Source organism: Gossypium arboreum, chromosome 6 (genome assembly GCF_025698485.1).
Source record: "Gossypium arboreum isolate Shixiya-1 chromosome 6, ASM2569848v2, whole genome shotgun sequence".
Taxonomy (NCBI): domain Eukaryota; kingdom Viridiplantae; phylum Streptophyta; class Magnoliopsida; order Malvales; family Malvaceae; genus Gossypium; species Gossypium arboreum.
In genome coordinates this window covers 6,244,178-6,381,641 of record NC_069075.1, presented here as the reverse complement: position 1 = coordinate 6,381,641, position 137,464 = coordinate 6,244,178, and the positions used below count along the sequence as shown (strand labels likewise).

Sequence of the window (137,464 nt, the reverse complement as noted above, 5' to 3'; positions counted from 1 at the left end):
TTAAAGAGGGCCAATTTTGCCCATTCTCGCCGAGTCCTGACTTCTTTGGTGCCCCTCTTCTTCTTGTAGCTTCGTCCCAGTCCACTGCGTCTTATAGCTTTAATCTATCTCACCACAACTTCAAAGATATGACTCGTAGCTTCACTTTGTTCGTTTCTTTAGGGGTCTGAGGTTCATAGCTTCGTTCTGCTTCACTGCTCCACTGCAAATTAAGGGAGATAAGGTCTAATATCTTTAGTCTGCTCCACTACAATTTCAGGGTTCCGTTACACTTCATGGATATTAGACTTGTAATTTTAACCTGCTTCACTGCAACTTCAAAGAGGCAAAATATGTGTCTTCGATTAACTCCAATCTTTATCCTTTATTGAGAAACAAACATCGAAAATAGATCAGCCTACGAACTTAGTGTGTGACCTAGGACTCAACTCACCTTTCGCAATATGAGTTGATTTTTAAAACAGAAATTGAAAATATCTCAGCGTGTGACCCGAGGCTCAACTCACCTCTCGCAATATGAGTTGATTTTTTTGAAAAAAAACAAGAAATTGAAAACATCTCAGCGTGTGACCTGAGGCTCAACTCACTTCTCGCAATATAAGTTGATTTTTTTGAAAAAAACAGAAATTGAAAACACCTCAGTGTGTGACCTGAGGCTCAACTCACCTCTCACAATATGAGTTGATTTGTTTGAAAAACATAAATTAAAAACACCTTAGCATGTGACCCGAGGCTCAACTCACCTCTCGCAATATGAGTTGATTTGTTTGAAAAATAGAAATTAAAAACACCTCAGCGTGTGACTCAAGGCTCAACTCACCTCTCGCAATATGAGTTGATTTTTTTGAAGAGACTCAACTCATCTCTCGCAATATTAGTTGATTTTTGAAAAGCAGAAATTGAAAATACCTCAGCGTGTCCCGAGGCTCAACTCACCTCTCACAATATGAGTTGATTTTTTTGAAAAGCAGAAATTGAAAATACCTGAACGTGTCTTGAGGCTTAACTCACATCTCGCAAGATGAGTTAATTTTTGAAACAGAAATAAAAACATTAGAATACCAAAACATGTCATCTAGTGGAACTCAGGTCTCTTTTCCCTAACTTATCATGTTGCCCCAGTACGCAACCTATTGAATTCTCGAACACAGTCAAATACAATATTAACGGTCTTCCTAGAGTTGGCGGTATTAGCACCGGAGGACTAGACATATATTGTTTTATCTTGTCAAAAGCCACTTGGCACTCTTCGTTCCATTCTCCCGGATTATTTTTTTGAAGGAGTCGAAAAATTGAGTCACACTGGTTGGTAAGTTGAGCAATGAACCGAGCGATGTAGTTCAACCTCCCTAAAAATCCTCTGACTTTTTTTTTGCGTGCGCGGAGGTGGTAGTTCTTGCATGGCTTTTATCTTATCTGGATCAACTTCAACGCTTCTCTCGCTGACGATGAAGCTTAGCAATTTTTCCGAGGTAGCCCAAAACGTACATTTGGCCGGATTGAGTTTTAGCTGGAACTTTCTCAGTCTTTCGAACAACTTCCTGAGGTTCCCAACATGCTCTCTTTCCCCCTTTGATTTGACGATCATATCATCGACGTAGACTTCTATTTCTTTGTGCATCATGTCATGAAACATCACTATGGCCCTCTGATATGTTGCCCCAGCGTTCTTTAATCCGAACGGCATCACTTTATAGCAGAATGTTCCCTACATCGTTACGAAAGTAGTTTTCTCCATATCCTCAGGAGCCATCTTTATCTGCTTATAACCCGAGAATCCATCCATGAACGAAAACAATGAATGTTTGGCTGTGTTATCCACCAATGTATCGATGTGTGGCAAAGAAAAATTATCTTTAGGACTTGTTCGATTCAAATCGTAATAATCCACACACATTCGTACCTTGCCGTCTTTCTTCGGTACTGGGACTATGGTAGCTACCCATTGTGGATACTTGGAGACTCGTAAGAAGCCAACATCAAATTGTTTCTTTACTTCTTTTTTTATCTTTAACAGCATTTTAGGTCTCATTCGTCTTAGCTTCTGTTGAAAGGGTTTGTATTCTGGTTTCAGTGGGAGTCTATGAACCACTACATCCTCATCCAATCCTGCCATGTCCTGATATGACCATGCAAACACATATTTGTACTCATGAAGTAAAACGATCAAATCATGTTTTGTGTTATCTGAAATGGAGGTCTCAATTTTCACTTCTTGCCTCTTTTCTTCATTTCCCAAGTTTACTATCTCAACAGATTCTTGATGAGGGAGAATCTGTTTATCTTATTGTTCTACCATTCTTAATAACTCAGGAGACAAGACATAGTCTTCAACATTTTCTTCAGCTTCGAACTCTCCTAAACAAATAGCCTTCTCGAAATCGATTTCAAGATTTGTAACGGGTTTGTTCATATCGTTGATATCTGAGCACTTGAAAGTTAAATGGAAAAGAAAACTATAGAGGAGCATCAAAGTATTGGGACCAACAAGCATAATGTCATGATGTGAGATATATGCAATGACAGGTTGTGAGAAGAGGGAAAAAAAATTATGAAGTTAATGAGAATGAAAAGACCATTACAAAATACATATTCATTAATGTTCATTTAAATGATAAAGAGCAAATCATAAGCTCTTACAAAAGAATCCCTCTATTACTTAGGGACACACAAAAAGAAGAGTGTTAACATTGAGTATTACTCTGGAAAAGACTTAGAAACTACAAGGAGATCAACAGCAGTCCAATTGTTCAAAACGAATCAGGAGGATAAGGGCGTATCGTTTAAACATCTTTAATTGCATCACTTCCTTTGTCAATGACATTTATACTAACATTCTGAAGACCCATTTCAATTAATAACAGCGTGCTTCGTGAATTATCTTTCCCGAGATATATCATTCCTGCAGATGTAAATGTTTTTGACAAAGGAGGGTACGTTATGGGCTCCCATTCTAATTCTCGGCCTAAGACTCTTGCAATCTGCCTTTCTGGATCTTTTTGCAACTGTTTTCTTCTCTGTCGTATATCAGGCTGGAACCCTAAACCATATCGAGCCTTGTGGGGCACAGGTTTAAGAGCTCTAACTATCTCTTGCTGATATCTTCCCAAACATTTCCTCGCTTGGGCTCCCTTTCCCACAGTCAGCTTGATTCTTATCTTGGTATTCCTTGACAGCTTAGGCATGGGAATTCTATTTCCTTCAGCAAAAAACGTAGCATTAATAAATTTGAGGGACCGGAAGGAGCATTTTACTGCATCTTTGCTTGCTTCGAGGTATGGTACATCAGTAGAGATAGATGCGACAATGTCTTCTTCACCCGCGACAGTGACCAAACAGCCATTCATGATAAACTTTACTTTTTGATGAAGAGATGAAGGAACCGCCCCAGCAGAGTGAATCCAAGGCCTTCCCAAAAGGCAGTTATACGAGGGTGTGATGTCTATGACCTGAAACTCGGCATTATAAATGTAGGGACCCACTTCTAGAGGGATCTTAATCTTTCCCATGACTTCACGCCTTATCCCATTGAATGCCCTTACTGTGGAATGATAGGGCCTTAAATAGGACAGATCCATCGGAATTCTAGAAAGCGTGGCCAAAGGCATGACGTTGAGTGCCGACCCATTATCGATAAGCACGTTTGGTATTATGTAGCCCTTGCAGCGAGTCGTAATATGCAGTGCTTTCACTGAGCCTCTATCGTTTGGCGGTATCTCATCATCACTAAAAGAGATAAAATTGTCAGCGTTCAGATTATTCACCCACCTATCAAGCTTCTCAACAGATATGTTGTTTGCTACGTAACCTTGATTTAACACCTTTAGCAAAGCGTTTCGGTATGGCTCTGAATTTAACAGTAGAGATAAAATCAAAATTCGTGCTGGTTGTTTATTCAATTGTTCCACCACATTGTATTCACTGTGTTTGATAAATTTCAAGAACTCCTGTGCTTCCTCCTCATCCATAGGCTTTTTAGTTTCTTGCACAGGTGGAGTTTCCTGCTCGACTTCGGCCTCGTACATCACTGCCTTTCCTTTTTGCTTCCGATCCTTTGTTCTTCTTTATCGGCTCAATCTCTTTAGAATAACACCGCCTTCTAGCGGGTAAATGGCCTACCTCCCCAACATCTCCAGTTGTGGCTTCGGATTTTTCATCTTCAGGTGTGACGATGTTGATGTCGTATTTCCACGGTATCGTCTTGTCGTCCTTGTAAGGGAAAGGAGATGGTACTTCAATGATCATCTTTGGTTTCACCGGTTTCTTCCTTGCATCATAATAAATTACGAATGGTCGATCGGCACTATACGGGAGACCTAACAATTGATTGTCAGAGGCATACTTCTTCTTCATCGGCCTCTTCCCTTTTGTTAAAGATCCCAATCTCTTTATTATCTATCATGTCTTGTAATAATATTCTAAATTCTTCATAGGATTGAATGTTATGCCCTTTAAGACCATGGAAATTACAAAAATCTTGACCTCCTTCTTCGAGAATTTTGTCGGTGCGACAAAGTAATCCATTCTCAACCAATACCTCCTAAATTTTCTGCAGAGGCGTCCTTACTTCAGAAACACAGCTTTTTGTTTTCCACTTACCCTCATCCATTACCGCGTTCACATTCCCTTCATATGGTCAGAGAACGGGTTTTCAGTTGCATTACTAGCACTATCGAATTGCAAGATGCCTGCATCAATGAGTCATTGAACTCTTCTTTTAAAGGTAAAACAATTCTCCGTAGAATGCCCCTGGTTTCCAGCATAGTATACACAACTAGCGTTAGGATCGTACCGTTTTGGGTACGGAGGTTTCAAGGGTGCCATATAATGGGGAGATATCAATTGTTTCTCCAAAAATTTTGGGTACAGTTCCCCATACAACACAGGGATAGGAGTAAATTGCGGTCTCTCGGGATTGGGCTTGCTGGTCTTGCTTCGTTTTTGGGTTGGCTTTGAGCGGGTATAGTGTTTTGTGGGAATGTGGCGACGGGTCTTTGGTTGTTCGTGGCGTATACGGGGTAGGAAGGAGGTGGTGCTTGGTAGTAAGGGTTTTGGGGAGGAAAATATACGTTTGGGGATGAGTGATATTGCGATCGTGGATAGTTTGAGTATGGGTTTGGAGTATAGCGGCTTTCAGCTCCCACCATATGGGTTTCTGGCTCTCTTTTTTTACGAGTGTTGCTCTTCTTGAATTGTTAGAACCTTCCATCCTTCCACTCTTGATGGCATTCTCAATAAGTTTCCCGGATATCACAATATCCGCAAAGTCCTTTGTGGCACTTCCTACCAACTTGTCGTAGAATGACGCTTTCAACGTGTTGATGAAAATGACCGTTATCTCAGTCTTAGTTAGTGGAGGCTCTACTTGGGCCGAGATATCTCTCCACCTTTGAGCGTATTGCCTGAAGGTCTCCGTTGGTTTCTTCTTCATCATTTGCAGAGTCATTCGGTCAGGCATCATATCGGATACTTGTTTGTACTGTTCACAGAACGCTGACGCTAAATCCTTCCATGATCGAATCCTTTTTCTATTAGGCTGATTATACCATCAAAGAGCTGATCCGACTGAGCTATCTTGAAAACAGTGTATGACCAGCTTATCTTCATTCACATAGCTGGTCATCTTCCGGCAGAACATGATGAGATACGCTTTTGGGCATCTTATCCCATCGTACTTTTCAAAATCCGGTACCTTAAACTTTGGCGGTAAAACTAAATCGGGTACCAAACTAAGCTCTTTAGCGCTCAGTGCAGAGAAGACTTCAGTGCCTTCTATCGCCTTGAGCCTTTTCTCTAGGTTCCTATATTTCTCTTTTGCATCGTGATCATCCAATTTCAACCTGGCTATCTCTGCTGGATTGTCCAAATCTGAAACGGGTGGATCAGTAGGACTAGCCCCCGGGTTTGATACGAATATTCCTTGCCCCAGATTAGCAAGTGGCGCATGTCGTTGCTCCAGGTCTGTAGGTTCCCATTGAGCGTACCTTCTTTGTATTGTGTGGGCGTGCGGTGGAGTAAATCCTGGAGGATGGGTCGAATCTTGATCAAGGTTAACCCTTGACTGTGGTTCCACAACGTCAGGGTTCATAGGTCCCTTTTCTTTTACCAGAGTCGACATCATTTCCATCATCCCGGCCATTTGTTCCCTTTGTTCGAGCGATTCTTCTCGAGATCTCACCATCAGATCTCTGGTTTCTTGTTGTGACTTTGCCAACTGTTATTGTAATTTCCCTTGTATTCTTTCCATCCTCTCAATCCTTTCATTAAATTTAGCCTCCATCACTCTTATTTGTCGACGCGTCCTCTATGAGTGACGTGATTCTAGGCTTGTAGTGTCGCAGCTGCGGGTTATACAGTTTTAGCTTCAGTGAATGATTAGGGTGATATGTACATGCAATGAATGAATGGATGAATAAATGTCAAGTGATTGTTAGTCATGAATGCTTATGCAATAATTTGGTGTTGATTTCAAGATAGCCCCTATTTAGACATTTCATTTATCAAAAGAGGCTTTTATAAAACATTTTGTCGTTATCATACAAACTTTCTGGCTATATCGCTATATTTCTTCACTCGTTCTAAGAATTCTTATATGTTTGATCTTCGGCTCGGGGGGAACTGGCAATCGAGAACTTTGGCTTCATCTGATAGTTGTTGCATGGCTGCTTTACGAATTTCATTGAGCAAATAACTCAATTTCTCGTCTTTTTCATAGAGGGTTCTTCCGTAGGTGCGAGTATTTCTGTCATACTGACTATTCTTTTCTTGCAAGGTTTCTAGGAGAGTATCTAGCTGTTGTTGACGAGCTTGCAGCGTCTCTTCTAATTCTCGTATTTTCTCTCTCAGCTCTCGACTTTCAGATCGACTAGCTATTAATTCGGTAGACACAGTTTCGTATTCTGCATTCTTCTTTCTTAGCTCTAACATAGCCCGTGCAGCTTTTCCCTTTTCTTTCTTCGCTTTCCCTTTCCAGAATTTCATCCCGCCTTTGATGTTGCTTAATTATTCTTTCCTGTCCGCTGATGACTTACCCAGCCCACTATTCTTTATAGTGCCTCTTAATTTTTTATTTTTCAGATGAAGATTTCTTAAGTCATTTCTTACGATCTCAGCTTCTCTTTGAACTTTCTCGGCTCTGGATCTTTCAATTTGAACATCAATCTTTAGCTGGTAAATTTTCTCTTGAAGAGCACTAAGGTCTTGTGACATCTTGGCTTTTTCTCGTTCAAATTCTAGTCTTGCCATTTCTAGCTCGGATGACATTTCTTTCGAGAAAGGATTCTGAAAGGTATAATTCGTCGACGAGACTTGCTAACTATTCACTCGTTTTCTCCATACATCATAATCCTGGGTGAAAGTATCAGCGTATAGAGCTAATTCCATCAGATGAATTTTCTTCCAAAATTTCGCCGTATCTCAGACCCTTTTCATATAACCCTCGCCTGCGAAAGCAAATTCGGACTGTGCTAATCCTCCAGTGGCGGGTATGAATTGTCGCGAAGAAAACTGTCTCTGGGCCAATAACGGAGCATAACCTACTCCTCCCCATAATCTGAGCAGTGGCACCCAATCTTGGTTTCCAACCTTGTATAATAGAACCGAAGGGCGGATCTATGGTGCTCTCCAAGTTACATCTTCAGTTCGAAGGTTCTGAAAAACTGAAACCCAATGCTCTTCGGTAACATCCTTTGGCCATTCTCTCTCAAGATAGGCTTCCAACGGGGTGAAGGTTTTTGAAAACATGTAGTACGATGTGTGCTTTACTTTCCAGAAATGGTTCAAAATCCAAACATTAAGCAATTGCGCACATCCGATAAAGCGTCCTTTCCCTTTCCTCCTACAACTGCTTAGGGATCTGAAGGTCTCGACTAAAATAGTTGGGATAGGGTTGATTCATTGTTTTAACTTTTCAAAGAAGTCCACTACTGCAACCTCTATATGTCCCAGAACTTTTGGGAAGACGACCAATCCATAAATGGCCAAAGCGAACAGATTCACTCTCTTCAAAATTTCGGAATAATTTAGGACTAAATCCCGTAGGGAAAATCACGGAATACAGCTAATTTCATTCTTTTTCTTTATTTGTTTCTCGGCCCATGTGTCGGTCAAGCCAGTCAACTTTACCAGTTTTTTCTCGAAAGTCATCGGCTTGGGCTCCTTTACATAAATCTTGTAGAATTGCACATTATCAATACGAAGTAAAGCAGCGTACTCTTTCACGGTTGGGGTCATATCTTCTTGATTGAAAATAAAACACTGGTAAGCCGGATCCAAGAATCTGATCATTGCCTGAATCAATCTTTCATCTATGTTGACGGCGATCAGGCTGGCTGTATCCTCGTACCTTTCAGTGAAGATGCCTCTAGTGTCCGAATTCCACTGTCTCCAAATCTGAGTCAAGTCATGAAGATTATTCTGACGAGTGTTTACAGTTATGTGCTCGGGTAGGTTGGGAATACATCCTTCCATTAGACTGTCCCCTTTTTCTTTCTGGGTTCTTAGAGACCAATCTCGAACCACAGCGTTTTTCTCGGTTGTTTGTATAATCAACTCTTCCATTAGAAACTCGTTTTTGGCAACCAATCTCTAATCAACACATTCTTAATCAAGATGCCTATGATGCATGATGAAACATAAAAAATAAAAAAAAACAACCTTGGTTAGTAATCACAATAAATACGAACAGAGAAAAACTATGGAAACTTTAACAAATTAAACTATTTGGTTCAATTATTTTGTATAGACGGTGTAAATGTAAAGGAAATAAATGGCAAGAGGCGTTTCTCCCGTGTACTTATTTTGGTGATTATTAACGGACAGAGGTTCGGCATGGCTCTAGTTAGGTGGCTCGTATAGTTTACTATATGCAGTTTCGAATCTAGACAGGTACTCGAATTGTTTGTACTATCGTCTACTAAGACTAGTATGGAACCTCAGTCATTGCCCATCACAGGTTTACGAGTTCAATTTGAGGGATTACATTTACTTATGCCTATGCGGAGGGACAAGTTAACTCACGAAAGCATAAGTCGTATGTAACCCGGAAGTATTCACTAGCCTGTGCGGAGGGACGAGTTAACTCACGAAGGCATAGCGTTTACTTCCACTTAAGCGGACGAAGCCCAGATAGAGAGCTCATGTTATGCAAAAAATACAAGTGCACGGTGTATGGGGAGAAACTCACAAACCTTTCATCTTATTTTAAAACTACGAAACTAAAACTATAAAAACTTAGAGCTGAAAAGCAAAAGGATAAAACAAGTTAGAAAAAAATTTACAACATGATACAAATGCATGATTTTTTTGAAAACAAAATTTGAGGATCACGACTAAATATAAATTTGAACAAAGAAATTCGAAAATTTTGACAACACGCGTTTAATTTGACTCGACTCTCAAAAATGATTTTGAGACTTAGTTACTACTGGCTGATGATAGAAAGTAACTGCATTAATTTTACAAGAAAATGCCACAAATGCCAAATTTACGGCGATAAAATTCATGCAGCCCCTTCGCCCCTTCATGTCATAACTTTTCCGTGGCCTTTTTTTATGTGGGGCATGGATGTTATAGGGCTAATTTCCCTAAAAGCTTCTAATGGACACCGGTTCTAAAGATTGATGTTCAAATTGAAAGATTCAAAGCCGAGAAAGTTCAAAGAGAAGTTGAGATTGTAAGAAATGACTTAAGAGATCTTCATCTGAAAAATAAGAAATTAATAGGCATTATAAAGAATAGTGGGCTGGGCAAGTCATCAGCGGAATGGAAAGAAGAATTAAGCAACATCAAAGGCGGAATGAAATTCTGGAAAGGGAAAGCGAAGAAAGAAGAGGGAAAAGCTGCGCAGGCTATGTTAGAGCTAAGAAAGAAGAATACAGAATACGAAACTGTGTCTACCGAATTAATAGCTAGTCGATCTGAACGTCAAGAGCTGAGAGAGAAAATACGAGAATTAGAAGAGACGCTACAAGCTCGTCAACAATAGCTAGATACTCTCCTAGAAACCTTGCAAGAAAAGAATAGTCAGTATGACAGAGGTACTCGCGCCTACGGAAGAACCCTCTATGAAAAGGACGAGAAATTGAGCTATTTGATGAATGAAATTCGTAAAGCAGCTATGCACGTGGTACAACTATCAGATGAAGCCAAAGTTCTCATTTGCCAGTTCTCCCCGAGCCGAAGATCAAACATATCGGAATACTTAGAACGAGTGAAGAAATATAGCGATATAGCCAGAAAGTTTGTATGATGACAAAATGTTTTATAAAAGGCTTTTGATAAATGAAATGCCTAAATAGGGGCTATCTTGAAATCAACACCAAATTCTTGAATATGCATTCATGACTAACATTCACTTGACATTTATTCATTCATTCATTCATTGCATGTACATATCACCCTAATCATTCACTGAGGCTAAAATCGTATAATCCGCAGCTGCGACACTACAAGCTAGAATCACGTCACTCATAGAGGACGCGTCGACAAGTTAAAATGATGGAGGTTGAATTTAACGAAAGGATTGGGAGGATGAAAAGAATACAAAGGAAATTACAGAAACAGTTGGCAAAGTCACAACAAGAAACCAGAGATCTCGAGAAAAATTGCTCGAACAAAAGGACTAAATGGCCAGGATGATGGAAATGATGTCGACTCTGGTAAAAGAAAAGGGACCTATAAACCCTGACGTTGTGGAACCACAGTCAAGGGTTAACCTCGATCAGGATCCGACCCATCCTCTAGGATTTACTCCACCGCACGCCCATGCAACACAAAGAGGCTACGCTCAATGGGAACCTACAGGCCTAGAGTAACGAAATGCGCCACCTGCTAATCTGGGGCAAGGAATGTTCGTATCAAACTCGGGGGCTAGTCCTGCTGATCCACCCGTTCCAGATTTGGACGATCCAGCAGAGATAGACAGGTTGAAATTAGATGATCACGATGCAAAGGAGAAATATAGGAGCCTAGAGAAAAGGCTCAATGCGATAGAAGGCACTGAAGTCTTCTCTGCACTGAGTACTAAAGAGCTTAGTTTGGTACCCAATTTAGTTTTGCCACCAAAGTTTAAGGTACCGAATTTTGAAAAGTACGATGGGATAAGATGCCCAAAAGCGCATCTCATCATGTTTTGCCCGAAGATGACCGGCTATGTGAATGAAGATAAGCTGCTCATACACTGTTTTCAGGATAGCTTAGTCGGATCAGCTCTTCGATGGTATAATCAGCTTAATAGAGAAAGGATCCGATCATGGAAGAATTTAGCGTCAGCGTTCTGTGAACAGTATAAACACGTATCCGATATGGTGCCTGACCGAATGACTGCAAATGATGAAGAAGAAACCAACAGAGACCTTCAGGCAGTACGCTCAAAGGTGGAGAGATATCTCCACCTAAGTGGAGCCTCCACTGACTGAGACTGAGATAACGGTCATTTTTATCAACACGTTGAAAGCGTCATTCTACGACAAGTTGGTAGGAAGTGCCACAAAGGACTTTATGGATATTGTGATATTCGGGGAACTTATTGAGAGTGCCATCAAGAGTGGAAGGATGGAAGGTTCTGACAGTTCAAGAAAGGCAGCACTTATAAAGAAAAGAGAGCCAGAAACCCATATTGTGGGAGCTAGAAGCCGCTATACTCCAAACCCATACTCAAACCAACTACAATCGCGATATCAGTCATTCTCAAACGTCTATTTTCCTCCACAAAACCTTTACTACCAAGCACCACCTCCTTCCTACCCCGTATACGCCACGAACAACCAAAGACCCGTCGTCATATTTCCACAAAGCACTGTCCCCGCTCAAAGCTAACCCAAAAACGAAGCAAGACCAGCAAGGCCCAATCTCGAGAGACCGTAATTTACTCCTATCCCTGTGTCGTATGAGGAATTGTACCCAAAAATTTTGGAGAAACAATTGATATCTCCCCATTATATGGCACCCCTGAAACTCCCGCACCCAAAATGATACGATCTTAACGCTAGTTGTGTATACCATGCTGGAAACCAGGGGCATTCTACGGAGAATTGCCTTACCTTTAAGAGGAGAGTTCAAGGACTCATTGATGCGGGCATCCTGCGATTCGATAGTGCTAGTAATACAACTGAAAACCCGTTCCCTGACCATATGAAGGGAATGTGAACGCGGTAATGGAGGAGGGTAAGTGGCAAACAAAAAGTTGTGTTGCTGAAGTAAGGACGTCTTTGCAGAAAATCTGGGAGGTATTGGTTGAGAATGGATTACTCTGTCGCACCGACAAAATTCTTGGAGAAGGAGGTCAAGGTTTTTGTAATTTCCATTGTCTTAAAAGGAATAACATTCAATCCTGTGAAGAATTTAGAAAATTATTACAAGAAATGATGGATAATAAGGAGATTGAAATCTTTAATAAAAGGGAAGAGGCCGATGAAGAAGAAGTATGCGCCTTTGACAATCAATCGTTAGGTCTCCCGTATAGTGCCGATCGACCATTCGTAATTTATTACGATGCAAGGAAGGAACCGATGAAACCTAAGATGATCATTGAAGTACCATTTCCTTTCCCTGACACGGACGACAAGGCGGTACCGTGGAAATACGACATTAACATCGTCACACCTGAAGGTGAAAAATTCGAAGCCACAACTGGAGATGTTGGGGAGGTAGGCCATTTTACCCGAAGTGGGCGGTGTTATTCTAAAAAGATTGAGCCGATAAAGAAGAACAGTGACTGGAAGCAAAAAGAAAAGGTAGTGATGTACGAGGCCGAAGTCGAGCAGGAAACTCCACTCGTGCAAGAAACTAAAAAGCTTATGGATGAGGAGGAAGCACATACGTTCTTGAAATTTATCAAGCACAGTGAATACAATGTGGTGGAACAATTGAATAAGCAACCAGTACGAATTTCGATTTTATCTCTATTGTTAAATTTAGAGCCACACCAAAACGATTTGCTGAAGGTGTTAAATCAAGCTTACGTAGCAAACAACATATCTGTTGAAAAGCTTGATAGGTGGGTGAATAATCTGAACGCTGACAGTTTCATCTCTTTTAGTGATGATGAGGTATCGCCAAACGGTAGAGGCTCAGTGAAAGCACTGCATATTACGACTTGCTGCAAGGGCTACATAATACCAAACGTGCTCATCGATAATGAGTCGGCACTCAACGTCATGCCTTTGGCCATGCTTTCCAGAATTTCGATGGATCTGTCCTATTTAAGGCCCTGTCATTCCACAGTAAGGGCATTCGATGGGACAAGGCGTGAAGTCATGAGAAAGATTGAGATCCCTCTAGAAGTGGGTCCCTACATTTATAATGCTGAGTTCTAGGTCATGGACATCACACCCTCGTATAACTGCCTTTTGGGAAGGCCCTGGATTCACTCTGTTAGGGCGGTTCCTTCATCTCTCCATCAAAAAGTAAAGTTTATCATGGATGGTTGTTTGATCACTGTCGCGGGTGAAGAAGACATTGTCGCATATATCTCTGCTGATGCACCATACCTCGAAATAAGCAAAGATGTAGTAGAATGCTCCTTCCGGTCCCTTGAATTTTTCAATACTACGTTTGTTGCTGAAGGAAATAGAGTTCCCATACCTAAGCTGTCAAGGAAGACCAAGATGGGAATCAAGCTGACTGTGGGAAAGAGAGCCTGAGCGAGGAAAGGTTTGGGAAGATATCAGCAAAGGATAGTTAGAGCTCTTAAACCTGTGCCCCACAAGGCTCGATATAGTTTAGGGTTCCATCCGGATATACGACAGAGAAGAAAATAGTTGCAGAAAGATCGAGAAAGGCGTATTGCAAGAGTATTAGGCCGAGAATTAGAATGTAAGCCCATAACGTACCCTCCTTTGTCAAAAACATTTACATCTGCAGGAATGATATATCCCGAGCAAGATAATTCACGAAGCACGCTGTTATTAATTGAAATGGGTCTTCAGAATGTCAGTATAAATGTCATTGACAAAAGAAGTAATGCAATTAAAGATGTTTAAACGATATGCCATTGTCCTCCTGATTCGTTTTGCACAATTGAACTGCTGTTGATCTCCTTGTAGTTTTTAAGTCTTCTCCAGAGTAATGCTCAATGTTAACACTCTTCTTTTTGTGTGTCCCTAAGTAATAGAGGGATTCTTTTGTAAGAGCTTATGATTTGTTCTTTATCCTTTAAATGAACATTAATGAATATGCATTTTGTCGTGGTCTTTTCATTCTCATTAACTTCATAATTTTTTTCGCTCTTCTCACAACCTGTCATTGCATATATCTCACATCATGCCATTATGCTTGTTGGTCCCAATACTTTGATGCTCCTCTATAGTTTTCTTTTCCATTCAACTTTCAGGTGCTCAGATATCAACGATATGAACAAACCCGTTACAAATCTTGAAATCGATTTCGAGAAGGCTATTTGTTTAGGAGAGTTCAAAGCTGAGGAAAATGTTGAAGACTATGTCTCGTCTCCTGACTTACTAAGAGTGGTAGAACAAGAAGATAAACAGATTCTGCCTCATCAAGAATCTGTTGAGATAGTAAACTTGGGAAATGAAGAAAAGAGGCAAGAATTGAAAATTGGGACCTCCATTTCAGATAACACAAAAGATGATTTGATCGATTTACTTAATGAGTACAAAGATGTGTTTGCATGGTTATATCAGGACATGGCAGGATTGGATGAGGATATAGTGGTCCATAGACTCCCACTGAAACCAGAATGCAAACCCATTCAATAGAAGCTATGATGAATTAGACCTGAAATGCTGTTAAAGATAAAAGAAGAAGTCAAGAAACAATTTGATGCTGGCTTCCTACGAGTCTCCAATTATCCACAATGGGTAGCTAACATAGTCCCAGTACCGAAGAAAGACGGCAAGGTACGAATGCGTGTGGATTATCACGATTTGAATCGAGTAAGTCCTAAAGATAATTTTCCTTTTCCACACATCAATACATTGGTGGATAACATAGCCAAACATTCATTGTTTTCGTTCATGGATGGATTCTCGGGTTATAATCAGATAAAGATGGCTCCTGAGGATATGGAGAAAACTACTTTCGTAACGATGTGGGGAACATTCTGCTATAAAGTGATGTCGTTCGGATTAAAGAACGCTGGGACAACATATCAGAGGGCCATAGTGATGTTTCATGGCATGATGCATAAAGAAATAGAAGTCTACGTTAATGATATGATCGCCAAATCCAAGGGGGAAAGAGAGCATGTTGGGAACCTCAGGAAGTTGTTCGAAAGACTGAGAAAGTTCCAGCTGAAGCTCAATCCGGCCAAATGTACGTTTGGGGTTACCTCGGGAAAATTGCTAGGCTTCATCGTCAACGAGAGAGGCGTTGAAGTTGATCCAGATAAGATAAAATCCATACAAGAACTACCACCTCCATGCACGCAAAAAGAAGTTAGAAGATTTTTAGGGAGGTTGAACTACATCTCTCGGTTTATTGCTCAACTTACCAACTAGTGTGACCCAATTTTTTGACTCATTTGAAAACATAATCCGGGAGAATTGAACGAAGAGTTCCAAGTGGCTTTTGAAAAGATAAAATAACATCTGTCTAGTCCTCCGGTGCTAGTACCGCCAACTCTAGGAAGACCGTTAATATTGTATCTGACTGTGTTCGAGAATTCAATGGGTTGCGTATTGGGGCAACATAATGAGTCAGTGAAAAGAGAAAAGACGATTTACTATCTTAGCAAAAATTTCACAGAGGTTGAGGCAAAGTACTCGTCAATCGAAAAGTTCTGTTGTGCTTTGGTTTGGGTAGTTCGGAGGCTTAGGCAATATATGTTGTATCATACGACATGGTTAATTTCAAAGCTGGACCCAATAAAGTATATGATGGAATCACCTGCACTCTCAGGAAGAATGGCACGATGGCAGATCTTACTATCGGAGTACGACATCGTCTATGTGAGTCAAAAGTCGATAAAAGGAAGCGCAATAGCTGACTTCTTAGCAACTCAAACAACGGATGAATACGAGCCATTGAGATTTGATTTTTTGGAGGAAGACTTGATGTGCATTACGGAAAAAGAGTGCGAGTCATCAAAAGAGAAGTTATGAAAGATAAGCTTTGATGGTGCATTGATTGTATTGGGGCATGGGATTGGAGCAGTCTTAGTATCGCCAGAAGGGAACTATTACCCGTTTACGGCCAGGCTGAATTTCTTCTGTACCAATAACATAGCAAAATATGAGGCCTGTATCATGGGACTTCGTGCAGCTATTGAACAAAACGTCAAAACTTTAGAAGTATATGGAGACTTAGCGTTGGTGATTTACCAAATTCGTGGAGATTGAGAAGTGAGGGATCCGAAATTGGTTAAATATAGTGATCTAGTGGCAGAGCTGATTAAAGAATTCGAAGAAGTAACTTTTAATTATTTTCTACGAGAAGAAAACCAATTGGCTGATGCCCTGGCCATTTTGGCTTCAATGTTTAAAGCAAACAGAGAAACAAAAATAATTCCTCTACAAATGAGCATATATGAAGTTCCTGCACATTGCTTCAGCATTGAGAAAGAGCCAGATGGACGGCCATGGTTCCATGATATCTTAGAATATGTTAAGAACCAAAAGTATCCCGAACAAGCAAATGAGAACGACAAAAGAACAATCAGAAGAATGGCAATAGGATTTGTTCTTGATGGGAACATTCTGTACAAAAAAGGAAAAGATCAAGTGCTCTTGAGATGCGTAGATGTTGTTGAAGCTAGAAAAATACTTGAAGATGTCCATGAGGAAATTTGTAGGACACATGCCAATAGTTTCGCTATGGCCAGGAAGATTATGAGACTCGGTTACTACTGGCTGACAATGAAAAGTGACTGCATTAGTTTTACAAGAAAATGCAACAAATGTCAAATTTACGGCGATAAAATTCATGCAGCCCCTTCGCCCCCCTTCATGTCATGACTTCTCCGTGGCCTTTTTCTATGTGGAGCATGGATGTTATAGGGCCAATTTCCTCAAAAGCTTCTAATGGACACCAGTTCATTTTTGTGGTTATTGATTACTTCACGAAATGGATAGAAGCCACTTCGTTTGCCAATGTGACGAAGATTGCAGTTTGCAGGTTTTTGAAAAAGAAAATCATTTGTCGATATGGTTTGCCTAAAAGAATCATTTCAGATAACGCCTTGAATCTAAACAACAAGATAATGAAAGAAGTGTGTGAGTAATTTCAAATAAAGCATCATAACTCATCACCCTATCGCTCGAAAATGAACGGAGCTGTTGAAGCGACCAACAAGAATATTAAGAAGATTATTGGGAAAATGACTGAGACATATAAAGACTGGCACGAGAAGCTACCATTTACTTTGTATGCATATCGCACATCTATACGGACATCTATGGGAGCAACTCCTTTCTCTCTGGTCTATGGAATGAAAGCTGTGCTACCTATCGAACTTGAGATCCCTTTTCTACGAGTCTTAATGGAGTCGAAACTAGAGGAAGCATAATGAGTTCAAGCTCGATATTACCAGCTAAATTTTATCGAAGAAAAACACTTAAAGGCAATCTGTCATGGATAGATGTACCAAAAGAGAATGATCACGGTTCATGACAAGAATGTACGACCAAGAGAATTCTACGAAGGAGAACTCGTGCTGAGAAAGATTCTCCCAATACAAAAGGACTTATGAGGAAAATGGGCACCAAATTGGAAAGGACCATACGTCGTAAAGAAGGCTTTCTCAGGTGGAGCTTTGATTCTCACCGAGATGGATAGGAAGGAGTTACCGAATCCAGTGAACTCAGATGTTGTGAAGAAATATTATGCTTGAAAAAAAAAGATCAAGGTAAAAACCCGAAAAGGGCGTCTCGATGAACAAAAATGATTAGGATGAAAACCTGAGAAGACATCTTAATGAAGCAAACCTGGGCTTAAAGAACAAGGCTGTTGAATGGTGGGTCAAACAACAAGACTACAGTATTTGAAGCATTTTCAGTAGCTCGAAATCTTCTACGCAAGAAGCTATGCTCGAAAAGATTCTTGATTGAAGAACGTGAAAGAGTTCATAAGTTGAATATCTAGAGTATTTGTATTCGTTGAATGCGATCCCTTTTCTCTTTATGACGTTTTTTTACTATCATTGGTTAACTTTATTCGTTTGCTACATTTGAAATAAATAAATGTGAGGTACCCTTTTTGTCTCTACCTGACCATTTTCATGCATCTCATTATGTGGTTTATTTAAATGATAAATAGTGAAATGACATACTCTAGACAAAAGAAATGTTGAACATTACCGGATAAGAATTTGATAAGTACAAGAGTCTCAAAGCAAGGACAAAGTTCAACCAGGGGCATCTGAGAAACGTTGATTACTCGTAAAGCTTGAGGACGGGTATAGGGCCTAAAGAAAAAGTCAAGAGCCGAAGTAATGAATACAGATCATCACAAAAATCGTGACGAAGAAAGACATACGACAAACATGCCTAAGGCGCATAGCATAATTATGTAGGCATAAAGGCATTTAAGACAAACATGTGCATATCATGATAACATCATGCATGACATATACAGCTACTCCAGTAGAGCAAAAGGATGTGATGATAGCTGTACTGAATCAAAGGAAAATAGACATGAGTTCCACTAGATGACATGTTTTGGTATTCTGATGTTTTTATTTCTGTTTCAAAAATCAACTCATCTTGCGAGAGGTGAGTTGAGCCTCGGGTCACACGCTGGGGTGTTTTCAATTTCTGTTTTTCAAAAAAAATCAACTCATATTGCGAGAGGTGAGTTGAGCCTCGGGTCACACGCTGAGGTGTTTTCAATTTCTGTTTTTCAAAAAAAAAATCAGTTTATATTGCGAGAGGTGAGTTGAGCTTCAGATCACACGCTGAGGTGTTTTCAATTTCTATTTTTCAAAAAAATCAACTCATATTGCGAGAGGTGAGTTGAGCCTCGGGTCACACGCTGAGGTGTTTTCAATTTCTGTTTTTCAAAAAAAAAAAAAACTCATATTGCGAGAGGTGAGTTGAGCCTCGGGTCATACGCTGAGGTGTTTTCAATTTCTGTTTTTCAAAAAAATCAACTCATATTGCGAGAGGTGAGTTGAGCCTTGGGTCACACGCTGAGATATTTTCAATTTCTGTTTTAAAAATCAACTCACATTACGAGAGGTGAGTTGAGTCCTAGGTCACACACTAAGTTCACAGGCCGATCTATTTTTGATGTTTGTTTCTCAATAAAGGATAAAGATTGGAGTTAATCGAAGAGACAGATTTTGCCTCCTTGAAGTTGCAGTGAAGCAGGTTGAAATTACAAGTCTGATATCCACGAAGTGTTACGGAACCCTGAAGTTGTAGTGGAGCAGACTGAAGATATTAGACCTTATCTCCCTGAAATTGTAGTGGAGCAGACTAAAGATATTAGACCTTATCTCCCTGAATTTGCAGTGGAGCAGTGAAGCAGAACGAAGCTATGAACCTCAGACCCCTAAAAAAGCAAGCAAAGTGAAGCTACGAGTCATATCTTTGAAGTTGTGGTGAGATAGATCAAAGCTATAAGACGCAGTGGACTGGGACGAAGCTACAGGAAGAAGATGAGCACTAAAGAAGTCGGGACTCGGCGAGAATGGGCAAAATTAGCCCTCTTTAAAGTCTTTGCTCCATTCTCGTTACACGACAATGAGCAAAGATGGGCAGCTGTTGTAGGCCAATTTTGACCCTATTACATCAAAGGCCAAAACAATTAAACCCTAGCCCAATACAACCTAAATTTATTTTTAAAAAAAGACAAAACCCTAGCCACCTAGTGCCACCCCTATTTTCTGCCACCAGCACACCCACTCCAACTACTCCCACCTGCAAAAGAAGAGAAAAACACGCAAGAAAAAAAGCAGCAAAGGAACAATGTAATACGTATTCAAATCGGCTATAAAGTCGGAGAAAATGTAACACAAATGAGGATTCTTTTTTGTGGCAAGAATACAAACATTCCATTTCAAAAGCAAAAAAAAAAAAAATTCCAGCAAAAAAAATAAAAAAGGAACATTCAGCAATCTAAGCCAGAAAAAAACTCCAATATCCGGCAAGCAACCAAGAACTAACCACCATTAACACCACAACCAAGCTCCCAAACCGAAACCTACTCTAAATAGCCGAGCCAATCAATTATCAGCCACCCCAAAACCCAAACCTCAACTACCCGTAGCTTGATTTCATGCGGCGCATACGATGGTTGTTGGTGGCGTGCACGGTGGAAGGAGAAAGGGGGGTTCGACGGCTTGAAGCTTGGATCTCTTCTTTCTTTCTTTGTTTGCTGTTGGAGACTTGTTTGTCTGGGGGGTTTAGTATTAAAAAAAAGAAAGAAATATTTTAGTTAATGGATTGATTTATGTAAGGTTTGATGGGTTAAATTTGGTTTGGGTTAATTAGTGGGTTGGGTGATATATTAAGTTAGTGGGTTGGGTTGGTTGTGTTGGGTTTCTTAAGTTAGTGAGTTGGGTTGGTTTGTATTATTATTATTATTATTATTATTATTATTATTATTATTATTATTTTAAATTAGTGAGTTGGGTTTAGTTTGGTTTGAAATATTAAGTTAGTTGGGTTGGGATTATTTTGTAATAGGCTGAAATGATTTGAATCTTTTGTCCTTATGTGAATTTTATTTGGGCCATGCAAAAATTTGGTCTAAAAAAAATAAATTTTAAAATAGTCGGGTCAACCCGACTCTATTTCTGTTCAATCGATCCAATGGATTTATCACCAACAAAGGCCCATTTCAAAGAACCCGAGGAGAAAAGAGATTAATTTCAAGAACCCATAACATTGAGCTTCGTATATTCTTACCCTTTTATTATTATTTACTCATTCCAAATTTAATATATATTTTAGATCACATATTATTACAACATTATTATTAGTTTTCTTTTATTATTTTATAAATATTTTTATTTTCTTCTAATTAATTTCAATAAATAAGGCAACGTATCGATTTAACATAAGGTCGTTGATTTCATCGTTATGTTGGGTGAATATCATTGGCTCGTGTTAAAAATGGGACGTCCTTTTAAAAAGAAAAAAATCGAAAAATTTAAAAATTCTCGTGTTTTGAAATAGGATATTTATTTTTGTGATTATTGGTAAGTGATCAAATTTTATTTTTAAAATGTAGATGAGGATATGTAATTTGTCAAAATTCTAGTGTTGTAAACTTTTCATGTTTCCAAACTTTTTCGTGTTTTTCTAAAAAAAGAATTCGGGTTTCAAAAATTTTCGAGTTTTCGAAATTTTCGTGTTTTAAAAATTCTCATTTTTCAATTGGATCATGATTAAATATTAAATTGAATTCATTTTTTTTTAAATCAAGACAACACCTGTTTAATAAAGATACCAATTTTGGGCATCGCGAGGGTGCTAATACCTTCCTTGCACGTAACCGAATCCCGAACCCAACTTTACTTTGGTTTTTGACGTAGACCTAAATTCGGCCTTCTTTTTTAAAAAAAATAAATTTTCTTTTAAAAGAAGAGGATTTATCAGGTGTCTGATCACACCTAGGAAAAAGGATCAGTGGCGACTCTCCTTTTAAATGTAAAATTGATTTTTAAATTTCCAATAAATCACCTCAATTAGCGATCGAAAACAAAACAAAAAAAATTTCCGTCGCTACATTCAGTATAGAAATAGTTTATATTGTTGCGGTGAATAGAATTTGGGTATTCTTTTAGGTTTCTAATTGCTTGGTTGAAAATACGTGCTGTTTCTTGTTTTTTAAGTCATATCGTCCTTTGTATAACAATTAGACTTGATCATGGATTAGGTCACTTGATTCGACTTAAAGGCTCGTGAGAAGATTTGGATAAGAATATAGGCTTGAAATCAGGATTGGACAAAACTTTTGTGTACTTGAAAGTTATTGAATAGTTGGATTATGATATATGCATGGAATTTATAGATGAAAGAAAGTAATGGATGGTCTAAGAGGATTTAAGAGTTACGTGTTATGATTAACTAATATTCTTTTTGCTAATAATATTAATTTAAGAGTTACAAATTAACAATTTAAAGCTCAGTTTATTAAGACAGTTTTCTACTTTGATTGTTTTGGAAATTCTTATCCCAAATCATTGAGTTAGTACTACATTAAGACATACGTTTTGAATATATTTAGTCTTTTTACTTTTTAGGGTTTTAAAATTCAAGTTTAATTGTTAATTTTTAGGTTAAAGTCAAGCTAATTACATTATTCTTTTAATTATATGGTTATTAAGTATTTTTTTCAAAATGTCACGAGTGAAGCCATAAAATTTTTTGGGATTAAAATTAAATCGTAATTTTTATGATAGTAAAATGTAATTTTACTATCTTAATAGTTTATATTTTATAATTTTAAAAGGATTTAATTAATTTTTTATCATTTTAGGGAGATAAAGTATAATTTTACTTTTATTAATTTATAATTTTAAAAATTTTAAAGTGTTTAAATAAGAAAAATTATTAGGGAGCCGAGCTCCTATCAGCCCTCGGTTATGCCTTGAATGTCATATCTTTTAACGGTGTTAATAGTAATAGTAGGATTTGGATTAAATTGTTAAAAACAAAAGTAGGAAGACATTTGCTGATTGTCAGTTTGTCACCTATTTAAACTAATAAATGTACTACTAAGTACTAACCATCAACTGAAGCAAAAACAGTTACAATTATTATTTACTGTTATAAAAATGATTTAATATGGTTAAAATTTATTGAGTTTTAGTTATTAGATAAATTATGGGTCAAATTTATGTAGATATTTTAGTAATTAATTTTAATTGATAATGGATTGATTAGAAATTAAGATTAATTTAGAAAAAATTATAAATTAGGGTTATAATTCTCAAATTACACCTAAATAATTTTTTTCTAAAAAGATAATTTGAAAAATTAAAATCATAAGACTTAAATATTTCAACATATCAATTATGATCCTTACCTAAAATATTTTATATAATCATAACACTTGTGTGTTAATTTGAAAAGGCAAACATCATAACACCTGTGCTTTGGTGTTTTTGGCTTATGGCTTAAGATTTAAAATTAGTAAATGTAAAATTATACATTGTTCCCTAAAAATGATAAAATTTGATTTAATCTTTTAAAATTATAAAAATTTATGCTATTTAAATGGTGAAATTGTATTTTTATTATCGTAAAATTTATAATTTAATTTTGGCCTCTCTTAGAAAAATTTTCTGACTTAGCCTCTTTATAGATAGTAAAAAGTCAATTATGAATTTTTAAAAAAGTTTATCTACTTAATTGACTCCAAATTAAGTCTTTGAGTTAACTATTTTTCTTTAATAACATTAATGGTTGAAATTGATTGATGAACCAATTAAATATATAAAATATATAGATAACAATAAAATCTGAGTAAAATATGTAAGCATAACAATTTCTTATGGTTTTTGACCGTTGTCCATGTATTCATGGCATGATTAAGTAATCTTAAACCCATAAACAACCAAAGTAATTGCCTAATTTACAAGAAAAGAGCAAATTATAATTTAATAAAGAAAGCAAAGTATTATTCTCGTAGAAATGCTTTACGTTGTTTGGATTTTATAACATATAAACTTTACTTTTAGTTTAATTATCTTTTCTTTTAAGAAATTCTTTACTTCTTTGAATTGGTATGCTTCCTCATCAAATTCTTTGAGTATATCATACATTTGATGTTTTAAAATTTTTTTAACTATGATATAAAAATTAAGACTAAAGGGTCTTTAGGGCCATTAAAAAAAAATCAATTAAACTCTCACACTTATTTTGCATCCAATTGAGCCATTGAACGTTAAAATTTTAATTTATTAAACATTTAATGGTTGAAGAGTACAAATGGAGGTTGTTTTCGCCACATGATACACAAGCATTGTGTCATGTGGCGAAATATTGTATTTTATATTAAAAATTATAAAAATATAAAAATAATAAATATATATACAAATTTAAAAATATTATAAATTTATAAAAATATGCAAAAGTGCAAAAATTATAAAAAATATTATAAATAAATAAAATGTAAAAATTATTAACAAATTGCAAAAAAAAATAAGTATTAAAATAACAATATATATAAATTACAAAAAATTGTAAAATTATGAAAAAGTATTTAAAAATATAGAAGATTATTAAAATTGTTAATAAAAATTACAAAATATTATAAAAAACATAAAATTTATAAAACAAAATAAAAATATAAAAATTTATTAAGTAAATAAGATGAGGTATTGGTATTTAGATTTAAGACACGTTAGTTAATTTACACTAAACAAATTGTTTCTCAATAAAAATGAAAAGAGAGAGAAGATAGTGAGCATAAAATGAGAAATATTACTGTTAAACCACACCTCCTCTTCTCCATCATTCCTCTTTTTTATAGTTATCCTTTCTTTTCTTTCATTCCTTCCTTCCTATTATCTCCTTCATTTCTCACAAACACACTAATCAATGGAGATGGATAATGAGAATAAGAAACATCCCTTGGCGCAACAAATTCAGCATCCTTTTCACAAGGAACATCCCTTGGTGCTACTGGCAGAGCAAAGCAATGAAGCTCTCAAAGCTTACTGCGATGGATGTGGGGAACTGCTTTCAGCTCCATGCTTCACTTGTATTCATTGCAATTATCACCTTCACAAGCAATGTGCAGAGGCACCCCTTAAAATTCCTAATCACCCTCTCCATCCCGAGCACTCAAACCAAGGTTTTTTTCTTCGACAAAGGCCACACTATGATAATGACCTGGTATATGGTTGTGTATTATGCAAGGAAAAACGTAACATGTTTTTTTATGAATGTAGAGAATGTTATTTTTCCATTGACATCAAATGTGCGTATTTATCTTCATATAAATTTAACCAACCATCCAAACATGACATCCACCAACATCCATTAACCTTCATAGAAAGTCCCACGACCATAGATGTACCCAAAAGATTTAACTGCTCCTGGTGTCATGAACCATTGATAGATGCTATATATTTTTGTTTTGATTGTCCATTCATCATTCACAAGAAATGCCTTGATGAGTTACCCACTGAAATTGATCACCTTACACATCGCTTACACCCTTTTATTCTTAACCGTAGTGATAGTGATTACTTGTGCAACCTATGCCAAAAGCAACATTCCGGACCTTTTTACGGTTGTTCTCTTTGCCATTTTAACATCAATGTTGAATGTTCTTGGCCGAGGTCTATTGTTGAAGATAAAAGTAGCCATCAGCACCCATTCTCTTTGCTTTGGAGACAAGCTTCATTCATTTGTGATGCATGTGACACTGAGGGAAATTATATTTCTTATATATGTTTGAAATGTTGCATCGAAGTCCACAAGAAATGCACTTCACTCCCACGCATTATCAAATTTTCTCGACATGATCACTGCATTTTTCACAAACATTTTCTTCAAACACGAGAGCTTACAAGACAAGACTGCAAAATTTGTTTCAATGAGGTGAAACTAGATCGTGGCAGTTACTCTTGTGGGAAGCCAGACTGCAATTACGTTGTCCATGTGAATTGTGTCTTAGAGAATGAAAAGTTGTACGAGGTAATTGAGGATGAAAAACAATATGAGGAGCTTTATGAAAAATCTATGCAGTCTTCTATCATTCGTGTTATTGAGGTGAATGAAGTTGGGGAAGCTACAAAGATTCAACATTTCACTCATCAACATTACTTGGGGTTAGCAGACAAGATGGAGGAAGAAATTGATAGAAAATGTGATGGGTGCATGCTATCTATCTCAACTCTCTTCTATTATTGCTCAGAATGCCCCTTTTTTCTTCACAAAACCTGTGTTGAATTACCAAGAATCAAGCAACATTGGTTTCGTCAAGCCAGTGCCACCCTTTTTTTTAAAGACTTCCAGAACTGTGACTTTTGTGATCAAAGTTGTAGTGGTTTCTTCTATGAAATTGATGAGTGGTGGGATATGTGCATAAGGTGTGCTAAAGTTGTTGATATCATTGAATGTGAAGGACACCAACACTTCCTCTTTTATGATTTCAATTACGAAAAGGAATGTAATGGTTGTGGCGTTGAGAACAACAATGGTGCATTTAGATGTGGAGAATGCAGATTTGCTTTGGATTTTGGATGCTTAACATTGCCACATTCATCTCTTCACAAAATTGATGAACACATGCTAAACCTTACTTATCACGATGATAAGGAGCAAAGTTATTGTGATATTTGTGAACGAGAAAGAGATCCAAGGCTTTGGTATTATTCTTGTTCAATTTGCGATACTACTGCTCATCCCAAATGTATTCTTGGACAATTTCCATTTGTCAAGGATGGGGTCACATTTCCTTATTATGATCACAATCATCATCATGATCTTAATTTTTTTAGGAAGGATAAGGGCTATCCTAAATGCTCTAGTTGTGGAAAGCTTTGCCAAGAAGAAATTCTCAAATGTGAAGAGTCTACATGCGACTACATTATCCATTGCAAATGTCTGAATTAACAAGTCTAAAGCTTTGTGGTAAGTAGTCTGGATGATTAAAGAGCCATTTTTTTTTAAATCGTCAATGTTGTTATTTTTTCATGAATTTGTCTTCATGATTGGAGGTGTGATTTGCTCAAATGGAAAGCATTGGAGGTTTTATCCAACCCAAGGAGTTCAAAAAGGATTTGACATTTCATTTCTACTTCTTCGATGAAAAGATGCTCAAATTCAAAGTGTGATTTGGTTTAAGAGTTGCTTTGTGTAAGATTTGTTTGGGTTTGTCTGATTTGAATTCAATAGTTCATCTATGATTTGTTTGAGTGTGTAAGATTTGATTTCCATATTATTGTGTGATTAATGTGTTGGATTTGAATTATGAAAATTAATAGTTATTTGAATTATTTCTTATCTAAATTAATTATTTAAAATATTTTTATTGTATATATTAATGCAATTTTCCTTGATGCTAAATGTTTTTTATTGCACTTGTTTGTTTTGTATATATTTATTTTACAAGTATAAATATATGAAGTCTTGAATAACATAATTAATTATATGAAATAAAAACATAAAAAGTCAGGAAAATTAAACAAATCTGAATCTCAATTGAATTCAAATCTCAACTATAAATGAAAGTTAATTCCAATATTTGATCCCACATCTTAATTCCAAAATTATAAATAAAATGTATGGTCCAATTAACATACACAACAATTGAAAATTATAAATAAGGTTAATTCCAATATTTGTTACATTTACCACAGCTGGCACCCTAATTCATTTCTTTTTTCTTTCTTTGCAATCAACTACATTTCTTCACTTATAACTTATGTCTACTTAAATTTATTTTATTTTATTTTATTATATGAATAACAATTGATGAATAATATTTGTTTTAATATTTTTAAAATTTTATTTATTTATTTATATGACATACACGCGAATTTTTACGTAGATGCCACATCAGTAAAATTAGTAAGTGTTAATTCTTTCATCTATTTTAAAATAATTTAATAAATAATGCAGGTTGAAAAGCTTAAAAAGATGAAAAATTAAATGGACAATTAAAATGATTTTTATTTATAAAATTGAAGGACAAAGTAAGTTATTATGCCAAAATTTATTTATTTTCATGAGCTTTCAGTACCACTTATTAAGTAAATAAAAGTTAAAAGAAACTAAGCAAAGATTATTCATTGAATGACAAGAATGTCTGCTTAAACTTGTTTCATTCAACATCATCACCTAAACGACAGTAAGCACTCCAAAAACTCTATGTTATACAATAAATACAATGTATCACATTGAAATATTTTGGACAGATTGACAAACTTGAGGGGCATCTTAGCAATTATTTGTAGGAACAAAATTGTAGTTCAATGCCGCTGCTGTTGTTGCGGATAATCATTGGGGTCTCTGAAGCACCTTGGCCATCACCATGCCTCAAAAGTCAGTCATATGTATGGTCCAATATTTGGTCCCTTCTAGAGTGAAATGTTGAATTCCAAAATTATAAATAAAATGTATGGTCCAATTGACATACACAACCGTTGGAAAATGTAAAAGGCATGGTCCAAGTACTTAATTGCACACCCTAATTTCAAAACATTCAATATTCATTTGTGTCTATTTAAATTTATTTTATTTTATTTTATTATATGAATAACATTTGTTTTAATATTTAAAAGAATATATAGTTATTTATGTGACATACACGTGAATTTTTACGTAAATGCTTTAAATTAATTAGTCTTTCAATTAACTATTTTCTTCTTTAATAACATTAATAGTTGAAATCAATTGATGACAACAAAATCTGAGTAAAATATATAAGCATAACAATTTCTTATGGTTTTGACTGTTATCCATGTATTCATGGCATGATTAAGTAATCTTAAACTCATATTTGTCTAATTTACAAGGAAAGAACAAATTTTAATTTAATAGAGAAAGCAAAGTATTATTCTTGTAGAAATGCTTTACTTTGTTTGGATTTTATAACATATAAACTTTACTTTTAATTTAATTATCTTTTCTTTTAAGAAATTCTTTACTTCTTTGAATTGGTATGCTTTTGGATCAAATTCTTTGAGTATATCATACATTTGATGCGTTAAAAATTTTAACTATGATATAAAAATTAAGACTAAAGGATCTTTAGAGCCCTTAAAAAATCAATTATACTCTCATACTTATTTTGCATTCAATTGAGTCATTGAACGTTAAAATTTCAATTTATTAAACATTTAACAGTTAAAGAGTAATGGAGGTTGTTTTCGCCATGTGATACACAAGCATTATGTCATATGGAGAAATATGGTATCTTATATTAAAAATCGTAAAAATATAAAAATAATGAAAATATATATAAATTTAAAAATATTATAAATTTATAAAAATATATAAAAGTGCAAAAATTATAAAAATATACTATAAATAAAAAAGTAAAATTACTAAAAATGCAAAAATAAGTATTAAAATAACAATATATATAAATTACAAAAAAATTGTAAAATTATGAAAAAGTATTTAAAAATATAGAAGATTATTAATAAAATTACAAAATATTATAAAAACATAAAAATTATAAAAATAAAAAAAATGAAAATTTATTAAGTAAATAAGATGATGTATTGGTATTTAGATTTAAGACACGTTAGTTAATTTACACTAACGCATGTCCAACATACTTTTTCAAATAAAATAACAGTATTGTTTCTCAATAAAATGAAAAGAGAGACACCACAAGTGTTAAACACTAATATTTCTCCTTTTATAATTAAAAAAATGATTTTATGGGCCAAATATGCGTAGGTATTTTAATAATTAATTTTTAATTGACAATGGGTTAATTAGAAATTAAGATTAATTTAGAAAAATTATATATTAGAGTTATGATTCTCAAATACCACTTAAGAAATTCTTTTCTAGAAAAGATAATTTGAAAAATCAAAATCATAAGACTTAAATATTTCAACATATCAATTATGATCCTTACCTAAAATATTTTATATAATCATAACACTTGTGTGATAATTTGGAAAGGCAAACATCATAACACTTGTGCTTTGGTGTTTTTGGCTTATAGGCATAGATGTATTAAGGGGAATTGGCAGTGCCCGGTCCCCCTTAAAATGGAAAATTTTCTATTTAGGTCTTCTAAAATTTTTAAGGTTTAAAATTAATAAAGCTAAAATTGCACATTGTCCCCTTAAAAATAATAAAAGTTTGATTTAATCTTTTAAAAATTATAAAAATATATTCAAATGGTGAAATTGTATTTTTACTATCGTAAAAATTACAATTTAATTTTGGCCACTCGTAAAAAAATTTTCTGGCTTCGTCCTTGCTTATAGATAGTAAAAAGTCAATTATGATTTTTTTTAAAAAAAAATTAAGCTCATCTACTTAATTGGCTCCAAATTAAGTCTTTCAGTTAACTATTTTCTTCTTTAATAACATTAATAGTTGAAATCAATTGATGAATCAATTAAATATATAAGAATATATAGATAACAATAAAATCTGAGTAAAATATTTAAGCATAATAATTTCTTATGGTTTACTACTGTTATCCATGTATTCATGGCATGATTAAGTAATCTTAAATCCATAATTGCCTAATTTACAAGAAAAGAACAAATTTTAATTTAATAAAGAAAGCAAAGTATTAATGTTGTAGAAATGCTCTACTTTGTTTGGATTTTTTTATAACATATAAACTCTTCTTTGTATTTAATAATCTATTTTTTTAAGAAATTCTTTACTCTTTTGAATTGGTATGTTTTCGGATTAAATTTTTGAGTATATCATATATTCGATGCATTAAAATTTGGTAACTATGATGTAAAAATAAAGGCTAAAGGGTCTTTAAAGCCCTTGAATTTTTCCAAAAAGATCAATTAACCCTTATACTTTTTTTAATTCAATTGACCTATTGAACGTTAAAATTTCAATTTATTAAACTATTTAACTGTTAAAGTTAACGGTCAATCATTAAAGAGTAACGATAACTATTTTTAAGGGTTATTTTCAGTCACGTAGCACACAAGTATTGTGCCATGCAGCGAAATATGATATTTTATATTAAAATAATATAAATATATACAAATTAAAAATATTATAAATTTATAAAAATATATAAAATTACAAAAAATAAGAACCTATTATAAATGAAATAAAATATAAAATTATTAAAATTTCCAAAAAATTAATAATGGTGAAAATAACAAAAAGTATATGTAAATTACAAAAATAAAATTGTTAAATTATGAAAAACATTTAAAAATATAGAAAATTACTAAAATTGTTAATAAAATATTTAAAATAATTAAGTTAGTATCATAAATAATGACACTTTTTTTATTACTATTTTTCAAGTTTGTTTTATTGTTCATGTTTTAGGTTCGTGATTGCCTTTCTTAATAATGTTGTCTTCAAGGTTCAAACCTACGTTCTTCGCTTAAGAGTGCAATGTGTATTCGATTTAATTGGTTTCCAATTAAATTCTTGCCGTTTATGAAAAATCAATTAAATCTTTTCATTAGTTATTTTCTTCTTTAATCACATTAATCGTTAAATTCAATTGATGGGCCAATTAGATATATAAGAATATATAGATAACAATTTTGTATGATTGTGGAATGTTGTCCATGTATTCATGGCATGATTAAGTAATCTTAAACCCATAAAATAACCAAAGTAATTGCCTAATTTGCAAGAAAAGAACAAAATTTACTTTAACAAAGAAAACAAAGTATTATTATTGTAGAAATGCTTTACTTTGTTACATATAAAATTTAATTTTAATTTAATTATCTTTTCTTTTAAGAAAATTTATGTTTTCGGATCAAATTCTTTGAGTATATCATATGTTTGATGCATTGAAATTTTTAACTATGATGCAAAAATTAAAGCTAAAGGGTCTTTAAAGTCCTTGAATTTTTTCAAAAAGAAAAAAAAATCAATTAAGCCCTTATAATTTTTTTTTTTGCATTCAGTGGAGCTATTGAAGGATAAAATTTCAATTTATTAAATCATTTAACCGTTGAAATTAACGGTTAACCATTTAAGAGTAATGATAGCTGTTTTTAAGGGTTATTTTCGCCATATGGCACACCAGAATTGTGCCATGCAACGAAATATGATATTTTATAATAAAATAATAAAAAATATAAAAATAATACTGATATATAAAAATTAAAAATATTATAAATTTATAAAAACATATAAAAGTGCAAAAAATTATAAAAAATTATAAATGAAATAAAATATATAAATTATTAAAATTATCAAAATTGCAAAAAAATTAATAAGTATTAGAATAACAATATATATAAATTACAAAAATAAAAATTTAAATTATGAAAAATATTTAAAATATAGAAAATTATTAAAATTATTAATAAAATTTACAAAATATTATAAAAAGCATTGTAGCGACGTAAAAATTTCTTTGCTTTCTATCGCTAATTGAGGTGACTTATTAGAAATTTGAAAATCGGTTTTTAAAAAAAGAGAGGGAGTTGCCACCGATCTTTTTCTAGGTGTGATCGGACACCTCATCTTTTTGAAAAGAAAATTTATTCTTGAACAAAAATGAAGGCCAAATTTGGGTCTACGCGAAAATCTAGAGAAAAATAGGGTTCGGGAGTCGATTACGCACGAGGAAGGTATTAGCACCCTCGCGATGCCCAAAATTGGTATCTTTATTAAACTCGCGTTATCTTGATTTTCAAAAGTACGAATTCAATTTGACATTTAATTGTGATCCAATTGAAAAATGAGAATTTTTAGTTTTCGGTTTTTTAGAAGGGTGTTCCGTTTTTAACACGAGTCGATGAATTTCACCCAACATAGCAACGAAATCGATGGCTTGATGTTAGATCGGTACATTGCCTTATTTATTGAAATTAAAAGACATGACAGAGTTAGAAATACATCGAAACAAATAATATCTACGATAATAATATTAAAAAACAAACAACGTATGCGATATTAAACATGATAACAATAGCGTTAAACATAAGATAGAGACGAACATATATACAAACATATAATAATGAGTGGAGTGACGTAAACGTAACATTAAAAATACTAATAGTACTATATGTATATATATATTAAAGTATATAATAATAGGAATGAAAAGTGTATACATAATAATATTAAATATATACATAATATATATATACATAATATTAAAATGAATATATACAATATATATTAGAAATATTAATAACAAAAACAAATATATATTAATAATACTACATGAATATTTATATGTATGTTAAAATAGATACATAATAATATTAAGAGTATGTACATAATATAGTGATCAAAATAGATATACATATTAGAAATGATAATAATAATGTTACAAAACAATTATTAATAATATTGCATAAACACATACATATATATACATATATATTATATAATAGAACATATACTAACAATAATAATAATAATAAAAGATGTATGTACACCAAATAACACATAATAATATTAAAATAAAATAAGTGATAATAGTGAAAATAATAGGTATAATAATAAATATGATGATGTATGAAAATAATACTTTATATAAAAGTATATATATACTCATATAATAAAATATATGTACTAGTATTAACAATAAACATAATAGGGATAAAAATAGATATAATAATAATATATACATAATATAGTATTAAAATTTAAATTATATATATATATATATATATATATATATATATATATATGTAACATAGTATTTAAGAATACGTACATAAGATGATATATAAAATACATATATGGAATAGTACAAGAAACATATACAACTTAATAACATTAAAGACATATACATAATAATATATATATAATATAATATCAAAAGATACGTATATGTAATATATATAAAAATGTATACATAATATAGTATTAAAATATTTACATAGTATATACATATTAGAAATAATAATAATGTTAGAAACACCTATTAATAATGCTACATAAATATGTATATATATATGTATATTAAAGATATATGTATATATAATTAAACTTATACTACTATTAATAATAATAAGAATAATATAAATAATAGTAAATATAATAATATTAAATAATATTAAAAGTGATTAATTTAATAATAAAGAAATGAAAATAAACCAAAAGGACTAAAATTGAATGAAGGACAAAATTATGGGGCAGATTTAAAAGGGAAATAAAAGGAAAGGGGCTTATTAGAACGCGCACAAAACTGTAGAGGACCAAAATAGCAATATTCCCAAGTCCTTAAAACTACGTCGTATCAACGAGGATTCATTTGAATTACAAACAAAATTATGGGGTTGATTTTAAAAATTACAGGAACTTAATTGCAAAATAACGAAAAAGCGAAAGGGCCAAAAGCGCAAATAGCCCTTCCGCATAAAAACAAGTGGATCCTAGCGGGAGCGGGTTGGGTCGATCCGCCCAGGGCAAAACGACGTCGTTTTGTGCCCTTGGTTTTAATGTCAAAACGGCGCCGTTTTTGAGCACTATAAATAGTCCAAAATCAGAAAAAAAAAGTCATTTGCACCAAAATCAGAAAAAAAGGAAGAGAGGGAGACTTGGGCGATTCTCGATGGGAAATCCGGCCTCGCCCTGACTGCCGTCCACCGTCGCTGGCATCTGCGCCCGCCACAGTACACGGTGGCCGGAAAGGTAAAAATTTACTTTTTTTATTTTTTTTTGAATATATGTGTATATATATGTAAATTTGTAAAAAAAGGAGAAATAAAGAATTTTTGAGAGCTAATAAATTAAAAAAAGGAAATAAAGGAGATAGAAGATTGCTCACTTTTAATCTTTTTTTTTTGAATCTTTCGTATGTTTTTTGTTTTGATCTCACTGTTTTATTTGTTTGAATCAAATATGTAGAGGTTTGTTGTTTGTTTTAGGTAAAAATCTCTTGTGTTTTATTCATCCTCTCCCCCCACATACATTAGATGATTAGGGCTTTTATAGCCAAATACAAAGTGGTCATGTTTCTGCTATTTAGTTGCGTATTGCGTTCCCTTCTCTGTCTTTTCTTGTTTTTGTGTTTGCAGGCGTGGTGGGTGGCGGACATGACTGGGCAGTGGCCAGTGGTGAGGTTCAGCGCCGCAGTCAGTGCAAGTGTCTAGGGTTAGGTATTTTTGTTTTTTCTATTTTGGGTTTGGGTTGTATTAGGCTTGCTGTTGGGTTTTGGGTGTTTAATGTGTTGGGTTTTGGGGTTTAATGTAAATGGGTTTTGGGATTTAATGTAAATGGGTTTTGAGATTTAGTGTAAATGGGTTTTGGGGTTGGGCTTGGTTGTTGGGCTCGGGTAATTTGTAAACGGGCCAAAATTGGCCTACAACAAGCATAAATTTGTTAATAAAATATTTAAAATAATTAAGTTATTATTATAAATAATGACATTTTTTTGGTACTATTTTTCAAGTTAGTCTTATCATTCAAGTTCTGGGTTTGTGACTGTCTCTATCAATAATGTCGTCTTCAGGGTTCAAATTTACGTTATTTGCTTAAGAGTGCAATGTATCTTATCACTGCACCCAACACTTGTTGGTATGATATACTTAGATCACTAATTGTAATTCTATACTAAAAAATTATTTATTTTAGGAAGCATACTTGAATTTGAATTATTCGATTTACATTTAATTTTTTTAACTTACTAGATTCATATATTAATCATATTTGGATAACCAATGGATAATTATTTATTTTGGATTCATATAGTAATATTTAGATTTAATTCAAGAATAAACAAAACTGAATTTTGAAAATTTCATATTTGAAAATTTTTACAAAAATATCATATATGTGATATATTATCATCTTTATCCAATATATTTAAATTATATAATCTTCTTTATTACAATAAAAAAAAATCATCACTCATAACTATTTAGGTTTTGACGAATAAGGCATGCTTCCTTTTAGTTACCAAAAGTAACATTCTTTGTGCTTACAAGTAAGCAAAGGACAATACTCTAATTTTTATAAGAGGATGTTGATTTTTTTGAGATTGTAGCTTTATGATAGAGTGAACTTCAATTGCTTGGGTGTTCCAATGGAAGTAAATACCATTTGTTTTCTATAATTACTTGCAAGGAGTCTGTACACCATTTATGTTGGGTGAACTATTTTTCAGTCATTCATCAAATAAAAAATTATTCTTTGTTTTATTCATCTTTTACTTTTCATTCATTTCTATCATCTGCTTCATATTTTTCATTTCTCACAAACACACAAATTAATGGAGATGAAGAACGGGGAAAGTATGAGCTAGAATCAGAAAGAAAGTGAAAGTGTGAGCGAGAATAAGAATGAGAGTGAGAATAAGATTGAGAATGAGAGTGTGAGTGAGAGTGAGAGTGTGAGCGAGAATAAGAATGAGAATGAAAATGAGAGTGAGAGTGAGAGTGAGAGTGTGAGCGAGAATGAGAATGAGAGACACCACCCTTTTCATGAGGAACATCCCTTGGTGTTAGTGGCTGAGCAAAGCAATGAAGGTCTCAAAGCTTACTGCGATGGATGTGGGGAACTGCTTTCAGCTCCATGCTTCACTTGTATTCATTGCAATTATCACCTTCACAAGCAATGTGCAGAGGCACCCCTTCGAATTCCTAATCACCCTCTCCATCCCCAACACTCAGACAAAGGTCTGTTTCTTCAACAAAGGCCACATCCTAATGATGGCCTGGTATATGGTTGTGCATTATGCAAGGAAAAACGTAACATGTTTTTTTATGAATGTTATCTATGTTGTTTTTCCATTGACATCAAATGTGCCCAATTATCTTCTTCATATAAGTTTAACCAAGAGTCCAAACATGACATCTACCAACATCCATTGACCGTCATAGAAAGTCCCATGGCCATAGATGTACTCATAAGATTCAACTGCTCCTGGTGCCATGAACCATTGATAAATGCTATATATTTTTGTTATAACTGTCCATTATTCATCATTCACAAGAAATGCCTTGATGAGTTACCCACTAAAATTGATCACCCTTCCCATCATATACACCCTATTTTCCTTAATTATAGTGATCGCAACCATTTTTGCAACCTATGCCAAAAGAAACATTCTGGAGCTTTTTATGGTTGTCCTCTTTGCTATTTTAACATCAACCTTAAATGCGCTTTGTTGAGGTCCATTGTTGAAGACAGAAGCCGTCATTAGCACCCATTCACCTTATTTTGGAGACAAGATTCATTCATTTGTGATGCATGTGGCACTGAAGGAAATTATATTTCTTACATATGTTCTACATGTTGCACCACAGTCCATAAGAAATGCATTTCACTCCCACGAATTATCAAATTTTCTCGACATGATCACTGCATTTTTCACAAATATTTTCTTCAAACACAAGAGCTTACAAAGCAAGATTGCAAGATTTGTTTCAAAGAAGTGAAACTAGATCGTGGGAGTTACTCTTGTGGGAAGCCAGGTTGCAATTACGTTGCCCATGTGAATTGTGTCTTAGAGGATGATGATTTGTACGAGTTAATTGAGGAAGAAAAGAAGTGGGAAGAGCTTTATGAGAAATCTATGCAGTCTTCCATCATTCGTGTTATTGAGGTGAATGAAGCTGGGGAAGCTATAAAGATTGACCATTTCAGTCATCAACATTGCTTGGTGTTAGCAGGCAAGATGGATGAGGAAATTGATAGAAAATATGATGGGTGCATGCTACCTATCTCAAATATCTTCTATTATTGTTCAGAATGCCCCTTTTTTCTTCATAAAACCTGTGCTGGATTGCCAAGTATCAAGCAGCATTGGTTTCATCAAAGCAATGCCATCATCTATTTCAAAGGCTTCCAGAGATGTATATTTTGCTTTCGATGTTGTAGTGGTTTCTTCTACAAAATTAATGAAATGTGGGATATGTGCTTAAGGTGTGCTAAAGTTGCTGATATCATTGAATGTGAAGGACACCAACACTTTCTCTTTTTTGATTTCAATTACGAAGAGAAATGTAATGGTTGTGGCGCTGATAGCGACTATGGTACATTACCGCATTCAGCTCTTCACAAAATTGATGAACACATGCTAAAGCTTACTTATGATGATGATAAAGAGCAAAGTTATTGTGATATTTGTGAACGAAAAAGAGATCCAAGGCTTTGGTATTATTCTTGTTCAATGTGCGATACTACTGCTCATCCCAAATGTGTTCTTGGAAAATTTCCATTTGTCAAGGATGGGGTCACATTTCCTTCTTATAAACACAATCACCGTCATGAACTTAAATTTTTTAGGAAGGCTAAGGGCTATCCTGAATGCTCTCGTTGTGGAAAGCTTTTCCAAGAAGAAATTCTCAAATGTAAAAAGTCTACATGCAACTATATTATCCATTGCAAGTGTCGGAATTAACAAGTCTAAAGCTTTGTGGTAAGTAGTCTGGATGATTAAAGAGCTATTTTTTTTAAATCGTCAATGTTGTTATTATTTCATGAATTTGTTTTCATTAACACAAATTTTAATTATCTTCATGAATGGAGATGTGATTTGTTCAAATGGAAAGCATTGGAGGTTTTATCCAACCCAAGGAGTTCAAAAAGGATTTGACATTTCATTCCTAGTTCTTCGATGAAAAGATGCTCAAATTCAAAGTGTGATTTGGTTTAAGTGTTGCTTTGTGTAAGATTTGTTTAGGTTTGTATGATTTGAATTCAAAACTACTTTGGAGTTCATCTATGATTTGTTTGAGTGTGTAAGATTTGATTTCAATATTATTGTGTGATTAATATGTTGGATTTGAATTATGAAAATTAATAGTTATTTGAATTATTTCTTATCTAATTTAATTACTATTTAAATCATTTTGGTATGTTTATAAAGTAAGAACATGTGTTTATTGAATGTGAATTTGGATTAGTATTTTAAATTGTGATGCCAATATGGGTATATTGGTTAGGCAAATAGGTTGCATGTTTTTGGTATATTTTTGGCATGTTCAGATGTGGTTTGAATAGGTGATAAACGCAAGAAATGGTTCGATTTGGTTCATAGGAGGTGGTGCACGAAATTGCTTGTTTTGGAAGTTAATTTGGGTGCACATGGGTTGTCACACGTGTAATACCTTGAAAATTTTTACAAAATTTTTACAGTAAGATATTATCTTTGATATAGTAAAATAAAGAAATAAAGTGACCAAAAGGGAAATTTTGAGTTATGATAACATTGAGAAGTAAATTATGATATCTTGATTCAGGAAAGGACTAAATTGTAAATGTGAGAAAAGTTTTGTTGCCTGAGAGTAAATACTCAAAACTTGAGGGTTAAAGTGTAAATATGAAAAAGTTGAAGGACCAATAGTGTAAATATTTTAAGGGTAGAATGATCTAGAAACTAAGGAAAATGAATGAATTAGGACCAAATTGAATAGGTAAAAAATTATGAGGGACTAAATTAAAATTTTACCAAATTAAATGATGACTCAAGGATGGAATTTTAAAAGATAATAAAGGGCAAAATGGTCAATTGGAAGAGAGAGAAATCTAGAAAGTAATAATGATGTTGATGATATTTTATAACTATTTAATTAGATAAATATTATTTTATTAATGAGATATTTTATTATTTTATTATTAATTATTTAGTATAAAAGGAAGGAAAGATGGAGAATTTTCATCATCTTTCCCATGCAAAACCAACGTGAGAAGAAGAAGAAGAAAAGAAGTTTTCATTTCTTTACAATTTGGTCATTCTATAAAAAATTTACCATTTTTACCCAAAACTGAAAAAAATTTCCATAGCTACCAAGAGAGAAAAATGTTAAGGAGACTATGGGAAGTTGGAATATCAAGTTGGATTCAAGAAATGGAAGCTGAAGGAGAGAGAAAATCAAGATGAAGATTGAAATAAATAGAACAAGGTAAGAACATCATGATTTCAATATATTTTTAAGTTTGATATTTTTGAAAAAGCATGGGATTGATGCTAATGTATTGTTTCCTTACATATGGTCCTATGTTCTTGATATGTTAGTGAAGAGAAAATAAGAGAAAGTGATGAGAAATAGTGTAGAGAAAGAAAATAAGGTTGTTATAAACATGGTAATTAATATATTGCAATAAAACAGTTTTGGACAGTAGCAGTAGTTTAATTTTGAAAAATCACCAAAAATTGTGAAAATCAAATTAGAAGTTGAATAAAATATGAAATTAAAGTTTATTGAGTCTAGTTTTTCATAGAAGAAACGATGTAAGCAATGAAATTGTAAATTGTGAGATATAACAAATTTAGTTAGACAAGGTTAGAATGATTTTGGGTTCCTCTATTCTGAATTTGGAAAGTCATAAAAAATTAGAGAAACATAATTAGGGGCTTAAATTTATATTCTTAGAATTATTAATGAGTCTATGTTCTAGAGAAATAAACAGGAACATTATTTGAATCCTGTACGAGGAGATAATTAATTTTTAGTGAAGGAGGGTCAGAACTTTCAGATAGCAGAACAATGGTGAATTTAAAGAATAAACTGTATTTATTGGCTAAATCAAAAATTTTGAAAATTTTATGGTAAGAATATATGTGAGTCTAGTTTCAGGGAAAATTATAGGATCCAAATTTGGAGTTCTGTATCTCAAGATAAAAATAATTTAGTGACTATGACACGGATGGACAACTTTGAATAAATTTATAAGTAAATAGTGAAATCATAGATAATGTTACTTATAAGAATGATATATATATTAAGGATATGGAATGGAGAGGAGGAGGAGGAAAATAAATATATGAATTTTCAGCTAGCAATGGTTTACATTTAAAATGGATAATTTGTATGTTTTAGACTCAGGGACTAAATTGAATAAAAGAAGAACTGTAGGAGCAATTTTGTAACAATGTCAAAAATGACCAAAATGAAGGAAATGAATTGTTTTATTGATTAAATTAATAAATTGAATGAAATTATTAATTTGGATCAAGATTGGGTGAAAATCGGGGAAAATGAAAAATTTACCAAAATGCCCCTGAATCTTGATATTTCTATAATTTCGCCAGCTAAGTTTGTGTAACTTGAATTATATTTTTAAAGGCTTGAAATGTATGTTATTGATGTGAATATGATTTAAATGTTCATTGTATGAAAATTTATGAAACATTGGTATATTTGATAAAAATGGGAAGAAATACCGGTTGAATGAAAGGAAAATTTGATGGATCTCTGAAAAAAATTGACGGTAAAAAGGATCTAGCCCGGACGGGTGATCCTATCCTGATATAGCCCTCCCGAAGAATACGTGTAAAATGGATTTAGCCCGGACGGGTACTCCAAATTAGGGTCTGAATTTAGTTTGGACTGGTAATTCAGATCCAAGCTCATTAGAGTAATTGTCGTTGCAGGGGATTTAGCCTAGACTGGTAATCTCGAAAATACTCTATGAGTTTATATTACAGGGGATTTAGCCTGGACTGGTAATCCCGCTTTAAGGATGAGGTTGGCGGGAGTGTGCTTTCTGAAATGAAATGTGTAAGACCATGGTTGAAAGATACTATGGCAACATGATATGAAATGTGTAAGACCATGGTTGAAAGATACCATGACAACGTGACATGAAATGAATAAGACCATGTTTGAAAGATACTGTAACACCCTTCTCCCGTATCCCTCGTCGGAAAAGGGTTCGAGGTGCTACCAGATTTAAACTCATCCATTTCTATAAAATCAGATCGTAAAAATTTTTGATCAATTTTAAACTTTTCATGCACACGTATATTATCCTTTAATCGGGCTTACAAGGCCCAAAATATTCATGAGGCATTATTAAATATTTACCAATATCTTAGTCTTGTATCATTTACTTACTCAACTTTAACACCCTATACATGCCATAGACTCGAAACACTAAGATTTATTTACGCTGATAGCGTAGACTTGACAATGTGATAATATCTCTGACGGCCTCCAACCAGAGCTAACCTGGCAACCCTAGGGAATATGGGAAAGAAAAGGGGAGTAAGCTTTATGCTTAGTAAGTTTATAAGAAAACAATAAGCAACTTATTAACAAGTTTTATCAATGTTTACAACATAATCACAAATTCACTACAAGTTATCTTCCTGAGCAATAGTCACTAAATTATTTATAACTGGAGCTACAAAACTCCAAATCAATTGCCGTTAATTTTCCCTGAAAATAGACTCATATATCTTCCATCCATAAAATTTTCAGAATTTTAGGTTTGGCCAATCAATACCAGATTTTTCTTAAAGTTTCCCCTGTTTCACTGTTTGACTAATCTGACCACTCTTCACTACTAATCAAATTTCTCATTGTACAGAATTCAAAATATGTTCTATTTGATTTCATTTGAAACTAGACTCATTAAGGAGTCTAAGAATATAAATTTTATCTTATAACCATTTTTGTACAAATTATAATGATTTTCTAAAAACAGAACAGGGGACCCCGAAGTCATTTGACTCTATCCCACGCCACTTCAAATATCTCATTATCACCAATTCTTTTGCTTACACGGTTTCTTTTATAAGAAACTAGACTCATTAAGCTTTAATTAAATAATTTATTCAGCTTCTAACTCAACTCCAACAATTTATGGTGATTTTCCAAAATCACGTTACTGCTGCTATCCCAAGCAGATTTATTACAAATTTACTCTTTCACACATTCTTTGCATTCACATTATTTAAACATGTATATCACCAATCAATTTCATCACATATCTATAATTTCACTCAAGCATAATCTCAATACAATACATCATGCTCAATGATTCGCACACAATCGCACAATCGTTCAAATTAGCAATTATAAGATGATTCCGTACATAGTCCACCCTTATCGATAATTTACGATGGTTTTGCCCTTACTCACATATATGACATAGGCATTTTCACCTATGCTTCTCATTTCACACTCATGATTCAATTCCAATAGATCTAATATGCATAAGAATATATCACATACCGCCAACTTAATGTATTGAACAAATTCAATTGCCGATTTAACACAAGGTCTCATAGTCTTAGACTTTTATCAAATCACCGGCATTTAGCCTGCTAGGTTTTAAACCCGATAATATTATTCACCAGCTTAAAGCTTGCTAGGCTCAAAGCCCAAATATCACCATTATAAAGTCGTCTCATAAACAATTTATATAATATAGCATGTATACTGCTCACTTTGCTCTATTTAATCATTCAATCACAATTTATAATTTCCTTTGAATCATTCGATATTTTGCACACTAAGTGTCATTCTCAATATCTCGCACACTAAGTGCCATTCTCAATATTTCGTACACTAAGTGTCATTCTCAATATTTCGTACACTAAGTACCATATTTGATTGCCCCGCACACTAAGTGCCACATTTTGTCGATATGTCATCGACGTTAAAATATTCACGATATACAATTTATACGATATTAAAGCATTAGAAACATAAATTTAACAATGCTTATTGCATACGAACTTACCTCGTTCGCAGTAACGATAAATTAGATCGACGAATCCGATACTTCGTTTTTCCCTCGATATAGACTCGTACGAGGCTTAACTTGATCTAATCAATCAAATTCAACTATTACAATTCATATTCTATTCATTTTAACTCAATTTCATATTTTGGTAAAATTACTATTTTACCCCTAAAGTTTTACTTTTATTCAATTTAGTCACTGAGCTCAAAAAAATGCAAATTAACTATTTTTAACCATAATTAAGCTTAACCTAATATTCATGGTATTAAAACAGCCCATAAATTACTTTATAGCAAAATTACATTTTTGCCCTTGATATTTCAACTTCTTTACAATTTAGTCCCTAAGCTTGAAAAATTAAATTCATTTAATTTTTGGCCAAACCCATGCCTAGACAAATTTACTACTACTTCATAACAGCCCATATTTTCATTTATTCACACTTTCAACCACATAATTTCAATAATTCACAATTTAATCCAAAATTGACATTTTTACCAAAATTCACTTTACAAAACATGTATATCCAACAACAATAATTTATTTTCCATCATCAACTATCAAAATACTCATGCACTCAACAATGGCAACATTCAAATACTTTAACAGTTTTGAAATCAGAGTTACGGACTAGCTAGAATACGAAGCAACGATCTCAAAAACATAAAAATTATCAAAAACCGAACACAAAACATACCTAAATCACTTCATGCAAATGCGAAACTAAGGAAGCTTCAATGGCTTTCTTTTCTCCTCCATATTCGCCAAGAGATAAAATTTGCATGGCCATTTTATGTTTTATTTTATTTAATACATTTTAATATTCCATTTACCTTTTTGTCCTTTATAATAATACATAATTTCATATATGCCAAACCACCAATCTCCACTATCATAAAGTAATGGTTTAATTGATAAATAGGGACTTATACTTTAGTAAATCATGGAAAATAAACACTTAAACAATTAGAATGTAACTTTTTCATTTTACGCGATTTAGTTCTTTTTGCTTAATTAACTATCGAAACGATAAAATTTTTCAACGAAACTTTAATACCATCTTTTTGCCACTCCGTAAATATTTATAAAAATATTTACGACTCGGTTTATATAAATGAGGTCCTGATACCTCATTTCCTAAACCCACTTGACCTTAGGGTCATACCATTTGAACTTAATAAATCACTTATAAAACAAATATCACAATATCAAAAACATTTTTAAAATCACAATTAACTCGTAAATATTAAATATAATATTTACAAACCTACTCGTCGGATTTGGTGGCCCCGAAACCACTATTCCGATTAACCCTAAAAATGGGCTGTTACAACTCTTCCCCCCTTAGAGATTTTCGTCCCCGAAAATCTTACCAAAGAATAAATTAGTGATTTTCTTTCACGAACCTCAACAATTTTTCACCTAGCCTCAGATTTCTCAACTTTTCAATCTCATGAGCTAAGATTATGATCTGCTCTTTGCTATACATCATAACAAGCTGAGTTTCTACTTCTGTAAGAGATACTATAGATAAAGGATCTTATTTGTATCATCACATCATATATATAAGAAACACATTACGGTTCTTCTCAAATTCTGATAATAATCTCATTCAGTCCGATGAATTGCGAACTCAACTTCTCTTTATAGCTAAATCGAGAAATTCTATTCCCACTATAATACTTTCACAAATACTCAATTTTCTAATTGAAAATTCAATGTTTTTACGCATCAAGCCCACATATATTTTCTGTAAATCTGAAACTGTTTTTAGACGGTCATGAATTACTTTCATTTCCCTTCAGTCTTCCAATCACATCGACCCTGAAATTCTTTTTATAAAAATTCAATTCAATACAACGAAGTTCAGTAATTGCAACCATACCACACTCATACAATGCTATCTTAACATTCATCTCATAACTATTATTATTATATGCAAACTTAACCAACAATAAATGTCTTTCTCGGTTGCTTTCAAGTTCTAGAACACAGTGTTACAAAGTAATTCCATACCCAAAGTTCATAGTAGTTTATTTTAGTAACACGATATAATCCTCGTGTCTCCATTTGAACAATGAAAACTAGCACTCTTTTAGTACTCCCGCATTTTACGATAATTACCATCGTGCTAGATGTCACAATTGTTGTAAAATCTTTGGATTTCTCAATACACGAACTCTATCTCGACATAACGAACAATTGTAGGTTCCAATCAAATTCTAAATCGAAATCAATTTACGTTGTACCCTTTTTAACTTGTAATTCAACGACACACCTCTAAACCTCACAAATTTGCTAATTAAACATCAATTTAGTTTCTAGCTCACCAATAACTACTCATCATTTGATAAGATTAATCACATGATTATCGATCAGTAAACACATAAAGATTCTCGCCGTAACCCCGAGACTATAATCATTGGTCTAGATTGATAATCAATCGCTGACTCATAATCTTTCAACAGTTCAAACCATCTTTAATTCTTGTGTCAAATAATTCTTCACCTGAGAACTGACGCTTCAATTAACAATTTCTTCAACTGTTTACCACTTTATTGATAATTATTACATCATTCAGACTTCCCAATCGCGATCTATAAGAACATTTCTCAATAAAATCGTTCTGATGGATATAATTCTGTATCATATCTTCTAGAATATGAATTATGCATTCAGAATATTCATCTATTTATCCGTGAACATTCAAACTTTATTTCCACCCTGTGGATAAATTTAGATACAAGTAACTCGATTAATCCTTCAAGCAATTAATCTAATCAAGCTAGACAACTGAATCGATCTCGACTGTCAAGTAATAACTTTTCAATTATTAATCAACGAAGCTTTGAACCATACTGAAGCCACAACCATCAGATAATTTAAAATCATAGTGCCATAATAAGGCTGACATCTCAACCGTATAGATATATAATGTCCCAATTATCAATAATGCATTTTGAACATAAGAGAAATTGAAATATAGTTACAGTCATTCAATAGATATTTTTCACAGATAACCATATAGAATCATAAGAAAGCAGAGATACTGTAATTCTCGAATATATCACTATACTAATCTTTTTTAAGAAAGCACCCATATCAGATGACAGATACCTCAATGATGTTTCAGAGGAAATCCAAAAGTAAAGCACCACTCATATGCACCGGAATCAACAGTAACAGACATAATATAATCTTCATGTATACTAAGCAGATCAACAACCAGTAGGAGCAGAATACCAACATCACACAGATTTAATCGTCGATCTTTTCTTTCAATAAAATGAAATAGAATACCAGAGAAAGATATAATAATGCTGATTGTAACCCGAACAGCCCAACAATGCTTTCATATATCAATATATATAGATAACGTTCTCATATGATAAGAATTTCATCTGAAAATATACAGCTTCACATACCTCTGAGGATAATTGAACACATAGAATACCCAGAAGAGTTCTTGTAAACCATTCGACTATAATTGATGTGCTCAAATATCTTTATAATTCAAATATGATTCTACTGTCTATCTCTGACATCACTAATTTCTCATTATCCCAACACTAACGGAGGCCAATTCGGAAGAACTTCCAGTTAATATATTTTTTAAAAATCATACATGAATATTTGGTTTCATCTAATTCAACTTTTCTTTTAACAGTGACTTTACATATTACAAATGGCCTTCAACACGATCCAATATCTTTTCTGTTACTGTCTTCACTTGCGGACTCATTCTCTTATCTGATCACAATACTAATCCTTCAATCACGAGACTCTGTCATTCCGCACTTATAAGCTTATTTAAGCCATATAGTACGGATCTCATTATAATGCTTTACCAATGAGGGGGTGAGGGTTGTAAAGCCAACAATTTTAACTCTTACATAAGCATGCACATCACACATACTATTATGAACGAACAGTTCATTACTAATTCCGCATTCTCAAACATCTAGCAATCATTTACTTATGATCACTTGGTACTTAACACATAGCTCATACGCTAAATCAAATCATAAATTCCAAATCAAAATATTCACACAACAATCATATACCCAACATCACAACTCATATACTCATATAATTATAACATTTATCAATAGCAGAATATCATGCATTCTGATTCATACTTTTTTATGAGTTTCAACTCATCACCAACACATTTTCACTCAAACGTTTGAGTATAACATTCTGTACTATCAGAATTAGCTCGGTTGGAAAGCATATCTGTCTTATGAAAAATACTCAGAATAAGCTTTGAAAGCTTAGTAAGCCTTAAGCAAATAAATCATTTCAATGATTATGAAAATTCCATATCACTAATCTGAATTGAAAAATAATCTCAATTGCATATACATTCATAGTACTCTTAAGTTCATATAACCTTATTAAATAGCCTTACTTATTTATATTTACTAATAACTTATGACTATGATTTTAAATTCGTGTGATAACTGTCAATTCATTCGTATGAACAAAACTTGTACATATCCAATACATACCAACCAAAACATGTCATATTTTTCCCTGTTTGATTCATGGAACCACAAGGTCACATGTCAAGCACATATAGCATATATTTATCTCATTATTTATCATGTCTCATTTTCACATGGACTACATACATCGACCAAGTTTATTCAATATCGATGCCACTTGTCTCGGACAGGTCTTACACTAATCATAAGTGATGCCGTGTCCCGCATACGTTCTTATACACTACTTCAAATCAATGCCTTTGTCTTGGCCGAGGTCTTACATGATCTCATTTCACACACTTAGTGCCCCAACAACCGATCTTGCACACACAAGGCTTAGTTACGAACTCGCACACACAATGCCTCAACAACCGATCTCGCACACACAAGGTTTCTACATTTTAACCCGCACACACAAGTGCCTCAACAACCGATCTCGCACACACGGTGCTTGGTTATGGAACTCGTACACAGGTGCCTCAACAACCGATCTCGCACACACAAGGCTCAATTACGAACTCACACACACAAGGCCTATGTTCACTTGTTGTTGCACATTGAAGTGACTTAACCAAGTCTATAAAACATCACATATGTGCACTTTGAACATATCATTTCATTTAACTTTGGATTCATATATTCATGAACACTTAAACATTTCAGAGCCAACTTTAATTTAATCAAATCAGTATAGAACACAATTTCATTCGAACATCTGAGTACATATTCTATACTATTAAAATTAGCTTGATTGAAAAACTTATCTGTCCTATTCAAAAAATTTTCGTCAGAGTCAGGAGATATCACACTATCGCAGGTCAAATATGGCATGTACAACTAGACTCACATACGCCATGGTAGTCCTAGAACCGACTAAACCATGGCTCTGATACCAATAAAATGTAACACCCTTCGCCTGTGTCCCTCGTCGGAACAGGGTTCGAGGTGCTACCAGATTTAAACTCATCCATTTATATAAAACCAGACCGTAAAAATTTTTGATCAATTTTAAACTTTTCATACACACGTATATTATCCTTTAATCGGGCTTACAAGGCCCAAAATATTCATGAGGTATTATTAAATATTTACCAATATCTTAGTCTTGTATCATTTACTTACTCAACTTTAACACCCTATACATGCCATAGACTCAAACACTAAGATTTATTTACGGATAGCGTAGACTTGACAATGTGATAATATCTCTGACGGCCTCCAACCCGAGCTAACCTGGCAACCCTAGGGAATATGGGAAAGAAAAGGGGAGTAAGCTTTACGCTTAGTAAGTTCATAAGAAAACAATAAGCAACTCATTAACAAGTTTTATCAATGTTTACAACATAATCACAAATTCACTACAAGTTGTCTTCTTGAGCAATAGTCACTAAATTATTTATAACTGGAGCTACAAAACTCCAAATCAATTGCCGTTAATTTTCCCTGAAAATAGACTCATATATCTTCCATCCATAAAATTTTCAGAATTTTAGGTTTGGCCAATCAATACCAGATTTTTCTTAAAGTTTCCCCTGTTTCACTGTTTGACTAATCTGACCACTCTTCACTACTAATCAAATTTCTCATTGTACAGAATTCAAAATATGTTCTATTTGATTTAATTTGAAACTAGACTCATTAAGGAGTCTAAGCATATAAATTTTATCTTATAACCATTTTTGTAAAAATTATAATGATTTTCTAAAAACAGAACAGGGGACCCCGAAGTTATTTGACTCTATCCCACGCCACTTCAAATATCTCATTATCACCAATTCTTTTGCTTACACGGTTTCTTTTATAAGAAACTAGACTCATTGAGATTTAATTAAATAATTTATTCACCTTCTAACTCAACTCCAACAATTTATGGTGATTTTCCAAAATCACATTACTGCTGCTGTCCCAAGCAGATTTATTACAAATTTACTCTTTCACACATTCTTTGCATTCACATTATTTAAACATGTATATCACCAATCAATTTCATCACATATCTATAATTTCACTCAAGCATAATCTCAATACAATACATCATGCTCAATGATTCGCACACAATCGCACAATCGTTCAAATTAGCAATTATAAGATGATTCCGCACATAGTCCACCCTTATCGATAATTTACGATGGTTTTGCCCTTACTCACATATATGACATAGGCATTTTCACCTATGCTTCTCATTTCACACTCATGATTCAATTCCAATCGATCTAACATGCATAAGAATATATCACATACTTGGCCAACTTAATGTATTGAACAAATTCAATTGCCGATTTAACATAAGGTCTCATAGTCTTAGACTTTTATCAAATCACCGGCATTTAGCCTGCTAGGTTTTAAACCCGATAATATTATTCACCAGCTTAAAGCTTGCTAGGCTCAAAGCCCAAATATCACCATTATAAAGTCGTCTCATAAACAATTTATATAATATAGCATGTATACTGTTCACTTTGCTCTATTTAATCATTCAATCACAATTTATAATTTCCTTTGAATCATTCGATATTTTACACACTAAGTGTCATTCTCAATATCTCGCACACTAAGTGTCATTCTCAATATTTCGTACACTAGGTGCCATTCTCAATATTTCGTACACTAAGTACCATATTTGATTGCCCCGCACACTAAGTGCCACATTTTGTCGATATGTCATCGACGTTAAAATATTCACGATATACAATTTATACGATATTAAAGCATTAGAAACATAAATTTAACAATGCTTATTGCATACGAACTTACCTCGTTTGTGGTAACGATAAATTAGATCGACGAATCCGATACTTCGTTTTCCCCTCGATATAGACTCGTACGAGGCTTAACTTGATCTAATCAATCAAATTCAACTATTACAATTCATATTCTATTCATTTTAACTCAATTTCATATTTTGGTAAAATTACTATTTTACCCCTAAAGTTTTACTTTTATTCAATTTAGTCACTGAGCTCAAAAAAATGCAAATTAACTATTTTTAACCATAATTAAGCTTAACCGAATATTCATGGTATTAAAACAGCCCATAAATTACTTTATGGCAAAATTACATTTTTGTCCCTGATATTTCAACTTCTTTACAATTTAGTCCCTAAGCTCGAAAAATTAAATTCATTTAATTTTTGGCCAAACCCATGCCTAGACAAATTTACTACTACTTCATAACAGCCCATATTTTCATTTATTCACACTTTCAACCACATAATTTCAATAATTCACAATTTAATCCAAAATTGACATTTTTACCAAAATTCACTTTACAAAACATGTATATCCAACAACAATAATTTATTTTCCATCATCAACTATCAAAATACTCATGCACTCAACAATGGCAACATTCAAATACTTTAACAGTTTTGAAATCAGAGTTACGGACTAGCTAGAATACGAAGCAACGATCTCAAAAACATAAAATTATCAAAACCGAACACAAAACATACCTAAATCACTTCATGCAAATGCGAAACTAAGGAAGCTTCAATGGCTTTCTTTTCTCCTCCATATTCGCCAAGAGATAAAATTTGCATGGCCATTTTATGTTTTATTTTTATTTAATACATTTTAATATTTCATTTACCTTTTTGTCCTTTATAATAATACATAATTTCATATATGCCAAACCACCAATCTCCACTATCATAAAGTAATGGTTTAATTGATAAATAGGGACTTATACTTTAGTAAATCATGGAAAATAAACACTTAAACAATTAGAATGTAACTTTTTCATTTTACGCGATTTAGTTCTTTTTGCTTAATTAGCTATCGAAACGATAAAATTTTTCAACGAAACTTCAATACTATCTTTTTGCCACTCCGTAAATATTTATAAAAATATTTACGACTCGGTTTATATAAATGAGGTCCTGATACCTCATTTCCTAAACCCACTTGACCTTAGGGTCATACCATTTGAACTTAATAAATCACTTATAAAACAAATATCACAATATCAAAAACATTTTTAAAATCACAATTAACTCATAAATATTAAATATAATATTTACAAACCTACTCGTCGGATTTGGTGGCCCCGAAACCACTGTTCCGATTAACCCTAAAAATGGGCTGTTACAGATACCATGGCAACATGACGGGAAATGAATAAGACCATGGTTGAAAGATACCATGGCAACATGACAGAAAATGAGTCAGACCATAGTTGAAAGATACTGTCAAAATAATTTTTTTTGTTAAACGGGGTCGACTTTATTTTGAAAACGAAAATGGAAAATGGGAGTCGCCACCAATCCTTTTTGATGAGTTGTGATTGGGTCACCTCGTAAGAGTGGTTGTTTTTAATAAATGGTTTTATTTATTTAAACAACGATTTTGGTCCACAAAATTCAGAAAGACGGGTTCGGGAGTCGGTTACGCACGAGGAGACTAAATTGGAAACGAAATAAATTAAAGGGCCAAAATTAAAATTTAAAAAAAAAACTTGATTGCAAAACCATGAAAAAGTTGAAGGGCCAAAAGCGCAAATAACCCTTCCACTTAAAAAACAAGCGGTTCCTGAGGCGGGTCAGGTCGGATCGAGTCAGGTCGGACCAACGCAAAATGACGTGGTTTTAAGGCTTATGAGCTTAGGCCAAAACGACGCCGTTTTGATCCCCTATACAAGTCAAGTTTTTTACAAAATAAAAATCATTTCACCCTTCAAAAAAAAAAACTGAAAAGCTCTCTCCCCCAACCTTCTCTTAGTCCAATCTCCGGTGGGAGCTCCGGTGGACCTCCGCCGTGCCAACTGCCGATAAGGCTGAACGTCCCCTCTTTTTTAGGCGAGTAAAAAGGTAATTTTTTTTTGTTATTTTCTTTGCTATATTTATATATATATATATATATATATATGTATTATTTTTAAAGAAAAAAAGAAAATATGTATATACGTGTATTTGAAGAAAGAAAATAAAGAGAGAAATAAGCTAAAAAGAAAATAAAGACCTTTGCGCGTTGAACTTGTTTTTCATCTGCCTTGCAAATTTTTTAATATGCTTGAATCTGTTTTTTTTATTATTATTATTATTTCAAAAGTGTTTGAAAACACTGATTTTTCATTTTCCCCCCATTTACAAACTGATTTCATTTCAGCTTTATGGTCAATTACAATATTAGGAAAATATTGCTATTGTTTCTCTGTTGTTGCGTTTCATTTTGGTTTTTTGCTCCTTGTTTATCCTCTTTTCTTGCTTGTTTGCAGGTGTGGTAGAGGAGTTGGTGAGTTTTGAGCGGTGTGCGCGCTAGAGCTAGAGTACGACGCACATGGAGGAGCGGCACATAGGGAGCTAGGGTTTTCTGATTTACTAAAAACTTAGCTTAGGTAATCGGGCCCGGGCCGTTAGGGTTTTTGTTACTTTTGGGCTAGTTGGGCTTGTAGCATATTGGGCTATGGACTGTTTTTACTTTGGTTTTTCTTTGTTTTGTTTGTTTTTTTTTTTGTCTGAGTTGGGCTCATTGGGCCGGGCAAATTTGGCACGTTACAGATACTATGGCATCATGTCGAAGATAAATAAAATCGTGGATGAGAGACGCCAAGACATCTGTTGAACAACTAATATTCAGGTAATACGTACTAGATGATGAATGGTTATATGAATTGGTTATACAAAATGGCTGTGTGAAATGTTTACAAGAATTGGTCATATAGAAATATATGTACAAAATAGTTGTATGAAATAATTAAGAAGATAGATAAATGAAATAAGTATAGGTACATGGAATTTAATTTATGTTTAGTTTAATATGAACTATTACCGAAATAAATATACATAAGATATATGGAAATGATGGTGCATGAAATATTGATATAACGAAATGGATGATATATGTTTATGAAGAAACAGAAAGAGAATAATATGTTTCGTGATATGTACATATATGATTATCTTTAATATGTTGATACATGGAAATTATGTAAGTTGAGACTATTATTAAACTCAAGTGTGATATGTCGAGAAAATAGGTATATTAATGTTGAAATTATATAAAATATGTACAAATATACTAATAATGTTGTTGTTTGATACTTAGACAAATGTCAAGCTATTGATTGAACGGTAATATTTTTATTTATATGATGCATTGAATCAGTAAGTATTTAATTGAAACTTTTGTTAAATGATATGTAAATCCTAATAATGCCCCGAAACCCTGTTCCGGCAACGGATAGGAGATAGGGGTGTTACAATACAGCCGTGTGCCACAAACGGTCTATTCACACGATTGTGTGTTATTTTTTGATTATAGGTGTAGTTTTCACACGGTCTGGCACATGGCCTATGACACGAACATGTGGCCATATTTCGAATACTCACATTGGCAGACATACAGACTGAGACACAACCGTGTGTGATTCATATTTCAAATTGTACACGGATTGGCCACACAGCCGTGTGACTCCTGTTTTCAAATTTTTTTCATGTTTTCTGTTTTAATTCAAATTGGTCACTGGATGATTTCAAAGTCATTTTTAAGTCCTACATGCTCGTTTTAAAGCTTGCAATTGTGATTATTGTAACGCCCCAATTTTCGGGAATTCTGTGAATGTTGGCAAAATTTCATGCTTTGATTTTGTCATTTGTGAGTGAAATTATGAAATAGGACCTATGTGAAAATGTTTGAAAATGCTATAGGCTAAATTGAAATGGCCAAATAAATAGGAGTGCAAAATAGGAGGATTTTCATGACAAACCTCCCATTTTACATGAAGTGGCTAGCCATCATGTTGTTGTAGACAATATGAGCACTTGATATCCATAATTCATGGTACAAATTGATAATGGGTTAGGTAAATGTTCCATGATAATGGATTAGGTAAATATTCCATGATTCCATGATAATGGGTTAGGTAAATGTTCCATGATAATGGTTTAGGTAAATGTTCCATGATGGGCATTTCATGTCTTTTGTATTAAAGAATTAAATGGATGAAACATGAAATTTTATTAAAAGAAAAAGGGGTGAAAAGAACAAAGTTTTGTCCATCTTTGTTCATCATAGCCTAAAGTTAGAGAAGAGAAAAGGAGAGAAGAAAGCTCTTGAATGTTCGGTCACTTGGGGAAGAAAATTGAAGGTAAGTTCATGGTAGTTTGCTTCTATCTTGATGTTCATGAGTTCTTCTTGATTCTACCTTAACTCTTGAAGCATATTTTCGTTTTTAGTTGTGTTGTGAGCATTTAGTCATGAATTAAAATGAAGGAAATGGTTGTTGTTTCATGTTCTTTTGATGAAAAATGGAAGATAGGTGAAGTTGAGCCAAACAAATGAGCATGCATGTGCCTTAGATGTTAAAGGGAAAAATCAGCTAACATGTTGTGCTTTAAAATGATGAAATGGAGATTATACTTAAGTAAAATCATAGATATGTGATGATTGATTGGTGATATACATGTTTAAATAACAAGCATGCAAGTTAGGTGTGAAAGAGTGATTTGGTAATAAATCTGCTTGGGACAGCAGCAGTAACGTGACTTTGGAAAATCACTATAAATTGTGGGAGATGAGTTAGAAGCTGCATAAATTATGTAATTAAATCTTAATGAGTCTAGTTTCAAATGGAATAAACAAGAACATATTTTGAATTCTGTACAATGAGAAATTTGATTCGTAATGAAGAGTGGTCAGATTAGTCAAACAGTGAAACATGGGAAAACTTTGAGAAAAATCTAGTATTGATTGGCTAAACAAAAAATTCTGAAAATTTTATGGATAGAAGATATATGAGTCTATTTTCAAGGAAAATTAACGGAACTTGATTTGGAGTTCCGTAGCTTCAGTTATAAATGATTTAGTGACTGTTGCTCAGGAAGACAGCTTGCAGTGAAATTATGATTATGTGGTAAACATTGACAAAAATTTGTTAATAAGTTGCTTATTGTTTTCTTATAAGCTTACTATGATCTATAGGTGTGGTTGGCCGAATATTGTAAGGGGTTAATACGTAGTTTGTATTTGAATAGTTAGATTAACGTGTTAGTAATCCAATTGTAGGCGTTCGTGTGTGGATTTCACAAGATATCGTCGCAAAAGCAGTGTGTAACTAACACCCTCTTTCTTAGTCTAGATCGACAAAAGTCGAAAAGCTGAAATGCCGAAAATCGGTATTTTGTAGATTTGCTAGTGTGCGAATGCTCGTGAGGTAAATCGATTAATGTTTTTGGTAAGCTGCAATGTTTGGACTGCAAAGTGCATGATTTCTGTGCCCTCGATATTTTTGGGCTTAATGGGCCAAAATTGGAATGATGGGCCAATGGGCCCAATTCGGTAAAAACCCTCGGTACGTGATTCTGTAGTACGTGAAAGGTAGGAATATGCATGAAAAACCCTAAAATAGATAAATTACTGAAATACCTTTAAAAATAGAAAATTTACAGTTTTACCCCTAGGAGATAAATTACCGAAATACCCCTAGGGTTAAATTGACTTAAATGCATGTTTGACTGTTGTTATTTACTGCATGCCATGTTGTTATTATCTGATGCATGAGATTGGGATATTGACAGAGGAAGTACTGAAAGTGGCTTGTCCACGTACTGGAGGCTTTGCCTCAATTTACTGTTAACTGAGTAGCAATGCTGCAACTGTGGAGTGTTGGGCTGGGTGGGTTGAGCTATCCCCACATGGAGTGTATGGCTGGTACAGTTGGAGTGTAGTGGTTGGTGGGTTGAGTAGTCTCCCCAAATGGGCTTGCATATGTTATTGATGTTGCATGTATTTTGAAATGAGCCTATGGGCCATACTGTTATCTGAATAAGGGGCTAAGGCCCAGTTTATTGTAATCTGAAAAGGGCTCTGGTCCAGTACCACTGTTACCTGAATGGGCTTAGGCCCAATAGGCTTGAGCTGACTTGGGCTTTGAATGGGTTTTCCTTACACACTGAGTTTCCCCAAACTCACCCCTTTTATTTTCATCCACGCAGGAAATCCCCAACCATAGTGGGCTTGGAGCTGTGAGGGAATTCGGAGTGGCCACCCGTTTTGAAAGTTTGATTTTCTTCTGGTGAACTGGACATCCTTTTAATTACGTTTGAGGTTTTGGGCTTTTAAATGTAATAAGGCCGCTTATTTATTTTTGATGGTTTTTATATGTTTTATTAAGATAGGTAATATTTATATTTTAAATGTTGAAATTAGATAGCTTTAGGGCGCGTTTTCAAAAACAGTAATTGATTTCAAAATAACACGAAAACAAGCAAAGCTTCCGCAATGAAGATATTTTCCAAAATTAATCACTTTTCCTAAAAAGGACTTAATCAAATCGGTTTCCTAGAAATATACATGACGTTAAGGTATGGCAATGGCGGTTTGCATGTCTAGGATTGGATCTGAAGGGAGTTTGATACTTAAACAGTCCAATGGACTCACCTCCTCTTTTCCGGTTTCCTACCTGGTGCACAGCTTCCATTCACTTTAACCTATAATGAAATTATCTTTTAAAACACTCAGTAATTTTTCTTTCTGGATCGAAAATGTTTTGAATGCTTCGATGTGGCATGTCGGATCCGGCCATAACGTCTGGGCCGGGTTTGGGGTGTTACAATTATACTATGAATGAAATGTAAATTCAAATGTTGTTATTTAATTTAATAAATGAATGGTTAAATGATGTAAATTATTTTTTTATGCTATAATACTCCGTAACCCTAACCCGACAACGGAGATGAGTTAGGGGTGTTACATACATAACTATTGAAAATTATAAATAAGGTTAATTTCAATATTTGGTACCTTTACCATAGCCAAATACTTAATTGAGCACCTGATTTCAAAATATCCAATAAGGTGTTCAAAATTTTTTCTTCCATTGCAATCAACTACATTTCATTACTTATGTCTATTTAAATTTATTTTATTTCATTATATGAATAACAATCGATGAATAACATTTTTTAATAATTTAAAAAATTAATTAGTTGTTTATGTGACATACACATGAATTTCTACGAAGATTCTACATCAGTAAAGTTAATAGACATTAACTTTTTCATCTATTTTAGAGTGATCTCAAAAATAATGAAAGTTATAACTATTTCTTTAACGGTTTTGATGGTTTGTTTGGATTAGTTTAAATCCATTCTTCAATTTCAATCTTTTCTTATTTATGACTATTTCTTGGGGTTCGCCAATCAATAGTAGTTTAAAATTGTTAAAAATTAGGGGAAATATCAATGAATAGTAAATCCATGCATCTAGTAGTTCTTGAAATCTCGTTAGAGTGTCTGGTGAACCATGAGAATTGTAATGCCCTAAAATTTAAATTTCTGTTTTGTTAAAATCTACTGTAATTAAGTATTTATTTTAGTGATTAAGAGTTTTGATTGTGTGTTTGAGGTCATAGGTTAAAATCTCACCCTTGAAAAAATTTGTTTTTTTGTCCCTATTATTATTTTGGTCCTTATTACTTAAATACTATTTTCATTCAATTTGTGATAGAATAAGCTTGCTGATTTAGTGGTAAGGTGTTAACTTACTTTTTGTTTTTGTGTTTGAATCTTTACGTGAGCAAAGTGACAATATTTTTGCTAGTTTTCTTAGGTTCAACTACATCCACTACTCCCATTATCCATTTTTTTTCTTTCTTTTGTTTTTCCCAAAATTTTCTGGCATTTTCCCTTTTTTTCTTCTTTGTGTTTTACTATTCTAGTCTCTGGTGATTTTTACCAAAAATTTCCCTTCATTACTATTTTTCTAACTTCCGTCGTGCCGTCAATCTTTCGGTCAATATGCGTAACTGTTCTGTATTGAGTTATAAGTTTTAGGGATGGAATAAGTATTTGTTCTGTTGTTGTTTTATTCATTGGGGTTGTTTTAATTGAGAAATACTTTGGATTTAAGTGAGGATTTTGGAACTAACGATCTTCCAGCGAGTTAGTTTTCTGTGGAAGCTGCTGATTCATTTTGGGTAAGTATTTGATGCTAAGTTTGAAGTTAATTTGTGAGCTTGGGTTTATTAATTGAAGTTTGTAATTGAGAATAAGGTTTAATTTCGGGATAATCATTATTAATTGAATGTATTAAATGTCGTTTTTAGGTTCTGAAAGTCTCATGTTTGCTTCGATATCAAAATCAAATTAGGTGTGTAACAAAAATATGATAAAATAGGGAACAACAAAAGCCAAAATTTAGGGCTGTTGATGCCACACGGTCGTGTGTGACACATATCCATGTGACAGACCATGTGAGAGACATATATAATTTTTTTTTTCAAATACCAAATAATTACAAGTTACCCTTATATATTAACCTAAGAGAATCTATTTCTACCATATTAATCTAAAACTTGTTATTATTAGTACTGAGACTGTGAGTAGACTATGCAAAGTGGCTACTTTGACATACATTTTGTGACCGATCTTGTTTAACATATGAAGTACAATTGGGCCGTATGGGCCACACAGGCGTGTGTGAGACCGTGTGTCAGGCCTTATGGGCCACATGGGCATGTGGGCCCAAATTCTGAAATTTCCTAGGGTTATATTTGTCGTACGAGTCTAACGTAAGCCATCCGTAAGGTCCGTGTAATGCCAATTAGATTATAAAACATGTGAAATGAAATGTTATAAGTTAAATATGATTAAAGTATGCATGATTAATATATTGTAAGCTTAGTATGATCTGTAATATGATAAGTCTAATCTGTTTTTCGTCAAGCACAATCTGTATCTGTTATGAGAGCATGTATGACATGCATATTCTAACATTTGTTAATTATGTATGTGCATTGGGATGGGATTTGTGTATATGGAGGAAATGTGGGCAGTTTATACATCTGTCGTATGTGGTAGCTCAGCCACATGTATATTTGTATTTGGCGATGAATTGCCTATTGATCTAGCAGCTAAGTTGCAAATATTCTGAAAAGTGTCATACTAACATTAAGCGGTGTGTAGAGCTGGATGGGTATTTAATACCCTATGTGGTGTGTTGAGATGGTCGGAGATAGTGTGTAGCGGATAGGGGTAGGATTGTAAATCTGCATCTGATATGTTTTGATACTATTTCGAGTTTTAAGATATGTTTGATTAAAATCTAAAAGCGTGTCTGAAATGATATTTGTTGACTTTATTATATGTTACACACTAAGTTTTGAAACTCATTCTTTGTTTTTTTTATCCTCAGATTTAGGTGGGTCGATGCGACTGGAGCTCTATTAAACGTCTTTTTGAGATTCATGATATTCTAAATTGGTTCATATTGTTTTGGTTTTGTTAGACTGTTTTTGACATTTTTGGGGATTGTTTTAATTTTGGGTATTACTTTCTTTTAACTGTTGGAACGTTTCCAAAGCTTCATTTACTTTGACTACAAAATATCAAATTTCAAAAATAAAATCTCGTTTTCCAAAACTCCTACTAGATAAGAAATTTTGTTGCAAAATCAAGAGATTTTATAAGGTTTTATCCGTGAAAACTTAATAATTTAATTACGAGGAAGTGTTTACTTAAATAAATGAGAATCTGGTTTAATGAAAGTGTTTCTAGAATTATGAACAAACTAAGGTAACATCTCTAGATCTGGTCATAATGTCTAGGTCGAGTTTGGGGTGTTAAAAGAATTGCTCATTTAAGAAGCCAATGAAGCATGAATGTGTACATCTCTAGGACATAACAAAAGTTGTCGGAACCGAAGAAGCAGCAGCAAATGCCGAGTATGATAATGTTCTCAAGGAAGCCATTAGACGAGTGCAAGAAGCTGTAACCACCATTAACAAACATTTAGAAGAAGTGAGATATGAAATTGCAGCCCTTGAAATAGAGTAAGTTCACTATTATAACCCAAAGTGCTTAGTCACTTAAATTATATAGTCTCTGCAAGGATTAAAAGAAAAGGGTTCGAGTTTGGATCAAGGTTGGTGTAAAATGCATGTTCTATGTGGTGGGTTGGGTCAAATTTCACTTTAATATTTTATGCTTGATACATAGGGTTTGGTTGATGAAATGTAAGGTTTTCATTTTTTTTTAATTTCAGTATAGAAATAGTTTATATTATGGCCTTGCATAGAGTTTGGATATTCTTTCATGTTTCAAGTTACTTGGTTGAAAATACATAAATTAATTAATTATTTCCAACTGGTAATTGCCTCCCATGCAGTTTCTTGCTTTTCAAGTCATACCATTCCTTGTATGACAAGGATTTTGTGATGAATAAAACTGTTGAAATCATCCTTATCTTTAATAAATAATATATTATTGTATTAATTAAATAAACAAACAAATAATCCTTATCTTTATCCTTAATAAATAATATATTGGTTATGTCGGTGCTAAAATTATATTAATTAAATAAACAAACAAATAAAGAAAGCAAAGTATTATTCTTGTAGAAATATTTCACTTTGTTTGGATTTTTTATAACATATAACCTTTACTTGAATTTAATTCTCTTTCTTTTTAAAAATTCTTTATTTTTGGATTAAATTCTTTGAGTATATTATATGTTTGGATGTATTAAAATTTTTAGTTATGATATAAAAATAAAGGCGAGGGTCTTTAAAGCCCTTGAACTTTTAAAATATAATTAATTAAGGCTTTATATATATATATATATATATATTGGGCTATTAACGTTAAAGTTTTAATTTATTAAATTATTTAACCATTAAAGTTAACAATAGCTATTTTTGGAGATTATTTTCATCACGAGGTACACGAGATTGTGCCATGCAGAAAATATAATATTTTATATTAAAATAAAAAATATAAAAATTAAAAATATTAGAAATGGAATAAAATATAAAATGGTAATAAAACATTGATAATTAATAAAATAACAAAAATATTTATAAATTACAAAAATAAAAATTATAAAATTATAAAAAATTTAAAAACATAGATAATTATTAAAATTGTTAATAAAATTTAAAAATAGTACAAAAAGCATAAAATTATAAAAAATAAAAATATATAAATTTATTAAGTAAATAACATGATGTATTGGTATTTAGATTTAACATGATGATTTGAATTTTAAATGAAATGAATCTACTTAATTTACACTAACGCATGTCCAACATATTTTTTCAGATAAAAAAATTGAAAAGAGACGATAGTTGGCACTACACAGCAGAAAATGAGAAATAATTCTCTCAAACCACAACTCCTCAAACTACCATTTCTCAATCATTCCTCAAATTAATAATTCTATCTTCTTTTATTCATCTCCTTCATTCATTCCTATTATCTCCTTCATTTCTCGCAAACACACTAATCAATGGAGAGTCACAGCAAATTGGTGCAACAGATTACCCATTGCTTTCGTCGGAAGCATCCCTTGGTGTTAGTGGCACAGCAAAGCAATGAAGCTAAGCTCTCAAAACTTATTGCGATGGATGTGGGGAACTGCTTTCAGCTCTATACTTCATTTGTATTCATTGCAATTATCACCTTCACAAGCAATGTGCAGAGGCACCCCTTTCACTTCCTAATCACCCTCTCCATCCCCAACACTCAGACGTAGGTTTTTTTCTTCGACAAAGGCCACGTTCTTTTGACTGGGTATATGGTTGTGCATTATGCAAGGAAAGACATAACATGTTCTTTTATGAATGTAACACATGTTATTTTTCCCTTGACATCAAATGTGCTAAATTATCTTCTTCGTGTAAGTTCCACAAACATGACATCCACAAACATCCATTGACCTTCATAGAAAGTTCCACGGTCATAGATGTACTCATAAGATTCAATTGCTCCTGGTGTCATGAACCATTGACAGATGCTATATATTTTTGTTCTGACTGTCTATCATTCATCATTCACAAGAAATGCCTTGATGAGTTACCTACTAAAATTGATCACCTTACACATCGCTTACACCCTCTTATTCTTAATCGCGGTGATAGTGATGGCCTGTGCAACCTATGCCAAAAGCAACATTCCGGACCTTTTTATGGTTGTTCTCTTTGCCAATTTAAAATCAATGTTGAATGTGCTTGGCCGAGGTCTATTGTTGAAGATAAAAGCCGCCATCAACACCCATTCTCCATGCTTTGGAGACAAGGTTCATTCATTTGTGATGCATGTGACACTGAGGGAAATTATATTTCTTATATATGTTTGAAATGTTGCATCATAGTCTATAAGAAATGCACTTCACTCCCACGCATTATCAAAATTTCTAGACATGATCATTGCATTTTTCACAAATATTTTCTTCAAACACAATATCTTACAAGGCAAGATTGCATGATTTGTTTCAATGAAGTGAAATTAGATCGCGGGAATTACTCTTGTGGGAAGCCAGGTTGTAATTACGTCGTCCATATGAATTGTGTCTTAGAGGATGATGAGTTGTACAAGGTAATTGAGGAAGAAAAGCAATGTGAAGAGCTTTATGAAAAATCTATGCAGTCTTCCATCATTCGTTTTATTGAAATGAATGAAGCTAGGAAAGCAACAACGATTCAACATTTCAGTCATCAACATTACTTGGTGTTAGCAGACAAGATGGAGGAGGAAATTGATAGAAAATGTGATGAGTGCATGCTATCTATCTCAACTCTCTTCTATTATTGTCTAGAATGCCCCTTTTTTCTTCATAAAACGTGTGCTGAATTACCAAGGATCAAGCAACATTGGTTTCGTCAAAGTAATGCCATTCTTTTGTTCAAAGGCTTCCTGGAATGTAACTTTTGTGATCAACGTTGTAGTGGTTTCTTCTACTATATTGGAGGTTGGGAAATGTGCTTAAGGTGTGCTAAAGTTGCTGATATCATTAAATGTGAAGGACACCAACACTTTTTCTTTATTGATTTCAAATATCGGGAGAAATGTAATGGTTGTGGAAAGAGGTGTTCCAATGGTGCATTCAGATGTGGAAAGTGCAGATTTGCTTTGGATTTTGGATGCTTAAAATTACCACATTCAACTCTTCACAAAATTGATGAACACAAGCTAAAGCTTACTTATGATGATGATAAAGAGCAAATTTATTGTGATATTTGTGAACGACAAAGAGATCCTAGCCTTTGGTATTATTCTTGTTCAATATGTGATACTTCTGCTCATCCCGAATGTGTTCTTAGACAATTTCCATTTGTCAATGATGGAGTCACATTTCCTTCTTATTATCACAATCATCATCATGATCTTAAATTTTTTAGGAAGGTTGAGGGCTACCTTGAATGCTTTCATTGTGGTAAGCTTTGCCAAGAAGAAATTCTCAAATGTGAAGAGTCTACATGCGACAATATTATCCATTGCGAATGTTCGGATTAACAAGTCTAAAGCTTTGTGGTAAGTAGCCTGAATGATTAAAGAGCTATTATTTTTTAAAATCAACAATGTTGTTATTATTCCATGATTTTGTTTTCATTATTAACACCAATTTTAATTATCTACATGATTGAAGATGTAATTTGCTCAAGTGGAAAGCATCAGAGGTTTTATCCGATCCAAGGAGTTCACAAAGGATTTGACATATCATTCCTACTTGTTCGATGAAAAGAAGCTCAAATTCTAAGTGTGATTTGGTTTAAGTGCTACTTTGTTTAAGATTTGTTTAGGTTTGTATGATTTGAATTCAATATTTACTTTGGAGTTCGTCTATGATTGAGTGTGTAAGATTTGATTTCAATATTATTGTGTGATTTATTGGATTTGAATTATTTCTTATCTAAATTATTTTCATTTAAATCATTTCCGCAATGTTAATTAACTATTTAAATTATTATTTTTATTATATATATTAATGAAACTTTTAAAAGCCACCAATTTTCCTTCATGATAAATGCTTTTCTACTGCACTTGTTCTGTGTTGCATATATTTATTTTACCAAGTATAAATATATATGAAGTTTTGAATACAACATGATTATATGAAATAAAGTTAATTCCAATATTTGGTCTCTTCTAGAGTGAAATGTTCATTTGGAGATCTTAATTCCAAAATTATAAATAAAATGCATGGTCTAATTAACATACACAACCATTAAAAATTGAAAATAAGGCTAATTTCAATATTTGGTACCTTTACCACAGCCGTGTACTTAAATTGGCACCCTAATTTCAAAATATCCAAGAAGGTACTCAAATTTTTTTCTTCCATTGCAATCAACTACATTTCATCACTTATCACTTATGATTAAGAAGCATGAGCTATTGAAACCATGCATAAACTAATGCATTTTGCAGCAGTTGGCTACTGGCATCTCTCCGAGCCACACACCAGCTTTCGGCTTGAACAAACGAGAAGCTGTTTATTAGTAATGGGAGGAAGAACAATACCAACATTAAGACTGGTACTGCCAGGGATATGAGTTTAAGTTGGTAAAGCAAAAGAGAAAAATTTTTAAAAAGGAGAAGAGTACGGATAGAGGAAGGAGAAATAGAGGGAATGGGGGAGGGCCACTTTCTGTTTCTTTTCAGCTTTTTCTTTTTGTATTTATTATGTTTATATAGGTAAAAATACTTTTCCGGTTCTTCTCAATTTTAATATTGAGCAAATTGGTCCCTATAAAAAAATCAGAACAATTTAATTATTTTCAATTATAAAAGTGAACAATTTCATGTGGCCCCTATGTCCATATAAAAACTGAAGGAACAACTAGAAGGCTATCCAAGGAACCTTACCTTGAAGATGATTTAAACAAAGATTTGGTCCAAACTAAGCTTGGAAGCATCATTATCATGAGCCACAGTAGGACGTATCATCCAATATCTTGTCAATATCATTGAGAGGGCCAACCTGCGAGAGCAAAAAGGTAATTCTCAACTTCTGTGAGCTATCAAAATTATTCAATATATGTAGTGACTGTCATGACAGAGTACTATTGAAACATCAAGATTGACAAGGTATATCTTCTCACCAGCCTAAGCCATCCCCACATTTCTTGAGAGTTGTAAACTTTGACCATTTTCATTTTTGAACTTCAAATACGAATCAAAACCCAACTTAAGTACAGCAAACAAATTACAAACATTATAGAACAAGCCATTTTTGATAGAAGTATTAGTCTTGAAACCGGACACTGATAGAAAATAGACCGTAGGGAATGGAAACTTGAGAAGGCAAAAAGAAGTGATTAAGGTGCACTAATTCAGGGCAAGCACCTTTTCCTTTTGGGGGTTCCATGAGCGATTAATGAGTGATTAAAGATGAGGTAAAGGTGATGTTTGATTGTTACCTTTTCACCCAACATTTCTAGAGGCTTATAATTTGTTATCCCAAATCATGATGCCTGCCGCTCCCAATAAAATTCTCGCTAACCAACAGATTAGGAGAGTGAATAACAGTAAAGACGAGTGTTCAAAGTCTTCTTGAAACGACCCACCTTATCCTGAAACAAAACAAATGAGAATGCAGTCACATCACACGAACATAAAATCAAACAGTTGGTCGGCAATCGGGAATACTGAAAAAATAACCCAATAGAAGAACTTGAGAGGTTCAGCTATAGACGTTTGTCCATTTAAATAAATCCCTGAATGCTTTTTTTAAGCCAATCTAATAAATTTCTATAAGCAAACAAATGTAACAGAGTTAGAGTTCGATATTAACCTAAAATTATAACAAACCAATCAAAACAAATGAAACTAACCTTGCCTACGCATGAAAGCAGGTGATCCTATCCGCACACAACGACATGAGCAACGCTGGGCAAGGTTACACCCTTTCGCGAGCAAGACGCGGATACCAAAGAAGCTAGAGGGCTGGGCAAATCGAAAATTATCATTACAACCTACAAACTTGGAATGATATTCAGCTCATAGAAATCAACAAGACTTTGTTGATAAATTGATGCGATTGTTCACATTTGCAAATAAAAGAAAAAGAATAGCATATCACGCTGGTAAGCTTTGTCAACATGAAATTGTCAAGTCTACTTCCGTTGCAAATGTCTGGGTTACTAAGCCTAAAGCTCTCTAGTAAGTACTCTAGATTTTAATCATCAATGTTGTTGATTGCTATTATTTCATGATTTTGTTTTCACTATTAACATCGATCTAATTGCTTCATGATTGTGGATGTATTTTGCTCTATTGAAAAGTACTAAAAAAATTATCTGATCAAAGGAGTTTACAAAGGATTTGGGATTTCATTTCTACTTATCCGAAAGGATACTCAAATTTTAAGTGTATTTGATTTCAGCATTACTTTATTTAAGATTTACTTATGTTTGTATGATTTGATTTCGATTTATTTATGATTTGTTTCAGTTTATAATATTTGAATTCAATATTCGAGTTTGAAGGTCGAGTTGAGTTGAATTTCATAATTTAAATAATTCAAATAATAGATTAGTGTAAATTTTAAAATTAATGATTACAATTTATCATACTTAAGTATCTTATTTATTTTTATTATTTTGTTTTGAATTTTTTTCAAATATATATGGTTTTAAATTTATGTGCTCTAACATAAAATTAGTTATACTATAGCAATATTTCTATTTAACATGTTTAATTTTTTTAATTTAACTCAAATAATTTCACTCGATTCAAAAAAAATTTGAATTGAGTTAGGATTATAAAATAGGACTCGTGAACTCGAAATTCGAAATTTTTTTACTCGATTCAATCAAGCGCTCACCCCTAGCTAACAGTGATTAAAAAAGAAATTTACTAATAGTTGAGTGATCATTTTATAACTTTTCATGGTTGAGTAACCAAAAAGAAATTTACTAATAGTTGGATAACTACTAGTATAGTTTAGCCAAATTATAAAGATTTTAAATTAATGCTTAATATGACAACCCTTACTAATGAACAAAACATGTTTAATCAAGGTTTAAATATATATAAGTTTATGACGGTTGAGTCTTAGTTCGACTAAGTATAGGTATTTTTGTCAGTATAGAAGGACGTGGGTTCAAGTGCGCTGAAGCGTATTATCCTCCTATTTAGAGGTTGCGGAGGACTATAAGTAGTTCTAAGCATGGTATTAAAAAAAATGATAACTACCTTGGTATCTGCACGTGGAGTGTTCTTTTTCTTGTTTATGTTACTGTAATGGGATTACTATTAATTACAATCATTGATTCATTTACTTGCAATTGTTGCATACCTTGTTTCTCAGCCTATTCATTTACTTGGTATTATCGACCCTTAACCCGATGGAATCTGGGTTGGGTTCTATGCGGGTTGCACTTTAAGTTCGTATGACATGCACTTTAAGTTCGTATGACATTGATAGTTCTCGTATAAGGCATTCGCATCCTCTAAGAGATCATATGATAAGGGTTTGCACGCTATCACATAATCGAACTTGACACATTGAGGGTTCGCATGTCATCACATCGACGAAATTTACCATATAATATAAACACATGTGAAACCTAGAGTAGAGTACATATCGACATGCATAGAACCTACCTATAATATCACATCTATGAATAGTAACATATCATATAAATGCACAATTTTCATTCATCTAAGGAGAATATAGAAAAACACTCAACATTACTATACTTCCAACTTCCTATATTTAGGGTTTGATAAGTTTTAAGGTGAAATTAAATAAAGTAAACAGCTTTTCTTTTTCTTAATTGGAAATAATATGAATGTAAAGAACCCCTTAATTTTAACAAGCTTTGATTTTGAAAGTATTGAACTTTGTTGATGATATATTATAAGTAAAAATAATAATTTATTATTTGGATTTTGAAAAAACGTAAAAGAAGAGAAAAAAAAAATTCTATCTAACTAATAAAAAAATTGAACAAATGTGTTGCCCAAGGCATGGTCTAATAGACTAATACGGTGTAGAGTGCTAGTATTTTTCATCATACACAACATTCTTTTTATAAATCTAAAATCTAAAATTATAAAAAAAAATAGAAGTCTAAAACCATTAGAAATAATAAAATCTGAAAAAAAAAAAACTATAAATCACTAATCACCAACTCTAATGGCACCTTTTTGGGGACAATGAAACCAAGCTTTCCCTGCAACGAATAAAATACCATTGTAATAATGACTCAGATTGGCCTTCAACTTGCTTGGTTTTAGGATCATACCAAACAAATCTGTGATGGCTATCTTGAAAGAGAATCTCATTATATTTACACTCCATAATCGATCTAAATATTTGTTGATCTTGTGAGGTTGGTACTTCAATGTTGAGTTGTTTAACCCAACTATCCCATACACCATATTCCTTCATCGCCCATACTTTATAACCATTCACAATATTTTGTCCTCGTTCGTGAATTAAACATGAGAAGAAGTTCCCATATTCCGTAATCAAAAACTCGGCGTCACCTTCAAAATCTGGATCATTAGGCAAATTAATCTCTCCAAACATCTCATCCTCAAATTGAAACCATACGATGGTTTTGATAACTTTCTTGGATGGTGACATCTTCAGTCCTTGCCAATGAAAAGCTCCATTGAAACACCCGTTGCCTCGATACAAAGGCGACAAAGCCAACAAGCTTGGAATTTTCATTTTTATCGTTTTCCAAGAATTCATGTTTAAACTATAAACTTGAACCTGAACTTCCGATGAAGGCGAATCACGACGGTAGCTAATCTTTACCACTTTATAGTCATTGGATTTATGACAAAACCCAAAACCAATGGCGACAATTAAATCATTATGGTTGTGATGACATTGCGGAAGCTCCATAATTTCTCTTGTGGAAGGATTGCAAATATGTATTCTCAGCCTATCATCTTTCTTAAGAAAGCAGCCCATCTTATTACTTAAGCAAACTAATCCATTGATTGAACCAATTATGAATTTTCGTGGTTGGTCAAATAACGACTTCGAAAGTTCGATTCCATAAGAATAACATCCATAAACGAAAAAGCCATCGGTATTTCTACCGTAACTATTCAAATACATGGCGATGAAAGTAGAGTCTTCAATGAGATTCCGCCATGATTTTTTAACGTTTTTGAATCGGATCAAACTTTTGACCGGCAATCTTGATAAAATTTCTCTTTCGATCTCGTCTGGAACTTGAAAACTTCCCACTGGCTCCTTCCTTCTCGTCATCCTTTCCAATAAATTGAATCGAAAAAAAGAAGAGAGCTTTTCTAGTCAAAACCCTAAATCCTAGTAAGGCTTTGCCATCTAAGAAATTTATTATATATCGGCATAATTTCTTATTTTATTTTATTTGACACAGTTTTGTTATATTTAAACTTTTATTAAAAAATAATTTAAGTTAGATTTGGTAATTAATATTTATTATATAAATTTATAATTTAAGAATTTTTTTTTGAATTTTGTGTGTTTCAAGGTGTTTATTTTTGAGTCGTGTTGTTATTAGGACTTTGCCATCTTCCATATAATTCAACAAAAAAAAAAATCTTTTTTCTTTAAATAATTTATGGTAGATCTCGTAATTAATATTATATTGGGAAACACTACAGGAGAAGAGGACTTTAGCGGCGTTTTTAGCGGCGTTTTATCAAAAAACGCCGCAAAAATTGTAAAACACAGGGCAATAGCGGCGTTTTTCTTAAAATGCCGCTAAAAACTGTGCAATAGCGGCGTTTTTTGTTAAAACGCCGCTAAAAACAGAACATTAGCGGCGGTTTTGGTAAAACACCACTAAAAACAGAGCATTAGCGGCGCTTTTGGTAAAACGCCGCTAAAGACCAGAGCATTAGCGGCTCTTTTGGTAAAACGACGCTAGAAACCAGAGCATTAGCGGCACTTTTAGTAAAACGCCGCGAAAGACCAGAGCATTAGCGGCGCTTTTGGTAAAACGCCACTAAAAGTCATATAACTCCCAAAATCCTAAACCCCCCAAAAAAAACATAAAACATTAATTTATAACCCCTAAAATAGTAAACCCTTAAACCCTAACAAGCCCTAAACACTAAACTATAATCCCTAAAACCCTAAACGTCGCAATTGGTGCATTTTTAGTGGCGCTAGGTTATAAACGCTGCTAATGTTAAATTATTTTGTTCAAAACTTCGTCGTTTAGCTGTCTTATTTTTTACCCACAGCTGATACACTTAACATTTTTCCCGTTTTTCCCAGTTCTATTTCCCCCTTCTTCCTCATCCTAAATCCCTAAAGTATTATCACCCATTCCCAAATTCGACATCCTAAGTCCCTAACGAATTTAATAATAATAAAAAAGTAATTTTAACAATTAAATTTAAATCAGAAATTTGAAACATAGAGGAATTAAATTCTTAAGAATAGAAATATAATGACTAAATTCTAATTTTACGAAAAGTATAAATACTTATCTCATATTTTAGCTTTTACAGATTAAGTGGTTTAGTATTCAATTTGTTAAAGTATGTTAAGAGAATTACTTTTTCTTTTTAAGATCATATATTTATTAAAAGTTTATATAAAAATTAATTGTTATTTTGGTTATAATCATAAAGTTAATTGTTTTTCAATTTTTATTATATATATATAAATATAAAATACATTCTTATAACTTAATTTATATGTGAGAGGATAAATTAATAATTTCACAACCTGAATTAATATCTTGAATTAATATATTTGATGTAACAAAATTAATAAAATTTGATGTAATAACCAAGATGCCATTATATAAAAATCTAAACAACTAATGCAGACCATACTTAAAAGAATAATGCTTGTATTGCTGTGTCATTTTGTATTTTTTTAATTCATCGATTCCATTTTAAAACTTAAATTTTCAACTCATTTAATAATTAAATAGTGTTTGAGTTACTTTATTAACCTAATATAACGTCTTGCATTTATATACATCGTCCGAGTCGAGTGTGAAGTGCCACAGTTATTGATTTTATAATGTAACCAAAATCTATTCCACGATAAATAGTTAGGAATCTAAACATGTAAAATAGAGGGCTTGGCCATGAACAGATACCTTCGATTTTGAGCCCTTCGATTTTTTTTAAAAAGAACACTGGCCCAACTTCATTTCATAATTTCCTTCATATCTAAAAACTTACAGCCGCTCTATATAAATTTCCCCCAAATCGGAAATCCTATTAGGGTTTTAGACCTTTTTCAAGATTCGAAAGGAATAAGCTTCAACGTCCAAATCGGGAGGAAATGGTGAAGGGACGCCAAGGAGAGCGTGTCAGGTAACCTTTGATCTCTTCACTTTTTCTTCGTTCTGAACCTACCTCCTTTTTTCTATCAATTTTCCCAGTTTGACGTAAGGAATATAGCTTTTGGATTTTACTCACTCACTTTTTTTTTTTGCAGACTCTATGTAAGAAGAACCATCTTGGGTTACAAAAGGTAGTAAGACTTTTCCAAAAAAATTGAACTGTTTTATTGTTGTTGGTTTAAAGCTGGGGTTTTAGTTTTAGGAATTATAGGAAACCCTTTTTACGGAAATTGAATATTTAGTTAAATGTAGGATTAAATTTAGCTGATTTAATCTGTTTAATGGAAAATAAAGTTGAAGTTTTAACTGTATTGTTTGTTTGTTATGAAATTGAGCTGAAGTCGGTTTTTTATTGACTATGGTGCTGGGTAGTGCTTCATTTTCGAACTAAAATCAGTGTTTGGGTAATAAAGGGTGATTGAATTTCTAGGTTTTAGAATAAGGGTTTGGAGTTGTGTTTTTGTTTCCATTGCAGGGAGATTGAGTCAGAGTCTTCATGTACCCTAGCAATATCTTACACGTGGAATTAAACTCCCTGCGTATGGATTGCCTTCGAAACCTCATCTTCTTCTGCTCTAGAAATTTTAATATCGAATTCCCTTTTTTGAAAGAGTTAATGATTGAGGATTGCCCGAAATTAAAAGAATTCATTAGTAAAAGCAGTACTGAGTCCGGCATGCATACTCTCTTTAATGAGAAGGTGATTTATTTATTTCAGTAGTCTTACACTCTTATATGATTCAGTTGATTCATCCTTTTCTTTTTTTTTTTCCTGCATTATATGAGCTAACTTTCTTATGGGCATGAATTATATATATGAATAGGTTGCTGTTCCTAGCTTGGAAACGATGACAATTTCCATGTTGAGTAATGTGAAGATGATATTTCATACTGACCTATCACCAAATTCTTTTCAAAGTCTACGAAAATCGTTTTTAATCATTTTATGATGCTTCAAAATGGATCTGTCATGTATCAAAATTTCAATAACGATTTTGATTTAGCTTAATCAATACAATTTTAATCAACCCAATTTTCTACTTCTAGCAGATCCATCTATTTGTTTACCTATTGGGTTTATGTTTTTACTTCTAAAGTGATTATTTCATGAACATGTATATTGACTTCAAATAATTTTGTATATGGAGCTTTGCTCACATTTGTGGCTTATAGCTTACGTTAAGAAACTTCACAATGTAAAACAAATACATTGATTCCATTTGTATGTAACAGTTCAAATACTGATTAGTAAAAGCTCTAGATATATATAGAAAGTACAGGTTCTTTCTTGTTCTGCTGCACTCAAGGGTAAAATATTAGTATCTAATTGCAGCTTTTTGGCATATCCTTTTAAGTCGATAACAGCTAGTTGCTGCTATGTTTGGAATAAGCTACTTTAAACTTCCACAAGCTTATGATTAAGGGTATGTCTTTTGAGTTTTGATTTTTCATTTTTTTATCATTCCTAGTGATGATATACTGCAGATTCTGTTATTACAATGCCTTCAAAGGGGATGCTTTGATTGATAGAAATCTCATTACTTGTTGTTATTGGTTTCCCACTCCAACTAAAAGCACTCTCTCAAGTATATGCATATATTTTGGATTACCACATATATAGTTTTTGCTTTCCCACAAGATTGAAATTAAAAAAAAAAAAATTTACTTTGAAAAGTTATAAAAGAAAGTTTTTTTTTAAGTCTTCCTAAAATCATTGTTATATGGCCTCCTTCATTTTCATTGTTAGTGTTTGCACCATCGAAAGTTTTCCTTTTATTTCCTTCTCAATACCTCAAACATATTGATGGCTTAAGCTAATGTATTTAACTTCAAACACTTACCAGATTGCTAGAGTTCAAGATGCTTTGTTGACTGCTTGCAAGCTTGCTAATGTTTTCCTAGTGAAGTACTATTTTAAAGACCTTTTAATTTCCATATTTTGCTTTCTGAAATATGCTTATATTTGTTTCATTTGCAGTGGAATTGCTGTATCAATGGTAATGAAATATGCAGACAATATTGTGAAGGTAAGATATGACCCAAAATTTCATGTTAGTCAATCATTGATTTGTCTGCATTTACATCCATCTCTCTGATTTTTTAAGAAACTTGTTAGGCATGTCATGGTTATCAGTAATGTTCATGCATTTGCATGGCATAATGAAGGAAGTTGCTTCTCTTTCTTAAGTTGATTGGGTTACTTGTTTATTCCTCTGCTTCCACTATATGTAATATCCAGTTTTCTTGCTGCTGAAACCTGTAAGTAAGGTGATTTATTTTATTGAGCAAGAATGTCATCTTCTGTCTTTTGATTATACTATTTACAACGTTGCTGCAACCCAAGCTAAGTGGTATGCGGTTTAATAATATTTTAAGAATCTTTATCTGCATACTAGAAGCCTCCTCGAAAGAAATTGAAGCTAAGGAATGACTTTGTGGCTTCCTAATGATATACTCCACGTGTCCAGTGAATTATTTAACCACACTCGAAACTAAAATTATTTCGATGGATCAAACCTTATGCAAATTAACTTTTTAACATAAAGTAAACATTAGCCTATTCAGAGAAGTGATAAAAGGGATCAAATGGTACATTCATAGCATATTAGTAACCATTTTGAATCCTTTAGTTGAAGTTCCATTGTCTATTCAATGTGGTGCAGGTCTATTCTACTTCAGTGGCAATGCTTCTCACTGCCGTTGTTTCAGTGTTTCTGTTCGGCTTCAATCTTACCCTTGCTTTCTTCCTCGGTGCTACGTTATCTCTGGCCACATTTTAATATCCATACAATAGATAGTCTCTCTTGTATTGAAGCTTCAAATCTGGCATCTAGCATAATTTAGAGCATCACCGCCTGGTAATTGGTCCTGCACATACATATAGGGAGGATAGCATTTCGTCTGGATCAAAACATGTAGCAATTATGTATAATTTCTGTATTTCACTATCACTACAGTAGCATTTACGATTAGCCTAGCATCAGTTTTTTTATTATGGGTTTACTTTTTATTGATTTCACTTTCATTACAGTAGATGGTATAACTAATTTCCCTGTTTTGCTCAGTCAGGTGATCGAGATTCCGTTTAACAATTTTCTTTATTGCTGGAACAAGTCTTAACCAAGATCAAGGTCAAAGTACTTCACTAAGTTATATATGCAGGCATTGCAATGAGAGGTGATGATGATTAGGCATTATATTCTCACCAGGATGAATTTTGTTTTAGAAATTGTAATACTTTGTGTGTCTCTCTGTGTGTGTTTTTTTATGTATTAAATTTAATTTCATTAATTTCTATATTTAGTTTTGAAGTTTAAATTTTAATGGAAAATTTAATTTAATTAATATTTTTATTTATCCTTAAAAGTCCCAATTTGTTTAAAGTTCAAATTTCAAAATTACACATAATATAATATTTAACACAGAAATAAATATTATTTAAAATAAAATAATTTTTTTAAAGTTCATGATTTTAAGCGGCGTTTGTGAGAAAAGTGTCGCTAAAAGTCATGTCTTTAGTGGCGTTTGTATGAAAAGTGCCGCTAAAGGTAATGGACTTTAGTGGAAAATAGGAAAAGCGCCGCTAAAGGTCATGGTCTTTAGCGGCGTTTGTAAAAAAAACGTCGCTAAAAGTCATGGTCTTTAACGGCATTTTTTAAAATAAATGCCACAAATTTTTGCGGCGCCCGCTATAGAGGCGTATTTTGCGGCGCTTGTGAAAACTTTAACGGCGCTTAAAAACGTCGTTAAAAGTCTGTTCTCGTGAAAAGGTTTTGATTTTATTTAAACTATTTATGGTAGATTTGGACATTAATGTATATGTATATTTTATTGGGTCATACCATTTTATATTTATATAAATTATATATCTGTTAATTGTGTATTATTTGTACAAGGTTGAACTCTTACACTTTGAACATACTTAAAGATGTTTGGAAGATGCTAAGGCCATCAAAATACCTTTTAAAGTAGTCATTGTTAAACTTTGACCTACAATGCAACATCAGACCAGCATGCAAACCAGCATTGGAACTGAACCAAATGAAGCAGAATCATTTTGTTTATTTGTAACTTGATTTGGTTGCTTTGTAATCTAATTTTTAAGTTAGTAGGATTTGGTCAAGATTTGAATGTGATAGCTGGTATGTCAACTACATTTTGTTTGTAATTTTAGCTAAGCTTTTGACAAGCATTTATGGGAGCAGTTATGTTAGGTAACTGTCAATTTTATTGTAACATATATATACTTTAGTCGGATGAAATGGAAAGTAAGAAAAATTCATTTCTTTCGAAAAATTCTGTTTTGTTGGTAGTTTTTTTCTGCAAGTCTCAAGTCTTTGAAGCCTAAGCTTCTTTCATATTTTAGTCGGGTTTATTACGTTGTTGCTCAAGTTTTACACTAAGCTTCATACTTTGTTCAAAAACCCAACAAATAGTATCCAGAGCCTGTCATCTTTGAGGGCCTCTGTTGTTGGTATTTTTCTTTGTGGAGAAAACTTAAAGAGGAAGAAGTTGAAGTTGTTGTTTTGTTGCTGCAAGATGAGTTTTACACCACCACCTGTGTTTACTGGAGAGAACTACCATATCTGGGTAGTTAAGATGAAGACATACCTTCAAGCACATGATTTGTGGAATGTGATCGAGAATGATGTTAAACCACCTCCATTAAGGGCCAATCCAACCATTGCTCAGATGAGGCAACATAGTGAAGAGTGTACCAAGAAGCATAAAGCAATGGCTTGCTTGCAAAATGGAGCATCTGATGTAATTTTCACTCGGATAATGGCATGTGACTCACCAAAGCAAGCATGGGAGAAGCTAAATGAGGAGTTTATGGGGTCAGACAAGACAAGGCAGCAACAACTGATCAACCTCAGGAGAAACTTTGAGAACTTGAAGATGAAAGAGTCAGAGACCATCAAGCAGTACTCTGATAGGATAATGGCCATAGTCAACAACATTAGGCTCCTTGGTGATGGTTTAGTGAGAGCAGAGTTGTTGAAAAGGTCATTACAACTCTCCCTGAGAAATTTGAGTCAAAGATTTCTTCATTGGAGGACTCGAGTGATTTATCAGCCATCTTATTGTCTGAGTTGGTAAATTCCTTATATGCACTTGAGCAAAGGAGGGACAATAGGCAGGAAGAGCACCCTGAAGGAGCTTTCTAAGCAAAGGCCAAAGAAAGCTCAAGTTTAAGCTACAAAGGCAAGAAACATAAAAGGGAGAAATCAAAAAGGGATGTTGAAAAAAAGAGCTTTCCACCATGCATTCACTTCAAAAAGACCACACATTTGGAGAAGAACTGTTGGCACAGCCAGATGTTCAGTGCTGAAGATGTAAACAGTTTGGTCATGTTGAGAAGGTGTGTAATAATAAAATGAAGGTAAAAGGTCAGCAGCAAATGCAAGTCAAGGCTACTGAAGACCTTCAAGCTCAGGAAGAGCATGTTTTTTCTGCATCCTGTTACACAACCTCAAACAAAATCAGTAAGAATTGGTTAGTTGACAGTGGTTGTTCTCACCATATGGTTTCAGATGAAAGGCTGTTCAAGAATCTTGACAGAAGGTTTGCTTTCAAAGTCAGAGTTAGAAATGGCAACCTTATTGAGGCTAGAGGTAAATGAGATACAGTGATCAGCACACAATCAGGTAGCAAAGTTATTTCTGATGTACTTTATGTACCTGGCATTGACCAAAACTTGCTTAGTGTTGGTCAGCTAATTGAGAAGGGTTATTCACAAGTTTTCAAGAATAACTCTTGTTTTGTTGAGGATTCATTTGGTCAAGTACTGGTTACAGTGCCTATGACTGATAGGTGTTTCATGTTGGATGTAAATCAGTTAGAGAAGAAGGCCTATACTAGTGCTACTAACTCAGCTAGTTTATGGCACAAAAGGTTAGGCTATGTTAGTTACAAATCACTTGGTTTGTTGAATAGATTGAATTTGGTTGAAGACATGTCCAAAATTGAGGTCAGTGATGATGTTTGTGAAGTTTGCCAGCTTGGTAAGCAGGTAAGACTGCCCTTTCCAGTTAATAAGGCATGGAGAGCTCTAGGCAAGCTCGAATTAGTTCACACTGACATTTGTGGACCAATGAAGTCTTCCTCATTAAATGACAGCAAGTATTTTGTGCTATTTATTAATAATTTCAGTAGATTTTGTTGGATCTATTTTTTGAAGTAAAAAATCAGAGGTGTTTGAAGCATTCAGCAAGTTTAAAGCTCTAGTTGAGAACCAATCAGGCTGCAAGGTCAAAGCTTTGAGATCAGATAATGGTGCTGAATATTTGTCCGAAAAGTTTCAGAAGCTATGTGAGCAAGCTGGAATTCATCATCAGCTAACAACAGTTTATACTCCTCAGCAAAATAAAGTTTGTGAATGAAAGAATCGAACAGTTCTCGATATGGCCAGATGTCTGTTATTTGAAAGAAAATTGCTAAGCAAATTTTGGGCTGAAGTAGCAAACACTTCAGTGTATCTGCTTAACAGGCTGCCTACCACTGCTGTCAAGGATAAAACTCCTTTTGAAGTTTGGCATGATCTCAAACCAACAGTGCCACACCTAAAGGTGTTTGGTTGTGTCTACTACACTCTCATACCAGCCGAAAAGAGAACCAAACTTGACAAAAGATCTATGCCTGGGGTCTTTGTTGGTTACAGCAGTATCAATAAAGGTTATAGGGTATTTGATCCCTCAACAAAAAAGATTTTGTTGAGTAGGGATGTGAGGTTTGATGAAGAAAAAGTCTGGAATTGGAGTGATGCAGATGCAAGTTTGAATGAAGAAAATCAGCTAGACAACAGCTTAGAACCAGTTGAAAATAAGCCTAGCAATGAAGACTTTGATGGTACTCCTATGAGAGGCACCAGAACCATTGCAGACATCTACCAAAGATGTGATGTTGCAATAGTTGAACCTTCAAATTTTGAAAAGGCTGCCAGGGACAAATGCTGGAAGAAGGCCATAGAAGCTGAATTGGAAATGATCCACAAGAATAACACTTGGGAATTGGTTGACAGACCAGACCAGAAGAAAGTCATAGGTGTCAAGCGGGTGTTTAGAGCCAAGTACAATGCTGATGGCTCATTGAGCAAGCACAAGGCAAGACTTCCAGTGAAAGGCTACAGTGAGCAATATGACATAGATTTCATAGAGACATTTTCTCTAGTAGCAAGGCTAGACACAATTAAACTTTTGTTTGCCTTGGTTGCATAGAAGCAATGGAGAATTCACCAGCTTGATGTCAAGTCAGTATTCTTAAATGGCTTCCTAAAAGAAGAGATTTTTATTAAACAACCAGAGGGGTTCAAGGTTCCTGGTGAGGAGAACAAAGTTTACAAACTGAAAAAGGCCTTGTATGGTCTAAAGCAAGCACCAAGGGCCTGGTACGATAGGGTTGATGAGTACCTATATTTAGGCTCGAGTTCGAGAAAAGTGTTAGTGAACCTACACTTTTTATAAAGAAGTCAGGAAATGAAACTCTTCTGATTGTCTCACTTTATGTGGATGACTTACTTATAACTGGAAGCAATGGAGAGCTGATCGATAAGTTCAAAGTGCAAATGCAAAAAGTTTTTAAGATGACAGATTTGGGAGTCATGACATACTTCCTTGGCATGAAAGTGAACCAATCTGATCAAGGCATCTTCATTAGCTAACATGTCTTTGCTTTAAAGATTCTCAATAGATTTTGCATGTCCAATTGCAAAATAGTCAACACACCAGTGGCTCAAGGGGAGAAGCTGACTAGTTGTGGGAATCAAGAAAGGGTTGATGAGAAGAAATATCGAAGCTTGGTAGGTTGTTTGCTTTACTTAACAACTACTAGACCTGATATTATGTATGCTGTTAGCTTACTATCTAGATTCATGCATTGCTGTGATGTTGTCCATTTTAAAGCAGTAAAGAGAGTTCTCAGATATTTGAAGGGAACTTTGAATCATGGAGTGAATTTTGAGAAGGCAAAAGAGCTCAAATTGATAGGGTATTCAGATAATAATTGGGCAGGGTCCATTGATGACATGAAAAGCGCCTCTGGATACTTTTTTACTTTTGGCTCAGGAGTTTTCTGTTGGAGCTCAAAGAAGCAACAAACTGTTGCTCAATCTACAGCTGAAGCAGAATACATTGCAGCTGCTGCAGCTGTTAATCAAGCCATTTGGCTTAGGAAACTTTTGTATGACTTGAATGAAGAACAAGTTGAAGCAACTGAAATCAGGGTTGATAATCAGTTAGCAGTTGCTATAGCTAAAAATCCTGTTTTTCATGGCAAAACGAAACATTTTAAGATTAAATTTCATTTTGTTCGAGAGGTTGAACAATTGAGGGAGGTAAATTTGGTTCATTGCAGCTCAGAAAATCAGTTTGCTGATATTTTAACCAAGTCTCTCGGTGCTACACGATTTGATGCTTTAAGAAGAAAAATTGAAGTTTGTTGCATACAGTCCAAGGAAGAGTGTTAAACTTTGGCCTGCAATGCAACATCAGACCAGCATGCAAACCAACATTGGAGCTGAACCAAATGAAACAGAATCATTTTGTTTATTTGTTACTTGATTTGGTTGCTTTGTAATCTAACTTTTAAGTTATTAGGATTTGGTCAAGATTTGAATGTGATAGCTGGTATGTCAGCTACATTTTGTTTGTAATTTTAGCTAAGCTTTTGAAAAGCATTTATGGGAGCAGTTATGTTAGGTAATTGTCAGTTTTATTGTAACATATATATACTTTAGCCGGATGAAATGGAAAGTAAGAAAAATTCATTTCTTCTAAAAATTTCTGCTTTGTTGGTAGTTTCTTTCTGCAAGTCTCAAGTCTTTGAAGCCTAAGCTTCTTTCATATTTTATCTGGGTTTATTACGTTGTTGCTCAAGTTTTATACTAAGCTTCATACTTCCTCCGGATAAATTGTTCAAAAACCCAACAGTCATCTCTGCGTGGAAGATTCTCAGTAGTTGAACTTGATAAATGAAATAGATTTATGGCAACGGAGTGCAGTTTTTGTGAAGCTGAGGCGGAGACCACAAACCATCTTTTGTACAAAAAGGCGGTTTGGTTTGGTTCATCCCTCGGATTGCAACTTTGGTGTTAACTCAATTGGCGCTTGGATTATGCATGTCACGGAACAAGCCAAGCCATGCCTGAAGACTTCACAATCTTCGCTATTACTTTTGGATCCATAGCAGCAAAGTTTTATTTGAAGATGTTACTTCGAATCCTATGGCACTTATTAAAGTAGCATCGGAGTTAATAAACAACTAGAATAAGGTACGTAAAATCCTGTATTCTCTGCTGACAATGTATTATATATATATATATATATTCTATACATAGACTGCCACGATTCAGGTCTTGAAGAAGGCAGGTCACCTGTCAGAGTGTCTGGTGAACCATGAGAATTGCTCATTTAAGAAGCCAATGGAGCATGAAAGTGTGCATCTCCAAGTTAGAAACTTTTTTCAGACTGAAGTTAAATTATAAATTTTATGAGAGCACAAATGTAATTTAATTATTATATTAACTTATAATTTTAGGATCAAATCATAATTTTATTATTATGGGGATCAAAGTATAAATCTATCATATATTAACTTAAACTTTAAAGAATTTAAACAGATTAAAAGGAAGAAAAAAGTTAAATATAGAAGAAGTTAAAACCAAGACTTGAGATGTCAATGTTTATATTTTACCTCTAGAAAACAACAAAGTAAAAATGGCAAACTGGATTTAAGTAATGAATAGTTGCACATTTCATAAAAAAATTATATTATTTCAACATATTCATCAAGATATAATTTTATTTAAATAATTATTATAATTATTTAAAAAAACCAATATATAGGCTTATGTAACTCAAGTAATTTATTTATAAAGAATTTGTTATTTAAAGTCTTTATATTATATATTTCTTAATAATGTGGGATTATTGACATTGTAAACTAAAAACGAGTGCTAAACCCGATATTATTTTGGAATTTCGTTTTGTTAGCTTGTAAGGACCATAAGCTATTTCATATGGCTAATAGAGTGATCAAGTGATATGGAAATGGAAAAAAGGCAGAAAGCGATGGAGGGGATTATTCTCTGGGTCATTTTGCTTAACTAATTTCTAATTTAATCCAATACTTTTCACTACATTCTAACATCATCTTAACATAAATCTTATCAAAAGCTTCAACCGAATGTACCATATGTTATGCTTTCGTTATGTTTACTATGTTTTTCTTGAGAGAATTTTGAACCATAGTTTCGGCATTAAACTGATGAGGGGTTTTTCGGAGTATATGAAATCGAGAGGGGAATTGGCCTACCAGCAGCTTTGCAGTGAGATCACAGTCGAGTTCAATGATTGCTCGAAACAAGTTCTGAGTTCAACACCTGATCATGTCATAAACTTTGAATTCCTTTTTTTGAGACTGTATGTTCTTACTACATCATTGGCTTGAGTGCAGGTCCTTGAGATGGAATCTCTATTTTTAAACCCCGATTACTACCGAGTTGATCTAGCTGAGCTGCTCAGAGCCGTTCAAACACAGGAAAAGCAGAAATTGCATTTGGTATGCCTCTAGTCATTCTTGTACCATTGCTCCTAAGATTATTATATCCAACACTGGAATTATAATTTTATGTTGCCATTCTATGTTATCAGAGATGAGTGTCAGGTACGGATACATAAAACTCAATTTCGATATTATATTAAATTTATATGATACATAGTCTTTGTCATCAACCTTCTTACATGTATGGCTATATATATATATATATATATATTCTGTATACATAGACTGCCACGATTCAGGTCTTGAAGATGGCAGGTCGTCCGTCGGAGCGTCTGGTGAACCATGAGAATTGCTCATTTAAGATGCCAATGGAACATGAATGTGTGCATCTCCAGGAGATAACAGAACCTGCCGGAACCAAAGAAGCAGAAGCAAATGCCGAGTATGATAATGCTCTCAAGGAAGCCATTAGAGGAGTGCAAGAAGCTGTAACCGCCATTAACGAACATTTAGAAGAAGTGAGTTATGAAATTGCAGGCCTTGAAATAAAGTAAGTTCACTATTACATAACTCAAAGTGTTTAGTCGCTCAAATTATATAGTCTCTACAAGGATTACAAGAAAAGGGTTCGGTTTCGGGTCAAGGTTGGTGTAAAATGCATGCTTTGTGTGCTGGTTTGGGTCAAATTTAGCCGGAGTCATAGTTTGGGAATAAGAGTAAGAGTTAATTGCTTACTAAGTAATTTTAATGGGTAGATTGAATTTAATTGGATAATTAGATAATTGGGTTAGTCGGGTTATTCAATAAGTAAATTTGCACAGCGGGCTAATCATCTAAATTAATTTAATTATAGAGAATGTATCATTTAAATCCTTTATATTATATATGTATTACTTAGCAATGTAGGATTCCTAACATTGCAGCTATAAACAAGAACTAAACCCAATATTATTATTTGGAGTTTCGTTTCGTTAGCTTGAAAGGACCATAAGCTATTTCAGAAGGGTAATAGAGTGATCAAGTGATGGAATGGGAAAAAGGCAGAAAGCGATGCAGGGGATTATTCTCTTATATCAACAAGTCATTTTGTCTCAAAATTCTATCGAGAGATCAAATATTTGAAAAGGTAATGTATTCATAAAATGAGAATATCTCATTGAGTATCTAAAAATCTCCTTGGCAAAAGGATTCTCATAATTAATATATAGTATTCCTAATTTCGTAGATTTCCAACCAATATGTGACCTTTTGCTTGCCACCTTTTTCATGATGTAGCTATAAATCTATTCATACAAGTCCTATTTTTTCTTTTCAAATTCGAATAATGACTTGTATTAAAGAAATCAACGATTTGTGTTTAGCCCTTAAGAAAAGATTCTTCTAAACCAGAGTGATGGAATAAAACTTAAAAGGTTCATGCAAGGCGGCAATGTTCTATAGTGGCGCTTGCGGCGTTTTTAGTAAAAGCACCGCTAAAGCTCATGTTCTATAATTTAGAGGCATTTTTTTGTGGCTTTAATAAAAACGCCACAAATAGTTTTAACAGCGCTTATAAACTCAAAAAAAAGCCGCTAAAAACTTGTTCTGCTGTAGTGGGTGGGTTTTGGAAATCTTCCACTGGCGATAAACCTATTTTCTATTATAGTAAAGTGATATGGAAGTCAAATATGCTAAACTTTTATGAATATTGTGGTAATGATAATGATGATGATGGAGAAAAAATAGAAAAGATGGGATTACAAAGACAATGTGGCTTATGTATGAGTATCAACTTAATTAAGAGAGATATGTTTTAAGAATGTGCTATTTACAAGATAAAAGATACTTCACATTAAGAGATGGATGAATGTGAAGATGGACCTCAATTAATGGAGTTAAAAGAAAAAAAATTAACATTAATCTCATTATAAGTTCTTATCATATCTGGCATTTTTTTTTTACAAGTAGTGTTTAGAACTATCCATAGCCCTTTACTAACCCTTAAATAAAAGGATAATGCCCTTCAACGCACTTGAACTCATGTCCTCCTGCACTGACAATAATATTGATTACAATCAAGCTAAAACTTTGATTTTTTTTCATTTAATTTGAAGTTAAAAAAGGCAATTGAATCTTGTAATTTTAGAGAGAGACTATAGATATAATTATTTTATTAAGCTAAAGAGGGGTTAAGGCCATTACCAACCCCTTGACTATACCCCAGTAAAGATGTTCATGGGACATTAGCTAGGGTTTCGATTTCTACACTACTCGATATTAAAGCTCGACATTTTACTTCTCAAGTCTGCAGGTCAAGGCTAGGAGATGATCATATAATATAGCGTGGAGACTTTAGTTGTTGAGTTATTCAAACATAACCTCGAAAGCAACTAATTTATGGTATTTAGATTCGAGTGCGATTACTTTTCATCATACACAACATTTAATTCAGTTCGTTCATATTCAAATGTAAATGCATAAAAAGTCTAAAAATCATAAAAAAAAATAAAAATCCAAAACCATCGGAAATTTCACTAATCTCTAACTCTAATGGTAAATTTAAATTCATTATTGGAAAGAAGTGGTACTACCTTTTTTGGGACAACGAAACCAAGCTTTCCTTGCAACGAATACAATACCATTGTAATAATAACTGAGATTGGCCGTCCATTTGCTTGCTTTTGGTATCATACCAAGTGAATCTGTGATGGCTGTCTTGAAAGAGAATGTCTTTATATTTAATGTCCCTAATTGATCTAAATATTACTTGATCTTGTGAGATTGGTACTTCAATGTTGAGTTGTTTAATCCAACTATCCGACACACCATATTCCTTCATCACCCATACTTTATAAACATTCACATTTGGTTCTGGTTTGACAACTAAAGAGGAGAAGAAGTCCCGATATTCCGTGATAAAAAACTCGACGTTACCTTGAAAATCTGGATCATTTGGCAAATTGATCTCTCGAAACACCTCCTCATCAAATTGAAACGATACGATGGTTTTGATAATTTTCTTGGATGATGATTTCTTCAATCCTTGCCAATGAAAAGCTCCATTGAAACACCCGTTGCCTCGATACAAAGGCAACAATGCCCACGAACTTGGATTCTCTATCTTTATCATTTTCCAAGAATTCATGTTTGAACTATAAACTTGAACCTGAACTTCCGATGAAGACGAATCACGACAGTTGCTAACCTTTACCACTTTATAGTCATTGAGTTTACGACAAAACCCAAAACCAATGCCGAAAAGAAAATCATTATGGTCATGATAACATTGAGGAAGCTCCATAATTTCTCTCGTGGAAGGATTGCAAATATGTATTCTCAACCTATCATCTTTCTTCAGAAAGCAGCGTATCGTATTGCTTAAGCAAACTAATCCATTGATTGAACCAATTATGAATTTTCGTGGTTGGTCAAATAAGGACCTCGAAAGTTGGATTCCATAAGAATAACATTCATGAATGAAAAAACCATCCGTATTGCTACCGTAACAATTCAAATGCATGGCGATGAAAGTAGAGTCTTCGATGAGATTACGCCACGATCTTTTAACGGTTTTGAATCGGAACAAACTTTTAACGGGCAATCTTGATAGAATTTCTCTTTCGATCTCCTCTGGAACTTGAAAACTTCCTACAAACTCCTTCCTTCTCATCATCCTCTTCAATATTTTGAATAGACCAAAAACTAAGAGGTTTTCTAGTCAAAACCCTAAACCCTAATAAGGCTTTGTCATTTAAGAGATTTATTACATAAACTTATACTTGGGCATAATTTCTTATTTTATTTTATCTGGTATAGTTTTGTTATATTTAAACTTCTTTTTAATTAATTTAAGGAAGATTGGTAATTAAAATTAGATTTTTCTTTGTAATTTAATATATTTATGGATAAACCTTAAAATTATACATAAATTTTGATTCAATGTACAATTTGATATATAAATTTTGATCCGATGCAATCATACACATTATATTTTAATAATGTTTGGTTGCAATTAATATTATATTTGGAAAATTTTTGATTTTATTTAAACTTCTTATTATGGTAGATTTGGAGGTTAATGTATATGTATATTTTATTGGGTCATACCATTTTATATTTATATAATTTTTTATTTGTTAATTACTTCATGTATTCACGTTACTTTTAGTTATATAAATTGTCTTGCTGTATCTAATAATATTTAAGAACAATTCATAAAATCATGATTGTTCCGTCGGGTATGGTGTTTGATGGTTAACGGTTTTGACGTGGTAGATGTTTTAGGCTATCAATACAATGGTCTTATTGAGGTTTTTGATGTTTATTCATGCAAGTTTTGTTTTATCTTTTTAGATTTAAATAATGACTTGCATCAAAGAAATTAACTATTTGTGTTTAGCTCTCGAAATAGGGTTGTGCAAAGTGGCAGTAGTGGGTTTTGGAAATCTTCCACAGGTGATAGACCTATTTTTATGATAGTAAAGTGATAGGGTATTCGAATATGCTAAACTTTTATGAATACAGTGGTGAAAATAGTGATGATGGAAAAAAACAAAAAAAGATAAGATTACAAAGACAATATGACTTATGTATGAGTATCGACTTAAGGAAAACATGTTTGAAGAATGTGTTATTTATAAGATAAAAAATACTTCAGGTCAAGAGATGGATGAATGCGAAGATAAACCTCAATTAATTGAGTTGAAAGGAAATTATTATTGAATGGTTGAATTATGATATATGCCTGGAATTTATACATGCAAACTGTTACTTGCAAAGATTGTATTGTGAAGGAGGTAAGGAGTGTTCTTGAATTTTTGTGCGGTTTTATGGATCCTCCGTTACATGGTAAGAAAATTCTGAAAGATGATATCCGTCTTGTAATAGATGGTGTTTCAAATGAAACTTAACTGTTCGGGGTTGTACTAAATTTATTCTTTACCAACACAATCATTCTTTACTGCAAACAATTACCACTGTATCTTTGTTTTCTCAGGAAAATTTCTAACCTTTTAATTGATTACAAATGTTTTTTTTTTTTTTTTGGAAAGTTGTGGACACTGTAATATTTTTGGACAAATTTAGCAGTCTTTAAAGCACTTTCCATAAAGTCACAATCCTATGAGAACAAGTTGATTCACATACCACAAAGTTTTCAATTTTAAGATTCGTACATAGGTAGTCTACTAATATCCTCGAAAAAGTATGAATCAGGATTTTCAGAATCGAATGAGTGAATGAACCGGTCAAGCCATTGATAAGTTGACATCATAGGCCAAAATTCAAATACTAATGACAATTTCTTTCAGTGCCAAGCAAACGCAGGTAATTGATGAGCCTGGAGAAGTATTATGAGTGAAAGAGATGTAATGAAGCACATCACCTGGCAAAGAGAAAATAGATTGAGAGAAGCAAATCTATTACTTGGAGCAAATCATGGAATGGTTCAAGACGAATTGCAAAACATGGGCATCCGTAGGTGGTGGGAAACAAAACCTCTGTCTGAAGGCAATGAAAAACCGAAATGGAAACTTACCCATGATGGTTAGTTTTCTGTAAAATCAGCATACTTTTACCAACTCAATAATTAAAATGACAGATGGCTGAACTCCATCAATTTGAACATACCCAATGATGTTTGGAAGATGCTATGGTCAGCCAAAATACCTTTTAAAGTTGTCATCTCTGTGTGGAAGATTCTCAACATTCATAAAAGTAGTAGTAGATCTATCGGAACTTGGTGCACTTTCTTTCGAGCTGAGGCAGAGAACATTCAGACATACAAACTTGGTGTTCATTGAATTGGCACTTGGACTATATGCAAGTTATGGAACAAGATAAGAATGAAAAGGAAATCATGCCTGAAGACTTCACTAGCTTTGTTATCACTTTGTGGAGCATTTGGATCCATAAGAACAAAGTTGTATTTGAAGGTGTTAGTCCAAATGCTGTAGCGGTTATTGAAGCAGCATTTGGAAGTCAACCAGACCACAAGAAAGAAGTACAAGTATAGTTATATTGGATCTCCTCATCAAAACGCCGGAGTTCAAAACATGGCTCAATATTCATGAGAACTTCAACCACGACAATGGAGCAGCTAGAAGGCAGATGATAATCCAATTCACTCTAGCGAAGGCTATACAACTTGAAATTTCTTGGTGTGTCATTTGGACAAGAGGAAGGATCATTGAAGATAAGCGGAATCCTATTCACTGGGAGTTTAAACCAAAATCATGGATGATATCAACACCTTGAGGAAATTGCTACAGAATTTGTACACTGAAAACGGGATACAACCAAACTGATAGTTTTAGCTTCTCATCTGGTACTTTATTTTTTACTTTTGTATTAAAAAAAATTAAAACTGAATGTTTGTGTTAAAGCTCGATTCATTTTTTTAAACGAACTTAATAGGTAACCAAAGTCTTGCAAAGGTTAGGATAATAGGTTTAAGAACTAGAAAACCCAATAACAGAGCAGCAATAACACTGAATTCTGCTAAAATGGAGGTGGTGTTGTTTGCCTCTTATTATATAAAAAAACTCAAGTTGAAAAGTGACATTGAACAGAGAAATTCAAGCATGACTTTCTACTTGTGCTCTTAAGGATTAACCAGATATTCACTAGTCTCTGGCTCTAGCTCTGGCACTGGCACATCTACAGGGATTGTCTCTTTTTTTCGGAACCGGGCAGAGCTCATTGATTGGCAAACTCGAGCTTCTGTATGTACAGAAACCGGCTCCTTTATTTTGGTTCATAGTTATTTTCCATTATGAGGATACAGAGCTAGCAGTTGCCTCATGCTGTTTCTCTTCAAGCTGAGATTTGAGGAATGCCAGCACCGAAAGGCGCTGCAAAGTGAAAACGAACATGAGAAACCCATTTTCTGGGGAGTAGTTATAGCTTAAAAACTTGCATTTGAGGAGAAACCTTACCCTTGGCTCGAGACCGGCTTCTTCGGATTTCAGTGTCAAAGATTCTAACAATTTTATGCCTTCTTGAAATCCATCGACCGCCACATCCTCTTTTCCAAGAGTTCTGTCTACATCTGCAACTTTTGCAAGAGAAACAGCTACATCCAGAATCTGCAAATACAAAAGCAACAATACACTGTTCAATGCCAACAGAAGCATCAAAGTCGGAATGTAACGGAGCTTCTCGAGTACTAGAATGGATTTCAATTGTAAATCCATCACAGAAAACAAAGAACCAAATTTCAGCATACTGAAAAATTTGCAACTTTTTGCAGTTAAATAAATAGATTGGGCAAAAGATATATCAAATGTCTGAGGAATAAAAATAATAAATATTTGAAAACTAATAATTCAGGTTTTTGCATAAATTTTTCGAGTGAGTTCACTTATTTCAAGATTTAATAACACAGAAAACTATATATAGATAACCGTTTAAATCATTCCAAGTAAACATTCTTTATAATTGGCAATTAGACTTGTCCAACAGCAAAGTTGCCCACCTGGCCCAAGATAAGGTAATTAGTAAGTCGGGTTGCTCATGGACACATCTACTGGCATCAATCAATAAAACAAACTAGTGGGATTACTAAACCATGTACCAAAATGAACCTATCTTACCAAAACTCAGGTTTGAGTGTAGGATACAGGTTTGGGATTGACAAGGGTATGTTGAGATTTTTTCCTGACATTTTACATGCATTTGAATGGTCCTTGGAGAATCATATCCACATGCATCAATGTCCAAATATGCGTTGGACACAAGTACTTCAACAAAAGTGAAGAATCAAAGAAACATAGCGTTAACTAGTTTCTTACTTTTTACAAACAATATACCCATTCAGTTTCCACAGGCAGCGGTTTTGACAAAAACTTCAACAAAGTTCAACTAACTCAGACTAGCCTTCCATTTTCGGGTTAATTTAGACCAGCTAAAGGAACAGGTGAGGTGAGATCACAACCCTAAACCAAGCCTGTGGTATTATACCATACCCAGAGCATGTCAGAATGATAATACTCTGTACTATCAAGGTTGGACTAATTTGGAAACACTGGCATTTGCTTCATACTCCCTTGCTTCTCCAACTGTTTCTTTTTTTTTTTCCCCCTTTAAGTACACTTGCCCGACACTGACATCAAACACATACCCAATCACGGCCATGGGGAATATGATTCTCCAAGAACTCTCCAATTACATGTAAAAACAAATTAAAAAGTGAACACAACTGTGTTCGATGCATGCTCATATCCAATACTCATACCCAAGTCCAAGTAACATGGAAACCCACTATTTAGTCATGGTTTTGGTTCCCAGTGGAATTTTATTAGTAGTAATTATTGGGGCTATAACACTGATCATACAAGAAGACGTAAGGCGAAAAGACCAGTCATCCGGTGTACTTCACCAGCCGTGAGTTTTTAGAACATGAAAAGCAAGGAATTCTAAAGTTTATAGTCATCGTAAGAATGGTTTAGTTTAATAGTTGCATCAAAGTTTAATTGGTAGGAATCAAGTTGCAGAACAGTGGCTGAAACAAGGTGATCCAAGAAACTTATGCATAGCACCAAAAAGTAGGATTTTAATGAGGCCAAAAGATTTGATTGACACAAGTTGACTGAAACTATGCTAATCAGGCTTGGATGTCATTGTGGGTATGTGTCAGGCAAGGGTGTGCATCTGTTTATTTTTTAAAAGTTTCTCATAAATTTGGAGAATGCCCCATCCATGATAGGTTTCTTTATATCGGTATGAAGAGAAGGCAAAAACTTTTCATAGAGACTGGCAAAAAACTGGATTAAATTGTAAAAACACAGTTTTCTGGTTTTTTTCTATTACTAAACTTATTTTTGTAAATAATGAATTTTGAATTTTTACCCTCCTAATCATATACTAAACACCATAACATGAAGCCAACTACATATTTTACGAACTAATTACTATATTTAGTAGTTATTTAATATCAAAATATGTTCAACATTAATTTATATTGACTGCATAATCCAGTTCAATTGATTCAACCATCTGAACCAGTGACCCGGAGGTCACCCTGGTTTGACCTCTGATCCAGCTTTTTATTCAACGCTCAAAAGCACTGATATAGACCTATAACATAGACAGACTATGATGATAATAACATGCTAAGCTAAACCGAAAGGGTTCAAAAAAAAGGAAGAGAAAAAAACAAGCATCGTACCTGTGAAGCAACACCGGGATGGTTTTTGATAACATCACGGCGGACACCCAGTGATCGGAAGTAGTAAGACCTTGACGCTTGAAGATCTCCATCATAATACTTTAGGTCTCCAATTTTGTTAAGTGAAACAGATAGTGTATGTGTGATCTGCAGAAAGTATGTTTGAAAATGATGATCATGGCGGCCTCATTAATAAGGAAGCATCGCAAAAGGAAAGTTTGTGTTGTAACCTCAAGATCATCAGCTGGCAATTTGGTAAGGAACTCAACACTCTCCTCGAAATAATTGATTGCAGCAGCAGCATCTCCCATTGCTCGACTGCAAAAAACTTGAATGTTCAGTTTTACTCGAACAATTGCCTTACAAATATAAAGATGTCTTCTCCAGTTGTCCATATTAGACAGTTTGGCTTTAGACAGTTTTGCTCTTTCAGGATTCTTCTCTAAGTTTTCTGATATCATGCTTACAGTCTATGAAGCATGGACGCTTCTGTAAAGGGAGTATCTACATGTCAGATATGGACACAGTTTTGACATGGCAAAATACATGTAAGGACACGTAAAAATCAATAAACACAAAATCGGATACAATCAAAATATGGTCAAGATTAGACACACCCCTTTTTTTGCATTCGTCTCCTAAATATGGAATAGACAATGAGCAATTGGGTTAAATTAGGTTTTTAAAGAGTTCAAGTTTTAAAATTCAGAAAAAAAAACTAAAAAAGCTATTTGCATATTAATGTTTAATTAAAAAGTATCAATTTTACATGTTTACCATATACCATTACATTAAAAAAACTTTTTATTGTTGTGTCATGCCATATCCGTGCACTGTTCTTTTTAGAAATTATTGTATCATCATGTATGTGTCATGTCTGACATATAAATAGACACCTAGGATTATAAGATATCTTTCGGGTTTAAATCTAGAGCTAGGATTATTAGTTACCATTAGGGTGTAAATCTGAGGCTTGGATTAAAACTTTATTTGTAACCCTAGCATAAATAAGTTGTAATTATTTATAGCCACAACATTCTTGTTATTTTCTTTGAATTAATAGAAAAAGTAAAGTTTTTTTATAACTCTAAATTTTCTAGAGTTCCAACTTTTTCTACTCATTTTTCAGTCCAAATTCTAGTGATTTACTGTTATTTTCCCCCTAAATGTCTAAACCACACCGGTGTTGCACCCAAATTATGAGTCGGTCTAAGAACTTCCAAGCCTAAAATTAGGCCAATCTACTCCTCAAAATTTTTTTTATCTTCATAAACAAGATTTTCATAAGGATAACAAATAAATATAATTCCCAAAAAATCAGTACTCTTCAAAAAGCCAATCTTTTTGCATGAAATAGTCTCACATTTTTCACAACAAAACTCTTGAAACACCCTCAACAACCATTCTATCTCTGCAACATTAATGTCGATAAAGATTCTCCTTCATGATCTTAAAAGACCCTCAGTCACACTTTAAGGACAGAAAAAGGATTTCCCATCAATTATTTCTAAGATTTAAAGTCATTTCACATGCTTCAACATTCGTTAGTTGAAGCAAGGATTAGTCTTGGCCTCAACCAGTCATGCAACTTTTAAGGAAGAGGGTAGGGACGTTAGATGATGATTCAGAAATTTGAAGTGAAATTTCTTTGATTTCAATAAGAAAGTTCAATATTCTTCCATACAAGTGCTATAGTAAAAGAAACTTATTAGACTCTTTCAAAAAGATATTTGCTCAACAAAGCAAGCATTCCCTAGAGTATGTTGCTTTGACTCTCTGAAATCCCCATGTCTAGTGCATATCTAGACATGGATATCAGTATCTAATCCTCCAAGGATTCTACCAAATACATGAAAATCTTATAAAAACTGAACATACCCATGTTGGATACATATCCATATCCAAGACATACCATGCCCAATTAACATTGTACCATATCCATATCCATATCCATATCTATATCAAGATCAAAGAGCTCAAGGAAAGACACGTTATCATATTTGGATTTACAGCAAGCATTAAGATTTAGAATGAAAGTCACGCAATTATGAATCACAGTGACACAACTAAACATATGCAATAAAGAGGAAAGAGAGGAGTGTGTCTAGGAACATACCAGCAGTCACCAAGTATACCCAGAACTGCGCCGAGCTGTGAGCACAATTCCGATGTGTTTCCCATTTTCTCTAATTGATCTCTGATGTCTTCCGCACACATAATGAGTCTAGATTTAGCACTTTCGATATTCTGTGCACGGAATGCCTGTATAAAGCAAGCATAAACTAATTTCAAATAATTGAAACAGGCTGCTAGGAGTACAGAAATAAAGCAACAAGCACGACACTTACCCTCATGGCCTGTTGCACCAAGAAAGCACCTCGGTCCAACGAGACATCCTCGTAAATTACCTTCTTATCGTCATTTGAAACTTGCTCTCCTTCACCATTGACGCCAACATGTGCCCTTTTGATCCTAGCATGCCCTTCGATAAATCGATCAACCATGCTTTGAAGATTGGTGTCAGCTTCCAGTTTCTCTATGTCAGCTCCACATAGTGGACAATCCTTAAACCGAGATATACACACTCTAAAAGGAACGCAGAGTTATCATTAGATCTAAAGGAATAAAAGGGTTCTTCTAAGCAATTGCATCCAACAAATATTCAACATGGTACCGCAGGATCAATGACCATCCAAATTTATGAAAAGAATATAATTGCATACCGATGGGCACACCCTTAAATCGATATATACAATCTAAAAGGACTACAAAGTTATCATTAGATCCATGTTGCTTGGGTTCTTTCATTTTCCATGAAGTACCTGTGTCCGAGTATACTAAACATTAAGTAACATAAACATTACAAGCAGGAAAAAAAAAAGCAGAAAAAAGGGTCAATTATGGAAGAAAGAAAACAAAATGTTCATTATCATAAAGAAGAAAGTCAAATAATGAAAACCCCACAAAAATTATCACAAAACTTGCAGCAAAAAACAGTCAAATAATAGAAAATTGGATCAACGAATTAACATAAAAAGATAAAAAGAAATCAAATAAATGATTATTTAAAAAAACATAAAAACAGTCGAATAAGAAAAAGGAATCAAAGAATTATCATAGAAAACAGCAAAAGAAGTGAAATAAGAAAACCCAATCGAAAGAAGAAAAAAAGGGATTATTAATTATTACTTGCAAAAGAGATGAGAACAAGGGATACATTTGGTGCAGTCAAAGAGAAGTGCTTGACAGATCATACAACTGAGAGGACCGAGCTTAAAATTATTGGAATCGTAACCAAAAGGGCATTTCGGAGACACGGTGGCGGAGTCACCGGAATCTTTCCTTGTTGCTTCGCTGCCGCCGACGGTGGATTTTTTGGCCGAACCATTATCGTCCGGTCGAGCCGCTTTCACGAATGGGCAAACCGGAGTGGTCATCTTTATCTATCTACCTATAAAAATAAAAGGACGGAAAAAAATCCCATATATAGTTAGGATTGCAGATTGGAAACGACGTCGTTATTGTTTCTAGGCCCCCAATCCCTTCTGCAACGCGTATTCACCTCAACGACTCGTGTCTTTGTCTGTAATTTTCCTTTTATTTTAGCATTAAAATCATTATAATTTCTCTTTATTTTCAATAAAACCCATAGAGTGTAGATTTTTCTCTCTTACAGCCTCCATGTTTTTTGTTTTCAATTTTTTTTTATTAAAGAGCATTTAGGCTTGGTAAATTTGGATTAGTACTCTAACTCGGGAGCAAAATCAGAAAACTTTTTAGGGGGCCAAAATTAAATTATAATTTTTATGATAGTAAAAATGTAATTTCACCATTTTCATAGTTTATATATTTTTTTTATAATTTTAAAGGTTATCATTATTAGGGGTAAAGTATAATTTTACCTATACTAATTTAAAATTTTAAAAATTTTAAAAGATCTAAATAAATTTTTTTTTATTTTAAGGAGATCAGGGTCCTGCCATCCCCTACGCCCTGCTCTAACATATGTTCATATTTAAATAAAAGTTATTTTTATTTAAACAATGAAACGAGCTTTTCAGTCAATTCAACCATTGAACATCTTTAATTTCAAATTCCGTTAGCATGCTTATTATTTTTACTTGTTTGCATTAATGTACAATGATTTACTCGATTTTATGATATATGGACTAAATTATAATCTTAACTATTGTACAAAGATTGTCTAAAGAATTTACCCTTTGCAAAAATGGATAAGAACCATTTATTTTCAAAGTCAAATTAGTTGAACATAATATTACGCTTCCTTCATTTTGTTTAAATTTACAATGAATTAAGATAGGGATTAAATTTTAAATTTATCATTCATTTTAGTTAAAAATTACAACATTTATAATTTAAGGATTTTTTAATTATTTTATTAAATTAAAAGTTAGATTCTTAAAAGATAAGTAATAAATTTTATCCATTTCCTTAAGTAAAATGATAATCTTTGAAGTTTGAGCTATGGGGCATTTCAATGGGTTGATTTCTTTTTAGATTTGGGATTATGAAAGAGTGTTAATTCAGTCCGATAATGTGAAAGTTATGAAGGCTATCTAAGAGTTCTCATCGAGGACATCAAATTCTATTTTGATTAGACAAGTTCATCAACTTTTATCAAATGATAGACAATAGATCTTACAACATGTCCCTAGAGAGGATAACAATTATTTCCGTACAAATTTTCTCCAAGGGAGATTTCCTTTTGGTTTAGACCTGGTAAAACCATGTTATTCAGATTTCTTTTTAGATGTGTATATAAAGCTTATGGTGAATTGACTAAGTAGGTACTTTTATTATAAAATTGATTAAATTAGTCCCTCTATTATTAAATCAATTTAATCTTTGTAAGCCTAAACTATTAAAAAGAATAAAATAATAACTTTCAACAAATTTAATATTTAATATTTAGTATTTAATATTTAACAAACTTATATTTTAAAAGCTTTTTGACCAAATATTTTATTTGGAGTTAAAATATAAATGAAAAAAATAACTTTCATGCCGGATTTTAAATAATAAATGTTAACTTCACTCCAATTTAAACTTATTTAATTATTTTTAATAGTTAAAGGATTAGATTGATTCAGTCCTTATAATAGAGGGACTTCCTATGTATATTCACCTAAAACTCATATAGCAATTTTATTTTTTAACAAATAAAGAATTTATTCCAATGAAAAATGGTTTACAAAGTCGGGTTGGATATTCTTGGCCTAGTAAAATCAAGAAAACCAGGAGCATATAACAAACCAGGTAGACTAAAGCATGCACACCAAGTAACAAAGCATTAGAAATAACAAGAGGCCTACACATCAAACCCACACGACTGCATAGCAAATCCGCTATCTCGGATCCACGGAGGCAAAGGCGGAAGCCGATCAGCAACAAACACGAGCATCCAATGGCCACAACATGAGATGGTTGATTTTAGCACCACTGGCGTAGAAGATGGTGTTGGACTGTAGGAATATCTTTTATATTGTTACTCAAACTTGACTTTGAGTGTTAGATGCAAGTATATGCCCGACACAGGTAATCTCCATTCGAAGTTTTTCCATATATTTGGATGGTCTTTGAGAAGGTATATCCCCAAACTCATGTCTGAAAATGCACTGGACAAAGGTATTTCAAGAAAGATAAGGTACTATACCAACATAATCTTTTTATCATAAGCAAGATATACAAGCACTACATGTTTGTAAAATGATCAAACGAGTACTAATTAGGGTTCCACCATGATTATCAAAAAAGATATTGAATAAATTAAAGAGATGCAAAGAAAAAGAACTCACAAGTTTCAACACACGGGGCCCTCTTTGAAGCTTGTCGTTTTGAACTGGAGACAATTAAAATCAAAGGACCATTACACTTGGTAGGTAATTGCCGTCATAGATCTGCAACAAGTTTTAAAGAATATCTGCATTTTGAAGATGAAGACCCTGGAGTTACCTGCATTACATTATAAGCATTGATGAGTACAAAATTTAAATCTTTTACAAAAAAAAAAAAAAAAATCATAGTAAAAAGATTATTTTTTTAAGAAGTAGCAGGTCCCCCAACCTTCCTTGCCCTCCACTCATATGTTTCTAACACTCAGATGCATGAGTCAGGTACGACAATGGTGTACCTATTCCTATACCCATGTCTGGATACGCACTGGACATGTGTTCTTCGACAAAAATGGAAGCCAAAGCAACATAGGTATATCAAACAAATAGTAAATTCTCAAAAGTAACCGGGGAGTTTGCGTGTGATAGCACTTGAGAGATGTGACCTCATTTGGCTTATGGCCATTACTTATTAGCTCCATAGCTCCATCTCAAGGTAAGAACACCACTTCAAAGTTTGCAGTAATCCAATCCTACTTGATGTTCATTCAAGGACACATGCATCCCTAACTGCTCGTTAGAAATGAGGATGTTCAGGTAGTTCAATAAAAAAAGGTCGATAAAACAACACCTACATGAAGTCAAATGGATCTGATCAAGACATCTAAGAGATTAGCAAAAACCCATATCAGCTTTCAAAAAAATTTAACTAATCATTCTTGTAAATACCACTGACTGGAAGAGAGAGAGACTTAGAGAGGTGTCTTCTTTATTGTCTAAGCATCAACATATTATTTCATCCAGATATACATGATCAGACTCATTACAAGCTAAAACTCCATCAAAAGAATCCATGATGCATGAAAATTCAAAAAAGTTATTTGGTCAGGAAATTGCATGAACGCATGCATGTGCAACTATCACTCAAATTTGGGTGCGAGTGTTGGATACGAATACATGTCCAACACAGGTAAATTCAATTTTCTAAGTTTCTCCATGTACTTAAAGGGTCCTTGGAGGGTTATATCCCCATTCTAAACATGAGTTGGACACGGAAACTTCAAGCAACATGAAGAGCCAAAGCAACATAGATATGCCATAATATGACTTAGCAGAATAAATAGAAAGATAAAGAACAAACATACCTTAAAGTCAGCCTCCTGGAAATCAAGCACAACTACTCATGAGTGCCAAAGCAGATCTTTACTATTAAGCAAAGATGACACCTTGTGGACAAGCTCTCAGTTAAGAAGATTAAGTCATACCGACAATACCACCTGAAAGGTCACAGGAATTGAGCCAGCAACTCAGAACAATATTCCAAAATTATGATAAAGTTAACAAATAAGTCAAGCATACTAATAAAAGAAGCATGAAATGAAGACAATCTTACAGCTCATACAGCTGGAGGAATCCTCAGAGGAAATGTTGCACATCAGCTGAAAAGTTATGGCATATCTATACAATCATTGACATCAACATGGATATCATATTGCAGCAGAAGTTGTTGCAGTTTCAAAGCTGCAGTCTCTTCGGGGTTCTTGACCCACTTTTTCCCAAACCCAAGGATGAATGCTCGATGAGTACCTTTATTAGGCAGAATACCATCTCTAATCATCATTTCCACCAAGTTGCATGCCTTGTCCATGTCTCCAATGCCACAAAATCCGTGAATGAGAGTGTTGTATAATACCAGGTCCGGGCTTAACCCAATATCAAGCATCCTAACAAACAGAGCATTAGCTTCTGTCATCCGTCTTTCCCTGCAGTAGCCATTAAGTAAAGCACTGCAAGTCAAGACATCAGGTTTCACATTGCATTCACTCATGTAAAACCATACAAGAAATGCTTCCTCAAAGTCCCCTTTCTTGGAGAGCCCATCTATGATATTTGTAAATGTCACCGTATCAGGAGAAACACCCCTTCGGACAAGCTCATCCAGAATATCTTTTGCCTCATTCGTAAATCCTCTTTTAATTAGGCTATCAATAATAATGTTATAGGTTGTAACATCTGGAGAAATGCCGGCTGATCTCATCATATCTACAAGCATAAAGGCCTTGTGTAAGAGGCCCATCTTTCCATATCCATCTATTACTGTGTTAAATGTAACAACATCAGGTACCAAACCCTCCATTATCATCTTATGAAATAAATAATCTGCCATTTCCAAGTCTTTGGATTTGCAGCAAGCATCAATGAGCAATGTGAATGTAGTCACAGTCGGGTTAATTCCGCATTTTAACATTTTCCCGAAATATTGAAAAGCTCTACCCATATCCCGATCTCTACAATAGCCTCCAATTATAGTAGTATAACTAACACAATCAGGGAGCAAGCCCAATTCAAACATCTCTTGAAATATCAAAGAAGCTTTTACCATGTTTCCTTCTGCACAAAACTTTGTGATGAAACTATTGTACACAAAAATATTCGGTTTAAGATTAAAAAATTTTATAACATTCATTGCTTCCATTGGTCTTCCGACTTTACAGTAACCTTCAACAACAGAACTAACCAAAACTGAATCCGGAAAAACTCCAAATCTAGTTATTTTAAACAGCATCGAAGTTGCTTCTCCTAAACAAGACATCTTACAAAGAGTGTTGATTATGATAGTATATGCAACAACATCCGGTTTAATCCCGTAGTTTTTCATGTCCATCAGCAATTTCCAGGCACTTAAAAGGTGGCCTTTATTGCAGTACATGTTAATAAACAAAGTAAAAATCGATACATTCAAACGAATCCCTTGCCTCATCATTTGATCAAGAAAATCCCAAGCCAAGTCCAATTGATTTAACCTTAACAACGCCTTAAGCAATGAATTACAAACGCCAACTGACGGAAACATGTCAAAATGCTTCATTTGGCACGTTAATTCAAATGCCAAATCAGCCTTCTTTTCTCTTATATAACAATCAACAAGCATGCTATACACAGTTCGTAAAACTGTTTTATCAGTATGAGTCTCGTAAAAGAGTTTCAACAATTCATCCTCAGGAACATCTTTCTTAACACTAACTCTCACTAAATATAGAATAAAATCCACCGCTATATGATTCATGTTCCCGGAAACTAATATATGTATCATCTTACAAACCGATTTATTCGAATGCAATGATCCAATGCAATACTCAGACAACTTGAAAAAATGCAAAGCAAGCTCAGAATTCGAACTTTCATCGAATAAATCATTCAAAATCCGAATCAAATTAGACTCATTCAAATCAACAGCATGTAGATTCTCGGGGTTAATATTGAAACCTCGTTTCGAGAGTATCGATTTGATCATACTCATAGGATTGCTGCATTCTTCAGTGTGTTGTTGAGTGATGAAATGTTGGGATTCTAAAAGACATGAAGCACATGATGAGAATTTCTTACTAGGAATCCGCTTGAATGGGTTTTTTGTGGTGAACAAGAGCTTGCTAAAGATTGAAGAAGAAACTTTCATGGAAAGCTTGAAATTTTGTGGTTCATCAGCGAGAAATGAGCTGAAAAAAATGTAAAATATATATATATATATATAATTAATGGAGTCCTTATGAATTCAACAGACAAGGAAAAAATCTATTTTCATACAAATTATAAGAAAAAATGAAGAAAAAGGAAAAAGGAAGAGGAAGGGTTTAAAGAACCTGGTGCCGAGGGACAGAGGCGCCCATAAAATAAGATTAACAGGCGATAGCTTAGGTTTGCTTAAAAATATATAATAAGCATAACTTAAAGTAGAGGTATGTTCATGGCAGGACTGGGCTGGGTTGAGTCGAGTCAGGTCAAACCGGATGAACTCAAAATACTTTTAATTTAATTAAAATTTGTTATTAGTCACTCTAATTTTATAGAATTTACGATTTAGTTCATGTACTTTAAAAGTTTAAAATTCAATCCTCTTACTTTTCAATTTAAAAATCCTATTTCAATCATCATTTTTGTTGATAGTTTTTGTCAAAATTTGTTAACTTAATATATTTATTTTCTATCAATCCTATGTTGCGTAATATTAAGATAGCCAAATTGACATGCCAAATTGATAAATTTTGAAAAGAAATACTGAAAACAATAATGATTGAATTGAGATTTTAAACTAGAAAAACAAAAAGACTTAATTTTTAACTTTTTTAGTACATGAATTAAATCTAAAATTTTATTAAAGTATAGGGACTAATAACATATTTTAACCTTGAATTTTATGGGTTTTTTTTTGTGTGTTTGAACTTTTATTTTCAAAAAATTTCGATTTAATAATTGAAGTTGAATTAATAACTACATCAAAGAATTTTTGTTAAATTGACTTATGTGGCATTTTTATTATTAAAAGTTTTCTCACATAGACAATATTACCTATTGAATACGGAGTTTTAAAGTTTTCGATTTTATATATGAGGTTGTAAAATTCTATGTCTATTTTTGAGAAGTAAAATAAAATTCAATATATCTATATATAACAACAAATTTAATAAAAAATTAACAATATTAATAGTTAGATCTGATTTAGAGATTAAATTCTTAAAAATAAAATATAAGGACTAAATTTTAAATTTTCAAAAAGTAAAGAGACTTGTGGAACATTTTAACCTATGAAAAAAGTCTATCTGAATTTATTATCTGGGTAAACATCCAAGGCCTTTTTATTAAAATAACCCATAAATTTTAAAAAAGTTCCAAAATGACCCACCTTTTTAATAAAACACCAAAATGACCTGAAATCTACAGTAAAAGTTGGTGGAGCCAAATTAAATGGTGCCACCAACTTGCCACATCAGCAGGGACCATAAAAAATTAATTTTTTAGTGGAGCCAAGTAGAATAGCGCCACCTTTATAAATACTAGGAAAATACTGAAATTTTTTAAAACATAGGAGGACTTAAAAAAAATTACCCATTTTTCTGGTGGAGCCAAAGTAAATGGCGCCACCAGTCTGCCCATATGTCAGTACTTTTTTTTTTTACTTTTTAACTCTTTTACTTTTTTTTTTTGTCTTTATTTATTTATTTTATTTATTATTATTAATTTTAAAATTTTTGAAATATATATTTAAAATATTTTATTAATATATATTTTTTAAATTTTAAATATATATTTTGAAATTACTTTTTAATTTTTAAATATTATTTTTTAATATTATTTGTTATTATTTTTATAATAATTTAAATATTATTTAATTTTTTATAATATTTGAAAGTTTAAAATATTTAAATATTAAAAAATTGAAAGTTTAAAATATTTAAATATTAAAAATAATATTTAAAATTTTAAAAAGTAATTTCAAAATATATATTTTAAAATTTTAAAATATATATTAATAAAATATTTTAAATATATATATAAAAATTTTAAAATTAATAATAATAAAATAAATAAATAAACACAAAAAGACAAAAAAAGGTAAAAGAGTTAAAAAGTAAAAAAAAAGTACTGACATATGGTCAGATGGGTGGCGCCATTTACTTCGGCTCCACTAGAAAAATGGGTAATTTTTTTTAAGTCTTCCTATGTTTTAAAAAATTTCAATATTTTTCTGGTATTTATATTGGTGGCGCCATTCTACATGGCTCTACTAAAAAATTAATTTTCTATAGTCCCTGCTGACGTGGCAAGTTGGTGGCGCTATTTAATTTGGCTCCACCAACTTTTACTGTAGATTTCAAGTCATTTTGGTGTTTTATTAAAAAGGTGGGTCATTTTAGAACTTTTTTAAAATTTTTGGGTTATTTTAATAAAAAGGCCAACATCGGCCTCCAAAGTCAATCTAAAATAAGTTCGTCTTATTTTGGTCACTCTAAACTTTTTTTCTCAATTTAGTCACTTTGATTAAGATAATTATTCAAATTAGTCATTATCGTTAAAAATTCCACTAATCCACTAATGGATTGCTAACACAGCACATTAACCCATTAAGTGATTGGTATGTGACAATTTTTTTTCTTTTGACTAAAGTTAGGGACCTCTTTATAATTAATCCAAAACATTCTTATTCTTTATATTTCTCATTGCTTTTTGAACCTAAAAAATAGGAGAAACCAAAACCTTCACCATTCTGTTTTGAGAATTCACTACATCCATTGCTTCAGAATCACCAATGTTCTTTGCACGGATATCAACCAGGCAAATAATGTAAATTAGTGTAACACTACAAAGAATTTGTCATATATCATCGCTTACTTTTACTGATGGTTTAATTCTGTAAGTATAAGTGAATTACTTATCCGTTACTATATGATGAGCCTATCCCAATATATCCTATTACTATTCGTATAGGAGCTATAATGATAAATCAAATTTATTCGTCAGTATAGGTCTTATATAAACCGACAGTTTTATTAGTACCGTCAATATAAATGTATTATAAAAAATTAAAACATGTGATACATCTTTTACTTTTTATAATTTTAGAATTTAATCCTTATATTTTCAGAATGCAAAATTTAAGTAATTTGTTTAAAATTTTACTAAACACAATTTTTGAAATTTCCACATACCTTTCTGATGTTTGATGAAAAGCCATACTTCTAAAATTGTTTATTAAATGAATTTTATGTAAAAGCAAAACTACATCCTGTATTATTTAATTATTATTCTGTTTATTTTTTATTTTAAATTCAATAATTTTGATATAGATGTCTTTTACCCTTATATATATATATTTGTATCAACCTAATTAATCTTTGCAAATATTTTGTCATTTCATGATCTAATTCACATAGAATTTCAAATAACTATCATGCCATGTTTGGTTCAATGTAATGGCTATTTCATTTCAGCACAATTCAAAATTTTACAGTAAAACAATGTTTGATTCATTGAAAGCTCAAAATGTCAAATAGCGATTTTGGGTTCATTTCAAAAATTGCTGAACAGCTTAACCTCTCACCAAATGATCCTTCTTCCCCCCTCCCCTGAAAACACTCTTACTTAAATTGAAATTTCTCAATGATTTCACTTTTTTTTCCTTTGACCATCAACAATTTCAAGCTCAAATCAACTTAAAAGGCCAAATCAACTAGATTTTTTTTTGTAAGTTCAATTCAATTAGGGTTCATTTTACATTTTTATTGAATTTTTTTTTTTTTTGTTTATGATGATTTGCCCTAGAGAACTTGAGATTGATTCTGCATCTATTCATGAGGAGATCGACTCAATCTTTGAGTCAACTCCTCCTATCAAAGATTTCGCTAAAATTAGTGACAAATTGAATCAGTCATCCAATTTGATTATTTTATTATTTTCTAATATTATAGATTATTATTTTATTAAATTATATTTAATAATAATTATATTAAAATATAATTAAATTATTTATTATTTTTTATTAAATTCCATTTAATATTAATTTTATTAAAATTTAATAACAATAATCATCCACCTACAAAAAATTTTGCTAAAATAACTCGATCAACCAAACAATTGAATTATTGATGACAATTTTATTTCGTTACAATTTTATTTCATTATAGTTTTATTTCATTACAATAGATTTGATTGCTCATTACTGATTTATTCCATTACAATAAAATAAACACAGTCAAAGTTAATTTGAATATTCAAATTGCAAAAATTAAACTCTCCAACATGAATACAAATAACTTATCATATTTCAATCATTTGAATTTTTCTTCATTGAATTTGAATAATAATTTCTTTATTATTAATTTTACTAGTTTTTTTTTTTTTGAATAATAATTTCTGGAAGTCGATTCCAGATCTATTTACGTTGGTAATTTGAGGTTTATCTTTTTACTTGAACGGTCTTTACTTGTTTATCTGGCTAACACATCTACATTTACCTTATTAGCTGTCTGATTTGTACTGTGATTGGAGCAGAATTGTGGGGCATTTTTCATTGTCTCTCCATTGCTTGGGAGAAGGAATTCAAGAAGGTAGTGATGGAATGTGACAGTTCCCAAGCTGTCCAACTGTTGAATGATGGCCAGGCTGCTTCTGATAACTTGGCATTGGTTAGAAAATATAGTAGAACTGTGCGGACGTGGTTGGGATATTTGCATTGTCCATCTCCCACGGACTGCGAATCAAGTGGCTGGCAAAACAGGGGTTTAGCATGGGTTTCGAGCTGCAAATTTTTGTTTCCCCTCCTGCGGGTGCTTGGAATATGCTTTGTCAGGATGTTTTGAGATCTTATTCTCTATAATTTTTGGATATCCTTCTTTATTCAAATAAAATTGTGATCATGCTTTTTAGTTTGGCCAAAGGACGTAGGAGTAGTTCTACCAGTTTGATCCTTTTAACCCAATTTGGTTTTATGCTTGTGCACATGTGGCTTGAAAATCTCTGTTTTGCCCATGTGCATGTGCATGAACAATTAAATATTAGTTATTACAGATGGAGGGTTCAATGTGATTCAAACTAATTTGACCCACAAGTAGTTAACAACTTATTCAGGGGAAACATTAATTTAGTTTGGCATGTGCTTTGTTTGCCTTGTTTAGGTAACTTATAGACTGTTTAGGTGTACAATTAATAAATGATCTCAATGTTTTGTACATCTCTCTTACTCTATATTTCTTTATATGTCTTTGTAACATCAGGTAGACTATGCATGTACACCTGAGGAAGGTCACCAGCAATTCCAATCTTGTGATCAGAGTAACAATTTTGACAGACAAGTTTGGTCAACCTAAAGGATTCGCCTATGTTGAATTTGTTGAAGTTGATGCTGTTCAAAGTGCTCTACTGTTAAATGAATCAGAATTGCATGGTCATCAGTTGAAGGTTTGTAACGTGATCTACATGTGGATTATTACTTCATTAATACAACCTACATGAATACAACCCTTTATTATAGAAACCAGCGTACGGCATAAATTATTAGCATGATGGGAAAATCGACAAATGGTTCACTCATTTTTTTTCCTGATTTTTCTTATGCAATTTTGGAGGTCAGGTTCCTTCTCTGTTTACTTTGCATTCGTACACTTAGCTTCATGGATTATGCTCACTTAATATTGCAACTTGGAGTGGTTTTATGGGTTCAGTATGTTTTACTCTGTTGAGTATTCATCGGACACAGGTGTTCCGCATGATTAATAAAAAGATCAACTGCTGCTGCCACTACATTGGAGCAAGCCGGTTGCTGTATAACTTGTATAACATCAGGGCTTCAAAGTGTAAAACCAGGTTAAACATCAACTGCTTGGTGTTGTAATGACCATGCTTGTGATGCTTGCAAGGACCAAAGCATGAAATAGTTCTTGTTTTTGCAGGTACATTTGATTCCGTAGGTACAACTAAGTTGCAAGATGCTGGCAAAGCTGGTTTGGTGATGACAATTCAAGGCAAGAATTCAGCGGTGCTCGGATCTGCACTCATCTGTAGGTGATTCACTAGCCATCAAAAACTTTCGTTGAAGTCCTTTTTCTCTTTTAATCAAACCTCATGAAGTGGAGCAGGCTCATATCTGTTTATAACTTTGTTCCAGATCAAGCGGAGAAGCTGCTTCAGATGAGTCTTGCAAGGTCGCCATTGCAAAACAAGCCCGTGTTAAATTTTACCCAACTAACATCCGAGTCAGTCCAAAATGAGTCCTTATCCCTGCCGCAATAGTAAGATGTTGAGATTTTTGATAGCAACAAAGAAAGAAAACAGAGCAGAGGAAGAAATATACGACACAGAACAAGGAAGCAAGAAAAAATTTACTTGCTCACAAACATGCAGCAAGGAAGCAATATGATATGCTTAATTTTTCAATAAGAAAAATAATATATTTATAGTCAACTATACCACTTATTACTACCTAACACCATTAAGTAGCCTAGTAACTTTAAAAACATTGCTTGTAGCCTAGTAATTTTAAAAACAATGCTTATACATACAAACAAGCTACCTAAATTGGTCAACATTGAGACTATAAAAAGTTAACTTGCACAAAAGCTGATTATATAATCAACACTTAAAAATATCAAAACAATACTAATTTAGTTCATTTCTAACTAACTTAACAAAGTAACTAAACAACCTTGCTATTACAATAAGCATTCGTGTTACAGTATGCACAATTGCTAATATGTACTTCATCCGGAGATATTACAGCGAAACAACCTTGTAACATTTGTGCTGCAGCATGTTTACAAGCTGCATGCACTTCATCTGGAGATATTATAGCAACTTCATGTGCTGCGTGCACTTTAACCAAAAATATCATAGTAGCATGGTAGGCCAATTTTCAAAATGTCTATGCAACAACTTAGATTTGACCACCAAGATGATTCCTTACAAAATTGCTTTAGTCATCAAGCTGCCAAATGATTTTATCGGCTCTCTAAGAGACCAGCTCGTGAATAGAGATGGTGTATCTAAGATCATTAAGCATCTCTTCCCAATCGAAGATATCTTCTAAAGACAAGCCTCCAAGAGTAATGGTCAAATCTCTCATCAACTGAATAATCATGGACTGCAATGAACTATATGTTCTCCTTTCTTTCTTTGGTGTCAAGATTTCATTATGGTTATAAATTAATTGTTTCTGATATTTGAATCTTGCAGGCTGCACCAGCTAGCTCCTCTACTCTGGCTCTTGAAGCCCCATCAACAACACCATCAAGGGTCAGATTTTTTTTCCTTTTTAACTCCAAAAGTAATTAGTAAGGTAACATTTTTCTAAAGTTGGTTTGAGAGTTGAGAGCATAAAGCATAAAATTTGGTTATCTGATTGTTTCTTTGATTAATGACTTCCAGCATCCTATTTAAATTGCCAGCCATATAACTTATTTCATTGCTCTAAAAATGTCAAAGGTACAGTTTTTTTTTTTAGTTTTTTTTCTTTATTAGAAACCTAAACCACGATTTTAACAGCAGAAGCAATATGTTGTGTCAAAGGTACTTTTTTTTAGGAAGAAGTTCTTAGCTTCTTCTTTATTGCTCTAAAAATGTAATATATTTATTAGTTTGAATAGGTGATAAAACAGTGAATCTGTCTCGGGTGGCTCTGCTGCATCTGTATCAACCAGGCAATGTGTTGTGTCACCTGGGAGTGATACTTGTGGAAGCGTGAGGCAGACATCATTATTTTGCGGCCTAGTTGGCTTGAAGCCTGATTGCGCGTAGAAACTGTTTGATAAAATGCTTAAGAAAAGCTAGTGTCTATTGGTGCCTGACTTTGTTCAGCTCAGAAACTTGACATATTAAGTTGGCAATTTTTTATAAGAAAAATTTTTTAGGCTTTCATTCTTGGTAATACTTTGATGACCGCAAACCCATTCTTAATATCCAAACTGTTTATATTAACATATCCAATACTTATCTTGAGCTCGTTGAAGATATTCACTTAAATAGTAGTCATGCTAGTTTTACGGGGAGATTGAGATTTATTGTAATTGATAAGTCTTGATTTTTTATAAATTGAGGAAACTTATATAGATGATGTATTGATATGAGAGCACTTAATCTTGTTCATTAAGGAATGTTTCTTTGGGTGTATTGAGTGGAAAATCAAGAGTGTTACTTGAGTATTGTCCTAAGTTTTTAGGAAGAAGACTTAGGAGAAATTTGTCTAAATCTTGGATGGAAAAGCAAAAGAGTCTAATCTGTTAAGTGTTAGATATATAGAGGTGATGAAATGTAGTTGTTTGTAACAAAATAAAATTTTGAATACCTTATTGGATATTTTGAAATTAGGGTATCGGATTGAACACTTTACTACTTTATCGTAGTCAGAGTACCAAATATTTGAATTAACCTTATTTATAATTTTGAATAGTTGGCATTTTCTATATAAATTTGAAATTAAGGTGTCTAATTGAACATTTCACTTTAACAAGGGATCAAATATTGAATTAACCCTATCTATAGTTGAGACATGAACTCGATTGAGCTTCATATATTATTGTTCTTTCTTTAAAAATATTTGACAATTTGATTTAGATATAGATTTTTTATATAAAAACAAGCATAATTTTGAACAAAACATTCATTAATATATAATGTAAATCAATAAAGTTGAGAATAATTAAATTAATTAACATTGCTGAAATAATTTAAATAAGAAATAATTAAAAAACAGTTAATTTTCATAATTCCAATCCAACAAATCACAAAATAATACTGAATTCAAATCTTACAAACCCAAACAAATTATAGATGAATCTTAAACTAATATTGAAATCAAATCATACAAACACAAATAAATCTTAAACAAATAAATTTTAAACAAAGTGACATTGAAACCAAATCACACTTAGAATTTGAGCATCCTTTCATCGAAGAAGTAGGAACGAAATGTCAAATCCTTTGTGAACTTCTTTGACCAGATAAATATTTTGGTGCTTTCCATTTGAGCAAAACACATCTACAACCATGAAGACAGTTAGAACTCATGTTAATAATGGAAACAAAATCATGAAATAATAACAATGTTGATGATTTAAAAAATTAATAGCTCTTTAATCATCCAGAGTACTTACCACAAAGCTTTAGGCTTAGTAATCCCGACATTTGCAATGGATAATATAGTTGCATGTAGACTCTCCACACTTGAGAATTTCTTCTTGGCAAAGCTTACCACAACGAAAGCATTCAGGGTAGCCCTCAGCCTTCCTAAAAAATTTAAGATCATGGGTATGTGGATGATCAACATCATCCCATGTGATTCCATCATTGAGAAATGGAAATTGTCCAAGAACACATTTAGGATGAGAAGAAGTATCACAAATTGAACAAGAATAATACCAAAGGCTTGGATCTCTTTCTTGTTCACAAATATCACAATAACTTTTCTCTTTATCATCATGATAGGTAAGCTTTAGCATGTGTTCATCAATTTTGTGAAAAGCTGAATGTGGTAATGCTAAGCATGCAAAATCCAAAACAAATTTGCACTTTCCACATCTGAATGCACCATGCCAACACCTAATGCCACAACCATTACAATTCTCTTTGCATTTGAAATCAAAAAAGAGAAAGTGCTGGTGTCCTTCACATTCAATGATATCAGCAACTTTAGCACACATTAAGCACATTTGCAAATATCTTCTAATAGTGTAGAAGAAACCACTACAAGGTCGACAGCAAAAGCTACATTTCAGGAAGCCTTTGAAATTAAGGGTGGCATTGCTTTGACGAAACCAATGTTGCTTGATTCTTGGCAATTCGACACAAGTTTTATGAAGAAAAAAGGGGCATTCTGAGCAATAATAGAAGAGAGGTGAGATAGATAGCATGCACCCATCACATTTTCTTTCAATTTCCCTCTCCATCTTGTTTGCTAACACCAAGCAATGTTGATGACTGAAATGTTCAATCTTTGTAGCTTCCCTAGCTTCATTCACCTCAATAACACGAATGATGGAAGACTGCATAGATTTTTCATAAAGCTCATCCCATTGCCTTTCTTCCTCAATTACCTTGTACAAATCATCATCCTCTAAGACACAATTCACATGGACAACATAATTGCAACCTGGCTTCCTACAAGAGTAACTCCCACGATCTAGTTTCACTTCATTGAAACAAATCTTGCAAACTTGCCTTGTAAGATCTTTAAGAAAATATTTGTGAAAAATGCAGTGATCATGTCGAGAAAATTTGATAATGCGTGATAGTGAAGTGCATTTTTTATGGACCATGACATTGCATGTGGAACATATATAAGAAACAAAATTTCCCTCAGTGTCACATGCATCACAAATGAATGAACCTCGCCTCCGAAGTAATGTGAATGGGTGTTGATGGCGACTTTTATCTTCAACAATGGACATCGGCAAAGCACATCCAATATTGATGTTAAAATGACAAAGAGAACAACCATAAAAAGGTCCAGAATGTTGCTTTTGGCATAGGTTGCAAAAAAGGTCGCAATCACTATGATAAAGGCCTAGAGGGTGTATGTGATGGGAAGGGTGACTAATTTTCGTGGGTAACTCATTGAGGCATTTCTTATGAAGGATAAATAATATTGGACACTCGGAACAAAAATAAACAAAATTTGTCAATGGTTCATAACACCAGGAGCAGTTGAATTCTTTGAGTACATCTATGGCCATGGGACTTTCAATGAAGATCAACGAATGTTCGTGGATGTGATATTCAGACAGTTGGTTAGACTTATATGAAGAAGATAGTTTAACACATTTGATGTCAATGGAGTTTAACACATTTGATGTCAATGGAAAAAAAACATACATCACATTCATAAAAAAACATGTTACACTTTTCCTTGCATAATGCACAACCATATACCCAGCTAGAAGAACTTGGCCTTTGTCGAAGAAAAAGACCATACCCTAAGTGCTTGGGATGGAGAGGGTGATTTGGAATTTGAAGGGGTGCCTCTGCACATTGCTTGTGAAGGTGATAATTGCAATGAATACAAGTGAAGCATGGAGCTGAAAGCAGTTCCCCACATCCATCGCAATTAGCTTTGAGACCTTCATTGCTTTGCTCTGCCACTAACACCAAGGGATGTTCCTCATGAAAAGGATGGGTAATTTGTTGTACTGACTTATTGCGTCTCTCATTTTCATTCTCACTCACACTCCCATTCTCACCCTTATTCTCGCTCACACTCTCATTCTCACTGTCGCTTGCACTCTCATTCTCACCCTTATTCTCGCTCTCACTCTCACTCTTTTTCTCTCTCACACTCTTATTCTTACTCTCACTCTCATTCTTATTCTCTCTCACACTCTCATTCTCACTCTCTCTCTTGTTCGCAGCCCTATTCTCACTCTCATTCTTATTCTGGCTCACACTCTCATTCTCGTTCTTCATCTCTATTAATTAGTCTATTTGTGAGAAATGAAAAACATGAAAGAGATAATAGCCATGAATGAAAAGTAGAAGATGTATAAAGAAAAGAATAAATGAATGAGTGAAAAATACTTCACCTACAAACTCCTTGCAAGTAATTAAAGAAAACAATGGTTAAGATCCTTTCAAACATCAACATTTATTTTCATTGGAGCACCAAAGCAATTGAATCTCATAAAAATCAGCATCCTCTTATAAAATTATGATGACCAGAGCACTAGATAAAAATATTTTATGAATTAGGGCACACTTCAATTCATATTTAAATAAATATATTTTATTTAAATTTGATTGTCAAATATAAATTTTTCTTTTACATTTTTAATAGAAAACTTCGAACCTATTAATTAAAAATTAAAGTATTATGCTTTGCTTAATTGTAAGTACAAAGAATTTTACTTTCGCTAATTAAAATATTATCACCACCATATGATTATTGAATAAAGATGATAATATATCACATATATGCCAACTATCTTCTCTTTCATATGAATGATTAATTAAAATTAAAGTATTGTACTTTGCTTAATTGTAAGCACAAAGAATTTTACTTTTGTTAACCACCGTATGATTATTGGATAAAGATGATAACAAATCACATATATAAATATTCTAATATGAAATTTACTTTGTAATATAATATATCACATATTTGCCAACTATCTTTTCTCTCATATGAAACAATTTTACTTTTGCTAATTGAAAGGAAGCATGCCTTATTCATCACAACTTAAAATACATTTTCATAATTATAAATATATTAAAAAGTAAGCAATGAAATTTAAGGGCTTACAAAAATAAATATTTTTTTACTATAAAATTACAATTAGTAGTTTAAGTATATCATACCAATTAGACTTGTCCGTAGGTTAGATCACCTGATTTGGCTCGAAAGCCCGTTTAAAATGTGAGAAGGTTTGTATAGAAATATAGACTTGAAACATAGATTTGGACGTATGAAGAAGCCAATTTAATTATGAATTATTTCATATGAGTGATAGAAATGAATAATTAAGTGATATTATCACCACCATTTGATTATAATAAAGACAATTACATAATTTAAATATATTGGATAAAGATATTAATAGATCACATATACGCCATTTTGTAATAAAATTCAAATATGAAATTGCATATAAGTGCTTCATTATCCAGATATGACTAATATATGAATCTAGTAATTTGACAAAGATAAAACAATTTTTTAAATGTAAATCGAATAATTCAAATCCAAATATATTTCCTAAAATAAATGATTTTTTAGTATAGGATTACAATTAATAGTTTAAGTATATCATACTAACAAGTGTCGAATGTAGTGATAAGACACATTGCGTCTTAATCGAAGAATGTAGGTTTGAACCTTGAAGATAACATTATTAAGAGAGGCGATTCTAAATTTAGAACATGAACTATAAAACGAACTTGAAAAATAGTAAAAAATTCATTATTTATAAGAATAACTTAATTATTTTAAATATTTATTAAAAATGTTATGCTTTTATAGTATTTTGTAAATTTTATTAACAATTTTAACAATTTCTTATTTTTAACATTTTTTTCATAATTTTACAATTTTTATTTTTTGTAATTTATATTTTTTATTTTAATTTATATTTATTTTTTTCAATTTTTATATTTTATTTCATTTATAATTTTTTGCACTTTAATTTATATATTTTTATAAATTTATAAATTTTAATTTTTATACATTTGTAGTTTTTTCATGATTTTTAATATAAAATATCATATTTCGCTTTCATGGCACAATCTCGATATACCACATGGTGAAAACAACTCCTAAAAATAGCTATTATTACTCTTTAATGGTAAAATGGTTTAATAAATTGAAATTTCAACGTCCAATAGCTCGATTGAATGCAAAAGAAAAAAAAAGATAGAGACTTAATTGACTTTTTTGGCAAAAAACAGGGACTTTAAAGACCCTTTAGCCTTAATTTTTACATCATAGTTAAAAAAATTTAATGCATCAAACGTGTGATATACTTAAAGAATTTGAGCCGAAAACATACCAATTCAAAAGAAAATTAAATTAAAAGTAATGTTTATATGTTATTAAAAAAGCCCTAACAGAGTAAAGCATTTCTATAATAATAATACTTTGCTTTCTTTATTAAAGTAAAATTTGTTCTTTTCTTGCAAATTAGACATCGTTTTTTATGAGTTTAAGATTATTTCATCATGCCATGAATATAAGGACAACAGGCAAGAGACATAAGCAATTGTTATGCTTGTATGTTTTATTCGATATTATTATTATTTATATATTTTTATATATCTAATTGGTTCGTCAATTGAATTTAGTAATTAATGTGATCAGAGAACAAAATAATTATGAGAAGGATTTAATTGATTTTCTTATTATTCTACTAATAACACAAAAAAAAAGCCTTCCTCTCTTCCATTATTTTTCATAACTTGAATAGATTTTATGCATAATTATAAATATCTTAAAGAGTATGGAATGAAAAATTAAGAGATATTATCATCACCGTATGATTTTTTTTATTTTAATAAAGATGATTATATTGTAGGACCCAAGTTCAGCCCGGGGCCCAGACCAATACCAAAACCAAAACAAAAACAAACTAAATAAAAACCAAGTCCAAATTACAGCCCAAATTAAATACCTAAAACAAAACTACAGACCTAGGCCCAAATTAAAAAACCTAGCCCAATACCCAAGCCCGCAACCTAAACATTCTTTGAAACCCTAGCAGCCAAACACCTTCAGCCGCCGCAACCAAGACAGACTCCAGGCACCGCACGTTGCACGCCTCTCCACGTTGTGCGCTGCTCCACCACACCACGTCAATGGTACACCCGCGCACGTACACGTGAACATATGAAAATAGGGTGTAAAATGGCTATAAAAGCCAATATATGATTTTGTAAAACGGACGGTTTTTTTTTTACGAATAGGAACACCAAAAATACACACAAAAGCAGTCAATGGCAATAAAAATCAGATTTGGGATTCAAAAGGTTGATTATTGCACTTTCTCTTTTCGCATTTTTGTTTTTTTTTCCTTTTTGTTTTCTACAAATTGATTTTTAAGTAAATCGAGAGGGAAAATTACCTGATTTCGCACCATAAGATGTCAGCAGAGGTGGAGGTGCGAGGCACTGATGACCCTAAAGTGTGGCGCTAGGGGGAAACCCTAGCAAAGCAAAAAAGGGGGGAATTCTGTTTTAGAAAAAAACAAAGGGTCCAAATTCAGTTTTGAAACTTTTTTGGGTTTTATGTAGCTTATAAAATGACACTGTTTTTGTGCCATGGTTTTGGGGACCAAACGGCGCCGTTTAGGCGCAAAATCGTGTGACCCGACCCGCTACCCTTAGGGTCTATGCGTTTTTGTTTTAAAAGGGGTTATTGCGCGTTTGATCCCTCCCCTTTTGCGCTGACTTGTAATTAAAACCTATTTATATTTTTCTTGCTTTTAAATTGTCTCAGGAATTTGCGCGTCGACTCATTTCAGTCCGCGCTGAAACGAATCGTTTTGGGGCATGGTTTATTTGCTTTTTTCGTCCCTGCGAATCTGCACGCGCTGCATTTGAGTCTTGATTTTGGTTTCAACAGCTTATTTTATTTATTAATTGTCCCTTTTAGTTTAATTTTATTTCGATTGAGTTTTTTCCTTTCATTTCAATATTTTTTATTTTCTTCTATGCTTTTTTTTATTTTTTGCTTTTTTAAATTCTCTTTTATATATTTTTTATGTTTTAAAGATTTATACAATATTTAGATATTCTTATACATTTTATATATTTACACATAAGTTAGTTTTTTATATATATGTATATATTATTGATGTTATATTATTTATATAAATATTTTTCCTTTAAGAACCTATTTGCATACAATTTATTTCCTAAAACCCTATTTTATTGTTTTTTTTATTTCAAACATTGTTACATACTTATACTTTTATATACAAATTATTTATACTAAGTTGTTTTTTATGTAAATTGATAAATTTGTTATTTTGTATAATATTTACTTTTAAGTATTTATTTAAAATTCATTTGTACATTACTATTTAATATACTGTTTACTTTTATTTTTCTACCTTTTTAAAATTCTTATATCTATGATTTGTTTTAAAACCTTTGTGTTATTTGTATAGTAATGCTTTCAAATTTTCTCTCTTCCTTATTATTTATTTTATTTCATTTTTAAAACTTGATACTTCATTTGTATAATTTGCTTGGAATTTCTTTTAAATTGGCCTAATTCATTAGCTTTCGGATATTAGTGTTTGTATTTATATAGTATATGATATGTTACTATTGCATGTGACTTATTTCTTTGTATTTTCCTTTCTTTTATTATTCATGTAATATTATGGTTGCATATCTTTATTTCATGCTCAATTCAATGCTTGTATGATTGCTACTTTTATCGAACTTTAAATTCCAAATTTTTACCCAACGTCAATTGTTTTTTACCCCTAAAATAAACCAAACAAAAGTATCTGGAGCCGTTTCATAATACTTATTTGGAAACTCCTCAAAACAATGCAATATTTCGTGTTTAGAAATTTGAGAAATCGTGCCCTAATGTGCTGGGTTTCGATTTTTTTTCGTTTGGCCAAATAACGGAATATCCTTTTAAGATTTTGTTGCGTGTTTTGGAAATCATGAGATGATCTCAGTTTTTGGAGGCTTAAAATATCGTGTCCTAACGTGTTGGATGTGATATTTTATTTCTTTGGAATGAGTAAATCTTAAAAATCCAATTCGAGTTGTGCACACATTTTTAAAGGTATCGTATTTTAACATTTTTCCTTCAAATTTTCAACGATAAGACATTAAATAATCAATTGGTACCAATTTTGGGCATTACGAGGGTGCTACCCTTCCTCGTGCGTAACCGACTCCCAAATAGAGGTGATCATGGGCCGGACCGGGCCGGACCCAGACAAAATTTTAGGCCCGTTTACTAGGCCCGGCCCGAAATATGGGCCTAAAATTTTGTCCAAGCCCGACCCGAAATAAAATTACTAAGCCCGAGCCCGGCCCCATATTAATTTTTTTTCTTATTTCATTAAATAAAAATTTTAAAATTATAATAAATCAAATATATTTAAAAACATAAAACAAATATTAAAACAAATAAAAATAATACTAAAATAATTCTTAAAACAATACGAAATTAACAATATAATAAAAATAGTTATATTAAAAATTTAAAATAATTAAAAAAATTAAATATATATATATATATATATATTAACATATAATTCGGGCCGGGCCTGGGCCAAAAAACTCTTACCCGAGGATCGGCCCGTTTTCTAAACAGGCCTCGTTTATTTGCCCAAGCCCATTTTTCGGGCCTATATTTTTACCCAAACCCTCCCATTTTTCGGGCGGGCCTTTGGGCCGGGCCGGGCCGCTCGGCCCATGATCAGCTCTACTCCCAAACCCTTTTTCTCGATTTTCGTAGACCTAGAATTTTTGTTTTAATAAATCAAATGTTTTGTTAAAATGACTAATCTCAAGGTGATCCGATTACACCTCAAAAAAGATCGGCGGCGACTCCATAATTCGTTTTTTTAAAGTCGATCCCCGTTTTTTCAAACTTAAAATTGGTTTCGACAATATAATTTAAATATATTTGACATATCAAACAACCAATTTTGATTTGGTCAATCCGACCAATTCATTTAGTTTGATCAAATAAATGATTAAAATTTATAAAAATTATATATAAAAAAAATTATCAATTTAATCCTGAACATGCATAATAAAAAGAACTTAAAAAGTAATTAAAAATTGTCATTATTTAAAATTATAATTTAATTATTTAAGATATTTAAGTTTCAAATTGTCCAAAATTCATTTCAAAATTTCTAAGAAAATACCTAACTACTATATAAGTTTTATAAAACATTCAAAACCATATTTATTAATCCAATATCCATACTTAAAATCATTATTTAGATTAATAAGAAAAGTAATAGAATGTAGCCTTTATGTTTTTGAAAACTATGTAGCACCCCAAACCCGCCCGAAGTTATAGCCGATCCGCATGCCACATCAAAAACGTTCAAAACATTTTATATTGTTGATCCGAAAAACTTACTTAGTGTTTTAAAAGATAATTTCATTATAGGTTAAAGTGAATGGAAGTCATGCACCGGTAGAAAACCTAAAAGAGGTGGTGAGTCCATCGGATTGCTTAAGTACCAAGCTCCTTCGGATCCAATCCTAGACATGCATACCACCATTGCCACACCTTAATGTCATGGATATTTCTAGAAACCGATTTGATTAAGTCATTTTAGGAAAAGTGATTAATTTTGGAAAATACTTTCATTGCGGAAGCTTTGCTTGTTGTCGTGTTATTTTGAAATCAACTGTTGTTTTTGAAAACGCGCCCTAAAGCTATCCAATTTCAACAGTTAAAATAAGTATTACCTATCTTAGTAATACATATTAAAAACCATCAAAAATAAATAAGCGGCCTTATTACATTTAAAAGCCCAAAACCTCAAACGTAATTAAAAGGATGTCCAGTTCACGAGAAGAAAATCAAACTTTCGAGCGGGTGGCCACTCAAATTCCCTCATAGCTCCAAGCCCACTATGGTTGGGGATTTCTGCGTGGATGAAAATAAAAGGGGTGAGTTTGGGGAAACTCAGTGTGTAAGGAAAACCCATTCAAAGCCCAAGTCAGCTCAAGCCTATTGGGCCTAAGCCCATTCAGTAATAGTGGTACTGGGCTAGAGCCCTTTCAGATTACAATAAACCGGGCCTTAGCCCTTATTCAGATAATGATGGCCCATAGGCCCATTTCAAAATACATGCAACATCAATAACATATACAAGCCCATTTGGGTAATAGTGGTATTGGGCCAAAGCCCTTTTCAGATTATAATAAACCGGGCCTTAGCCCTTATTCAAATAACAGATGGCCCATAGGCCCATTTCAAAATACATGCAACATCAAGAAACATATGCAAGCCCATTTGGGAGACTACTCAACCCACTAACCACTACACTCCACCCGTACCAGCCATACACTCCATGTGGGAATAGCTCAACCCACCCATTAACACTCCACAGCTCTGCACTTTGCACTCGCTTATCAATAAATTGAGGCAAAGCCTCCAAGACGTGGACAAGCCACTTTCAAGTACTTCCTCCGTCAATATCCCAATCCCATGCATCAGATAATAACAACATGGCATGCAGTAAATAACAACAGTCAAACATGCATTTAGGTCAATTTAACCCTAGGGGTATTTCGGTAATTTATCTACTAGGGGTAAAACTGTAAATTTTCCACTTTAAAAGGTATTTCAGTAATAAAGGTATTTCAGTAATTTATCTATTTTAGGGTTTTTCATGCATATTCCTACTTTTCACGTACTAATAGAATCACGTACCGAGGGTTCTTACCGAATTGGGCCCGTTAGCCCATCATTCCAATTTTAGCCCATTAAGCCCAAAAATATCGAGGGCATAGAAATCATGCACTTTGCAGTCCAAACATTGCAGCTTACCAAAAACATTAATCGATTTACCTCACGAGCATTCGCACACTCGCAAATCTACAAAATACCAATTTTAAGCATTTCGCTTTTCGCTTTTGCCGATCTAGACTAAGAAAGAGGTGTTAGTTACACACTGCTTGCGACGATATCTTGACGAGATCCACACACGAACCGCCTACAATTGGATTACTAACACGTTAATCTAACTATTCAAATACGAACTACGATTAATCCCTTACAATATTCGCCAACCACACCTACAGATCATAGTAAGCTTATAAGAAATCAATAAGCAACCCATTAACAAATTTTGTCAATGTTTACCACATAATCATAATTTCACTGCAAGCTGTCTTCACGAGCAACAGTCACTAAATCATTTATAACTGGAGCTACGAAACTCCAAATCAAGTTCCGTTAATTTTTCCTAAAAATAGACTCATATATCTTCTATCCGTAAAATTTTCAGAATTTTTGGTTTATCCAATCAATACCAGATTTTTCTCAAAGTTTCCCATGTTTCACTGTTTGACTAATCTGACCACTCTTCATTACGAATCAAATTTCTCATTGTACAGAATTCAAAATATGTTCTTGTTTATTTCATTAGAAACTAGACTCAATAAGCTTTAATTACATAATTTATTCAGCTTCTAATTCATCTCCCACAATTTATGGTAATTTTCCAAAGTCACGTTATTGCTGCTGTCCCAAGCAGATTTATTACCAAATCACTCTTTCACACCTAACTTGCATGCATGTTATTTAAACATGTATATCACCAATCAATCATCACATATCTATGATTTTACTTAAGTATAATCTCCATTTCATCATTTTAAAGCACAACATGTTAGCCGATTTTTCCCTTTAGCATCTAAGGCACATGCATGTTCATTTGTTTGGCTCAACTTCACCTATCTTCCATTTTTCATCAAAAGAACATGAAACAACAACCATTTCCTTCATTTTAATTCATGACTAAATGCTCACAACACAACTAAAAATCAAAATATACTTCAAGAGTTAAGGTAGAATCAAGAAGAACTCATGAACCTCAAAATAGAAGCAAGGTACCAAGAACTTACCTTCAATTTTCCTCCTCCTAATGACCGAATACTCAAGAGATTTCTCCTCTCCTTTCTCTTCTCTAACTTTCAGCTATGATGAACAAAGATGGACAAAACTTTGTTCTTTTCACCCTTTTCTTTTAATAAAACTTCATATTTCATCCATTTAATTCTTTAATACAAAAGACATGATATTCTTATCATGAAACATTTACCTAACCCATTATCATGAAACATTTACCTAACCCATTATCATGGAACATTTACCTAACCTATTATCATGAAACATTTACCTAACCCATTATCATGGAACATTTACCTAACCTATTATCAATTTGTATCAATTTGTACCATAAATTATGGATATCAAGTGTACATTTTGTCTACAACAACATGATGGTTGGCCACTTCATGTAAAATGGGAGGTTTATCATGCAAATCCTCCTATTTTGTACTCCTATTTATTTGGCCACTTCAATTTAGCCTATAGCATTTTCAAACATTTTCACATAGGTCCTATTTCATAATTTCACTCACAAATGACAAAATCAAAGCATGAAATTTTGTCAACATTCACAGAATTCCCGAAAATTAGGGCGTTACAACTCTACCCTCCTTAAAGAAATTTCGTCCTCGAAATTTACCTAATCCAAACAGATGAGGGTATTGCTGTTGCATCGTCTCTTCTGGCTCCCAAACTCAGAAGTTTCCCCTTCCTTAACTTGTTGAAAACGAGCGACCAAAGACTCATCGTTCAACTGTTTTTCCTTAATCTGATCCAACCAGTTGGCCTCACTTGCAATTCTCGCCAAGACTTCCATCATCATACTGACTCACGAGAAACATTGCTCTCGGATCGATATCTGACTCTACGACTTAGAGCATCTTCTACCACATTAGCATTGCTTGGGTGATACTCGATCGAGCAGTCATAATCCTTAAGCAACTCAATCCATCTCCTTTGCCTAAGGTTCACTCCTTCGAGTCAACAAATACTTAAGACTCTTATGGTCGGTGTATATAATACACCTTTCTCCGCACAAGTAATGTCTCCAAATCTTAAGTGCAAATATCACTGCGCCAACTCTAAATCATGAGTTAAATAGTTTCCCTCATGAGGCTTAAGCTATCGTGATGCATATGCAACCACCTTACCCTCTTGCATTAACACGCAGCCCAAACCCACGTGTGATGTGTCACTGTACACACTAAAATCCTTCCCAGACTCCTGCTGAATCAACTCAGGTGCTTCAGTCAGAACTTTCTTCAACTTCTCAAAAGCTTCCTGCTGCTTCTTAGTCCATACAAACGGTACTCATTTCCTTATGAGTTTTGTCAAAGTCTTTGTCATCACGAAAAACCTTCCACAAACCTTCTGTAATATCCTGCCAGTCCTAGAAAACTTCGTATTTCTGACACTGACCGAGGCGGCTTCCACTCCAAAATCGCTTCAATTTTTCAAGGGTCCACCTTAATCCCCTCAGCAGAGACCACATGTCCTAAGAAGGTTACCTCCCTCAACCAAAATTCACACTTGCTGAACTTCGCAAAGAGTTCCTTCTCCCTTAATACTTATAGCACTATACGGAGATGCTCATCATGTTTCGTTTCAGTTTTAGAATATACCAGGATATCGTTAATAAAGGCGACTACGAACTGATCTAAAAATGGTTGGAACACACGATTCATCAGATCCATAAATGCTGCAGGAGCGTTCATTAGTCCAAATGGCATAACCAGAAACTCGTAATGACCATCTCGAGTCCTGAATGTCATCTTTTGGATATCTGCCTCCTTGACCCTTAACTGATGATATCCAGATCGAAGGTCGATCTTGGAAAATACAGAAGCTCATCTAAGCTGGTCGAATAGATCATCAATCCTTGGCAGTGGATACTTATTTTAATCGTCAGTTTGTTCAACTAGAGATAATCAATGCACATCCGCATCGTACCATCCTTCTTTTTCACGAATAGCACCGGTGCTCCCCATGGAGACACGCTTGGCCTAATAAAGTCCCTATCCAACAACTCTTGAATTTGAGCCTTTAACTCCACTAACTCCTTCGATGCCATCCTATACGGTGCGATGGACACGGGCGCGTTTCCAGCAACAAATCTATTCCAAACTCAACTTCTCGGTTCGGAGGCAATCTTGGAAGCTCCTCCGGAAAAACATCTTGGAACTCCTTTACGGTCCTAACCTTATCCACTGTCAGCCCCTCCTCTTCTAACTGACTTACAAATGCCAAATAGACCTCACAACCTTTCCGAATCCACTTTTCGGCTCTTAATGCTGACACCACATTGGACAAATAATCCCTTCGCTCACCTATTACCATAACCTCCTCATCCTTTGTGGTCCTTAACACCATTCGTTTAGCAGTACAATCCAGAGTCACTTTATGCTTAACAAGCCAGTCCATTCCCAAAATGAGATCAAACTTTCCGAACGGTAACTCCATCAGATCTCCAAGGAAAATCTTACCTTGAGTTTCTAAGGGTACATCCCTATACAGTTTGTCTACCCTAACCGAGTGACCTAAAGGACTTAGTACAGATACCCCACTCACAATCTCCTCAGAGCAGTCCAAGTTGTCCATAATCCGTTCTGTGGCCTCCAACCAATATTCCGTCACATTCGGGGCTATACCAGACACGCCCCTAACGATCTCCGCTCCGTTAGCCCGGAGTCATTCAGAAATCGATCCTCGAATTTCGTTGCCCGAACTTGTCCCGGTAACCCTTTCCAGAACACGAAGCATTGCCTGCGATAGAGCATCATCCCCGACACCTTGATCATGAGACTCTACCTCTATTATCGGTGGTACCGGTGCATCCACCGCAGGCATATGTCTCGAAGACGAAGATCTCGCTCGAGCACTTACTCGGCTACGTCCACGGCCTCTTGTACTCATATCGTATTATCTTGATTACGAATTTTTATGCATCAATTAATATTCCAATGTTTATTACAGATGTTTTATGAATCGATAAGATTTGAGAGTTTGTTTTGCAGAATCGAAGTCTAGCTACAGTTTCAATCTCTTATAAGATTTTCCTATGGTTTCAGTATCATCCTATCTAGAGTGTCCTAGTAGGGTTTCAGTACAGACAGATAATTTAGAAAAATATTCAGAAGAGTTCAGAGTAATACTTACAGGCTTGAGCCGGAGATTCGGAATGCCACCTTCTAAAGATCTAAATTTTGAAAATCGCATTTTTCACAATCTTTATAAATTTTTTTTCGAAGATCTAAATTTTGTAAACCCATTCCACAGCTGAGTTGTTGTAACCTGGCTCTGATACCACTAAATGTAGCACCCCAAACCCGGGCCAGAAGTTATAGCCAGATCCGGCATGCCACATCAAAAACGTTCAAAACATTTTATATTGTTGATCCAGAAAAACTTACTTAGTGTTTTAAAAGATAATTTCATTATAGGTTAAAGTGAATGGAAGCTGTGCACTAGGTAGAAAACCTAAAAGAGGTGGTGAGTCCATCGGATCGCTAAGTACCAAGCTTCCTTGAATCCAATCCTAGACATGCATACCACCATTGCCACACCTTAATGTCATGGATATTTCTAGGAAACCGATTTGATTAAGTCATTTTTAGGAAAAGTGATTAATTTTAGAAAATACTTTCGTTGCGGAAGCTTTGCTTGTTGTCGTGTTATTTTGAAATCAACTGTTGTTTTCGAAACGCGCCTAAAGCTATCCAATTTCAACAGTTAAAATAAGTATTACCTATCTTAGTAATACATATTAAAACCATCAAAATAAATAAGCGGCCTTATTACATTTAAAAGCCCAAAACCTCAAACGTAATTAAAAGGATGTCCAGTTCACCGAAGAAAATCAAACTTTCGAGCGGGTGGCCACTCCAATTCCTCATAGCTCCAAGCCCACTATGGTTGGGGATTTCTGCGTAGATAAAAATAAAAGGGTGAGTTTGGGAAACTCAGTGTGTAAGGAAAACCCATTCAAAGCCCAAGTCAGCTCAAGCCCATTGGGCCTAAGCCCATTCAGGTAACAGTGGTACTGGGCCAGAGCCCTTTTCAAATTACAATAAACTGGGCCTTAGCCCCTTATTCAGATAACAGTATGGCCCATAGGCCCATTTCAAAATACATGCAACATCAATAACATATACAAGCCCATTTGGGTAACAGTGGTACTGGGCCAAAGCCCTTTTCAGATTACAATAAACTGGGCCTTAGCCCCTTATTCAAATAACAGTATGGCCCATAGGCCCATTTCAAAATACATGCAACATCAAGAAACATATGCAAGCCCATTTGGGAGACTACTCAACCCACCAACCACTACACTCCACCGTACCAGCCATACACTCCATGTGGGAATAGCTCAACCCACCCAAATTTAACACTCCACAGTTCTGACCTTCTTTGCTCGATTAACGATAAATTGAGGCAAAGCCTCCAAGACGTGGACAAGCCACTTTCAAGACTTCCTCCGTCAATATCCCAATCCCATGCATCGATAATAACAACATGGCATGCAATAAATAACAACAATCAAACATGCATTTAGGTCAATTTAACCCTAGGGGTATTTCGGTAATTTATCTACTAAGGGTAAAGTCAGAAATTTTCCACTTTGAAAGGTATTTCATAATTAAGGTATTTCATAATTTATCTATTTTAGGGTTTTCATGCATATTCCTACTTTTCACGTACTAATAGAATCACGCATCGGGGTTCTTACCGAATTGGGCAGATTGGCCCATCATTCCAATTTTAGCCCATTAAGCCCAAAAATATCGAGGGCATAGAAATCATGCACTTTGCGGTCCAAACATTGCAGCTTACCAAAAACATTAATCGATTTACCTTACGAGCATTCGCTTTTCGCAAATCTACAAAATACCGCTTTTCGGCATTTCGCTTTTCGGCTTTTGCCGATCTAGACTAAGAAAGAGGGTGTTAGTTACACACATTTGCTGACGATATCTTGACGAGATCCACACACGAACCGCCTACAATTGGATTACTAACACGTTAATCTAACTATTCAAATACGAACTACGTATTAATCCCTTACAATATTCGGCCAACCACACCTACAGATCATAGTAAGCTTATAAGAAATCAATAAGCAACCCATTAACAAATTTTTGTCAATGTTTACCACATAATCATAATTTCACTGCAAGCTGTCTTCCTGAGCAACAGTCACTAAATCATTTATAACTGGAGCTACGAAACTCCAAATCAAGTTCTGTTAATTTTTCCTAAAAATAGACTCATATATCTTCTATCCATAAAATTTTCAGAATTTTTGATTTATCCAATCAATACCAGATTTTTCTCAAAGTTTCCCATGTTTCACTGTTTGACTAATCTGACCACTCTTCATTACGAATCAAATTTCTCATTGTACAGAATTCAAAATATGTTCTTGTTTATTTCATTAGAAACTAGACTCAATAAGCTTTAATTACATAATTTATTCAGCTTCTAATTCATCTCCCACAATTTATGGTAATTTTCCAAAGTCACGTTATTGCTGCTGTCCCAAGCAGATTTATTACCAAATCACTCTTTCACACCTAACTTGCATGCATGTTATTTAAACATGTATATCACCAATCAATCATCACATATCTATGATTTTACTTAAGTATAATCTCCATTTCATCATTTTAAAGCACAACATGTTAGCCGATTTTTCCCTTTAGCATCTAAGGCACATGCATGTTCATTTGTTTGGCTCAACTTCACCTATCTTCCATTTTTCATCAAAAGAACATGAAACAACAACCATTTCCTTCATTTTAATTCATGACTAAATGCTCACAACACAACTAAAAATCAAAATATACTTCAAGAGTTAAGGTAGAATCAAGAAGAACTCATGAACCTCAAAATAGAAGCAAGGTACCAAGAACTTACCTTCAATTTTCCTCCTCCTAATGACCGAATACTCAAGAGCTTTCTCCTCTCCTTTCTCTTCTCTAACTTTCAGCTATGATGAACAAAGATGGACAAAACTTTGTTCTTTTCACCCTTTTCTTTTAATAAAACTTCATATTTCATCCATTTAATTCTTTAATACAAAAGACATGATATTCTTATCATGAAACATTTACCTAACCTATTATCATGAAACATTTACCTAACCCATTATCATGGAACATTTACCTAACCTATTATCATGAAACATTTACCTAACCCATTATCATGGAACATTTACCTAACCTATTATCAATTTGTATCAATTTGTACCATAAATTATGGATATCAAGTGTACATTTTGTCTACAACAACATGATGGTTGGCCACTTCATGTAAAATGGGAGGTTTATCATGCAAATCCTCCTATTTTGCACTCCTATTTATTTGGCCACTTCAATTTAGCCTATAGCATTTTCAAACATTTTCACATAGGTCCTATTTCATAATTTCACTCACAAATGACAAAATCAAAGTATGAAATTTTGTCAACATTCACAGAATTCCCGAAAATTGGGGCGTTACAAACTAATTATTTTTAAAAAAATTAGAAATTTTCATATTTTGTTAAATTTATCTAAAGAAATTAAGATATCCATCATGAGCATCACAGCAGTGATTAATCATCTTGTCACGAGTATTCTCTAAAATGATAGACGATTGATCACAGAATGTAGTCAACTCACTACCACATTTATATTTTTAGAATTAAATGACCCGAATTCTTATTTAAATAAAATACAGTGGTAAAATAAAATAAAAGTAAAATCAATATAGAACTACACTTCTTTTATTTTATTTTAGAATAAGATTTTTTAAATATTATTAAACTCCATCTATTTTATATTGATTAGAATAAGATGTTCCAATTTTACTAGAATATGACTTTACAAGCCTATAAATAGACATAGTCTATTCATTTTGCTATTATTCAAATTCGACATAGTGAATTTTCTTCTTCTCTGCCTGTGGTTTTTTTTCCCGAAAGGGTTTTCACGTAAAATCTGTGTGTTCTTTATTTTATTTTATTTTCACAAATTGGTATCAGAGCTTCGGTTAGTTCATCTTGATTACAGTAATGACGTCTTTGAAGTATGAAATTTCGCTGTTGGATCGCAACACCAGATTTGCGTTGTGGCAGATTAAGATGTAAGCAGTTCTTGCGCAGATGGATCTGGAGGATGCTCTGCTAGGGATAGATAAGATGCATTCGATATTAACAGATAAAGAAAAGAAGCGTAAGGATCGAAAGGCGTTAACACAATTACATCTGCATTTGTAACACCCTTTAACCCCGAACCGTTGCTAGAACATGGTTACGAGGCATTACCGGACATATCAAACAACTTACTAATAATTCACAAATAAAATAACATTTATAGTATAATTTAATAACTAAGTCCCTATAATGAACTCTCGAAGTCTAAAACATGTATTAAAAGTGAAACGGGACTCATTCAAGTACTCCAGAATTTTTTTTTTAAAATTTCGATAGCATTTCTGCTTATTTTTACATAAAACCCCCTGCAATTAAAACTGTATTCATTTCAAACATAACCAATTCAACTAATTCATTTCACATTCTCATGTTCTATTCAAAATACCTTCTAATCAAACTCAATCAATATAATATTAATTTAAATTTATCAATATACTAATTAAATTAAAATGGATAAACTTCTTTCATTATAATTCTTAGACTTGTAATACTAACATTTTAAACTATTTATATTCAAAACATAATAACATTTATACACATCCTATGTACATGCCACATTACCAAAAGAAAATATACATCACCAAAAGTTTGTCAAGTCGGTCCGGCTTTAGATCTTTGGTTCAAGATTTGACTTCTACAACTGCATGACGGAAACAACCATACTTTGAGTATGCATATATTCAGTGGTATCACTATAATTCAATTTGTAAATAAAAACATTAAATCTCACATGTACTTTTACATTACAATTATCAACACTTAATGAACAATTCAATATTTTTATGTTATCTTTTGATTATATATATATCATTCTTATTTCTTTATTTCAATTATCACCTTTCACATATGCCATATCATTCAAATCTAGTTTTATCAGTAAATTTATTTCATTTGTCACTATTAACTTGACTCGGACTCGGCGGAACACGGATTTCAACCAACACACCAGTACGGCACATTGTGCCTTAACGGTACACAGTACTAAACAGTAATTAGTAACGAAAGCAGTAACAATAACAATAACAGTATTCAACACATAAAGTGCTGAATCATAATAATATGATAACGATTCGACACACAAAGTGTCGAATCGATATGATAACGATAACGATAATGATGAGTCGACACATAAGTGCTCGATCGATATGCCGACAAAACTCGTACTCTTCTTTATCCTATGGCATGCCAACTATATCCGACTAGCCCGACTAGTTAATAAGGTATTCAAACCATTTTTCAGTACAATTTCCATTTCAATTCAATATTAATTATAATTTATTATTTCGATCAATTTTCACAGTAATACAGTAATTCGTTTCATCAGAAATTTTTACAGTTCAATACAGATATTCAGTAATTTCACAGTTCAATTCAATATTCAAAACAATATTCAGTATCCCATAATTCAGTTCAGTATCAATTTCAATTTTAATACCCAATCACAAGTTTTATCAGTTCATTAAATACGTACCTTAAAATACTTACCACACATACATATTAAATTAAACACAATTAATTACAAAAGCTTGAGTTATAATGATACAAATCAGAATTTTCTTCGAATTTAATCCTTGATGATCTTTCCTTTTCCTTTTTGGGTCGATGCTTCAGGCTCGATATTGGCTACGAACAATTAAAATAATTCCAAAATTATTAGCTTAACACAATTTAAATGCTAAAATTTTTATTTAACCTTTACTTTAATTCCAATTTAATCCTAACTAAACCTATATATTTTCCTTTCTCAATTCATACCTTTTTGCTACTCAATTTCTTGCCAAACTCACATTTAACTATTTAATTTTTATCGTATTTTCATAATTTCGAATTTATTTCAATTTAATCCCTAAAACTCAAAACTTATTGCTTAGTTTACGATGCAATCCTTTATCCAATTCTAACTTAAAATTCATTCAATTAAATCCCTAATTCATTATTTTGCTCAACATGAACTAATTTCAAAAACCTAAAAACTTCCAAAACCTTAACTTAATTTTAACAAAATTTTGTTCTAAAGCTTCTAAAACATCAAAATTAAGAGAAAATGACTTAATTGACTTACCTTTTAAAGCTTCAAACCTTAAAACCCTAATTTTTCCTTTTCCTTTTTCTTTTTCTTTCTTTCCTTCCCCTGTTCGAAAGTTTTCTGTTTCTTTTCTGTTTGTTTTGCTTTGTTTCTTTTTATTTTAGTTTTGTTTATTATTTTATTATATTAACTTAATAAATATTATTATTTCTTAAATAATAAGTAAATAAACGAATATATTACAATTGTATGTATATGATTTATTTACTATCACCTTACATTTGTCAATTTATTAATTTATTCTTTAATATAATAATATAATATCAATTAAATAATAATAATAAATATAACAAATATCTATTTAATACACAAATACATATTTCACAAATGTACACTTATAAATATTTTTACATTTGTATGTTATCATAACCATCCATTTGTCTTTCTTTTATTTATTTATCATACAAAAATCTTATAATATAATTAATATAAATTATAATTTATTTTAATATCAAGTATAAATATTACTATTGTACACATTTATTTTTGTACATTTGTACAATATCAATACCATACAATTGTCATAATTTAAATTTATTTACTAATAAAAATCTCCTAATATAATTATTTAATTAGTAATTATCTTTTACTTATTATTTAAGAAAATATATAAATATATTACAAGTGTAATTTCTTGTATTTTACACAAATATTTAATTATAACCATATTGGCATGTTTTGGTTTATTTACTTATTTAACTTATACATTAATAATACTATAAATTGACATAACATAATATATATATATATATATATATATAAATATAAATAATTAAAACAAAAATCTTAGATTTTAATGCATATATGCCGCCTCATTTCATATAAATGGCTTAATTCCATTTTAGTCCTTTTTATTTTCTATTACTCTATAATTAGACTTTCACTCTTTATTCAATTTGATCCCTTTTTCCTAATTGCTTTAAATTAAGCTAAATTCACTAAATAAAAATCTAATTAAACACACTATTAGGCTCATAATTATTCTTAATAATTATTTACGAACCCGTTTCACTAAGACGGAGTCCTGATAACACACTTTTTCGGTGCCCACGAATTTTGGGTCGTTACAGCATTTGTCCAACGAAATTTTGCAGGACGTAATGAAGGAGAAGACTGCCGCTGCATTATGGAAGAGGCTAGAACAAATACGTATGTCGAAAACTCTAACAAGCCAGTTGCATATGAAACAGTGTCTTTATGCTCATCGTTTGGAGGAAGGTGCGTTTGTACACAAACACTTAATAGTGTTTAAAGAAATTCTCTCAAACTTGGAGGCCATGGAGGTTCAGTATGATAAGAAAGATCTAGGATTGATTCTACTTTGTTCGTTGCCCCCGTCTTATTCAACCTTTAGAGACATGATTTTATATAGCCGCGAGTCTTTCACAGTTGATGAGGTTTATGATTCTTTGACCTCGTATGATAAGATGCAGCATCTTGTGGTCCTGGCTCTCAGGGAGAGGGTTTTATTGTTCGTGGGAGACAAGATCAGAATGTTGATGATGATCGTGGAAGGACACAGGAACGGAATCCTCACGAAAAATCTAAGGGTAGATCGAAGTCTTCAAACTGAGGTAAAATTTTTAACTTCTGTAATAAAAATAGCACATTAAATCTGAGTGCTATAAGCTACAGAACAAGATTAAAAGGGAGGCTGCGAATCAAAAGGGAAAACAACTAGAAAATTATGGTGAAGTTGATGTTGTAGAAGACTACAGCGATGGTGAAATTCTAGTCGCTTCTATCAACAATTCTAAAGTGAGTGAGGAGTGGATACTTGATTCAGGCTGCACCTTCCACATGAGTCCTAATCAAGATTGGTTTACAAAGTATGAAACAATGTCTGAAGGTGTAATTTTGATGGGAAATAATGCTTCATGTAAAATCTCAAGTGTTGGAACAATTAAAGTTAAGATGTTTGATGGAGTTGTCAGAACACTTAGTGACTACGACATGTTCTAGAATTGAAGAGAAATTTAATTTCGTTGAGTACTCTTGATTCAAAAGGGCACAGATACACAACTGAAAGTGGAGTTTTAAAGATTTCCAAAGGTTCTCTTGTTGTGATGAAAGGGCAGAGAAAGACTACCAAGTTATATGTTTTTCAGGGTTCTACTGTTACTGGTGATGCAACTATCGCTTCCTCTTCCTTGTCAGATGATGATATTACTAAACTTTGGCATATGCGCCTAGGGTATATGAGTGAGAATGACATGGCAGAATTGAGCAAAAGAAGACTTCTTAATGGGCAAGGAATTTTCAAACTGAAGTTCTATGAGCATTAAGATTTTGGGAAACAAAAGAGAGTTCGATTCACTAGAGGAATCCATAACACGAAAGGAACATTTGAGTATATTCATTCTAATTTGTGGGGGCCATCCAGAGTGCCTTCGAGAGGTGGAGCTAATTATATGCTAACTTTTATTAATGATTTTTCCAGAAAAGTTTCGGCGTTCTTCCTAAAGCAGAAAAGCGATGTGTTTTCTGCATTTAAGTCTTGCAAAATTATGATTGAAAAATAGACGGGAAAACAAATAAAATACCTCCATACAGACAATGGCTTAGAGTTATATTCTGATGATTTTAATAGACTGTGCAAGTCAAAAGGAATTGTGAGACACTTTACAGTTCGTCATACTCCATAGAAAAATGGCGTTGCAGAATAAATGAACAGAACTATCATGGAGAAGGTTCGATGTATGTTGTCAAATGCCAACTTACCAAAGTCATTTTGGGCAGAAGCAGCCTCTCCTGCATGTTTTTTGATCAACTGATCTCCATCCGTTGCCATTGAGAAAAAGACTCCACAAGAGGTATGGTCTGGTAATCCTACTAATTATTCTGACTTAAAGATCTTTGGGTGTCCTGCGTATGCTCATGTTGATAATGAAAAATTGGAACCGAGATTCATTAAATGTGTTTTTCTTGGTTATAAAGCCGGTGTAAAAGGGTATAAGTTATGTTATCCTAAAAATAGAAAAGTTATGATTAGCAAAGATGTCGTTTTTGATAAAACTACTATGCTACGTAACTTATCTCTTAAAGACTCTTCCAATAAAGAAAATCAAAAGCAGGTGGAGCATCAGATTAATACAAAGTCGACTCCTCAAGATAATACAAAAATTGAAAATAAAGTTGGTTCTTCAACACAATACTCTATTGCCAAAAACAGAACTAGAAGAGAAATTAAACTTCCAAAGAAGTATATCGAGGCTGATCTAGTTGCTTATGCTTTAAATGTGGCTGAAGATATAGATGCAAACTGAGAGCCATCCAATTATTCTGAGGCAGTTAGCTGTGAAGACTCAGAAAAGTGGATGTTTGCTATGCAAAAGGAGATGGAATCACTCCACAAAAACAAAACATGAGATCTTGTGAAACTTCCTAAAGATAAAAAGACTGTTCATTGTAAATGGGTGTTTAAAAAGAAAGAAGGGACTCTAGGAGTTGAAGAACCCATATATAAAACAAGGCTTGTTGCAAAGGGTTACAGCCAAATTCCAGGAGTAGACTTCACAGATGTGTTCTCCCCAGTTGTGAAGCATAGTTCGATTCGAGCTTTACTTGGTATTGTGGCCATGCGTGATTTAGAGCTTGAGTAGTTAGATGTAAAAATTGTATTTGTACATGGAGAACTTTAAGATTACATTTACATGCAACAACCAGAGGGTTTTACAGTCTCAGAAAAAGAGGACTATGTTTGCTTGCTGAAAAAGTCCCTTTACAGTTTGAAACAGTCACCAAGACAGTGGTACACGAGGTTTGATTCCTTTATGACTTCTTATGATTTCAAAAGAAGTAGTTTTGACAGTTGTGTTTACTTTAAGAAAAACAACAATGGTTCTTTCGTGTATCTACTTCTTTATGTTGATGACATGTTGATAGCAACAAAAGATAAATGAGAGATAAGAAAGGTCAAAGCCCAACTAAGTGAAGAATTTGAGATGAAAGATTTGGAACCAGCAAAGAAGATACTTGGTATGGATATTCTCAGAGATAGAAAAGCAAGTAAATTGTAACAAAGTCAGAAGGGGTACATTGAGAAAGTTTTTTGCAGGTTCAATATGCAGAGTGCTAAGCCTGTTAGTACTCTTTTAGCAGTCTATTTCAGACTTTCATCGGCTTTGTCTCCACAATCAGATGATGAGATTGAGTACATGTCACATGTTCACGTCCAGATTTATCATATGCAGTTAATGCAGTTAGCAGATACATGGCGAATCCTAGTAAAGAATACTGGAAAGCAGTTCAGTGGATTTTAAGATACTTGCGAGGTACTGCTGATGTCTGCTAATAGTTTGGAAGAACTAGAGATAGAGTCATTGGGTATGTTGATGCTGATTTTGATGGAGACCTTGATAATAGAAGATCTCTCACAGGTTATGTATTTACAATCGGAGGTTGTGCAATGTGACAGCCCTAAAGCGACCCTAGTCGGGAAGTGGTTTCGGGACCGCTAAACCGAGGCACCAAAATATTTGAATGTGGTAATTATTGTCTAGAATATGTAAATATGAATGTGTGAAAGTTTCAAGCTTCGATTTAGTCGATTGCATGTGAATTCAGTTAGTAGGACTTATGTGAGAAAATTTAGAAATGTGCTAGGCAAATGTAAAGTGGCCTAATAATGCATGTTGTGAAAATGAGGGATTTGCATGTCAAATTTCCCTAAATATAAGCCTAGTGGCCGGCCATGACAAGGATGATGGGCAAAGAAAACATGTCATAAACATGTTTTGTTAATGGTTGATGTTAAAATTGATAAAATATTAAGGGTTGTAGGAAGAGAAACAAAAAAAAAATGTGTGTGTGTGTGGTTGCCCCCCTTGCCGTGAATTGAGCAAAGAAAAAAAAAGAGCTTCATTTCTGTGGCTCTCATTAGCAAATTGAAGAAAGAAAGGGGAGGGAGATTTCGGTCAACTTTAAGCTCAAAACAAGGTTAGTAATTCATGTTAGATTTTGAAATTTCAGCTTAATGTAAGTTGATTACTAAGTTCTTTAACTAGCCCATGTTAAAATTTTGGATTTGGGTGGTGCATGAAGTATTCGGCCATGGTAGATAGTGAAGGGGGTTGATTATTTTCTTTGTGTTAAATGAGTGATTGTGGATGGGTGAAGTGTGAGCTAGTTAAATATTCATATAGTTAGGTTGGATGATAGGAAGAAAAATTGGCTTGTGTATGTACACTAAGGCCGAATATGAAGTTGGAGATTTGTGGGCAATGTATGTGTCTTGAAGTGATGGAATGGAGAGGACGCTTTAATTGTGTTATGAACAATTATGTGTTAGAAATTGTGATTTTGGGATGACTAGGATTTTCGCCATAGTGGTCATTGAGGATTAAGGTTTATGTTTCATGCTAAACATGATGAATCTTGGTGTATGGGTGTTTGAACTAAACTAATGATCAAACAGATGCATAAATACAAAGTAAGAAGAATCGGCTATTGTGTGTAATACTATTGCCGAATGTGAAAATGCTATACTTGAGTAATGAATATGGTTGGAGTTGATAATATGAAAGGAATGCTTAAATGTGTTTGTTTAAAGAAGAAATTGTTGAAGAATGTATGTGAACCTTGCAAGTGCATTCGGCTTAGTACATTATAATGTGAAAACCTTGGAATTTATTTTTGATTTTGTGTATGTATGACCAAGAACAATCGGCCACATGAGTAAAATGAGTACTTGATGCTATATTATAATTATTGAGCTTAAGTATATGGATGTAAGTGTGTGCGGCCTTATAATGGCGTTTTGGTTTAAAAGTCGATTGATAAATTATAATAAAATGAGTTGATATGAGATGCTGAATGTGATTAACAAGTAAACATTATTGGTAAAAATATTGAATACTTCTACTTGTATTCGTTAAGCTCAAGAGCAAAGGGGAGCTAAATCCGATAAAGGGAAGGAAAAAGTGATCGAATAGCCGTCGAAATCGTTCGACAACATTCGAGGTAAGTCTTCGAGTAATGACCCTACTTGAATTATATTGAAATGATTTGTCATATTATGGCGGATAGCCGAATGTACGTAGGGACTACGTTGTAAAGTCAATTGAAATCATGCTCTTTGTGTGTGGCTATTGAGCCGAAATTGGAAAGGTTTGATAAATGTTTTGTGTTGAGCCTTAGTAACGAAAATGAAATATGGATGTGTCGTGATTATTGATATATGTGTGCATGAGCATTTGAATGATTCCCGGGCTAAGTCCCGAAGGCATTTATGCTAGTGATTATATCCGGGCTAAGACCCGAAGGCATTTGTGCGAGTTGTTATATCCGGGCTAAGATCTGAAGGCATTTGTGCGAGTTGCTATACCCCGGGTTAAGACCCGAAGGCATTTGTGCGAGTTGTTATATCCGGGTTAAGACCCGAAGGCATTTGTGCGAGTTGCTATACCCGGGTTAGGACCCGAAGGCAATTGTGCTTGTGGTTATATCCGCTAAATTCAAGAAACTTGGTTTGGAGGTGAGCGTTTTGTGCTGTAATAAATTCAATTAATACGCCGAAAAACCCAAACGATAAGGTATGTTTGCATGTGCATCGGAAAAGTCGATTCGTTTGAAATAGTATTCGTTCAATCGACTAACGAACTTTCGGCTCTTAGATAGGTTGATACCTTGTGTGTGTATATGTTGATGAAGTGTGAAGTAAGTATGATTATGAGAATGTGTATTAATAAAGTGATTCATTTAGCTATGTGAATGTAATACTTTAGTCAAAGCCGATTTCATTACTTGAAACTTACTAAGCATTAAAATGCTTACCCGTTGCTTTGGCTCTTTGTTTTCTAGATTTTGTTCGTTAGCTATCGGATTCGGGATCATCGAAGTCAAGTCATCCACACTATCAAAGCCCTTTTGGTACTCTTTTAGTTGAACTCTGGATATGGCATGTATAGGACTACCCTTTGTTGTTTTTCAAGTACTTTTTGTGATGTATGTGTGTGCTGACCATGCGAAAATGGCTCGTAGAAGTGGAGTATGGCATTAGACCATTTGTATTTATGCATATATATATATGGTTTCATGATGTGACTATGGACTGGAATGGAAGTGTTGGGCAAATGATCAGCCATTGGAATGGCTAAATATAATCATATGTGGACCTATGTATGACAGAACTCTAGTTGGTCCATGGAAACCACGAAATAGGTAAAGTTTACCTTGAAAATAGATGCTGACAGCAGCAGCAGTGTGGATTTGAAAAATTACTAAAATTTGTAGGAATGGAATTAAATAGTGAATAAATTATGTAATCGAACCTTGATGAATCTATTTTCATATGAAAGTAACAAAACAATAATATGAACAGTATATTAAGAGATATTAAAGTTCTCGTGAAACAGAGCCAGAACAGTTTCTGGATCCCCTGTTTCGATTTTGAAAATTTACCATAAATTATACAGAGACAATTAGAAGTCATGCCTTATATGTATAGATTCTTCTTTGAGTCTAGTTTCATTAGAAACAAACGGAATGAGTATTGAAGTTCTGTACAGGGAGATATCCAAGTCGTAATACATGAAGGTCAGAGTAGTCGAACCCAGAATTAGGGGAGACTTTAACTAATAAAATGTACCAATTGGCCCAACCAAAAATTCTAGAAATAAATCCAAAGATGGATATATGAGTCTTATTTTAGGGAAAATTTACGGAATCAGTTTTTGAGTTTTGGAACTCGAGATATGATTTTTAAGGCGACAGTGACGCAGTTAGCCAGCCTGTCTGAATTTTTTTTTAAATGGACTGTGAAAACAAAGTAATTAAGTCAGTTAGCACCTCGCGTTCAACTCTGGCAACGGTATCGGGTACGGGGCGTTACAATTTTATTGGTATCAGAGCACGGTTTAGTCGATTCTGGGACT

The 137,464-nt window shown here is 33.3% G+C and overlaps 11 protein-coding genes and 6 long non-coding RNA genes across 37 annotated transcripts; 11 read left to right on the top strand and 6 right to left on the bottom strand.

Annotated features, from left to right (window-relative positions):
* Positions 1-24,278: 24,278 nt before the first annotated feature.
* LOC108484974 (uncharacterized) lies at positions 24,279-26,841 on the top strand. 2 transcript variants are annotated; one of them, XM_053030048.1, is made up of 2 exons: positions 24,279-26,230; positions 26,363-26,841. In XM_053030048.1, exons 1-2 carry the CDS (start codon positions 24,453-24,455, stop codon positions 26,475-26,477), a joined length of 1,893 nt encoding a protein of 630 aa, XP_052886008.1. In that variant the 5' UTR covers positions 24,279-24,452; the 3' UTR covers positions 26,478-26,841. The 2 variants fall into 2 exon arrangements, with proteins under 2 accessions (XP_052886008.1, XP_052886007.1); XM_053030047.1 differs by having other exon boundaries at positions 24,282-26,495; positions 26,582-26,841.
* A 997-nt stretch (positions 26,842-27,838) lies between these two features.
* On the top strand, positions 27,839-37,754 carry LOC108484975 (uncharacterized). Its single transcript, XM_053029259.1, has 5 exons — positions 27,839-27,908; positions 34,535-34,578; positions 35,761-36,174; positions 36,856-37,692; positions 37,746-37,754. Exons 1-5 carry the CDS (start codon positions 27,839-27,841, stop codon positions 37,752-37,754), a joined length of 1,374 nt encoding a protein of 457 aa, XP_052885219.1.
* An 86-nt stretch (positions 37,755-37,840) lies between these two features.
* On the top strand, positions 37,841-38,277 carry LOC128293988 (uncharacterized). The gene is made up of 2 exons (XR_008284155.1): positions 37,841-37,878; positions 37,989-38,277. It is a non-coding gene; the product is annotated as an uncharacterized LOC128293988 (long non-coding RNA).
* A 17,206-nt stretch (positions 38,278-55,483) lies between these two features.
* LOC128294169 (uncharacterized) lies at positions 55,484-56,554 on the top strand. The gene is made up of 2 exons (XR_008284446.1): positions 55,484-55,696; positions 56,353-56,554. It is a non-coding gene; the product is annotated as an uncharacterized LOC128294169 (long non-coding RNA).
* Positions 56,555-62,694: 6,140 nt separating this feature from the next.
* LOC108484976 (uncharacterized) lies at positions 62,695-63,648 on the top strand. Its single transcript, XM_017788849.1, has one exon. It carries the CDS (start codon positions 62,695-62,697, stop codon positions 63,646-63,648), a length of 954 nt encoding a protein of 317 aa, XP_017644338.1.
* A 622-nt stretch (positions 63,649-64,270) lies between these two features.
* On the bottom strand, positions 64,271-66,104 carry LOC108485659 (uncharacterized). The gene is made up of 4 exons (XR_001871344.2): positions 65,970-66,104; positions 65,556-65,708; positions 65,002-65,116; positions 64,271-64,882 (listed from the first exon to the last, which is right to left on the bottom strand). It is a non-coding gene; the product is annotated as an uncharacterized LOC108485659 (long non-coding RNA).
* LOC108485660 (uncharacterized) lies at positions 64,982-66,458 on the top strand. The gene is made up of 2 exons (XR_001871345.2): positions 64,982-65,132; positions 65,991-66,458. It is a non-coding gene; the product is annotated as an uncharacterized LOC108485660 (long non-coding RNA).
* Positions 66,459-68,252: 1,794 nt separating this feature from the next.
* LOC108484977 (F-box protein CPR1-like) lies at positions 68,253-69,370 on the bottom strand. Its single transcript, XM_017788851.1, has 2 exons — positions 68,483-69,370; positions 68,253-68,315 (listed from the first exon to the last, which is right to left on the bottom strand). The coding sequence occupies exons 1-2, from the start codon at positions 69,368-69,370 to the stop codon at positions 68,253-68,255; spliced, it is 951 nt and encodes a 316-aa protein (XP_017644340.1).
* Positions 69,371-71,117: 1,747 nt separating this feature from the next.
* On the top strand, positions 71,118-74,801 carry LOC108483946 (CMP-sialic acid transporter 2-like). Of its 18 annotated transcripts, none has more exons than XR_008284478.1 (7): positions 71,167-71,427; positions 71,552-71,587; positions 71,932-72,156; positions 72,790-72,880; positions 73,435-73,483; positions 74,120-74,314; positions 74,522-74,801. XR_008284478.1 is itself a non-coding variant. In XM_017787508.2 (6 exons), exons 3-6 carry the CDS (start codon positions 71,953-71,955, stop codon positions 74,527-74,529), a joined length of 345 nt encoding a protein of 114 aa, XP_017642997.1. In that variant the 5' UTR covers positions 71,118-71,427; positions 71,552-71,587; positions 71,932-71,952; the 3' UTR covers positions 74,530-74,801. The 18 variants fall into 18 exon arrangements, 6 of the variants coding, with proteins under 6 accessions (XP_017642997.1, XP_017642994.1, XP_017642996.1 ...); XR_008284482.1 differs by having other exon boundaries at positions 71,168-71,427; positions 72,812-72,880; XR_008284483.1 differs by having other exon boundaries at positions 71,169-71,427; positions 72,822-72,880.
* Positions 74,802-75,995: 1,194 nt separating this feature from the next.
* LOC108484978 (uncharacterized) lies at positions 75,996-77,839 on the top strand. The gene is made up of 6 exons (XM_017788852.1): positions 75,996-76,462; positions 76,577-76,646; positions 76,819-76,902; positions 76,991-77,071; positions 77,173-77,461; positions 77,649-77,839. The coding sequence occupies exons 1-6, from the start codon at positions 75,996-75,998 to the stop codon at positions 77,837-77,839; spliced, it is 1,182 nt and encodes a 393-aa protein (XP_017644341.1).
* Positions 77,840-81,719: 3,880 nt separating this feature from the next.
* Positions 81,720-82,510, top strand: LOC108484979 (uncharacterized). The gene is made up of 3 exons (XM_017788853.1): positions 81,720-81,818; positions 81,909-82,013; positions 82,241-82,510. Exons 1-3 carry the CDS (start codon positions 81,720-81,722, stop codon positions 82,508-82,510), a joined length of 474 nt encoding a protein of 157 aa, XP_017644342.1.
* Positions 82,511-84,355: 1,845 nt separating this feature from the next.
* On the bottom strand, positions 84,356-85,236 carry LOC108484980 (F-box protein CPR1-like). The gene is made up of 2 exons (XM_017788854.1): positions 84,703-85,236; positions 84,356-84,421 (listed from the first exon to the last, which is right to left on the bottom strand). Exons 1-2 carry the CDS (start codon positions 85,234-85,236, stop codon positions 84,356-84,358), a joined length of 600 nt encoding a protein of 199 aa, XP_017644343.1.
* A 3,192-nt stretch (positions 85,237-88,428) lies between these two features.
* On the bottom strand, positions 88,429-94,694 carry LOC108486668 (protein NCA1). The gene is made up of 7 exons (XM_017790839.2): positions 94,291-94,694; positions 93,450-93,687; positions 93,218-93,363; positions 91,332-91,419; positions 91,102-91,248; positions 88,871-89,020; positions 88,429-88,786 (listed from the first exon to the last, which is right to left on the bottom strand). Exons 1-7 carry the CDS (start codon positions 94,536-94,538, stop codon positions 88,706-88,708), a joined length of 1,098 nt encoding a protein of 365 aa, XP_017646328.1. The 5' UTR covers positions 94,539-94,694; the 3' UTR covers positions 88,429-88,705.
* Positions 94,695-96,265: 1,571 nt separating this feature from the next.
* LOC108484506 (pentatricopeptide repeat-containing protein At2g19280) lies at positions 96,266-100,723 on the bottom strand. The gene is made up of 6 exons (XM_017788317.2): positions 100,595-100,723; positions 98,347-100,450; positions 98,099-98,230; positions 97,186-97,584; positions 96,918-97,074; positions 96,266-96,737 (listed from the first exon to the last, which is right to left on the bottom strand). The coding sequence occupies exon 2, from the start codon at positions 100,408-100,410 to the stop codon at positions 98,401-98,403; it is 2,010 nt and encodes a 669-aa protein (XP_017643806.1). The 5' UTR covers positions 100,411-100,450; positions 100,595-100,723; the 3' UTR covers positions 96,266-96,737; positions 96,918-97,074; positions 97,186-97,584; positions 98,099-98,230; positions 98,347-98,400.
* A 4,750-nt stretch (positions 100,724-105,473) lies between these two features.
* LOC128293808 (uncharacterized) lies at positions 105,474-106,688 on the top strand. 3 transcript variants are annotated; one of them, XM_053029342.1, is made up of 4 exons: positions 105,474-105,686; positions 105,985-106,091; positions 106,178-106,285; positions 106,393-106,688. In XM_053029342.1, exons 1-3 carry the CDS (start codon positions 105,510-105,512, stop codon positions 106,185-106,187), a joined length of 294 nt encoding a protein of 97 aa, XP_052885302.1. In that variant the 5' UTR covers positions 105,474-105,509; the 3' UTR covers positions 106,188-106,285; positions 106,393-106,688. The 3 variants fall into 3 exon arrangements, with proteins under 3 accessions (XP_052885302.1, XP_052885301.1, XP_052885300.1); XM_053029341.1 differs by having other exon boundaries at positions 106,178-106,289; XM_053029340.1 differs by having other exon boundaries at positions 105,985-106,688.
* Positions 106,689-106,966: 278 nt separating this feature from the next.
* On the top strand, positions 106,967-108,137 carry LOC128293809 (uncharacterized). The gene is made up of 2 exons (XR_008283954.1): positions 106,967-107,326; positions 107,457-108,137. It is a non-coding gene; the product is annotated as an uncharacterized LOC128293809 (long non-coding RNA).
* Positions 108,138-114,222: 6,085 nt separating this feature from the next.
* On the bottom strand, positions 114,223-114,952 carry LOC128293892 (uncharacterized). Its single transcript, XR_008284013.1, has 2 exons — positions 114,821-114,952; positions 114,223-114,533 (listed from the first exon to the last, which is right to left on the bottom strand). It is a non-coding gene; the product is annotated as an uncharacterized LOC128293892 (long non-coding RNA).
* Between the last annotated feature and the right edge of the window lie 22,512 nt (positions 114,953-137,464).

Coding starts and splice junctions, on each gene's coding strand:
- LOC108484974 (XM_053030047.1), top strand. CDS start 24,453: ATGGAGATGGATAATGAGAATAAGAAACATCCCTTGGCGCAACAAATT.
- LOC108484975 (XM_053029259.1), top strand. CDS start 27,839: ATGCCGCTGCTGTTGTTGCGGATAATCATTGGGGTCTCTGAAGCACCT. Junction 27,909..34,534: donor GCCATCACCATGCCTCAAAA/GTCAGTCATATG, acceptor TTGTGTTTGCAG/GCGTGGTGGGTGGCGGACAT. Junction 34,579..35,760: donor GGGCAGTGGCCAGTGGTGAG/GTTCAGCGCCGC, acceptor AGTATGAGCTAG/AATCAGAAAGAAAGTGAAAG.
- LOC108484976 (XM_017788849.1), top strand. CDS start 62,695: ATGAATTGTGTCTTAGAGGATGATGAGTTGTACAAGGTAATTGAGGAA.
- LOC108484977 (XM_017788851.1), bottom strand. CDS start 69,370: ATGACGAGAAGGAAGGAGCCAGTGGGAAGTTTTCAAGTTCCAGACGAG. Junction 68,316..68,482: donor TTAAACAACTCAACATTGAA/GTACCAACCTCA, acceptor TATTCGTTGCAG/GGAAAGCTTGGTTTCATTGT.
- LOC108483946 (XM_017787505.2), top strand. CDS start 71,953: ATGTACCCTAGCAATATCTTACACGTGGAATTAAACTCCCTGCGTATG. Junction 73,484..74,119: donor ATGCAGACAATATTGTGAAG/GTAAGATATGAC, acceptor AATGTGGTGCAG/GTCTATTCTACTTCAGTGGC. Junction 74,215..74,525: donor GCTTTCTTCCTCGGTGCTAC/GTTATCTCTGGC, acceptor TTGCTCAGTCAG/GTGATCGAGATTCCGTTTAA.
- LOC108484978 (XM_017788852.1), top strand. CDS start 75,996: ATGAGTTTTACACCACCACCTGTGTTTACTGGAGAGAACTACCATATC. Junction 76,463..76,576: donor AGAGCAGAGTTGTTGAAAAG/GTCATTACAACT, acceptor TATGCACTTGAG/CAAAGGAGGGACAATAGGCA. Junction 76,903..76,990: donor TTCAAGCTCAGGAAGAGCAT/GTTTTTTCTGCA, acceptor ATATGGTTTCAG/ATGAAAGGCTGTTCAAGAAT.
- LOC108484979 (XM_017788853.1), top strand. CDS start 81,720: ATGAGGGGTTTTTCGGAGTATATGAAATCGAGAGGGGAATTGGCCTAC. Junction 81,819..81,908: donor TCAATGATTGCTCGAAACAA/GTTCTGAGTTCA, acceptor GCTTGAGTGCAG/GTCCTTGAGATGGAATCTCT. Junction 82,014..82,240: donor AAAAGCAGAAATTGCATTTG/GTATGCCTCTAG, acceptor CTGTATACATAG/ACTGCCACGATTCAGGTCTT.
- LOC108484980 (XM_017788854.1), bottom strand. CDS start 85,236: ATGGAGCTTCCTCAATGTTATCATGACCATAATGATTTTCTTTTCGGC. Junction 84,422..84,702: donor TACCAATCTCACAAGATCAA/GTAATATTTAGA, acceptor TATGATTTTTAG/ACTTTTTATGCATTTACATT.
- LOC108486668 (XM_017790839.2), bottom strand. CDS start 94,538: ATGACCACTCCGGTTTGCCCATTCGTGAAAGCGGCTCGACCGGACGAT. Junction 91,249..91,331: donor TGCCAGCTGATGATCTTGAG/GTTACAACACAA, acceptor TACTTTCTGCAG/ATCACACATACACTATCTGT. Junction 88,787..88,870: donor AAGCCGGTCTCGAGCCAAGG/GTAAGGTTTCTC, acceptor TTCACTTTGCAG/CGCCTTTCGGTGCTGGCATT.
- LOC108484506 (XM_017788317.2), bottom strand. CDS start 100,410: ATGAAAGTTTCTTCTTCAATCTTTAGCAAGCTCTTGTTCACCACAAAA.
- LOC128293808 (XM_053029340.1), top strand. CDS start 105,510: ATGCATGTACACCTGAGGAAGGTCACCAGCAATTCCAATCTTGTGATC. Junction 105,687..105,984: donor TGCATGGTCATCAGTTGAAG/GTTTGTAACGTG, acceptor CATCGGACACAG/GTGTTCCGCATGATTAATAA.